The following is a 144,179-nucleotide window of genomic DNA, read 5'->3' as shown; positions in this document are numbered from 1 at the left end:
CTACCACTGAGCGATGACCCTTCCCCTTTAGGAAGCCAACCTTATTAAACTACGCAAGACATAATGTTCCCTCTGCTCTACTGTACTCTTGCTCCCCCTTTCCGAGTAACATCTGGTACAATACAACATGTAATGTGGTTTATTGTTGTTGAAGAGCAGGATAACAGCGCTCTAGATAGGTCAATCAATCAATAAAATTGATCGCATTATAATCTGTCTTGAATACTTTTAGTAGAAAATCAGGGTAAACAAAGAAAAATTATAATTATCTGATGTCTTTGCATTGTGCTTTTCCCTCTGCCCATCTCAGCTACTGGGCTGATAACTGGAAAACACAGCATGCCCCTCTGAATACCAATTGTGGGTAACCCCAGGAGGGGAGAGTGCTCCCTTGATTAGGTCCTGCTTTAGAGTTTCCCATAGGCATCAGGATGGCCACTGTGAGAATAGGATGCTGGACTAGATGGGCCACTGGCCTGATTCAGCAGTCTCTTCTTACGCCCTTTTGTTCTTATGTTCATGGTAACATCATAGCTCACATTCTGTTACACTAGATGTTAGCAGCAGTAGCAGTCAACTGCCTGGAGCAGGGTGATGTGGTGTTTTTCACCTGGCTTCCCAGTGCAGAGGTCACTGCTGGAAACCAAAAGGAGGAGGGGCAAGGTGGCAGCATGTTCAGTACAGTGCTGGCACAGCGGCAGAGCCAATCCACCCTCCTGCCACTGCACTCACACCCACCTCACCCTCTCAGTTACATATAGTTACCTCCGAATCCTGGTGAGCAATGCCACTCCACCACACACCACTGACCACTTCTGGTCAGCAGATGACACTTAGATCATCTTCACCATCCCTTCTCTGGGTGCCTCCACCCAGTGGTACAACAGATAGCTACCGGAGAGTGGGCATTTTCAGTATTAGTGCCTTGGTTATGGAATGCCCTTCCCAGGCAGGGCTGCGTTATGACTTTTGTGGGCCCTAGGCACTTTTGCCTTCATGGGCCCCTCCTACCATAATAATATCAATATTAAAAATTATTTTTGATATAACTTTAAATACTTCAACATTTTATTTTTTTTTCTGTTTTAGGCAAAATTTAATAGATTTTCATGGGCCCTAAAAATTTCATTTTTTTTCTGGTGAATTAAACATTTTCTTCAACCCTAAAAGTTCATTTTTCTTCTGATTTTAAAAGAAATTAAAACATTTTGTGGGCCCCTAAAAGTATAGTGGGCCCTAGGCGCTGTGCCTACTGTGCCTAATGGATGTTGGCCCTGCCCAGAGGCTCATCTGGCACCCACATTAAGGTCTTTTTGGTGCCAGGTGAAGATCTTTTTATTTTCCCAGGTATTTTAAATTTGCCTTTTAGTGCTATTTCTAATTGTTTGCTGTCAGTGTTTTTGCATTTTCCAGTTTTATTGTGATTATTTTTTACTTTTTTTAAAAAATATGGCTTGTAAATTGTATTGTTCACCTTCCAGAAAATATTAAGTTATTGGACAGTAAACAAATGTTATGAATGAATGAGAAGAAAATAATACTGAGCAGTGATAATTTGACTTCTCATCCCCCCTTTCCATCCTAAGTCAGTTAAAGCCTGAAACTGATTTTATTCCCCCTTTTAGTTTTCTAGTTTTACCTCTTTAGTCCCTTTTTAATATCACTCCCCTAGATTTCTTAACTGTATTTTATGAATATTTATCTATTTTAATGTTTTTGTGGTTGTTACTGTGTATGATTTTATTGTGGACTGTGATGTTCCTGTATTAATGTATATATGGTAAGTGCTGTTTGTATAGAAGATATGTGGTAAGTGGAATGAAAGAGGAGGGGGGAGTAAATGAGCAGTAGAATGCTGGATGATTGGCTGAGTGTTTGGATGGCTGAGAGTATAAATGGAAGGATGACAGTTGAATCTGGGTGGATGTGAGTGGGTTGTTTTGGTGGAGTTGGGAGGTGGGTGTGAGTTGGTGTATGTCAGGAGAGTGTGGAGAAAGAGTGAGGTGGAGTTCGGATTAGTAATAAGTCAAATATCACAGTAATAGATGAAACCATAAGCTTGTAGATCATTATCAAAGTTATCTTGTTATTAATGTTATTTAATAAATACTATTTTGGTTTACCGAAGGCCTGATCCTTGGCTGGGGTTTCACAGACCAGAAGGGAGGGTAAGGTAATGACCAAGGCTGAAGGGAAACAGTAACAAATGGTGGCAGCGGTGAAGAGGAGATTATAACATTCATAAGTATCTAGAGCAACCCTGAGTTATGAGTTATCTGCAGTGATACAAGGGGGTTGGGAACAGCATAGGCACGCAGTCACAAATATAACTGGATAGGGAGATTCAGGCAAGGTCTCTAGGAACATTGGTTGTAGAACGTGACTAGTGGTGCTGCCTAGCAGGGGATCTATTGAGATCTGTGCTAGAGCGGGGAGAGAAACCATAAAAAGGACAGTCTGTACTGGTGGAGTCCCTGGTGGTGCCTAGTGAAAGGCAGTAGCCACGAGCAGGTAGGAACCTGACAGGGAGAGCCAGGGAAGGGTGTCACAGGTGGTGGTAGCGGTGGGATACGAACAAAAGAGAGTACAGATACAAACAAAAGAGAGCCCCTAACAGTGGTGTGGCAAACAGAAATAACAAATAAAGATTACTTGTGAGAGTGACTGGCAAAGAGTGTGTGGCAAAGAGTGAGTGAACTGCAACACCATGGCTGAATATATAAAAATGAAAAGAGAGGAGCTGGTGGAGAAGTGCATAACATTCAATTTACCTCACGAGGGTAAAGGGGTAGATGAATTGAGAGTAGCACTAATAGCTTTTACAACTGTCCAGCAAAAACAACCTGTCAGGGAAGAGACCCCAGAAGGATACTCAAGCAATCCTGCTTATATAGAGTATTTGAGAGAGAAGTTAAAGTTGGAAACTGAGAGAGTGAGGCTGATGAGAAAGAAAAACAGTGAAAGTTGGAAACTGAGAGATTGAGGCGGGAGGCTGATGAGAAAGAAAAACAGCGAGAGTTGGAAACTGAGAGATTGAGGAGGGAGGCTGATGAGAAAGAAAAGCAGCGGGTCTTTGAAGCTGAGGAAAAAGTCAAGCAGAGGGTCTTTGAAACGGAAGAGAAGGAAAAACAGAGGGAGTTGGAAATTGAGAGAATGAGAATGGGGTTTGAGGAGAGGGAGAAGCAACGAGCATTGGATGCTGAATTACAGGTGGAAAAGTTAAAGTTTGAAAGAGAGACGTTTCATTCTGATGAAACAAGAAAGGACAGAAATGAAACTAAAATAAAGGTGACACCCAAAGATTTTGCAGTGTTTGAGCCTGGACAAGATCCACAAATTTACCTCAGCACTTTTGAAAAAGCGGCTCAATTGTGGGGGCTACCGGGGGATAAATATATGCAATATTTATCAAACCTGATCAAAGGGGAATTGGCAGAGGTATACCAATATTTCCCCTCAGACAAGCCCGTCACATATACCGAGTTTAAAGAGGCAGTATACAAAAGATTCAGACTGGGACCTGACTATTTTAGAAAGTTATTCCAAAACTGTCAGATCCAAGCAGGGAGGTCTTTTGTTGAACTGGGAGCAAAGGTGATGGATATATTTGGAAAGTGGATGAATAGTGCCAAAGCTCAGTCAGTGGAAGAGGTGAAAAGCCTCATGATACTGGATCAATTATTCCATCAGTTACCACCAGAAATAAGGCTCCTGGTCAAAGACCGTTCCCCTACATCGGTGCAGGAGGCCACAGAGATGGCGGATCACTTTGCCTCCAATAGAACGGGCTGGGTGGGGAAAACATCAAGAGAGTTTAAACCCAGACCATATAATGGCGGCAGAAAGGATGTGGTACCACAGCGAGTGAGTCCTCCAGTAAAATCTGATGGGCACAGGACACCCCAGAGTGGATCTGTGTACCCTAAAATGGAGGAGAAATTATGCTATAAATGTGGTAGACCGGGGCACCTACGTTTTCAATGTGAGGTTGCCAACCCCATTAGTAATCCTGCTCAGGCAAGGGCAGTAAAAACAGAACCAAAAGATCTAACAACAAAAAAGGTTCAGTTCTGCCAGATAAACTGGACAGAAGTAAAAGACGGATTCGAGTCTAAGAGAAGAAGTGTGTGTTCAAGGGGCAAATTATTCGGCATTGCTTGATACTGGTGCCACTCAGATGTTACTGAGGCCAGATTTAATAAAATCTGAGGAAATATTACCTCAGGAAACGGTGACTATCCAAGGAGTGAGGGGTCAACCAGAAAGCTTACCCATGGCCCAAGTGAAAATGGCGTGGAGAGGCCGAGAGGGAAAATATAAAGTAGGTATTAATGCCCAACAACAAGAACCAGTGATACTGGGAAGAGATGTAATGGGGGCACAAGGAAAAATATATGTGGTAACCAGACAACAACTTGGCAGAGAAACAGAAGCCATGTTAAAAGGGGCTGAAGGAAACAGGGTGGAACCTGTTTTCGAGCCTACGGTCACCATAGCAACCCCTAGAAGGCCTGCTGAAAGAAACAACTTGTATCAAATGCTCTCTAGTCAAGAAGCAGAGCAGTTCAGGGAAGAACTGAATAGGGATACAAGTTTGAAGCAAATAAAGGACCAAGCCCTGACACAAAAGATTCCCTTTACTGACAAACTGAGGAATCAAATTGTGTGTGAGAATGGGATTTTATATAGACTGTGGATGCCTGCTGAGAGAGTGAATGTGAACCAGTGAAGCAATTGATAGTACCTAGCAAATACAGAACCAGATTCAATGGGGTTCTGAAGGGCATGATAAGAAGTTATGTTCAAGATCACCCACAAGACTGGGATGAATGTTTGGGGTGCTCCTTATTCGCGTACAGAGAAGTCCCTCAGGAGTCAACAGGCTTCTCACCCTTTGAACTGATGTTCACTAGAAAAGTGAGGGGACCTTTGGAACTGTTAAAAAATTCATGGGAAGGAACCCTGGGAGAGTACAAAACATCTGTAGTTGATTTTGTATTAGATTTCCGCAGCAAATTAACATCGATGATGGAAGCTGTGCAAAAGAATTTGAGTCAAGCACAGCAGAAGCAAAGTTGCTGGTATGACAGAACAGCCAGGGAACGTGTATATGATGTTGGAGATATGGTTATGGCATTCATACCTAGGAAACATGATAAATTACAGGCTAACTGGGAGGGACCATATACCATAAGAGAAAAGCTTGACACAGTGACGTATGTAATTACCACAGACCAATTAAACAAAAACAAAGTGGTTCATGTAAATATGTTAAAGCCTTACCATACCAGGGGTGCAAAGGTGTTGCAAGTTACCTTATTCCCTGAGGGAAGTGGGCCTGAACTTCCAGATTTGGTACAGGAAAGCAAAGACAAAGGAGTGGTAGATCAATTGGAATGGTCAGAGGAGGTGAAGGAGGAAGTAAAAGAAGAGATTCTGAGAGTTTTAAAAAACTATGGGAATCTCTTTAGCAATAAACCTGGCCGAACCAGTATAGCCAAACATTCCATTGATACTGGAGATCATGCCCCAATCAGATCTGTGCCGTACCATGTGAATGGGAAAGTTGTGAGTGAAGTAATCTATTTAAGACATAAGGTGGGGAGTGGGAAAATCACCCCCTTATGGAGCAAGGTGGAGGCAATACAAACGTGGCCTATCCCCTTAACTAAAAAACAAGTTAGAGCATTTCTAGATGTGGCTGGTTTTTATAGAAAGTTTGTGAAAGATTTTGGGGAAATAGCAACCCCCTTGCATGAGTTGACAAAGAAAAAGTGTTCTGAGCGTGTGGTATGCACGGATGAATGTCAGAAGGCTTTTGATCTGCTGAAGCAAGCCTTGTGCCAAGGACCTATATTAATAGCACCAGACTATGAGCAACCATTCATCGTGGCTACGGATGCGTCGGACCTCGCGCTGGGAGTCGTCTTGCTGCAGGAGAGAGAAGGCACCAGACATCCAGTGGCGTATCTGAGTCACAAGCTGACGTCGAGGGAGAAAAACTATTCATCGGTCCAAAAGGAGTGCCTAGCGGTCTTGTGGGGACTGAGCAAGTTGTGCGCATACGTGTGGGGATGAAGATTTACGGTGACGACGGATCATCGGGCCTTGTTATGGTTACAGACTATGAAAAACCATAACACTATGCTGCAGAGGTGGTCCTGGGCCCTACAAGAGTATCAAGTGGACTTCCAGTTCATAAAAGGCAAGGACAATGTATTGGCCGATGGACTGTCAAGGCAGGTGGCTGGGACTGCAGTGACGTGACGCAGACGTAGAAAAAAAAAGACATTTTCCCCATAAAGACTTGTTTTTATTGTTAACGCAGCGTATGAATCCTAGAGCAGGAATAATACTCTGCTGTTATTTTTAAGGGGGGGAAATGTGATGTTCCTGTATTAATGTATATATGGTAAGTGCTGTTTGTATAGAAGATATGTGGTAAGTGGAATGAAAGAGGAGGGGGGAGTAAATGAGCAGTAGAATGCTGGATGATTGGCTGAGTGTTTGGATGGCTGAGAGTATAAATGGAAGGATGACAGTTGAATCTGGGTGGACGTGAGTGGGTTGTTTTGGTGGAGTTGGGAGGTGGGTGTGAGTTGGTGTATGTCAGGAGAGTGTGGAGAAAGAGTGAGGTGGAGTTCGGATTAGTAATAAGTCAAATATCACAGTAATAGATGAAACCATAAGCTTGTAGATCATTATCAAAGTTATCTTGTTATTAATGTTATTTAATAAATACTATTTTAGTTTACCGAAGGCCTGATCCTTGGCTGGGGTTTCACAGACCAGAAGGGAGGGTAAGGTAATGACCAAGGCTGAAGGGAAACAGTAACAAATGGTGGCAGCGGTGAAGAGGAGATTATAACATTCATAAGTATCTAGAGCAACCCTGAGTTATGAGTTATCTGCAGTGATACAAGGGGGTTGGGAACAGCATAGGCACGCAGTCACAAATATAACCAGATAGGGAGACTCAGGCAAGGTCTCTGGGAACATTGGTTGTAGAACGTGACTGGTGGTGCTGCCTAGCAGGGGGATCTATTGAGATCTGTGCTAGAGCGGGGAGAGAAACCATAAAAAAGGACAGTCCGTACTGGTGGAGTCCCTGGCGGTGCCTAGTGAAAGGCAGTAGCCACGAGCAGGTAGGAACCTGACAGGGAGAGCCAGGGAAGGGCGTCACATGGACCATCCTGAGTGCCCTGTTGTAGGGCAGAAGGGTGGGATTGAAATATTTTAAATAAATTAATAAATAAAACATGCCAGTTGCATGTGGAGGTTGGTGTTTGAGGGCACCCTCATATCTGGCGCCAGCCATGCACTTTACTGTCTTACATTCAGTTAGTGCATGGCTTGACAATGTTATGCCCAAGGGTGCACATGCACCCACAGAGCCCTTCTCAGGCACTCATAAGACCCATTTCCATTAGGGTTGCTAGGTCAGAAGCATCACAAACCCTCAGAATTCAGGGGCGGGCCCTAGTGATGTTACAGGGTGGGCTCTAGTGGTGGCATTAAGCATGATATGTTAAGGATCAACCACAGTTGTTTGGAGCATACAAGCAAACAAAAACATTTATCTGATTGGAAATTAAGATAGAAATCATAGCCAAAGGATGGTGTTCCCAGGTCCAGCTGAAGTGACTGAATCATTCCTTCTCACCTGCTTAGGGAGCCTGGGTAGGGAAAATTTAATCTACCCTACTTGCTTCTGGCAAGAACGGTTTAAGTGCCCTCAGGCCAGCCCACTCACCAGAAGGCCATTGTAGGAAGAAGAGAGCCTATGTTGTGGAGATGTTAGATGGGAGCTCTCAGGAGTAAAGATGGATGCCCCTGAAAGCTGCAATTCTAAACACACTTATTAAGGGCTTAAGCCCCATAGAACTCAACAGGACTTACTTCTGAGTAGATATGGTTTGTATTGTACTATTGGTAAAGTTTAACTAGAGATCTTTTGCAAAGATATCCAAGCAGGGTTGGCAGCCCCTGCCTCAAATGCCCTGCCTGTACCTTTTAACATAGCTGCTCCAAACTGCTTTACAGATTTGACCCTTCACTTCAGAAAAAGGTTTGAGTAATGTGTAAGAGTAAGAAGATTCTCTACCCTTTTCTGTCTATCCTGTGAGCTGCTATAAACTCAGTTGGACAGCCTACCAGTTTCCAGTGAGTAATAATTGACAGAGAGAAAACACACATGGTTTGATCTACCTTCACAGGCAGCTTGGGAACAACAACAATTGAAGCCACACTTTCCAGTATGTGAATTCTCTTTTGCCACTATTGGGCAAGAAACAAACCGTCATGCAACCATCAAGGTGCATCATCAGTGGGTTTAAGAGGGTTGAACTGAGCACATGGAACCACTGTTATTGCTTCTATGGATGTAAGGGAGTGTGGTTAAAGGTAAATGAAATGCAAATGTTGTTATGTGCCTTCAAGCAGATTACAACTTATGGTGATCCTATGAATCAGCGACCTCCAATAGCATGTGTTATAAACCACCCTGTTCAGATCTTGTAAGTTCAGGTCTGTGGCTTCCTTTATGGAATCAATCCATCTCTTGTTTGGCCTTCCTCTTTTTCTACTCCCTTCTGTTTTCCCAGCATTATTGTCTTTTCTAGTGAATCATGTCCTCTCATTATGTGTCCAAAATATGATAACCTCAGTTTCATCATTTTAGCTTCCTATATGCAATAGCACACCAACCACAAGAAGATTCCCATGGGTAAGGGAGAAAACTCAGCATACCACAACCAGTCAGGATTCCTAACCAAAAACCAAAACTAACAAAATCCTGGCAGCCAGTCAGCCAAGATCACATAAATGCCCATGCAGCACAACCTCACCCAAGGGCTGCAGTTAGTGCAGAATGCTGTGGCATGATTGCTGGCATCAGTGAGACCCTATCAGCACATCAAAGCCGACAAGAGTGAGACCCTATCAGCACATAATACCTCTGCTCTGAAATCTGCACTGGTTGCTAATTTGCTACCAGGCCAAGTTCAAGGTGTGCTTTCATGTTACGGGTGCCACATAGTATTTGTTCTGTTCTACAATAAAGCAGTATTTATTTATTTATTCGATTTATTACTCGCTCATCTGGCTGGTTACCCAGCTACTCTGAGCGACGTACAAAGCAAAAACATATAAAACATCAAGGACATCAAAAAACTAAGCAAAAGAGCTTAACTATAATGTAGAGACTAACTTAGTTACAATAAGGCTTCTCATCTGTATAGTCCAAAAAGTGCGCCTTTAGATGGAAACTCCTGGTGAGAGTCTTCCCACCCTAGCACAAGGACCGGTGTGGGTGATAGTCCATTTGTAAGAGCAAAGAACGACACCCCGTCTTGATCTCAGCATCCAGCGTCCAGTACATTCAACGGAGAGTGGGGCACAGCAAACAGAACCCTGCCCCATATGTCCAATATACATGTTGTAAATAAAATAAAATAAATAAATAAAATGCAAAAATAAATTTCGAAGTCAATGTGGCCCTTGGGTCTCTTTTCACTTTTAGGAACAAACGGATCTGCCTTATACTGATTCAGACTGTTTGGTACTATCTAGCTCAGTACTAGTGATATGGACTAGCATTGGCTCTCCAGGATTCCAGGCAATAGTCTTTTCCACAGATTGAAATGTGGACCTTTGCATGCAAAGCATATGCCCTACCACTGAGCTACAGTCCATCTCCTATTTAAAAAAGTATCTTTTAAAATAGTTATTTTCTATTCACTAATGAATGCACAGCATACCTAGGGCAAATTCACACCACTCATTTAAAGCACATTCAACACACATTTGAAGCACATTAATCCCACCACACAATCATGGAAACTATAGTTTGTTAAGAGTGGTGGGAACTATAACTATGAGGGGAAAACATTTACACAACCTGTAAAGATATTTATAGTGCAGTCCTAAGCATGTTTACTCAGAAGAAAGTCCCTGTGTATTCAATGGGGTTTACTCAAACAGGGTAGCATGCACAGAACTGCAACCTCAAGTAATAAGGAACTTCACTCACTCAATCCAAAATTCAGAATCATGCCACTTTAAGCTGTTTTGCAACTGCTTATACTTGTTTTATGGTTATTGTATTTTAAAGGGATTTATGTCTTGTGAGCTGCTTAAGTTTCCAATTGACAGCCCTACCTCACAGGGATATTGGAAAGACTCCATATATACACACACTGGAGATGTAAAATACATACACTGGGCTCCTACTGGGAGGAAGAGTGGGATATAAATCTAATAAATAAATAAATAATAAATAAATATAATAGTTTGTTGTCAACCAGTTGGCCATTGCAGAACATTAAAAAAAATCAATATTCGCAGGGCCAGCTCCAAAGGGTGGCCAGGTGGGCCCCTGGGGCTACAGGGGCCCCTCTGCTCCCCTTCCGTGATTCACTGCAGGATCACTGCTGCGGATCACACGGCGAGAGCTTCTGAGCCCCCGCCATTCCCTTGCTTCAGCCTACCTTTCTTGGCTGTTGTGCTGTTGCACGCACAGCGCTGCCCTTAACCAAGATGGCAGCCAAGGTTTCCCTAAGTGGCTGAAGCCTCTGCTGCCATCTTGGCTGATGGCATGCATGAGTGCTATGCGCATGCATCCCTGCCATCTGTCATGGCCCCTTCAGAGGACTCAGAGGAAGAGGAAGAGGCAGAGTTGGCAGACCCAGGAGAAGGAACTAGTAGAACCCCTGAGGACACAACTCTGGCTCTTCCCCAGCTGGAGAATGTCCAGGACCTGGCTGAAGCCCCTCAATTGGATTCTGGGTATGAACAGGAGGCTCCCCTCCCCCCTGCAGAAAGGAGACGCCAGCAAGTAGCACAGCAATGAAGGAAGAGGTCGGGTCTTTTAAGAACAGGCAGCTCTGAGCAGCTGGGAGACTAATCATGGGCACCTGGCTTAGGGAGTCTGTTATAAAAGGCAGTTCATGGCTGCAGCAGACTGCTGACTACAATGTTGGTTGTGACTCCTTGTGTGTAATGTGGTTGCTAACCTCTAGATCTTTGGACTGGACCCCTGGCTTTCTGAACTCTGCTTCCCTACCTGGACAACACTCTTGGACACTGCTACTGGTTAGTTTGTCAAGCCTTTCTTCTGCCAGCCAGCCTCTGTTATCTGCCTGGCCTTGACTGATTTATTGCCCAGCCCCCAGCCCTGAAGCTGACACCATCACTGCCTTGGTTAAGGGCAGTGCTGCATGTGCAACAGCACAACAGCCGAGAAAGGTAGGTTGAAGCAAAGGAATGGTCGGGGCTCTGAAGCTCTTGCCGTGCGATCTACAGTAGCAATCCTGCTGCCAACCACGGAAGGGGAGCGCTGGGGCCCAAGGCAGGCCCTGAATATTCATTTCCTACATAATAAAAGCAGTGACACCTAAGTAAGCCCTGCCTAATTGCCTTAAAAAGTAGGGTTGGAGGGGGAGAGAAAGATTTACATCATAAACACTATCCTTTGCTATGTTTACTCAAAAATCCTATTAATATACAGCACAATCCTAACCATATCTACTCAAAAGTAAGTCATATTGAATTCAATGGAATTTACTCCTGATATGTGAGAGTAGGTTTGCAGCTTTACTCCCAGAAAAGTGGGTGTAGGATAAAAATTTCACATTGGGAAGTTTTTCAAAACACTTCCCTCTTTGACAGTCAGGAAAATTTAAACTTGTTTGACTTCTCATAATTAGAAAAGGGTAATACATTGTAATGGCATTTAGATCTCCTGTGTACAAGAGAGAAAGATACTTTTGCTACAGCTGAAAGCTATAAGCTTAGTTTATGAGATTTTCAAACAAGCAAGAAAAAACAACAGTTTTCTGGACTTGCAATGGGTTCTAGCTATTGCCTGGAGGTCAACAAATCCCTTGTCAATCACAACCCTGACTTCACTTATTGGCTACAAATCTGAAAGGGCAGGGTTAGAGCAGCCAGCTACGACCCCATGTAACAGAAGCTGTGAGGAAGCTGACATTTTGGTGTATATCTCTTGAACTTGATCACTTAGAAACTTGATTTTTTTTAAAATGACAGCAGGGAGTCCAGAGATTTAGTTGACTCACCTGGAGATCTGGAGGGGACCCCAAAATCCAGAGACTCCAGGTGAAAACCAGAGACCTGCAACCAATAAATGATGTATTTACTAGTTTATCCAGCAGTTTGAACAACCTACCACAGCACAAGTCACTTTTGGGAAAAGCAGTTTTTGTAAAGCACAGGGCTGGATTAGAGCAACCAGCTACGAGCTGATTTAACAGAAGTTGCAGGAGGGGTGGCTGGCATTTTGGTGTATGTCTCTTGAACCAGACCAGTTAGAAACTTAATTTGTTTATAAAATGAAAGCTGGGAGTCCAGAGATTGAGTTGACTCACCCAGAGACCCAGGGGAACCCCAAAAATCCAGAGTCTCCAGGCAAAAACGGGAGACCTGGCAACCCTAATTTCCACATCCTTACACTGCTAAAATTAGCCTTGGAAAAAGCATTTTATTGGAACCAATAGACTGGGCTGCATTGTGTATATGGCTGAGTGGGGGGGAGAGATGTGCCTACAACAGTGTCTCTGGTTTGCAAATGTGTTTATGGGCCCAAAAGGGTGGTGACCCTTGACCCCAAGCCAAAGTAGACTCTAAAGTATCTCAGTTGCAGGGATAATTCTGTCAGTAAGAAATTGGTCAATGGCAGAGGGTCTTTCCCCATTCATGATAGTGAAAACTCATGCCCCCCGCAACCACTATGCCTCACGTCTCCCATTGCATTTTTTATTCTGGTTTCATGTTTTTCAAATCAAACACAATCACTGTTCTTGGTTCAGGCAGTTCTCTTCCCTTTGAAGTTTTGCACATTTGGCAAAGGTCAGGGCCTTCTCCCCTTTGCTTCCTCCTTTGGCTTCTGTATTCAGTCAAGGAACTTGGGGTTTGTCCATGCCTGGCACTATGAATCAAGCTTCTCTCTCTCTGCCTCCCCCCCCGCTCACAATTGCTGCTTTTCATGCTGCTCCTTGGTCTTTCATTCATTCATCTTCTCTGACGCACCAAAGAAATTGGGAGGCAAGAGAGATTATTTGTATTTGAAGTTAAATTGATTGCACATTACATTCGGGCACAATCTGGCAATGTGAAACAACATTGATACATCACAAACATTTCCAGCTTGGCTGTGAGTATTCATCAGGGCAAAAATCAACTTGTCTCCACATCCTACTGCTTGTCAGCAAGGCCTCCATTACAGTCTTCACAGTGGTTTTGCCTTCTAGAATATAGGGTTTAAAGATCACCCCATGGTCTCTGGAAGGACCAGAATCTCTCGTCCTATGTCAGCGATGGGGAACCTGATGCCCTTCAGATGTAGTTGAATTATAACTCCCCTTAGCCCCTGCCGGCATGGCCAGTGATCAGGCATGATGGGAGTTGTAGTCCAACCACATCTGGAGTGTCAGAAGTTTCCCATCCATTTCCTCTATAATCCCTGTTTGGGTGACACAATTAAACATAACATGTCTGATACTGAGTCAGTCCCTTGGTTTATCTGGCTCAATATTGTTTATAGTGACTAGCAGTGGCTCTTCAGGATTTTAGGCAGGTGATATTTCCAGCCCTACCTGGAGATGTTTGGGATTGAGCCTGGACCTTCTGCATGGAAAGCAGATGCTCTACCATTGAACTATGGCCCTTGTCCTAAAGCAGGTGTGGGGAACCTTTGGTCCTCCAAGTGTTGCTGGACTCTAACTCCCATCACCCCTGACCATTGGCCATGCTGGGTGGGGCTGATGGGAATTAGTCCAACAACATCTGGAAGGCCACAGGGTCCCTATCCCTGTGAAGTTGCAGGATTTAAGAAGCATTATGGGACCACCCTGACGGGATTCTACTCATTCTTAGCAAGAAAATCCCAAAGACGATGAAGGGTAATGATTTGTTAGCTCATTAAGGTCTTCCATGTAGAGTGCTACAAGGTGCCAACGTCATTCCCTTTCTGCTAGGGCTGGGAGAGAAATTAATTTGGTTCCCATTTTAATGTGAATCTACCAAATCTGCATTTCCCAAATGAATACACAAACCAAACTGTAACTATCCTTTCACACTTGTCCGAATTTAGCTGCAGTTCTCCAATCCCAAAAAATGCATACAATAAGACATGTATTAGGAGAAAGTGTACATAAAAATGCATACACTGGAGAAAATGAAACACAAAAATCATGTTAGGGGAAATTGCTTGCAAATATGCATATATTAGACAACATTAAATATAAAATGTGTATATTAGTAGAAACACCCAGAAAGAAGAGTACAGGTTTTTGTGCTGACTGTAGTTGTTATTTATCAATAATAGCTAATTGATGTGGAATTGGGCAAACTTATCTTAAGGCTGGAAAAATGAGAAACTGGAAAAAACACCCAAATGGACAGATTCATCTATTCTTTGCTGCTGGGTAGGAGCATATTGAGGCACACGTCCCATCAAATGTCACTGTATACTGATGGCCCACAATTGTGCCTCTCCTTTCCACCCCTCTTAGGTCCAGTAGTTCTAATGGAGACTAAATATTTGTGACTTCTGAGACAAATCCAGATATAATTAGAGTTTGTTAGAAGACTGGAATGACCTGGGTTCAAATCTCCATTTGGTTAGGATCTTGGGCCAATCACTATTCCAGGCTTGTTGGGAGGATAAAATGGGGGTGGGAGAGAAGGACCATCCATGCTCCTTCAAAGAAGTAAGGGATAATAATAATAATAATAATAATAATAATAATAATAATAATAATAATAATAATAATAATATCATGCAGATTGGCTCCTAGGGATGTCTGTTGTGAGAGAAGGTATTAACAAGGATCACATTCTCAGCCCCACAGCAAAAAAGGAGGCAAGACTGTGACTATCATGAAGGGACCCTGCACTTCTGAATTCGCCACTTTGCTACTGCTGACATCAAAATAACTCATGTAATGTTGTAAAGCACTTTGGGCACGTTCTTGTGGGAAAGCAGTGTACAAACAGATGATGATGATGATGACTTCAACAAATAAACATATGCGGTCTTAACTCCCAGTTCAGACAATTACAGATGGTCTCCACAGATTACTAAAGTATTTGTTGATAGTCTACCAAGTAAGCCATATGTGTGTGTGTGTGCTCGCGCGCATGTGTGTTCATGCATGCACAGACAGGACGGAGGAAGAAGGGTGTGTGGGGGTGTGTGTGGGGGGGTGGGGGGGTGGGGGGTGTGAATGAATGAGCAAGGGTGATTAAGAAGTGCTGGTCCCCAGTTGTTGGGTACTTGAAGTGGAAAATCCAATCTAATTAAGACAGAACACAATCTATCAGGAATTTTTCCTGCACACATGCCAGTTAAATGAGCATACATTTCTGGCTGTACAAAAGCAATACACCAATTTGTTGAGATCTTGATGAGCAACATAAAATCATTGATCTGTGTTAAACCATTTCTGCTAATTCATTTCTAAATGCCAAATGACAGTTTTATGGAAACCTGATTGCAAACAAAATATACTACACATCTCTCTTCAGCTATGGTTTAACACAAGCATGAGGAATCTTTTTAGGCTCAAAGGCCAACCTGCTAGGGAGGGTGCATACCAGTGGTGGGCATGGTCAAAACTAAAGTTGGGGGGAAGACAACAAATCCCATTTATAAAAGAGAAGGAACAAGCAATTTGGCACAGGATCCTAATCAGCCACAGTGCCAGTGAATGGCCAGACTAGGCACTGGCTGAGGGCCCCTGCAGCCCTGAAGGGCCCTGAAGGCTGAGAGGGTGGAGCTCCCACTCTGCAATCTGCTGCAACATCGGGTTGCAGGACCCAGTGACCTGATGCTGCCGCAGAACACAGAGCCAGAACTCTCAAGCAACACCCCCCCGAACAGGTGGTGCAGGCTTAAATAAGACTGCCTGCCCCACCTACCTCCTGCATCACTGTGTCAGCACACTGTATGTGCATGCCTACCATCACCCAGGACTTCTGCCACTATCTTGGGTGATGGCAGACATGTGCACACAGTGCACTGATATGGGAGGTAGATGGGATGGGCAAGCCTATGTAAGTTCTATACTGCCTGGAAAGGGGTGTTGGGGAGTATGATGCCACAGGTCTGGGGCAGGCTGGGCCCGAGGGCCCAGTTAGTCTTGTTAACGGCCCTGATCCTAGTACATAAAATGTTACATAATACAAAAAAATGGAAAGGAACTTTAGACAAATGGAAAGACTCACTGAAATCTTGGTAGAATATCATTGCTTATTGGTGTAATAAAACAAAATATACAATAGGGCTGTGCACTGTATTTGTATAAATCACAAACCACAAACCAAATAGGGCCCATTTGAGCCTATATGTATCCTGTCCAGATTGGGTTGAAGTAGCTACAAATCTCTACAGAGCGGATCAGCTAGTTTTAAATCAATTTGTAGAGATTTGTATAGGTCTGTAGCTCAAAACAGTCTCTAATGAACACAGACAGGGTGCCTTTGAAATTGAACAATTACATAACCATAAAGGAGAACACTGGGGTGAAATCTTAAAATGTGGAAATCTCTTGTCAGTTCTGTCTCTTAGAAATGTTTGGTGGGGATTGGGTGGCATTTGTTCATCTTATGTATGTTTTCCATTCTTTCCCAATCAATCCCAGACCCATTTTTATTTACATTTAAAAAAACAACAACGGTTGTCTGTGTTATTGTTTTAATTGATCCTCAATGCTAAGAATTATTATCAAACCTTGTGGGCATATTTAACTACAGCTTTGTGAATTCAGTATTATTATTAGTATTAGTATTTTTCAGTTGCTACCCACAACCAATAAGAAGCATCCAGTTTGTATGGTTACACTTGCCAGCCAAACCTTGTGGGCATATTAACCAACATTCTGAGATTACTATTATTATTATATCCAAGTGTTAACCACAAAGAATAATATTATATTATTATTAAATAGTATTTTTATTTTTATTTTCTCATTCACTACCGCTGTTGGCAATCTGCCCCCTATATAATAATAATAATAATAATAATAATAATAATAATAATAATAATAATAATAATAATAAATTTATTAGTCGCCCATCTGGCTGGATGTCCAGCCACTCTGGGCGACGTACAAGATAAAAACAATACATTAAAATGTTAACATTTAAAACCATAACAATAAAAACCTAACCCACCCCAAAAGCCTGCCTGAAGAGGGTCTTTTTTAAAAAAATCTTTCTTGAAAAAAGCAAATGTTAAAGTGGCTATCATGAAAACCCCTGAGATACACACCTGAATTTGGCAGGGTTAATCTCCTCTATAGGCACTACCATGTCCACAAATTTCATGTCCCTATGTGCCTATTACCTCCATGGTGCTGTGTTATGCCTGCATAATGCTACACAATTGTGGCTAGTGTCACAATCTAATGTTTAAAAGCCCTCAATTTTTTCCCCAAAATTTTGAAGAAAGGGACAGGGAAACAAGAGCATGAGAATTGGCATGACTGAGCAATCACAGTCTTAAAAAATGGAAAAAGCAAACTTTAAAGATGGCTAGCATGGAAACCTCTGGAGCTACATATCTGAATTTGGTAGGGTTAATCTCCTCTATAGGAGCTACCATGTCACCAAATTTCATGTCCCTTTGTTATGTCCATTTTAATTTAAAAACATTTTAAACTTTAAAGCTGGCCATCATAAAAACCCATGCAAGCTATCCATCTGCAGCCTGGTAGGGTTAACCCTCTATAAAGCAGCTACCACATCTCAAAATTTCATGTCTCTAGGTCAAAAAAAAAGAAAGTTATTGCCATTTCAGTTTTGCAATGTAAGTCAATAGGATTTCCAAATATTTGTAACATCTAGATTACGATTTGGCTCCAAATCAGGTCTGAATTTGTCCAGACCAGATTGAACTTGATCGGTATTTAACAATCGGAGTCACAAATCAGATTGGGAATTCGTGCACAGCCCTAATACTGGGCAAGTTGTCTCAGAAATAATCTGGTAAAAAAAATCCTGCTAAAAGTTAACCACAAAATTGTTAAATCAATGTATTAGAATAAAACTGAGGGGCATCTATTCTAGTCGTCTGTGGAACATCTACAATAATTCTTTCTTTTTCTCTTTCTTTATGCATTTATCAACATTTTTTTCCTATTAAGATAAAATGATGTATAACAATGGATTTTGCTTTTTATGAATAGTAATGAAAAGAAATTAAAAGAAAATAAATGTGGGCAATGCAAACCTGAGTGAGGCCAGATCTGTCACTGGGCAGGATTACCTCACACGTTTGCACACATACACGTAAATGGACTATGCATGCATACATCACACACATACAGTATATGTATACACACAGAAATATGTGTATACACCACACACATATTCACATGCATTCACACATACATACAGCACATACAACACACACATATATACACACACATACACGCTTGCTTGAAAGTTCACCAGTCCCCTGTGTAGACCTGTAAGATCACTTAGATCATCTGAAGAATTTTTACGACTGCACTGCACCCCATAGAATATCACAGGGTGATAACCTGAACATGCACATTTTCCACCATTGCCCCGGCATTGTGGAAAACCCTTTCCTCTGTCAGTTGCTTCAGACAGTTACTGAAGGCATCTCCTTTTGTCCAGGTTTTCCCTGACTCATGAGACTGGATCCTGTTGCTGGGAATTCCTGTTTTATACACTGTTGTATAATAGTGTTTTACTGGCTTTTATGCTGCATCTCTGTTCTTATCATATTATTTTATTACTTTTATGTTGTGTTTTTGCATGCCGCTTAGAAATTTTTAAATATTAAGTGGTTCAAAAATGCTTTAAAAGAAAGAAATTCACACGTGCATGCATGCACACACACACTCCCACAAATCCATGGCCTCATTCCATCCATGCATTTTAATAGCTACTTTTACCGTGTAGATTTTGCATAGAACTTGTACAATGCAAGGTAATGAGTACTCATTACATCCCATCCATCCTCTGAAAATGAGCAAATGCACAGAACGTATCCTGTAGCCACTCTCATTTTCCAATTTTGACATTTCTGTAGGGGGCAGACTAGATTTAACTAGGAAAGCAAATGCAAACCGTTAACTGTCAGCTCTTTAGATAAAATCCCAAAGCTGGCAATTTAGGGGTTTGAAATTGTAGACTAAGAGCATGTTTCTCATTTCAGCAAGCTGGAATAAATGGCTATTTTTCAAAGAGGCAGTTGGGAGGGGAAAAAATGTAACTGCACCTTTTGAACTTTCAGTAAATATAGCAATGCTTTGGAAAGCTGAGTGGATAAAGATTTTTTGCCCACCATGTTTCTGATAAGACCTTTACTTGCTCCAATGATAAAGCATAAAACGTGAAGCCATGATGAATTTCCTTTGCAAATATTTGTCAGGAACTTGGCTGGGGTAGATGAATTACCATGTTGTAGTTCACTTTCAGGACCCAGGTTAGCTCAATTATTGCAGACCTTGAACCTGCAAATTAAGCACATCCAAACGCAGGCTGCACATTTTACATTCCCTGCAGTGTTTGTTCATCACAAATGTTTGTTTTCTCAACAGTGAGCAGTGGCAATCATTGGGGGGGGGTGTCAAAAGAAGTCAAGTCCAAAATATGAGATCAAGGGCATTTCCAGACTGTTTCTGTTTTCAGGTGGGATTCAACACAGACTGGCAAATTCAGGTTGTGCAATTAAAGCTGATTTTGAGCATACAACAAACCTACTTCTCCCAAAAATCAGATTTTTTGCAATAAGGAAAGTGAAGTGAAAATGCGCTGGAAAATGTGGGATACCATTTGTTTGATGTAATGTCATCTAATCTCCCTGCAAACAAATCAGGATGAATGCTCAATACGGGTCATGTTTATTTATAAAATAAAATAAAATAAAATATATTTTAAAGTCTTTTTAAAATGTTTTAGAGTATTTTTAGTGTTTTGTTTGCTGCCCTGGGCTTCTTTGGGAGGAAGGGCGGGATATAAATTTAATTAATTAAACAACAAACAACAAAAACAAAAAATTATTTATTTATTTATTTCATTAAAAACAAAAACAACAAAACAACAACAACAATAATTTGTCATTCTTTGGCCCTTCAGCGTCATACTTTACTTGGCATAATCATTGAATCTAATATGTATGGTTTTTAACATACAAATTGCATCAGTTGAGAGGTGATCATGAACAGGATCAAAACAGGCATGGAAAAGGGATTTAACCCTTCTTCTTCCCCTGCTGCTGTTCTCCCTCCTATTTTAGGGGGAAATCCCCCCTTGGTGTATTAGCCTTCTGTGCTTGTAGACAAATTTAGAGGGCCATCCCAACATATTTTGGTGTCTGGCAAAAATCCCCCTCCCCAGGTCCAGTCCTTAGCATCCCCAGGTCAGGATGAGAAATTCCGCTGTTTGAAACCCTGAAGAGCTGCTGCCAGCCACTGCAGACAATACCAAGCAAGATGGACCAGTGGTATGCCTTTACAATGCTGTGTCCTATGTTTCTTCCTTGATAGTCCTACCAAGTGGCTTTCAAATGACTAGTGATAGGGATGGGGGAGAAATTTGATTCAGTTTGCATTTAAAGGCAAGCCTACCTGAGGAGGAGAGCCTGGCTGGGAGTCCAGAGTCTGTGAGTTCAAATCCCCGCTCGTGTCTCCTGGGTGTCAAGGGCCAGCTAAAGATCCCCCCCACAGTGAGTGGCTCCGGGGTTACATGCCCTGCCACCTGTGCAGCCGGTCTGCTCATATAACACCTGTTCTGGCTCGTCTGCACTGGCTTCCTATTTGTTTCCGGGCTAAATTCAAAGTGCTGGTTTTGACCTATAAAGCCCTACACGGCATGGGACCGCAATACCTGGTGGAACGCCTCTCCCAATATGAACCTACCCATACACTGCGCTCAACATCTAAGGCCCTCCTCCGGGTGCCATCCCATCGAGAAGCCCGGAGGGTTGTGACTAGAACTAGGGCCTTTTCGGTAGTGGCCCCCGAACTGTGGAATAGTCTCCCCGATGAGGTATGCCTGGCGCCGACGCTGCTATCCTTTCGGCGCCAGGTGAAAACCTTTTTATACTCCCAGGCATTTTAAAGTGTATTTTAAATTGTATTTTATAGTGTATTGTATCAGTATTTTCATTATTGTTGTATTTTGACGTTGTTGGTTCTTTGTTATTGTTTGTTTTGATCTTTGATTTTGTTATACTTATTGTATTTATATATTGTGCTTGTTTTATCTCTTATGTACACCGCCCAGAGAGCCTTTTTGGCTTAGGGCGGTATATAAATTAAATTAAATAAATAAATAAAATAAATAGTCCCAAGGAGCCCAGTTGCCCCCCAGTTGGCAGTTGCAGACAAGGAAGGGGCTGGCTTGTGCAGCTGTGGCAAGCTGAGTAGGCCCTAGCCAGCTGGGGAGGACTAGCCTCAGGGGGAGGCAAACCCCCTCTGAATACCGCTTACCATGAAATCCCAATTCATAGGGTCACCATAAGTCGAGATCGACCTGAAGGCAGTCCATTTCCATTTTTACCTTTCTGAAACAATATGTGACATGAAATACAGCCAACTTTTGAAATTTGTACTTCTCTGAATTTTGCAGTGCAGTCACCAATCAAGTAATATGTACAAAAATGCATTAAAAGTGTGCATTAAAATGCATGCATTAATGAAAATAACATATCAAAATATATCTTTATATAATACATTTTGTGGGGAAATGCTTTGCAAAAATGTGTATATTAGGAAAAGGTGCAGTAAAATGCTGATGAATTTTCATGAGGACTTTCTTAAAAAAATAATTACAAACCAACGCAGAAATGTTGAGAACTGAACTTAAGATTAGAAAAAGGAAAAACTGAAAGGAGCCACTACTGACAGATTCACCTATTTCTGTAAGGGATATATTTCAGATTAAAAGTTGTCCTCAGGATCACTAATGAAATGCTCTTTAGGAGTGCTGAGCTCAGTGCCTCATTGTATTATTACTATCATTTCCCTTCACTATTGAAGAAGCAGCTATCTACCAAGGCAGATGGTAAGGTGCACTTCCCTACCATCAGTGGTTCATAAAACACTTCTCTGGCACCTGTCAGAGAAATAATAAGAGTGCTTAATATGCTGGCAGTATATTTGATGTGGATATTTCTAAGTGCTTTAAAATTCTAGCCAGAAGTGGGAGTGTTACCTTCAAAGTGTCCCGACAGATTCCAACTTAGGTAATTCCATTTGTATCTGCATAATAATTTATCTCTAATCTTCACTTAGGAAGGTTGGGCTGTTTACACTCTTGAGTTTTTTATGTTTTGTTTTGTTTCTTAAATCAAGAGTCTATGCCAAGGAAAAGCAAATTATGCTTAGAACTTGGAATAAAAGTCCTAATAAAAATAATTCATTTTAACTCTGGAGTTTGGAATCAGAACAGATCATAAGAACAGAAGAAGACCCCTGCTGGATCAGTTGAAAGGCCTTTCTGCTCCCCTTTGGGAAGCCCTCAAGCAGGATATGAAGGCAGTAGTCTTCTCCCCTTGCTGTAGCTCTCTCCTACTGTTGTTTCCCAACAATTTGTATTTATTCAGGGACATGCTGATCATGAAGGCAGACTACTTTAGTGTGCAATCCTATGGCCTCTGGGCATAGTGTCCCAGGGGCAAGAGGATATATCAGATGTCCCTCTGTGGTGTCAGAGAAGGAGACCCAGTGTTGGATCCCCTTCCTCACAGCTATGGAAACCTCTAATGCCCGGCCCAGCTCATGTCAGAGCTGTGACACTGGTACAGCCCCGAAACAGGGGCTTACTGGGGCGGTTTGGGGATCCAAAGGAATCCAAAGGATCCAAAGTTGTCCCAGGCCCACAACACAACCCCAAAGGAGGTAAAGATTTAAAACCACTCAGGAGTAGGTTTAAATCTCATACGGTAATTTCCCTCCCATAGTTGAAAGAAAACAAAAGCATGACATGGATAGAGGACGGCAAGAGTTTCCCAAGGGATCTTTTGGGAAGAAGGGCATTATTGTTGTTGTTGTTGTTAACTTCTGTCCTGCCCTCATGAACCCAACAGGGCCTTTGGATCCCCTTCCCAACATTAGGATTGCAACCTTTGGATCTATAATATGTGAAATATATTATCTGAATCTCTGAAACACTGCCTTCTTCCCTACAGACACTCTCAGGTGTTGAGATTGGCAGAGGTGCCCTTCTTGGTAGTTCTGTTGCCCTCAGACATTTGGGCATGGCAGCCCAGGAGTAGGCATTCTCCATGGCTGCCCCTAAGTTGTGGAATTCCCTCCCCATAAGGATAGAACCATGAGAACCTACCTGAACCCTGCATTCATCATCTGAGGCCCTTCTTCATGTGCTCCCTCTGACAGAGGTGCAGAAAGTAGAAACACAAGAACAGGCCTTTTCAGTGTTGGCTCCTTGACTGGAATGCCCTCCCCAGGGAGATACGCTTGGTGCCATCATTACCAACTTTAGGCACCAAGACATTCTTGTTTACCCAAGCATTTGGTTCTTAATTGGGGTTGTAGGGTATGATTATACCCAAGCCTGTGTTTGATGCTCACCTTTAGTAGGGCTGGGTAGGATTTGTCCTTTTTATGTTATTACAATTTTTTAAAAACCAATCAATGATTTTTTTATATATATTGTTGATGTATTTTACATTTTGTACTGTGTATGCTTTTATAATTGTAAGTCACTTTGAGTAGTAACCTCTAACCTTGAATTTTTGTAGTAAGTGTGTGGTGTAAAGGTAAATACTAACTAATAGCATCCTAAAGAACACATCTTTTTACCCTGGTCTTTGACAACTGAGATACATGTTTAGGACTTCCCAATATGCTGTTTTATATTGGGAGTTTTATATTGGGAATAAATATGAAGTATTTATTTTATTTTATTTTAAATTGTATCGCTGTTTTGCTGTAACTTAGCCCGGGCTCTTATAGGGTAAGTAAATACCAACACCAACCCAGCCTAGGCTGAATGAGAGACTGGAGCAATGTTCAATGAAGTTATGCGAGGCAGTCCTCTCCTCTGGTTTCTTGACAGAAAGCTGTGGCATAGGAGAAAAAACTCAGTAAAGGACTGCGGATGGTATCAGTGGCTAGACTAACCTGCTACCTACCACCCACAGTTCCTACGGCAGGGGAAGGGAAACCTTTTCAGCCTGAGGGCCGCATTCCCTTCTGGACAACCTTCCAAGGGCTGCATGCCAGTAGTGCATGGGGCCAGAGGCAACATGGACGATTAAGTGAACGTAGATATTAGGTTTCTACGGTAGGCTAGTTTCTACCCACCCTCACACATCCCTCTCTGTTCCCCAATCTGGGGAATCAAGAGGCATAATCAGAGTTCAAGGACACATTCCACCTCCAGAAAAAAAGAGTCAAGTGTGTGAAGCAGGGCCAGTAGGGGGTGTAGCCTGGGGACAGTCCTGAGGACCGGACAAAGAGGCTTGGAGGGCCACATTGGGCCCCCAAGCCTGAAGTTCCTCACCCCCGTCTCACAGCAAAGACGGAGGCCACATAATTTCCTGCCAGGAAACCAGAGGAGACTACAGCCTCCCATGACGTTCAGTGAACATGATACTCCTAGTGAGAAAAGAGTGGGGAAGGTATTGCTGTATTTAAAGAGTGTATTAACAGCACACAAGCTAAGCACACCCTCCTGCATAATCCCCACAGGCATCCCTAATGCTGTTCTTCCTTGTTCACCTGAATTCACCCTCAAGTGCCTGGGAGGAAGAAGGTGGGCTGCTTCCACCAGTAAGTCTCTCTCCTGCAACTTTCAGAAGTTGGTGCTGGGCACACCTGCTGAGGATAATTATTTCCTTTACTTACTTGCTTTGCCAAAAAAAAGGGGGGGAGCAGGTGTTTTGCTGCAAACGAAAAGGTGATAGCCTGCTGGCCAAGAAGCCTGGCACGTCAAACGGCCGTCTCCTTTCTTCTAGATGGGTGGATTTTTCTGATTGTGGAATTAGCCCTGGGTAGCATTCTTTGGAGGCAGGATTATGCCTGGATATGTGGCAGAGCTATTGTTTCACTGTACAGAATGGAATAGATCTTATTTTGGATCTATTTACTCCTCTCCCCTTGCAATAATTTAGCCTTTGTTTCTCACATCCCTTCCACAGCTATGTTCCTCCAGGACCATGGTACACCAAGAGTACCTTAATTTCAGCCACAGGGACCAAGATGAGTTCTCTGGCCTGTTAGCTTCTGGGTTACACTCTAAGCAAAATCTAGAGCAGTGGTGAGGAAAGGGCCACATCCCCTTCTGGGCATCCTTCCAGTGCCCACATGCCAGGGGTGGGCAGAGCCAGAGGCAAAAGTGGCAAAGCAGCAAATGTAAAGGGTTACTTGTGTACTGTAGGCTAGTTTCTACACACCCCTCCCTGTCCTCCATCCAGGAAGGCAAAATACATGATCCCAGTTCAAGGACACCTTCCAGCACCAGGCAAAAACACTCCAGGAGGGTGCAAAGCAGGGGGGGGTGCAGGGTGTGGCATGGGGAGAGTCCTGAGGCTGTAATCGAGAGAGACTTAGAGGGCTGAATTTGGCCCCCAGGCCTGAGGTTCATAGAAGCATAGTAAAGTAGAGTTGGAAGAGGCCTATATGACCGTCGAGTCCAACCCCCTGCTCAATGCAGGAATCCAACTTAAAGAATACCTGATAGGTGACTGTCCAGCTACCTCTTGAAGGCCTCCATTGTTGGAGAGCCCACCACATCCCTATGTAATTGGTTCCATTGTTGTATCGCTCTAAGTTAGGAAGTTTTTCCTGATGTTCAGTCGAAATCTGGCTTCCTGTAACTTGAGCCTATTACTCCGTGTCCTGCACTCTGGGATGTTCAAGAAGAATCCTGGCCCTCCTCTGTGTGGCAACCTTTCAAGTACTTGAAGAGTGCTATCATATCTCCCCTCAGTCTTCTCTTCTCAAGGTTAAACATGCCCAGTTCTTTCCATCTGTCCTCATAAGGCTTTGTTTCCAGTCCCTTGATCATCCTTGTTGCCCTCCTTTGAACCTGTTCTGGTTTCTCTGCATCCTTCTTAAAGTGCAATGTCCATAACTGGATGCAGTACCAAGTTGAGGCCTAACCAGTGCTGAAGAGAGGGGAACTTTTACTTCAGACTCTTCATCCCTTATCTAAAAGCTCATGTTGGGGAGAAGATGGAGATGGAAAAGGAGATGGTGAATATCTGAGAGACCTCCTCCTTCCCTACAGACCCTCTTGAGATTAGCAGAAGTGGCCCTCTTGGTAGTTCCATTACTCTCAGATATCTGGGGGGATGGCAACCTGGGAGAGGGCATTCTCTGTGGTAGCTCCTAAGTTGTAGAACGCCCTTCCCACCAAGATGCTTCTGTCACCTTCCCTGCACAGTTTTTGTCAAATGCTAAAAATACATCTCATTATTCTGGCCTTTGACACTTGAGGGGTATATTTTTAGGACCCACACTATTCTTGTGATTGTAATCAGTTTTCAGCTGTTTTTAATTAGTCATTTTAAATTGTTGTGACCTGCCCTAGGACCTTAGGGTAAAGCACAGGTAAATGATGATGATGATGACAATGGGATAGGAGCAGCCACTCTGAGCATTCCTGAGAGGTGACAGGAATTGTAAGAAGCCATCTAGCCCATTTTACCTGGTAGCATCTTCCCGGGTCTCAGACATCTTTCCCATCATGTGGTCCTTTTAGTTGAGGTGCCTGAGCCTGAACCTGTGACCTTCAGCTTGCAAAGGCTATGATATTCCACTGTGATGACACAATCCCTTTCCTAAAAGTCAGGGCTACTCCATGCTGAAGGCAACCATTCCTGCAGGATGGATGGCAACTCCTCCTACTTCTTTCATTTGCCTTCATCCTCTGTCTCCTGGCCACTTACTTACATACTTACTTACTTATTATTTAATAAATGTATATCCTACCCTTCCTCCCAGCAGGAGCCCAGAGCAGCAAACAAAACACTCTAAAACATCTTAAAAAAAAGACTTTACAATATATTAAAACAAAACATCTTTAAAAAGATCTTTTAAAAAACTTTAAAAACACCTTTAAAAGCAGTTCAAACACAGAAGCAGACTGGGATAAGGTCTCTGCTTAATAGTCTTGTTGTAAAAGGAAAGTCTTCAGTAGGCGCCGAAAAGATAACGCAGATGATGCCTGTCTAATATTTAAGGGGAGGGAATTTCAAAGGGTAGGTGCCACAACTCTAAAGGTCCACTTCCTATGTTGTGCGGAACGGACCTTCTGATAAGATGGTGTCTGCAGGAGGCCCACAACTGCAGAGCTCAGTGATTGACTGGGTATATAAGGGGTAAGATGGTCTTTCAGGTATCCTGGTCCCAAGCTGTATAGGGTTTTGGACACCAAAACCAGAATCTTGAACTTGGCCCGGTAGCTAAAGGACAGCCAGTGCAATTCTTTCAGCAGCAGGGTTAGATGTTGGCAATACCCTGCCCCAGTGAGCAGTCATGCCACTGTGTTTTGCACCAGCTGCAGCTTCTGGACCAACCTCAAGGGCAGCCCCACATAGAGTGCATTGCAGTAACCCAGCCTGGAGGTTACCAGTGCCTGGGCAACAGCAGTCAGGTTATCCCAGTCCAGAAACAGCCTCAGCTATCTTACCAGCCAAAGCTGATAAAAGGCACTTCTAGCAACTGATGTCACCTGGACCTCTAGTGACAAAGATGAATCAAGGAGCACCCCCAGACTACGGGCCTGCTCTTTCAGAAGGAGTACGACCTCATCCAAAGCAGGCAATTGACCAATCATCTGAACTCCGGAACCACCAACCCTCAGCACCTCTGTCTTGCTAGGATTCAGACTCAATTTATTGGCCCTCGTCCAGCCTACCATAGAGTCCAGGCACTGGTCCAGGGCTTGCACGGCCTCTCTCTAGTCAGATATTACAAAGAAATAGAGCTGGGCATCATCAACGTACTGCTGACACCTCAAGAGGACTTGGTGTACAAATGTGATTCAGTTCTTATTTGAAGCCAAATCTATCAAATTTGCACTTTCTGAAACAATAGAAGAACTAAAACACAGCCATCCTTCAGAATTTGCATTTATCCAAGTTTTACAATGCAGTCTGGCAACCACACAGTGTGTACAAAGATGTATATATTCAGGAAAGTGTGCATAAAAATGAGTATATGAGTGAAAACAACATGCAGGAGAAATTACTTGCAAAATGTGTACGTTGGTCAAACCAGCATACAAAAATGTGTTTAACAGGAGAAATTGGCACTAAAATGCTGAAGAATTTTCATGATAATTAAAAAAAAGAAATTGCAAGTTGCTGCAGAGATGTGGAGAACTGAATTTGAGATTGGAAAAATGAGAAACCGAGAGAATGGAAATTAACAGGTCCTTCCATCCCTAGTGGATATGAGCCAGCACCACCACATCACACCTCCCTGCCTGACTTTGCTTACTTTTGGTTGCATCAGCTGAGATGTATCTGAACACTTCCCGTTGGGGCTTGCCAAACTTCTCACTGGTTCTCGGTAACAATTGTTTGCCTTCTCCCTCTCTTAAAACTTTCCATCTCAAATAAACGGGGACATTTTATTCATATTTGGCTCTCAGGCTTGGCTACAGTCCAAACCTTAAGAATGGGCTTCCTACTAAAATGGTGCAATTTGGAATAAGGCTGGTAACCTCAAAGGAGAAGAGGTCACTTCAGTGATGAAGCCCCAACCAGCCAATGCCTCATTAAACACCTTCCCCCACCTCTGTTTCATTTATCATTTGATACAGGATATTTACACAATGAATACAGGCAGGTTCAAAGACTGTTCAAATGTGCAAGGTGTTATGGGCATGTGGGTCACAGAACATGATGTCCATATAGAGACTAATGCTGTGGTTGGTTCAGTCCTTAAGTCCATCCAAACAATCAGTCACCAACAGATTATCTATTATCTCTTTCATACACACAGCCTGTCAGTTTGGTTCACTGGTCGTGGGTTGTTTTTTGTTCTTTTTGTTCCTCCAAAGTCAAGGCGGCAGGCATGCAGAGTACTTTAGGTCGGTGTTGCGCATGGTGTGTCAAAGGAAAGGTTTGAGAACCAGAAGCAATTGCAATGGGATTTTCTCATAGCCCTCTCATTGCCTAATGATGTGGTACACAGAGCAACAGTATTCAGGAGAAAGGGTTTAATCCATGGGTTGCCACTGTGGCTCCCATGGGTGCATAAGTGTCTACAAAGGCCTTCCCTGGCACCCATGAGGCCCTTAGCTGAAGTTAGGCTTGAAAGAGACCTTTATTTATTTATTTAAAACATTTCTATCCCTCCCTTCTACCCTACAATAGGGCACTCAGGGCAGCTTACAATAAAATCACACAGGTTGAAATTATACACAACAAAACCACAAAACATTACAGTAAATTAAAATACATAAAGTACAATTAAAATACAGTAAAAATTAAATTTGATGCAGGAGGACATATCTTGGAGGTTCACAGCTGGGGAATGAAAGATTACCCCTGAAATTGCCCCTCTCCCACTGCCATTAGGTTTGGAAAAAGCCTTCTAGGTGTCTAGCCTAAACCTCGCCAGGGCTGGGGAGGTTCAGCTTGAGCTTCCTAGAGTTTGCATCTGGGGAGGGAAAGATAACTCTTGACTACCCAGCTTCACTCTGCAGGAAGATCACACTACTACCCATCACCATCCCTCCCTCCAAAAAGTAGGTTTGGAAAAAATCAAAAATGCTTTTTTCAGGTCAAAACACTGTAGGGGAGAGAGAGAGCCTGTGCACACATGCGCAGTAGAATCATAGAATCATAGAGTTGGAAGGGGCCTTGTAGGCCATCGAGTCCAACCCCCTGCTCACAGCAGGAAATCCACAGCTAGAGCATCTCCTGCAGATAGCTGTCCAGCCTCTGCTTGAAGACATCCAGTGAAGGGGATCCCACCACCTCCCTAGGCAGTCAGTTCCATTGCCGAACTGCCCTTACTGTCAAGAAGTTCCTTCTAATGTCCAATCTGAATCTATGCTCCTGCAACTTAAAACCATTAGACCTAGTCCTACCCTCTGGGGCAGCAGAGAACAAATCTGTACCCTCCTCTATGTGACAGCCCTTCAGGTACTTAAAGAGTGCAATCATGTCAGCCCTCAGCCTTCTCTTCACCAGACTGAACATGCCAAGTTCCTTTAACCTTTCCTCATAAGACTTGTTCTCCATACCGGCTATCATCCTCGTCGCCCTCTTCTGAACCCGCTCTAACTTGTCTATGTCTTTCTTAAAATGAGGCGCCCAGAACTGAACGCAGTATTCCAGATGAGGCCTGACTAATGCAGAATATAGTGGGACTATTACTTCCCTCGACCTGGAAACTATAGCTCTGTTTATGCAGCCCAAAACCGCATTTGCCTTTTTTGCCGCAGCATCACACTGCTGGGTCATGTTCAACTTGCGATCCACTACAATTCCAAGGTCCTTCTCACACACACTACTGCTAAGCCAGGTATTTCCCATCCTGTACCCGTGCATTTTGTTTTTGTGGCCTAAATGCAGAATCCTGCATTTGTCTTTCTTGAATGTCATTTTATTAATTTCAGCCCAATTTTCTAGTCTATCCAGGTCCCTTTGGATTTTATTCCTGTCTTCCTTTGTGTTAGCTATCCCTCCCAGTTTTGTATCATCCACAAACTTCATAAGGCTTCCCTCCACCCCATCATCTAAGTCATTGATAAAAATGTTGAAGAGTATCGGCCCCAGGACAGAACCCTGTGGCACTCCACTCGAGACCTCCTTCCAGTCCGAAGCAGAGCCACCGACGACCACTCTTTGAGTACGGTTTTCCAACCAGTTGTGAATCCACCTGACAGTATTTCCATGTAGTCCACATTTGACTAGTTTGCTAATCAAAAGGTCATGGGGGACTTTGTCAAACGCCTTGCTGAAATCTAGATAGATGACATCTACAGCAATTTTCACCATCTACTAAGCTAGTGACCCGATCAAAAAAAGAGATGAGATTAGTTTGACAGGATTTTTTCTTGACAAACCCATGCTGGCTCCTTCTAATCACAGCATTGTCATCTAGATAGTTGCCAATGGACTCTTTTATTATCCGTTCTAATATCTTTCCCAGTATTGAAGTCAGACTGACCGGCCTGTAATTCCCCGGATCTTCTTTTTTACCCTTTTTAAAGACCGGGACGATGTTTGCCCATCTCCAATCCTCCGGCACCTCTCCCATTCTCCATGATTTCTCAAAGATGATGGCAAGAGGTTCCGAGAGTACATCCGCAAGTTCCTTCAATACTCTGGGATGCAGTTCATCAGGCCCTGGAGATTTGAACTCATTTAGGTTAACTAGGTATTTCCTGATTATCTCCTGCAGTCCCGACCCCTTACTGAGATTGCTACCGATGCAAGGTTGCACACTGTTCCCTTTTTGGGAGAAAACGGAGGCAAAATAGGTGTTGAGCAGTTCTGCTTTTTCCTTGTTATCTGTCAACATTTTGCCATCCTCATTGAGCAGCAGTCCCACCGTTTGCTTGGTCTTTCTCTTGCTTCAAACATATCTGAAAAACCCCTTTTTGTTGTTCCTCGCTTCCCTCGCCAGCCTCAGCTCATTCTGGGTTTTAGCTTTCCTTACACTATTCCTGCAAGCCCGAGCCGCTCGTCGGTACTCTTCCTTGGTGATGCATCCTTCCTTCCATTCTTTATACATGCTCTTTTTTACTTTTACCTCCTCCACCAGTCTTCCGTGTAGCCACATTGGCTTTTTCCGATGTCTTCCATTTTTCTTCCTCTTTGGAATTGTTTGCGATTGCACTTTTTGTAATACGTTCTTCATGAACTCCCACGCTTCTTGGGCTCCTTTTTTCTTTAGTCTATCTAGCCACGGGATCGTACCCATCATTTCCCTGAGCTTGGTAAAATCGGCTTTCCTGAAATCCAAGGTCCATGTTTGACTATATTCTTCTTTGGCTTTCCCCAGAATCCCAAATTCCAGCATTACGTGGTCACTTTCCCCCAACATACCGACCGCTTTAATTCCCGTGACCAATTCGTCCCTGTTAGTTAAGATCAGGTCCAGGATTGCCAATCCCCTTGTTCCTTCTTCTACTTTTTGAAAGAGGAAATTATCAGCAAGGCCCATCAGGAATTTGTTGGAGGCTTTGTGCTTCGCAGAGTTTGTCTCCCAGCAGATATCCGGGTAGTTGAAGTCCCCCATCACTACTACTTCTTGCCTCCTTGAGATTTCAGAGATTTGTTTGAGAAAGGCCTCGTCTACCACCTCTTCTTGGCCAGGGGGTCTGTAGTAGACACCTACTGCAGTCATTATGTGTGAGGGCTGCCCATAATAGCTGCTCCAGTATGGAAACATGGCCAAGGGCCCAAAGTGGTTTACAACCCCTAGTTTAATCCTGAGTGTTTTCCTGATCCAAATCTTCCTTACTGTTTACCCCACTTGGTGGTGATAGTGGGGGTTGAGGGGGAATACAGGGCTCTCTATTTTTCACCTAAGTGGAGCTCAGTGGCAAAATCTGACCCACAATCTTCCCCACCCAGTAGAAGAGTGATATAGACTGGGGAAATGGCATGGAGAACAGGGTTGAACACACCTGCCTCCCACCACTGCTTTTTCAATCTGTAGTTTTATTGGAGCCTCTGGGTGTAGTAATGTTGCAAAAGTGAATAAATGGATGGCTCTGCAAAAGGGCTATTACTGTGAGAAGCAACTGAACTTCCAATGAGAAGTTTCAAAACTTTGGTCCTGCCTATAAGATGAACTATTTGGGGCTCCTGAACACATGATTATTATTATTTTTTACGACCTGCATATCATCTCTGAAAAGGGGGAACATGGATATCACATATTATCAACACATCAGATGTGCAGTTGCTTCTCATGAGGCATGTTGTGCTCAGGCTTCATAGCTGGAGAGAACATGCAGGGCCTGCTCCTGGTCTGAGAGAACCCTTGGCAAAGTGCTGTCTGATGGACACCTTCTGGGATCCCCACCCCACAACATTACTGAGCCTCAAAGGGTTTACTGGCATTGAGCAGCAATAGCGGTCCTGCAATCTGTGGTGGGAGATTATGGTAGTGTCTCTATGTGCCCTACATTATATGTCCTCTATTTGAAGGACTGCCTAGTCCAAGTCCAGTTTAAAGGCCTTTGGCCCTTAATTTAGGGGTAATCAGGTATGTTTGTGGGCTCTTTTTGCACTCATCCCTTTAAGTAGGTGGGTTGGATCTGTCCTATATATATATATTTGGATGACCATTTTAGGTTCTTTTTTAATTCTTGTCCTTATATTTGGTTTTAATTTTTCTTGTTATTTCTATTCTTACACTATAAATTGCTTTGGGACACTTAGAAAACTCAGAGCAGACAAAAAAAAAAGCAAACACACATTCTTCCAGCAAAACAGAATGAAATAAATGACATTAAAATGGAATTAACATTAATTGAAATTTTTCATCTGTTCCTTCCAGATTTAAATTTGAGACTCATCCCAAAGATTAGAAGGAATAAACAGGCGAGCTTGAAATGCTTCTGAAAGCTACACAGGGTTGGATGCTGATGAGTCTGCAAGTGTGGGAAGGAGTTTTGCAATTGGTAGGGGGGAGTACCAGCAGCAGTAGTGGATGGTGCGGTGGGACAGTGGCACTCATCTGACCTCCAGGCTGACACGTCGCTGCTGCTTACTGGGAGGCAGAGGGTGAGGAATGAAGAGGAGGCAGGGTCAATGCGGTGCAAATGCATCAGTGGAGTCAATCCAGTACTCCAGCCAGTGTGTTTGCACTGTGCCGACCTTGCAGCCACCTCGCACCTCCCCAACTACCTGCCAGGTGAGCACCACTGCCCCACCATGCCATCTGCAATTGACTAGAAGCAATCTGTTCCTTGTGCCTTTGTTGTCTGAACCTGATGAACAGACACAGCTATATGGCAAATCCTAAAGAAGTGATGGGGAACCTTCTGTCTGCAGCCGTATTTCATGTGCCCTACACTGTCAGCCTTTCCTGCAGCTCTTCCCCTTTATTGATTAATTAATTAATTAAAGTGTTTCTGGACCACCATATCATCAAAATATCAAGGCGGTTTACAATGCTCAAACACAAACACCATTTAAGAAAATAAAAATACAGATAATCATTAAGGCAACTGGCTAATCAAAATAAAAATGAAACAGCTTCAAAGGCCTGTCGGTGTTAAAAAGAGTCTTCAAAAGACACCTGAAAGCCAAAAGTGAGGGCACCCACCAAAACTATGCTGGGAGAGTGTTGCACAGCATGGGACCAGCGACACGAAATGCCTGATGTCTAGTGGATGCCAGTCAGGCCTCAGTAACATGGGGGACAATAAGTAGTGCGCCTCCAGATGATCCCAGTGATTGAGCTTCAATCCCGAGCTGTTCCCAGCAAAAGGTGAGAGAGGGAGGCCACAAAAAGCACATGAGACCCTTGCTTAGAACTATTTCTTTATTTATTAAATGTATATCTGACCCTCCCTCCCAGAAGGAGCCCAGGGCAGCAAATAAAAACACCAAAAGCACTTTAAAACATCTTAAAAATGAAAGACTTTAAAACATCTTTACAAACATATTAAAGCAAAAAATCTTTAAAAGTCTTTAAAAAAACAACTTTAAAAACATCTTTAAAAGCAGTTCCAGCACAGACGCAGACTGGGATAAGGTCTCGACTTAAAAGGCTTGTTGAAAGAGGAAGGTCTTCAGCAGGTACCAGAAAGATAACAGAGATAATGCCTTGCTAACATTTAAGCGGAGGGAATGCCAAAGGGTAGGTGCCACAACACTAAAGGTCTGCTTCCTATGTTGTGCAGAACAGACCTCCTGAGAAGATGGTATCTGCAGGAGGTTGTCACCAGCAAAGCGTAGTGATTGGCTGGGTATATAAGGGATAAGATGGTCTGTCAGGTATCCTGGTCCCAAGCTGTATAGGGCTTGGCCCAGCAGCTAATAGGTAGCTAACGCAATTGTTTCAGCAGCAGGGTGAGATGTTGGTAATACCCTGCCCCAGTGAACAGTTACACTGCTGCACTTTGCACCAGCTGCAGCTTCTGGACCAACCTCAAGGGCAGCCCCACATAGAGCACACTTCAGTAATCCAGCCTGGAGGTTAACAGTACATAGAAAACAACAGTCAGGCTATCCCAGTCCAGAAACGGCCACAGCTGACTTACCAGCCAAAGCTGATAAAAGGCACTTCTAGCCACTGAGATCACCTGGGCCTCTAGTGACAAAGATTGATCCAGAAGCACCCCCAGACTAAGAACCTGCTCTTTCAGAGGGAGTATGACCCCATAGAAAGCAGGCAATTGACCAATTATCCGAACTCGGGAACCACCAACTCACAGCGCCCTCCTCTCCTCCCTCATCCACCTTCCTCATCCCTTGTTTGTTCCTGCCCCCTACCCCCTCATAGGACAGTGCAATCTGGTGGCTCTGTTGTCAGTAGGGCAATGACTCTGGTCTGGGTTTTGATCCAAACTTTCAGTGAGCTGTCCAAGGTGCTTCAGACTAAAACCAGGAGCATATTCACTGCCCCACTGACATCGGAGCCACCAGTCTCTACTGCATGGAGTGCTTCTGGATGGGCTTCATTGACAAATCAAAGGAAGAAAAGGGGGCACCTGCCAGACCTTTGAAAGGGGATGTGTTGCCATTTCCTCACCCACCGCACAGACTGCCACTCCGCAGTGCTGAGGGCTTTCAAAGTGTACTCCCTGTTCATGCAGCTAGAGAGCAGCTTCCTTCCTGCCCAAACAGGGAGAGAAGAGTGCCTTGAAGCCACCAGCAAGTCTCAACCACAATTTCAAAAGATATTCTGGCTTGAGTGGGGAGAAGGTGGCCAAGCAGGGAGGGCAAAGTATTTTGAAAGCCTGGGTCAGGGCTGGTCTTGACTGGGGGAAGGGGGTGGGGAAGAGGAAGAAAATGAGGTGGTGGCAGAAAGAGAGAGAAAGGGAGAGGCAGGAAGAGAGGGAGTAATGGAGAGAGAATTTAAGTTGCTGCCCGGGTGGAGTGGGTTTTAAGGGGGAAGGGGTTGGTTAGCTGTTACTGTTTTTACCCCACCTGTGGTTTAGGAATAGGGAAGTACTGTGCACTGTCCTTCTAGGAGGAAGGGTGGGATATTGGTTGGTTGGTTGGTTGGTTGGTTGGTTGGTTGGTTGAATGAATGCATGAATGATAAGAAATGTATCATATATTGTTTGTGTTCTCTTTTTTGGCACTGCACCATTGTTTCATTTTATTTTTCAAAATTTAATAAATATTAATAAGAAGTGGGGAGAGAGAGGTAGTTTTACCCACTACCAGTTTTGGTTTCATCCACCATTGACTCTGGCTCCACCAGCTGTCACATGAAGATCCCGACTGACTTCCCACAGGTTACTGGCCCTTCACGGAAAAAAAGATTATCCCACCCTGCCATCAAGAGCTGAATTGATTCAAGTCCAAACTCTCTGCCATTAACAGAGCTGTTGACTAAACAGTGAGCCAATAGACTGTCTTGATTCTAACCATTTGTCTATCTAGCCTAAGGACAGGCAAAGTGGTGCCCTCTAGGCATTGTTGGATTGCAACTATCATCATTCTTGACCATTGGCCATCTGGAGAGTGCATGTTGGTTGCCCGTGATCTAGCCCAATACTGTCTATGGCAATGGCTCTCCAGGATCTCAGGCAAGGATCATTCTCAGATCCTAAAATCTTTTTAAGTGAACATGTCAGGAATAGAACCAAGGACCTGTGGAATGGAAGCAAAGCCTATGAATTATGGGTAAGAGTCATAGCTTAGTGGTAGAGGGTCTGCTTCATACAAAGAAGATGCCAGGTTCAATCCCTAATATCTCCAGGTAGGTCTGGGAGAGCTGCCTTCCTGAACCTCTGGAAAGCCACTGCCAGTTTGGGTAGACAATACTGAGCTAGATAGACCAATGGTTGACTTAGTACAAGGCAGCTTCCTATATTCCTGTATGTTTCATTGTCCTCCTTTTAAAAAAAAATCATCCCTTTTAATAACCAGCCTACTTTCACCTTTAATAACCAGCCATAACATTGCCAATGGTTCACTTTTTTAAAAAATAACCAGTCTAGTGTTTTTAAGACCCATTTCTCTCTCTTTTGATTTGAAACGGAGACCTAGGGCATTTCAATTTATTTCTCTGATAATGTAATGGATGCTCATGCCTATAAAATGAAGCACAGAGAGATGATGTCTGCGGAATCAATCATCCCCCCCCCCATTGACAAGTCTGGTTAAATTATCAGGTTGTATGTAATTTTGTTTGAGTGCAGGAAAATGAGTGTTATGGCCAAGAGCTTGGTGGGGTTTTCTTCCCTGAGACGATGATTTATTCTTTTTGGCTTCAATAGCTACGGTGTCAGGCATATTTTATATATCTCCAGCTTTGACACTTCAAACATTTGATTTCCCTTTGCAACTTCCAAGCTAAAATATGTTTCCCATTATGGGCTGTTCAAGCGACTGCCATGCGTACACCGACTCTTGAAGCTGTTTTTTATTCTCACAAAATATATAACCCCATTTGAATAAAATACAGATGGCTTCCAATGTGTTAAACATAGCAAATTTGCCATTTTCTTTCCCACCAGTCTCTCATTGTTTCCAGCTCAAGATTTTCTGCTTGACAGTAATATACAATCTGGTCACCCCGAGCTTGAATAGATCAGAGATGTAATGACAGCACCATGTTTGAACTGTCATTAATATTTTGTCTACAGTGCAAACTATCACATATAGGTAAAAGGGGGAGGGAGAAGAATGTGAAGACTTTATCTAGGATGCTTATCTATCGGATTATAAGAAAGAAACTACACTTGAGGTAGCAAAATTTATTGCAGCAGCAATATCAATAAGAAGTATATATATTCAGAGTTTATAATCGTTGTAATTTCATTTAAATAGAAATAGTTAAGAAATGTTATTTCATACATTTTAATGTATGAAATTTTAAAGTTGTGAAATTTTTTTATAAGTGCTATACATGGAATTGTAAATTAATTTGTTTAAAGTATGTTATGGATCTTTCGGTCGTTAATAAAATTACTACTACTACTTTAGGATAGATTCAGATAATGGGCTTCTTCCCACCCTCCACCAGCATAGGCTGACTTTGGTAGCAGCCATTTAAGAGACAGGCCATGAAAAAGGTCCCAGGATTAATCCTGGCATCTTTACTTTCTAAAAAAGGATTAGGGAGCAGGTCATATGCCTGAGATTACGGATAGGGGAGAAATTCAACTTGCTTCACGTTTAAATTTAATTTGTACTTTCCATGAAAACAGAAACACAGCGATCCTTTGATTTTGCACTTCTCTGAATTTTGCAATGGAGCTCTTATAGCCAGGTAACGTGTACAAAAATGCATATACTGAGGCACTGTGGATTAAAATGTATATATTTAATGTGAAAGTAACATACAAAAATGTATTATATTATTGCATACAAACGTATGTATATTCAGAGATGTCCTGATGCGCAACCTATGGAGAAACCGATTGGTTCCCAATCAGAAACGGTGTGAGACAGGGGTGTATTTTATCACCCTATTTGTTTAATCTATATGCAGAACATATCATACGGAAAGCGGGATTGGACCAAGATGAAGGAGGTGTGAAAATTGGAGGGAGAAATATCAATAGTTTAAGATACGCAGACAATACCATACTACTAGCAGAAACCAGTAATGATTTGAAACGAGTGCTGATGAAAGTTAAAGAGGAAAACACAAAAGCAGAACTACAGCTGAACATCAAGAAGACTAAAGTAATGACAACAGATTTATGTAACTTTAAAGGTGATAATGAGGACATTGAACTTGTGAAGGATTATCAGTACCTTGGCACAGTCATTAACCAAAATGGAGACAATAGTCAAGAAATCAGAAGAAGGCTAGGACTGGGGAGGTCAGCTATGAGAGAACTAGAAATGGTCCTCAAATGCAAAGATGTATCACTGAACACTAAAGTCAGGATCATTCAGACCATAGTATTCCCGATCTCTATGTATGGATGTGTAAGCTGGACAGTGAAAAAAGCGCATAAGAGAAAAATCAACTCATTCAAAATGTAGTGTTGGAGGAGAGCTTAGCACATACCACAGACTGCAAAAAAGACAAATAATTGGGTTTTAGAACAAATTAAACCAAAACTATCACTAGAAGCTAAAATGATGAAACTGAGGTTATCATACTTTGGACACATAATGAGAAGACATGATTCACTAGAAATGATAATAATGCTGGGAAAAACAGAAGGGAGTAGAAAAAGAGGAAGGCCAAACAAGAGATGGATTGATTCCATAAAGGAAGACACACCTGAACTTACAAGATCTGAACAGGGTGGTTCATGACAGATACTATTGGAGGTCGCTGATTCATAGGGTTGCCATAAGTCATGATCGACTTGAAGGTACATAACAACAACAACACAATAGTCTATCTTTCAGATTTTTTTAAGGATTGCTGAAATAACATATGCAGGACTCTTTAAGCACTAAATAAAATGCAGCATGGTTACTAATTATTATTGTAATGTCTTTAAGTCTTCAGATGAAAGGCCTAGTAGAGCATATTAAACAGTGTCAAAATAAAGAAAACAGAAAATGCGCGTGAGAGTCAAAGTGAAAAATATGCCCATGGTTTTTGCATGTATTATGCATAAGTATCTGAAAGGTTATGTTCAATTATTCCAAACCTGTTGTAGTTGCACAAAGTGTGAATGGGGATGGGATGGCCATTCGCATGTGCACCTGAATGTACATCCAGTTTAAAATAATGTGGTGCTGATGGACAATAGCTGTATTTAAATGAACATCTGATTCATGTCCACAAACAGGTGTGGTGAACCCTTGGTCCTCCAGATGTTGAAATGGACTACCTTCAAGTCAATTCTGACTTATGGCGACCCTGCAAATAGGGTTTTCATCGTAAGCGGTATTCAGAGGTGGTTTCAGCCTTCCTCTGAGGCTGAGAGGCAATGACTGGCCCAAGGTCACCCAGTGAGCTTCATGGCTGTGTGGGGATTTGAACCCTGGTCTCCCAGGTCATAGTCTAGCACCTTAACCACTACACCACACTGGCTGTCTCCAGATGTTATGGAACTACAAACTCCCATTAGCCTCAGCAAGCAAAACCAATGGCCACGTTGATAGGTGTTGTGGTCCAGCTACATCTGGAGGACCAAAGTTTCCCCACACCTGCCATACATGGTACATCCTTGTCATACTTAGGATCAGTGACTGATCATCCCCTTTACCGCCTTGAAGGCTTTTCTCGCCTTCTATATGCTGTGGTCACTGACTTCTGCAGTCACCTCTGTTCATTGATCAGTATAGTCAGGACAGTGTTTACTCCTTCAGTAAAAGCTATATTAGAAAAGTATGATTGCCCTTCAATAGGCAGTCAATAAATGGGTCCTGCAACAAAATGTTGCAATGTGGAGTGCTCCTATTCAGGATTCTAGCCAGTCATTCTCTTTTCCAGGATACTCCATTCCCTTCCCCACAAAAAAGTCAGTCAAAATCCTGTACCCATTCAGTATACTCCATCCTCCTTGGAGGAGCAGGCTTCTCCCCTGAGGATTTTTCTTCTATTTTGTTGGGGGGGGGAGGTACTTCTGCAAACCTTGGGGTTCCCACGAGCCTGCTGATATGTCCTCCTGGGGGGTGGATGGTGTTATTTTGGCTACATAAGAATCCACATTTGGATAGAGTTTGCTACAAGTATTTAGAAGAGTTCAAAACCTGACACAGTGCCTGAAATGGCAGGCTATACACTGCAGGGCACCTTAGAATTCATGCCAACGCATTAGGACTAGAGATGACGCACCTGCTTCCTGCTCCTTGAACCATGAGGAACGATAGCACTAGGAACCTGCATTAAATGTTTCATTGAAACATGCCCTAATGCAGGAAAGGGGAACTTCAGGTCTTGGGGGCTGAAGGAGGCTCTTCAGCCCTCTCTATCCTGCCTTTCCTCAGGTCACTGTGGAAAATGATTTTAATTCAATAAATTTGTTTATTAGCATATCAAAAGATATAGATGCCCACATCATTCTGGAAAATACCCAAAAAGGTTTGTCCTTATAGGGAACCCTGCAACATCAGAAAGGATGTGTGATAGAGCTTATCTAGTAAAGTATAATGTTTAACTTACTTAGGCATTGTATTTCTATGTTAAAGAATGGCGCCTATACCCCCACCAACGCCCTAACCTAAAGAAGAAAAACAACACCATATAAGGAAAATGGAAACTAGACAGGGGTCCTCCATGAGGAGAAAATGAAACCTCACGTATATGATTTCCTGTAAATGGGCTGATTTCGGGGAAATGGGTAGGGGCTTATGCTATACTTTCTATACGTAATAATCTACTTGCTACAAAAGGGGCTGGCTGCGTCCAGCAGGCAGAACCAGTTTGGCTGCTTCTCCACTTGCAGTGTACTAATAAACTTTGGCATATTTTACCTATACCTGTTTCGTCGCCTCCAGGTTTATTGGAACCTTGTGATCTGGGAGCGGGCCTTAGCCCGTCAATATTCAAAATATTGGGGCGTTATTCTTATCAATTGGCGAGCCAAGCCAGGAGATATCTTTCGCGACCCTCCGTGCTCCAGGCGTGGTCCACGGAAGTTCGGGAAGAGCGCTCCGGGCTGTTTGAGCCCGCCCCGAGGCCGTGAGAGCGACTTGGAGCGTTGAGGTATCGCCACGATATCTCCCTTCGATTTGAAACAGGTCTGGAGTTCGGGTGAGGGCTACGGAGATGTGAGTCGCCAGAGGGCTGAAGAAACAGTGTGAAAGTGTGTGATTGGGAGTGAATGAGACGGGACATAGTCCCGAAGTGAGTGTGGACCTCTAGTACCGCGTTTCCCACATCCCGCGAGGGACTGGGCCGGGAAACCAGGGAAGCGTGTGTCGTACGTCACCTGTTTTACGTTCGTCTCAGACATCTCCCCGGGTAAATGGCTACCAAATAAAATGGGGAAGGGTGCATCGAAATGTGTGAAAACCGGGGGGACTGGACACAGGGTTCAGGGAAAGAAAGGGAGGATGGGAACAAAGAAGCAATAGACACCTTTAGAATGTATATTAAGTAATTTTCTGGACTTTGAAATTGCAATTTCGTCTTTGGGAGGGAAGAAGCCTCGGGCGGAAACATTGAAAAAGTTTTGTAGAATTGACTGGGTGGAACTAGGCGTTGGGTGGCCACCAGAGGGCTCATTTCGCCAAGTAACCATCCTCAGAATAGTCTCCACGCTTGCAAAAATGTTGCCTGATACTGCAGAATCATGGCAATATGCGCAAGCCTGGCAGACGGTCAGTCAGGATCCACCTGAAAATGTGCGCTGGAAATGGCCATGGCCCAATATTCCATCCAAAAATTAACAAAAAGAGGCAGAGGAGGAAACAGGGGCGGATCGGGCGTTTGCCACGCCACTCCCTTCAGCACCGCCTCCACCCTATGGCCCCTCCCCACCACCATCCGGGTCATCGTCAATGGGATCCCAAACACCTGGAGGGGTGGGATCGTCCATATTCTCCCCTCCCTCTTTGTCAGTTTCCAGTACACCCGGGGAAATAGACCCAGCGGCAAATGGACTCAATAAGACTATTGAAGCTATGGAACAGTTGTATAGAGATGTGGATAACCAAATGAGGGATGCGTTGGATCAATATACACATCTCGTGAGAATGACCGAAAGCCCTGAAGCGGCACCGGGTCTGACTTCCCTGCGTTTGGGTCTTGTGGAAAGTGCAAGAAGGGAGAGGGTGGCCCCAGCTGTTGATTTAACACCAATGACACTGCGCAGCGGCACCACCCTGCCAGCGCATGCAGTGATCTGCCCCATGAGACAAGTTATTGATGGAACAGGAGGGCTGGCATATGTTCATGTTCCCTTCACTACATCAGATCTGTTTAATTGGAAAAATCAAATGCCATCCTTAAGGGAAGATCCAGACAAACATTATCAGCTTTGGGACTCTATCTTTGCCAGTCATCACCCCACCTGGGCTGATATACAAACTCTATTGAACACCCTTTTGAGCCAGGAGGAAAAGACCTTAGTAGTGAACCAGGCTAGGACAGTGGCAGAAGGAGACCAGAGGGCAGCGGGTGGCATCCTGAGATTAGCCCTGGACAGAGTCCTTCCAATGAATACGAACCCGCAGTGGCCCTCCATACCTGGGGCTGCGGCTGACTTGGAGCGTTTTAAGAGACTAATCCTGGCAGGTGTTAAAGGTGCTATTCCAAAACCCACGAATATGTCCAAACTGTAGGAGGTGAGACAAGAAAAGCAGGAACCTCCCTCCTCGTTCCTTGAGCACCTCACCAGCACCATGAGGAAGTACACCCCTCTAGACCCAGAAGGAGCCGATAATCAGCGCCTCCTCGTCACTCTATTCATAGGGCACAGCTGCGCAGACATTTGCAAGAAATTACAGAAAGTTGAAGGTGTGATGGGCATGGGACTGGGACAGATTATGGAAATTGCATATAAAGTGTATGTGAATAGAGACGAAGAAAGTAAGAAGGAGGAAGGGAAGTTGATGAAGAAACAATGTAGCATGATTGCAGCAGCAATTGCTACAAGGCAGAGGGAAGATAGGGAAAGAGGACCAAGGAGAAGACTAGAGAAAGATCAGTGTGCGAGATGCTTAAAACGAGGCCATTGGGCAAAGGATTGTAAGAGTGAACGAGTTCCCAGAGCCCGGCAGGATGGAAGTAGGGATGACTATATGAACATTGATGGAGGCCAGAAGTTGTGGGAAGATGGAAAAAGGGCTGGACAGCCACCAAAGAAGAAGGAGATTGAAAAGGAAATGGCCCAGTGGGCAGACAGTGGGGAGGAATCCGAATGAAGGTGGACGGGATTTGAGGGGGGCCCGGCAGAGGAACCATGTATACCATTAAAGGTCAAAGGAAAAGGCATTACTGGATTAGTAGATACTGGAGCATCGTTCTCAATGTTGCCGTGGTCAAAATCCTGTCAATATAACCCCACACTCAGCTCAGAGACAGTCACAGTAATGGGAATTGAGGGCACCCAACAAAAACTACCCCTAACCAAAGCAATACCAGTTCAAGCTGGCAACAAGTATTTGACCCATCAGTTTTTATTATCCGATGCTTGCCCTCTTCCAATTATAGGGCGAGATCTTCTGAGCAAATTACAGGTCCGTATTGAATTCAATGGCCAAAGCATGAGGGTTATATTACCCAAGAGCCAGGAGTGCACTTTTCAAATGCTTGTCCAAGGCATCAAGGAAAAACAGAAAATCCATTGGGAATCTGTTCATCTCCCCATCCACCCCGATGTATGGGCATGGAAGGATAATCCTGCACGTGCCAGATATGCTGTACCAGTTAAAGTCACCCTAAAACCAGGAGCTGCACCCACCCCAGTAAAGCAGTTTCCCTTGAGGGCAGCGGTAAGGAAGAGCCCACAGGAACTGATTGACCAGTTTAAAATATATGGATGGCTACATCAAACAACCAGCCCACATAACACTCCTATATTCAGAGTCCCCAAGGAAGGCCGCCCAGGGCAGTATAGATTGGTCCAAGACTTGCGAGTAATAAATGAGAAGGTATTGGAGGATGTGCCAGTAGTACCAAACCCACACACCCTGCTAGCCCGTGTTCCCCCTCAAGCCAAGATATTCACAGTTCTAGACCTAAAAGATGCATTCTTTTCAATACCATTGCACAAAGAATGTCAGGACCTTTTTGCTTTCCAATGGGATGATCCCGAAATAGCTCACAGTTGTCAGCTTACCTGGTCCGTATTGGATAAGGATTCATCAGCTCCTCCTCTGAATTCACCCGTGCATTACAGGCAGATATGGCAGAATGGTATGAGTCCAAGAAACTATCCACCTTGCTGATTTATGTGGATGATTTGCTACTGTGCAGTCCAAATACAGAGACTTGTGTTGCAGAAGGGGTAGAGTTACTGAACTATATCCATGAGAAGGGGTACCGGGTGTCCAAGGACAAAGTACAATGGGCCCAAGAGACTGTCAAATACCTGGGCTACCTAATATCGCAAGAATGACGTGTTTTGTCACCTGAAAGAAAGGCAGCAATTTGCGCACTCCCACCCCCTCAAACCATGAGGGAACTTCGAACCTTTCTTGGCCTGACAGGATTCTGCAGACAATGGATCCCAGGTTACAGTGAAATGGTAGATCCCCTCTATAGCCTATTAAGTGAAGAACAGGCAAAAAAAGGAGACCGTCCCTGGTCCTGGGGAAAGAGGTGTCAGTCTTCCTTCGAGAAGCTCAAGATTGCTCTTCAACAAGCCCCTGCTTTAGCTCTCCCAGATGGACAGAAGCCGTATCGCCTATACGTCTCGGAATGAAAGGGGACAGCAGCGGGAGTCTTAACGCAGAAATGGGGCCAGAAGCAAGTACCTGTGGGTTATTATTCTTCTAAGTTGGATCCTGTTGCCCAAGGATGGCCAGCCTGCCTCCAAATTGTAGCAGCAACATCCATCCTCTTGAAAAAGGCAGAAAAGATCATGATGGGAGCCCAGGTTGAAGTTCTTGGTCCGCATGATTTAAAGAGAATACTGGGCGAAACGGCATCAAAGGTTTTGAGGTCGATTAACTCAGTACGAACAACAACTTTTAGCCAGACCAGGCTTGGAACTTCGACCCTGCAACGTTCTCAACCCAGCAACGCTCCTGCCTGAACCTGGATCCTTGCAACATGATTGTATCCAAACCATGGATCTAAATCTAAGGCCACGACCTGACCTCACAGATCTCCCAATTCCAGGAAGGGACCTCTACATCGACGGGAGTTCACATGTGATAGATGGCAAGCGGTACGCAGGATATGCCGTTTGTGAACACAAACAAACCCTCCATAAGATTAAGCTTCTATCGCATTATTCGGCCCAGATGGCAGAACTGGCGGCGGCAATAACAGCACTCGAAGAATTGAAAGAGGATGAAGGAAACATTTATACAGATTCGAAGTATGTATTTCAGACAGCACACGCTTTCGCTATGATCTGGAAAGAAAGGGGATTTGTAAAAAGCAGAGGAAAACCTATTGAAAATAATGTCCTAATCAAGAACTTATTTGAAGCCATATTATTACCCACGAAGGTGGCCATTATCCATGTACTGGCACATGGCAGAGAAAAGAATCCAGAGTGGAGAGAAGGAAATAGGATAGCGGATGCAGAAGCAAAAGATGCTGCAGTAAATGGGGCCGAGCCGAAAAATGTCATGGCCCTGACACTCTCCCTTCCTACGGCTGAGCCAATATATTCCCCAAAGGAAATGCAAGTGGCAAAGGACCAAAATGCCAAACTGTTACCATCTGGATGGCTACAGATCCGGACAGGACAAATTGTGATCCCACGACCCTTACTTCGACACATTGTCCATGATATGCACCAACAGACTCATCTCGGAGGCAATGCTCTAGGAGACCTTCTAATCAGGCAGATTATCACCCCAGGATTATATGAGGAAACACGAAGGGCGGTAATCAGTTGCGAAGTCTGTGCCCAAATAAACCATAGCCCGCGACCCCCCGCACCGATGGGAGGAAGACCTTGGGCCTACTATCCATTCCAAAGACTACAGATAGAATTTGCAGAATTGCCCCCAAAACAGAGTTATAAACATCTGCTTGTAATTATGGACCAGCTCACAGGATGGCCAGAGGCTTTTCCATGCAGACGGGCCACAGCCCTTATAGTTGCAAAAACCCTGTTGAAGGAAGTGTTTCCTCGATACTCACTTCCAGAAACAATTGAGTCGGATCAGGGGACGCATTTCATAAGCAAAGTTATAGAGGGACTGGAACAAGCCCTCAGGATTAAATGGACATTACATACCCCATGGCATCCCCAATCATCTGGTCAGGTTGAACGCACTAATCGGACCCTGAAGACTTTGCTTACTAAAATCTGTCGGGAAACCGCACTAAATTGGGTTACGGGCTTACCTTTAGCTCTGACAGTCATGCGAAGCACGCCTAGAGGAAAAACCAAATTGACCCCCTTTGAGTCCCTTTTCGGACGACCTCCTGTTGGGCCATGGCCCCAGACAGGATCAGCAGCATTAAACCAGGTAGTGGGAGACATACAACTGAAGGAATATGTTGTGGCTTTGCAGTCTGTTTTGTCTTCCATTCACAGGCATAATCGGGAATTCCAGAGACTTCCGTTGGATGTGGCCATCCACAACTTTCAACCAGGCAATTGGGTACGCATTAAGAAGTGGAAAAAGGAACCACTACAGCCATCGTGGGGCCCTCCTGAACAGATTGTCCTGGTCACCGAGGCAGCAATAAAGACCTTTGGCAGCCACAAGTGGACGCACGTCTGTCGTGTAAAAAAGGCATCGGCTCCAGTAGAAACCAAGGAACCAGAGAAGGGAGTAGCCAAGGACTCCCCACCTGGAGGGGTGAAGGATCAGACACCCAAAGCAAAGTGGCTTTCGGAGACAGTGCTGGATCTTGGCCTGAAGTTACGCCTGCGCAAAACTTGACTGACATCTGGGAGGGAAAATCAGGATGGGCCACGGAGAGTGTACTTTTGGGATTAGCCTTGGCAATCTGCTTATTTTTTACTTGCTGTTGGCTAAATCGTTCTATAACACCTGGGAGGAGAATGTGGGGCTAGCAGAAGACTGCTCTGAGTGCATTGTTCAAGCAACTCAAGATACAAGAACGATTTTTACACTGATATATCACACACAGCCCCCAGATGATTGCAAACCACATGGGACCACCTGTATTCATAATGGTACTATGTATTCTATCTGTAAGAAAGGTTCTAATGTTCAATGTTACGACCCCGCCACCCCTGTATGTCTAAATGTCACTGTATGGGCAGGACTTGGATTTCATAAGGGTCCAGATAGACCAGACCTATATTTCCTAAATTATACTGTTGGCCTCCTTAAAGGGACACAGCCCCTTACTGTAATCTTTAATGTCTGTGCAGCTATGGATAAGGTGGCATACAGATCTTGTGGATCCCAGAAATGGAGAAAAGAGTATGTCCAAAACCATAAATATTTGTGTAACAAGAATGCACCTCGACCAAAAGGACCACTGGTTCCATTCTCCTCTTCATGCATAACATGGTCAGAAGGAGGATGGCGCAGCATCTGTGATCATATTGGTGGAGGGTATAAGGGATGTACATACTTAACCAAGTTTTGAAGGATGCCCCAGACAAATGCTGTCTCCCTAAATGTAGCTCGTAACAATCCGCCCTCAAATAGTTACGGGATTGGGATAGATGGACGAGGATCTGACCCTATGACATATATAACGATAAAGGTGGAGAAAATACGGGATGGCCAAATTCGGAACCTCGGGTGGTCAGTTTATAATACCTTACAACGTATTGCTCAAACCAATAATCAATTTGATATTTCACCAAAGGCAGAAAATATGTTCATAGCCATGACAGAAGAAATTGCTGAAACCCTCATGGTGAAAAACTGTTTTGTTTGTGGAGGAACCAAAATGGGTGAGCAATGGCCATGGGAAGCCTTGGAGGCGAATCCAGAAGTATATAATAACACGTCCTCAAGTGGAAATATTACCAGGAGAATAAAGAAAAATAATTTAATTTGGACCCTTATCACAAATTTAATAGGCCATAATTGCTTTGCTCGAAATGGAACAATACAAGTTGGCCACCTTATTTGCTTAGGAACCTGGGATATACAATACCTCCAGTGGATATCCCCAGGTAACCTCACCATTCCTCATAAATTCAATATGACTTTCCTGCCATACATAAATGAAACCAGCAATCTCCCGTGGCATGCCCCCAAGGGAATGTATTGGATATGCGGTACTTTTGCTTATGAAGAATTGCCCGTCAATTTGTCAGGGAGCTGTGTATTGGGTTGGATAAAGCCCTCATTTTTCTTGCTACCCATCTGATCCCGCCAGGTGTTAGGGGTCCCTGCATACCAACCGGTAGGAACACAGCGACGCCGACGGGAGGTAGATACGACCTTCTCCGGCTTTCCTTGTAAGGAATCTGACTGGTATGAAAAACGGGGCTGTATGGAGTTCTGAACGCATTGTATGTGTTTATGGTCTTGCCGCATGGGCAGAGGACGGGGCATATGGATATAGGACCCCTATTTACATGCTAAACCGTATTATCCGACTACAAGCAGTACTAGACTTGGCAGGACAAAGAATTGATAAAGCTTTAAATATCCTTGCAGAAACCACTGACAAAATACGAACTGCAGTCTATCAAAATAGACTAGCCTTGGACTACCTCTTAGCACAAGAGGGCGGAGTCTGTGGAAAATTCAACTTATCAAATTGTTGTCTTCAAATAGATGAAACAGGGCATGTAATCAAACAATTAACGACAGAAATGCGACAATTGACCCATAACCCAGACCAAGAGTGGAAAGGATTCAACATCAGTAACTTGTTTGGCAGCTGGTTTCCTAAATTACCTGGGTTACAAGCCATAGTTGCCCTAATCGGGCTACTTGCTGCAGGGTGTATTATTTTACCATGTGTAGTACCGATATTCATGTGAACCATAACCAATAGCTTATCTATACTCGCAGAGAAAAAGGCCATACAAGCCTATGGGGAAATAATGTACCAACAAATACAACAACAAGAAGAAGCCATATGAAAGTAAAACTTTCAAAGGCTTCTGAGGGGAGAATTGTGGAAAATGATTTTAATTCAATAAATTTGTTTATTAGCATATCAAAAGATATAGATGCCCACATCATTCTGGAAAATACCCAAAAAGGTTTGTCCTTATAGGGAACCCTGCAACATCAGAAAGGATGTGTGATAGAGCTTATCTAGTAAAGTATAATATTTAACTTACTTAGGCATTGTATTTCTATGTTAAAGAATGGCGCCTATACCCCCACCAACGCCCTAACCTAAAGAAGAAAAACAACACCATATAACGAAAATGGAAACTAGACAGGGGTCCTCCATGAGGAGAAAATGAAACCTCACGTATATGATTTCCTGTAAATGAGCTGATTTCGGGGAAATGGGTAGGGGCTTATGCTATACTTCTATACATAATAATCTACTTGCTACAAAAGGGGCTGGCTGCGTCCAGCAGGCAGAACCAGTTTGGCTGCTTCTCTACTTGCAAGTGTACTAATAAACTTTGGCATATTTTACCTATACCTGTTTCGTCGCCTCCAGATTTATTGGAACCTTGTGATCTGGGAGCGGGCCTTAGCCCATCAATATTCAAAATATTGGGGCGTTATTCTTATCATCACCCTCCCCATCTCCCCAAGCCACACCAATCACAAGCCTTTTGGCCTGGCTAGAATGTGTCCTTGATCTGCAGTCATGTCTCTTGCTCGCCCAAATGGAAGAGGGAGAAATGTACATGGGTGTGGGAAAACCTCTGACTTTTGCATGGCTAGACTGTGGCCTAACACACACAGTCCCATCCTTTGCTCTTGCCATATTTATTTATTTGGTTTATATCCCACCCTTCCTCCCAGCAGGAGCCCAGGGCGGCAAATAGAAACGCTAAAAGCACTTTAAAACATCATAAAAAGACCTTAAAATACCTTAAAACCAGACAACGTTAAAAACTTGTTTAAAAAAAGCTTCAAAACATCTTTTTAAAAGGGTTAAAAACATATTATTAAAGAAAACATATTAAAAGCAATTCTAAGACAGACGCAGACTGGGATAGATCTCAACTTAAAAGGCTTGTTGAAAGAGGAAAGTCTTCAAAAGGCGCCGAAAAGATAGCAGAGATGGCGTCTGCCTAATATTTAAGGGGAGGGAATTCCACAGGGTAGGTGCTGCCACATTAAAGGTACATTTCCTATATTGTGCAGAACGAACCTCCTGATAAGATGGTATCTGCAGGAGGCCCTCACCTGCAGAGCGCAGTGATCGACTGGGTATATAAGGGGTAAGACGATCTTTCAGGTATCCTGGTCCCGAGTTGCATAGGGCTTTGTACACCAATACTAGAACCTTGAACTTGGCCTGCTAGCAAATGGGCAGCCATTTTTACTGGTGGCCCTGCCCTGCATGCAGCCCCCAGAAGAGCTGCCAAAAAGGGAGTGCATCCCTTGAGCTGAAAAAGGTGCCTCCTTTAATAAAGCCAGTAAGTGGGATAAAAAGATGGACAATGATTTGCCAAGGTAGATGCAAAAAGGTAGGGATTGTCCCTGGTAAAGAGTTGGGAATCTATATGACTGCGCTCATCAGCATGATTTTAATGTTAGTTTTGTCTACCCATCTGAAAGGATGAAAAAAAGATAAACAACTTGGGAAAAGGGCCTCTGCACATTTAGGACCTGTGAAACACAATATGAACTGGCTGAAAGAGGAGGAGGGCTTCTGGGTAGCCAAGTTAAAAATTATGTCTGAGCAAGGTTTTATTTGCATGCAGAGTGCATAAAGTATCCAGAGACTGGAGCCGAGAGGAGCAGCAGGATTCAGGAACCAAAAGAGTGTAAACACAGACAGTCCTGGACTGCAAAAAGGAATGGAGGAAATTCTTAAGGAGCTGGGAACTGAAACGGTATGAGCTGTGCTGTATCCTGATTTGGCTTTGGGGAATTAAAAATTAATCCTTCCTTGAGTCTCTGGGTGGAATTTCTGGTACTGTTTCTGTCATGCAGCCGCAACCAGTTTAGCACATGGAGAGAACATCTACTGTGTCTTTGTTCAGGCCTGACTGATATATTTCTTCTTCTGACACTTTCTATTCCCTTATTCCCTTTACACATCACCTGCAGGATTAGATCTGTTTGCCAGCTTGTGCCAGAAGTATGATTTCAAACGCTCATATCCTCCACAGAGGGAATGTGTGCGCATAAATACAAAGATGATGGTCTTCTGCTATTATGGGCAAATCCTGCGTAGTTTTCTGCACTGCTAAAATGGACAATGCTGCAGTATATTGCTTAGCCTGACACCCCTACAGCAAGCCATTCTATAAAAGTGACAGCAGAGGAAGGATGCAAAAATTGCCACAGGGATGCTGTTGGCAGTGCCTCCAGGGTGAGCACACCATTCACTCTGAGAAGCAGGATTTCACAACCGCTTGGAATTGAGGGGAGAAGGAAAAGGAGGTCGAAGATGTTCTACCTCTGTTGTTGGAGACAGTATACTTCTGGATACCAGTTGCTGGGAATCACTAGAAGGAAGAGTGCTCTTGCACTCAGGTCCTACTTTTGGGCTTTCCTTAGGCATGTGGTTGGCCAATGTGAGAACAGGATGCTGGACTAGATGGGCCTTTGGCCTAATTCAACAGTTCTTTTTTTAAAAAATCTTCCACAACATTATGAAAGGCATATCCCTGATCAATTGTTCCATGGAAGCTAGGTTCACTCAGTTCATTAGGTTCACTTTTCCAGAGGTAACAATATGCTTCAGAGTAGTAGTTGCTGTGGGACAAGAACAGGAGAGGGCCATTGCCTTTGTGACCTGCTTGTGGGCTTCTCATTGCCCACTATGTGACACAGGATGCTGGACTAGATGGGTGTTTGGTCTTCTCCAGTGGGGCTCTTGTGTACAGGATGGCCAATACACATAGCCTTAGCTTTTCCAATTGATTCTCCACGACCACTTCTTCTCTGTTTTAATGCCTCTCCAGGAATGTCTCTCCGTAATAATAATAATAATAATAAAATTTTATTTTTGAGTCGCCTATCTGGCCGAATAAACGGCCACTCTAGGCGACGTACAATATCATGATAAAATACAATATAACCAAAAATATAATAATTAAAATTAAACAGCATTAAACAACATTAGAAACTGACCCATCCCCAGAGACCCCATAGGCCTGCCTGAATAGCCAGGTCTTTAAGGCCTGGCGGAAACCTGTCAGGGAGGGGGTGTGGCGAAGGTCGAAAGAAAGGGAGTTCCAGAGGGTGGGGGCCACAATCGAAAATGCCCTCTCTCTGGTCCGCACCAGCCTAGCTGTTTTAACTGAGAGAAGGTCTTGTGTGGCTGATCTTGTCATGTGGCATAATTGGTGATGCTGGAGGCGCTCCTTCAGATAAACTGGGCCGGAACCGTATAGGGTTTTAAAGGTCAATACCAACACCTTGAATTGGGCCCGGTAAACAACTGGTAACCAGTGTAGATCCACTAACACCGGGGTGATATGATCACGGCGACGGCTGTTCTTAATCAAGCGCGCCACCGCATTCTGTACCAGCTGTAATTTCCGGACCGTTTTCAAGGGTAACCCTACGTAGAGCGCATTACAGTAGTCTAAGCGAAAGGAGACCAGAGCATGTATCACCCGTGGAAGCAGATGTACAGGAAGTCAGGGTTGTAGCCTCCGTATCAGATGTAATTGATACCAAGCCGCCCGGCTCACTGCCGGGACCTGAGCCTCCATAGACAGCTGGGAGTCAAGAATGACCCCAAGGCTATGGACCTGGTCTTTCAGGGGTAATCCATCCACCCCAAGTCTTACGACAAACCAATGAATCAGTAGGTCTTCTTCACAGCTGATGGGAAAGTAAAGGAACAGAAAGAAGAAGAAACCCAAAGTCTGTGACATGCCGAATGTTCTTTGAACTTAACAAGCTTGTTTTTCAAAAGACACTGGTTTCGAAAATATACTTCTGTTCAACATTAACCTCTAACATGTGGTTTGTGACCACAGAAAGAGAAGCAAGAGGAATGGAGTGGCTCAGGAGTGCTGACTGCAACTGAAACAGATCCCAAAAGAGAATGTTGAAACTAATGAATGCAATCCATTTGAACACTGCAGCTCTGAATGGCACTCAAGCCCTCTTCAGGCATTTGTCTTCTGTGTTAAATGGACACATGAAGGGAGAAAGGAAGGGATGAGTGCAGCAGCTCCCCCTCCTTCTGCCAGCTGTGTTGAGGGTCAGGGATGCACATTTCACCAGAGTCTGCAGCAGAGTCCCCCACCGCAGGTAAATGCCCTCCAACTCGTGGTGGTGATGGGTGCAAAGCCAGTATGCTCATCACTGTTCTTCTCCATTGTGCATTGATGAACATCTGAGTGGGGCTTCCCTGAGTGAGGTTATACAGTGACATTTTGGGACAAGAGATAGCAACATATCACACAAATCTAGAGCTAAGGAAGGAGGCAGATTGCCTGTTCTTGATAAGGTAGCACCCCCCCCCCCAGGATCAGGTACATACTGAAGGGGTGATCCTTGACTAGGGGATCATTTTTCAGCTCATGGGTCACATTACTTTCTGGGGGGCCCACACCAGTGGTAGGTGGGACCAGAGGGAAAAGTGGGTGGAGTAAGGAATGTAAATTTTATTTCTGTAGAGTCGACTAGGTTCCACACACACTCATATACCCCTCTCTAGCCTCCAAAAGGCATAATCAGAGTTCAAGGGCATATTCCAGCTCCAGGCAAAAACACTCAAGGAGGGAGGGAGGCGGCGCTGGTGAGTGGTATGGCCTGGGAGCACGGGGTGTGGCTGGAGGCGTGGTGTATGGCTGGCGGCAGCAGGAGCAATACAGTCCCCACCCCATCCACAGGCTCTCCGCTTGTGCAAGACAGGAGGGAAGACGGAGGGAAGAAAAATGCCCCTTTGCTACACCAGCTCACATGACAAGAGCAGGGCCAGCTGTGCCCCCTCCCCACCCTTGAAATGTTCCATTTGGTGCCGGAGTTGGCTGGCTACTGCCATTAGGAGCTTCTGCCCACCTGCCATTTCAGTGGGCACACTGGTGCACTCATCACTGGCCAGACTCCCCTGCTGGTGGCTGAGCTCCCACACCGGTGGATCTGAGCCTGGCCATCTCCACCTCATCTAAACTCCCTCCAGCACAGGGGACAGGGTGGGGTGGGGTTGGATTGCTCTGTTATTTCTTTCCTGAAGCGTGTGTTATTGCATTCGGCATTTGTATTTTTCTCCTGTGGGTTGTGTATTTTTTCTAGCTATATTGTTTTATGGACATTGTTGTTGTTTTTCAACGAAGGCCAATCTAGAAATGTTTTAATAAACCAATAACCTACAACAAATAAATGATGTCTTTGCTAGTTTATCCAGCAGTTTGAACAACCTACCACAACACAAGTCACTTCTGGGAAAAGCAGTTTTTGTAAAGCACAGGGAGGGTTAGAGCAGCCAGCTACGACATCATTTAACAGATGCTGTAGGGGTGGGTGATGTTTTGGTGTATCTCTCTTGAACTAGACCACTTAGAAACTTAATTTGTTTTCAAAATGAAAGCTGAGAGTCCAGAAATTAAGGTGGCTCACCCGGAGACCCAGAGAGGACCCCAAAAATCCAGTGTCTCTGGGCAAAAACCGGAGACCTGGCAACCCTAGTTATGGGCAAGTGGAGACAATTAAGAAATCGTAGCAGGAAGGCAAGCAGGCAAAGGGGAGCCACTCTCTTCCTCCACTCTGCTTTTCCCCTCCTCCACCCCAGCATCTCTTTCGTTCTGCTCTTCTTTAAAAAACAGTCTCTTTCAGCATTCTCCCAATTTCCCTCCTACTACGTTCCCACCCATTGCCCCTTCTCCTCCAATATCCACTACACTGGACTTTCTTTTGTTTGGAATTCATTTGTTCATTCTATTTATTACTTGCTTACTTAGGGCACTTACAGCTCACCATTCTTCCATCATGGAACTCAACACAGCTTACATGGGGTCCCGCCTAGGCCCGGATCTGCTTGGCTTCAGCACAGTGGTTGCATCATATGCCCGTAGACAAGCCTTCCCCAACCTGGGGCCTTCCAGATATTTGCTGTACTATAACTCCCATCATCCCTGACCATTGGCCATGCTGGCTGGGGCTGATGGGAGATGGGAGTCCAGCAACATCTGAAGGGCATCACCTTGGCTACACCTGATCCAGTGCCTGAGAGGCTTTTTCCCCACTCCTCTCTCTCCATCGTGTTGTTTATAAACCTCATCTGTAAGTATTCTGGAAGCTTTTCTGACTGAACAGTGGGAATAAAATGCCTGAAATCAAACAAAGTGAGCATGAATTTACATCTTCCTTTTTCAGTTTGGAACAGCTTGTCAGAGTTAAGAACATTCTAGAATTTGTTATTTTTAAGGAGGTTGGTGTTACTTTGGGACTGACATCACTGTGGCTCTAGCCCTAGAGCTAACCAAGGTGCTTGATTGTTCTTTGTCCTGAGTATCTGCTGTACCTGCACAAATAACAGATTTCACCAAAGTCTCCTCTAATTTCCCAAATGAAAATGACTCTGTCAACGACTATCCTGACCATGCTCAAAGAAGTAGTCTTACAATAAAAGTTGTCTCATTTTCCTAGTTCATTACACAAATCTTTCCAAATACCCCCTTTCTCCCTATCAAAATCCAGCCTTCTAATAATGAAAATGGTGATTAAACTTCTTCAAATGACAGGTCAAGGCCAACATTTCTGGAGAAGGCTGTCTCTTAGAGACAAAATCCTACCTTCTCCTCTGCTCCTTCTGTCCCATTCGATAAATTGCCTACCAGATTGTTCATTTCATAAGCTGACAGTTCCTTTTGCTCTGTGTAAATAATATCTCTGGGTCCTGATCTCAGGAATTTTCTTTTCGTTTTATCCCGAGGATCAATTGTTTAGAGCAGAGCTGGTGTCTTCTTTCATTTTCCTACCTTGAAGCTGCAGGAAGTTGTTTAAAGAAGACGAGGAAATGTATAAACCAGCTAAGACTTTGAACAAAATGATAAAAAAAGGAAGAAATCCTGTATGTGTAGTGCTCTGTGGCCAGAGGCTTCCAACTGGACCAGTCCTTCTGACAGTGCATCTTCCTCTCCTGTGGGCATCTCTGACATGTTGATGTCCGTAGGAACCATTGTAAGCTTGAATTGGAAAAAACCTCAATCAAATATGTGTTGACCACACACATATGATTTAACTCTTTAACACTTGTTACTAACAGTATTGGAATTATTAAATGGTTTACTTTGCCTCTCTCAAGCAGGCTACTATCCACGTTTCTGTAAGAAATCTTTGGTTTCCAAGTTGTATACAGTTGATTGTAGTTGATGCCTTCTTTCTTTCTTTACTATATAACCTGCCTAATAACTCAAGGCAGAATCTGTGGTATCTCCCAGTCTTAATTTTCCTCACACAATCCTGTGAGGTAGGTTAGGCTGAGAGATAGTGACTGGTCTGAGGTCACCTAGTGAGCTTCATAGCAATGTGGGCATTTGAACATGGATCTCCCCAGTCCTAGTCCAACATTATAACTATTACACCACACACACCAGGGTTTGGCTAGCTGTTTTATTCCCTTATGTTGTGGCACAGCAACAAATGGTGTCACAAAGAGGCTGAAACTAAGCAGTGAGCCAAAGACTCCTCAGTTCAAATTTTAACCCGGTGCCATAAACTCCCAAGGTAGAAAGCAACAGTTCTCAGCTCCCCACCATTTCAGCAGAAGTATTCCATTAGTAACCTACCTTGCAGGGTTGTTGTAAGCATTACGGAGACAATGTAAACTCTGCATATTCTTTTAAGTGCTATATAAAAGTGAAGTTTTATTATCTGGCAGTTCTAGACAGCAGTATGTGTGTGGTTGTTTGGTTTGTAAAGGCTGCCTCAACTATTGCTAACCGAAGAAGAGACTGCTGAGCAAGACGGAGGGATGCTCCGATTTGGTATGGCAACCCCTTTTATCACATATCAGACTGGAAGGAGGGGAATAGCTTAGCTTTTTAGGGGTGGCTCCATCATTTTGGGCCCTTTGATAAAAGATTTTCCTCCAGTTTTACATCTTTTTTGTACTGGCTGATCCAGTTTGTACGCACTCTTTATTCATCCCTTCTGCTTTATGCATTTGTATTTTCAAGCTGTGTAAACCACCTTGGACATTTTTGATAAAGCAATCTAAATGTGGGCTAAAGTCAAATCAAATCAGAACCATGTAGGAAGCTCTACCAATGAATGTCGCTACTAGATCTTATAGCCACCGATTCTAGAAATGTCCCGTTAAAAAGAGCAATAGTAATTTTATTTATTTACATTTTATCCCACCTTTCTTCCATCATGGAACCCAAGGTGGTATGCATGTGGTTCCCGGGCATTCTCGCAGCCAGGCAGGGTCCCAGACCAACCTACTTAGCTTCAGCAAGGTGGTGGCCTGATGTAACTTCAGACCATATCTAGAATTCCAAAGTAAATCAGCTGAGGAATGAAGATCCAGTTTAGAACAAAAAAGAGAAAAACAAAAATTACAGTCATGGCAAAAACAAGTCCATCCATTTTGTTGAATTTTATTACAAAAATAAACAATTTAAGAGCAAAAGTACAAAAGATTCTGAAACTAGAAAACAGTATGACACTTGTCACTTTTAAACATTTTCTTGTTTGCTTTCACTGAAAGCGTATTATCTAGACACACTTTGCCTATAAAAAGATTTTGCTATTTCTATTGCATTTATTAAGGCCTGGGTTTGCTTGCTGTTAAAGGTCATTTGTTGTCAAAGATAGTAGCCAGCACCATCAGCACTCCAAATATCCTGCAGCAGAAATGTATCTTTTGTCACATGGTAACACCTGAAAAATTGTGCTGTTATTATTAGCGACTCTGCTGATATACCAGGGACACACTTCTATGTGAACGCTGTTAAAAACAAAGGCAGTCCCAATGTCACATAGGGCAATCATATGCAGTGTTTTTTCTTCAAAGGTTCTCCTGAACACACACACATCTGAAGAAGTTATGCCAACATAAATGATCCACATTGCTTCCTAGAGGGCAAGGATAAGGAAAGTGTGGCCTCCCACGTATTGGAGTCCAACTCTCATCAATCCCACTTAGCACAGCCAATGGTCAGGGACGATGAGACTTGTAGTCCAGTAGCATCAGGAGGACTGCAGGTTTCCCTTCCCTGTTATACAGCAATCCTATCAGTTGGATACATCAGCAATCCAGAGCATTTTTCATAATCAGAGCTGGCCAAAGGCATTTTGCTACCCAAGGCAAAAGGACAAAATGGTGCCCCTCTCCATTCCACTTACAGAAGTCAACTTGACTGGCAGTTGAATCTTACTTCAACACTGAATGATGCAATAGTATCCTCCACTGTACCTGAGGCAGAAGGTCAGATTAGGAGGCCTAGGGTAAGCAGTTCGGCAGTAGAAGGGAATGGCTGGAGAAGCTCAGGAGAAATGGCCAATGGCTGCTGATGTTGTGCCACCTGAGGTGGTCACCTCACTACCAAATAGTAGGGCCAGCCCTGATCACAGTAGAGTTCTTAAGAAATCAAGATGGAAAGCCCATTCTGTATATCCAAGCCTTTCAATTTTTCCCATCAAATATCTGAGTTAGTCCCACGTATCAAAAACTCTTATGCACTTGATGAAATCACAGTAACCTAGACAATACTACTCAATATTAAGCATTGGTCTGGAGCTAAGCAAATGAAAGCTGGGGAAGTCTTTTAAGTTGGACAGCTGCTGATCAACTTATGGCATATATCTAAAAGCCTATTCCTGGGCTTTGCCTCTTTGTAGCACTCCAGTATCCCATTCTATCAGGACCAAGAAACAGAAGCCAAGAGGAACTGTGCAGATAGGGACAGGCTTGATTGTCAATGGCTCTCATTAAGTGATATGGGATATAGCAAGCGGGATGCATTTGTCACAAACTGATGAGATAGGGACAAAATCCTTCTTTCCTTCTCCTGCAAGAAGAGATGGGGTTAGCTCCCACCTCAACATTATCTTAAGACCTTTTACTTTCTCCAAGTGCATGGTTTCCATTCTCTTGGATGGGAAAAGTACATCGCTGCAGTTAGGGCTGGAACACCATTCGGTGAGCTCAGGGAGACATGTCTCTGATTAATTGCACACACATACACATTCACACACTGGGTCTCTGTAGTATGCAGCTTTCTTTTTCCTCCTTCCATCATAATAATGGGCACCTTGCAAGTTTATTTTAAATTGAACACTGGGTACATTACTGATCTGTAGATACTTTGCCTGCAACGTTTAGTCAAGTAGCCGATTACATTCGCATTCCCTCCTATGTAAATGAGAAGGACGAATGCTTCTCTTAAGATAATGCCTCCTGCAATATGTGCACGCCTCATCTAGAGCTAAACTATTTTCCTTTTGAACTACTGCATTTTTTCATTGGCAAATTTATGGAGATTTAAATCAGAACTGGTAAGTCAACTCTTTTTTTTACAAAAATGGCTGATAACTTTAGTAGATACTATATGATCCATTGCACAAGGACAACCATAATTTTTGGTCTTGCATATTTGGTTCAATGGACAGAAGTACTGATTGTCTCCCAGGAGGTTTGATCTTTAGCTTTGGAACTCATGAGGTTTTAACAGCGCTGCATTGATTGTATGTGCCCACATAAATATCTGAACTGGGCATCCCAAACTCCCTATGAAAATGAAAAAAAAAATTCCAAACCAAACTCTATGCAAACCTTTGACATAGCACATATACCCTGAGGCACATATACTAAGGGTGACTGTTGCTTTCTAGCAACCTATAGATAGCCACACAGTGTATCACATTCTGGACTTCATTCTGCTTTTTAAAAGTCACATTTTAAAAATGTCATCCTATTGCACATTTGTCCTAGTCACGCTGGTCTCTTCTTTCAAAGTCTGATTTCATACTTTGTAGTTTAGAAGGAGTGATAGTGCAATTCCCTCTCCATCCTCTGCTTCGTTGTATATGACAGTGGTCGACATTTGCATGCAAACTGCTATCATATTTTACTAGCTGGGCTAGGGCTGCAATCCTACGCACACCTGCTGAACTTGGTAGGAGTTACTTCTGAGTAAAGTTGCACAGGATTGGACTTAAACATCATGCTAGCTTTCAAACGGTCACTTTCACGTAGGTTGTCTTGTCACGATCAGACACAATGGAAGTGGATTCCATCTTGAAGTAGACCAGCTGACGACCTATGCAGAAAGACATAATAATGATTTTTAAAAAATCATTAGGGAGGAAGAACAAAATCTTATATTGAAATTGAACTCTAAGATCATCCAGGTATGTCCCCTGCTTTTACTGTTGATTTATTTATACAATTTCTTAGCAGTCCTTCCCCATATGGTCCCTGGGCCAGTTACAAGAGTATAATCACACAAATAAAAACATGTAAAAGTAGTGTAACAGACTGGATACAATCATAAAAACAGGTAAAGCCATTCTAAGCAAAAGCAGTATAGTACATCGGTGAGACGTTGAGGCTTCAAAGGGTACAAAGAGGGATGTCCAGTGATGCTGGCACTGCTGCATGGGGAGGCAGAGCAGCAGGAGTATCTTGCTGTGGTTCCCAAGATAGGGATGGAGTGAGCGGGAATGGTGAGGTTGGTGGCAGCAGTTCTGCAGGTGTGCCACTCTGCTGTCCCACACAGCTGCTGGTGATTGCTTCTCAGCTTTCACATTTCCTTCCCTTGAAGACTAGCCATAGTTCAAACTTGGCCATCTACAGCACATAGTTAAACTATGGAATTTGCTCCCGCAAGAGGTAGCGATGGCCACCAACCTGGATGTCGAGGATCAGGCAAATTCATAGAGGATAAGACTATGTTTTACCTGCACAGATGGAGGAAGTATGCTTCTGAACACAAGTTGCTGGGAACTGCAAGAGGGGAGAGTACTTTTGTGCTCCGGTTCTGCTTGCAGGCTTCCCATGAGCCACTGTCAGAACAAAGTGCTGGATTCGATGGGCCTTTGGCCTCGTCTAGCAGGGCTCTTCTTACGTTCTTAAGTGATAAAATATTTTTTAAAAACTTCAGATTCAATTTTGATGTCCTGGGGTAGGATCTGATCACTCTAACTGGGCTTATAACTAACAGATACAGTGGAACAACGTGTTACATGTATTTTATTATTTATAGGTTGTTGCACTGCCCAAAAAGAGTGAACGTGACATTTTTAAAAGGCTGTTTGTCCTTTCTGTGGCTTCACTTGGCTTTGGGGTTTTTTTAAGAAGCTTGCTGCTTTTTGATGATTTTGGTTTTTATGTTAGGTGCTTTGGGTGGTTGTTTAATGTATTTTGTGGATTTGGGGGCGGGATGAGATAGGTGTTTTAAAAAATAAATAAAATAAAACAATGAAATGCTTGAAAAACCATTTAAACCCACTGCAAACTGAATCCAATGATTCATACCACTCAGGGTTAGAAAGTAGGGGTAAAAGGTGTTAAGCTGCTCAAAAGCCACAGAGTGAGAGTCTGTTGGCACAGAGTGGGACCCTCTTTGTGTGAGAGACAGAGGGGGTGGGTGAGCAGGTTGCTACAGGTGAATCGTGGTGTGAGAACTGTTGATAAGTCCACTGATTGTTCTGTCTGTTATTACCCAGGTATTTGATGAAACTGGACATTTTATAATTGTTGCCATTATTGGAGTTTAGCTTTGTTTGCCTTATAATGGAACCATTAATGCGTTGTTATTTACTGGACCTGGTTTATTATTATTTTGCCATTTTTTTCCTGCATATCTTTATTACTTTGTTCTATTGTTCCCTGCTCTGGGATTGACAATATTCAATGAAAAGCAGGTTATAAGTACTTCAAATAAATCAGTCCTGTCATACACTTTCCAAGGGTATGAGTGGGGGAAAGCACTCAGCCCAGACTCGTCGGCTGCTGCTGAGAATGATGACAAATGCCTGAATTGAGTGTTCCGGATTGCTTGTCCCATGTTGTGCCAGGGGTGTAGTCATCCAGGGATGGGAAGTCTTAGATGCCTTATTTTGGGGGGTGACAGGTCCCAGTAGGGTCCCTATGCCTCCAGTGTCCCACGAGCCAATCATCATGAAAGGGGAGTGTGTTAGCCACTGAGAAGAGTCCCAATGAGTGTTAATTGAAAGCCAGTCTTTATCAATTCCTGCTTCAAAAAGCCAAGACAAGGTGTGGAGAGTGAACATTCTGTAACTGCAGAAGAAGTGACAGTGTGTCCTGATCACAGCATCCCATCTACATCATGAAGCAGTTTGGCACCAGCAGGAGATAATTATGTAGACACTGAATTCCATAATTCAATCAATATCTCTGGCAGAGAGTCAAATGGTTACTGTGACAGAGAAGCAGAAAGCAGTAGTCAAGCCTGGCCAGATTATTCTATAACCTTAGAAGGGAGTGTGCTACTGGTTTTGACATCATCACACTGTGCATTTCCCTGCCTCGGACAGCAGCCACCAATGATGTCAGACAAGAAATCAAAAAGATAAACACATTGTGCTATGAGTAACTGTGCTTCAACAGGGGAGAGGTGGAGAACTCTGCTTGGGGATGCCATTTTTAATGCCAACTGTGTTCTGTGTAACTCAGATTGTGTCTGCAAAATCTGAGCACCAACACCTAATGTGGCACATCTTGAAATCCATCCAACCAACCCCAAAACTGAAGATTAGCTCACAAATCATTAGTATTATGCTGGCAACTTCTTCTGTTCTCCACCTAACACCTAACTGTTTGAATTACGTTTGAAACTGATCAAAGGGAAGAGAAAATGTCAGTAACATTCTCATGGGTGGGGTACAAGGGTTTTGAGATACTTATTTTTCTACCCGAGGAGTGTTTGCAAGTGCCCTTTCATTCTGCAAATCATCTCACCCGCAGTCTGTACTCTGCAGCATTCCTGGGTGCCTGCCTATGCTTCAGTGAGGTTAACTCCTCCCATAGGGCTTTTTCAAATCAGGCAGTGCAGGCCACCAGGAAGGTTGAAGAAAGCTGGAAAGATGTTTACTGGAAAGAAAAACACATGTGGCCAAGGCTGGTGTACAACAGTAAGGTAAGTTAAAAACCATGCACCCAATGGAATTCTGAAGAGATTCTGAAGTGCCCTCTGAATGAGGCAAAGAAATGGATGCCTGTTTCGCAGAAGTTGAAAACTTTCGAGAAACTGGAGGACAGATTTCGGCACAGCATTCAAAGCAATACTGAATATCACATTTTGAAACTTCAGGTTTGATGTTCAAACGGGAATAAATATGCTGTGTAGGTTAAACGTGCAAGCTTTTCAGCATTTTACATAGTTTAGGCTGAAATCTTCATATCTGTTTACCTGGGCTCAATGGTACTTATTTCCAAGATCACATCCACACCATACATTTAAAACACAAGGCATCCTGGGAACTGTAGTGTGTTAAGAGTACTGGGAATTTTAGCTCTCCCAGGATTCTATGGGAGAAGCCATGTGTTTTAAATGTGCCTTGCATATATGGTGTGGATCTGCCTACATGTAGGATCTCAGCATAACACTTATAACAGTGCAATTCTACAAGCTTCAAATTGGGTTTTGTTCCATGAAAGTCCCTCTCCTAGGCAGGAAAGGGATTTTTTTTTAAATGCTAATAAATTAAAATCAGTAAGACTACCAGCAACATCCATGACCTCTGGTGTAGCTCCCAGAGTTCATTTGAGGCTGCCCTTTGAGTAAAGTAGCATTTGTTTGTATCGGCCTGTGTCTAGATAGGAAGACAGGATGCTCTGCTTGTCAAAGGAAGATCCTGCTCACATTTCATCCAGCTGGAAGCAGTCACCCAGCACACACATGCTAATCTCGATGGCACTCCTTACGACTGATAAAGGCAAGGCGCTGGAATGCATTTTGCAGGATCACTTCTACAGCTGCTCAACCTCTCTCTCTACCTTCTGCCTAAACTTAATACAAAGGGCAGCAGCTTCCCTCAAATCCTCTCTCTCTCAAGTGCTGCCATCAGCAACATCATGTTGTGCTCTGAACGCTGCCAAGAGAGATTTGGTATACTCAATGGCTAGATGGAACTCCTGAGAAGCAAAATGTGGTAGAAAGCCAGCAGCTGCATAGGTGGTCGTGTAGACAGTTATATACATTCCATAAGTTGTTGGAATTCTGACGATATCAGGGGGAAAAGTTGTTTAGTGAAATTGTTACTCTTTACGTGGAAGACAGCTCCCTTTCCCTCATCCCTCTACAAACAATAAAAAAGGGAAAGGCTCTCTCAGTGCAGGGTTAGAGGCTGCTATGACATCAGCAGCAAGCAGACCAATCCCTTTCATGTTTGCATGTTTACAAACTCTGAGCTCTGAAAGGAAAACAGGCCCCTGCTGGCAATTTCAAGCACTCTCATTGCTTAGTAGACAGCTTGTTAGTATAAAATGAGAGTAACTTCTGCTTGTTGGTGTTTACTACCTGTCCACGTTGTTTGGTTGGTGAGCACAAAAGCTTTGCACTGTGAATGACTCTCGCAAACCTCTTTGGCCTCACTAACATCAAACACAGAAAGGAGACATCCTTTGTGATGGTAGGATGGCCAGCATCTGTAATTCTCATCAGTGATATCAGCTTCGGGCACCCTTCTGTAATCTGTAAGAAAGAAAAAGAAAGCCAACATTGCAAATGTGCCGTTTTTCAGAAAAGTGGGGTCTTCTCCAACATACCTTTAGAAAGTATTATTAACCATCTTCTCCATTTCCCCAAATATATTACCTTCATGTGCGTGTGTTTTGTATGCACACGCAGGCGTGCATGTGTGTGTTTTTAATCTTGCACAAAACATTTGCCAAAAGGAATATTTTGCTATGCTCGCTTTGGCGGAGAAGAACTTTGGGAAAGAAAAGGGTTTGCCAAGAAACTCTCTGTGCCCCTAAATTCTATCCCTCGCCTCCTTCCTGCGCAACGCAAGCCTTTGGCTTTGTTGAGGTCTTTATGGAGGGAGAATGTTCTACTGAGCGAACAACATCCACTTGAATGAACAGACGACTTGACTGTCGCTGCTCTGAATAGGGAGCTGAATTGTCAGGGCAAGACCTGATCAGACGCCCCAGCCCTCCTCCTGAGTCAGGAGAGTGTGGCTGCTTTTCGCCGGCTTTGTGAAGAAAAGACGGGTTTTTAATTAAGCAAACTCTTTTTTAGTTCCCCCTCAGATTAATACAAAAGGGCAGTTTGCTTGATGGGCCCTCCGAGAGAAAGACATTGGGGGGGGGGGGGAATAACATGAAGTTTGTTGCTTGCCCAGCACTGCTGCTTTGCCTGTGGATTAGCTGCCCCCACTGGCTGCTGTTCAGTCTTCCTGCCTTTTATGAGCGCCTGTCTCTGTCTTGTTCCCTGCACAGGGCTCTGTGCTGTTTGCCAGCTGCCTGTAATCCCCAGTTATGAATGTATCAGACAAATTAAATGAATCATTTATAAATATTTCTGCTTAGCCACTGGACTCACAAACTGCCAGTCCATTTTTTAAAATATCACACGCTTCTAATTGTGCCCATTAAGCAAACTGTAGCTGAATTTCTAGTTTCATGGCCTGTGTTTGGTTGGAGTCATTTCAGTTCAAGAGGTTTTTTGCCTGCAGCTATGAAATTTCAGCCTGTTGATATTTTTGGAATCGGTTTTGTTAAAGATGCTTCCAACTCAACTGTCAACGGAGCTCACTTTTGGCTGCAATTATGTACAGGCTTACCTGAGAATAGGCCTCACATTGGGGCTGTGCATAATCTAACAGACTGGTTTATATGAGAATTGTGCCCCACACTATTAAGTATGCATTCCATATACCATCTCCCTGGAAAGTATGTGAAATATTTAGTAAACACACATTGGTTTCACACAGCCCTTGATTTCTTCCTCTCTGACAAGGAAGTAAAATGCAAAAGCACATTCAGTATGCAGATTCAGGCATTCTCTACAGAATTAAAGTTCTGCACTGAAATGAAACCAAATTATGCATAGACGGATTCTATGACCGGTGACTCCAGGGTAAGAAGCCTCAATGAAAATCAGTAGGACTCACTTCCAAGTAGACCTGCACAGGATTGTGCTGTAAATTGTCCACATTAAGGACAGTTGCTCATTTTGCATGATTTAGTGCACTTTGGCTACTTAAAGAGGAAAGATAAGAAGCTATGCAGGGCACTAAAACTATTATGTGTCCCATTCCCCAACTCCTAGAAATCTAATTCAAGCAGCATACACAGACACCAGGCACTGCCCACATGCACCCAAACTTCTCTTCTAAATCATAAGGGCTAGAAACTTGCTTTTGAAACAAGAAAGGAAGGAGAAGAAACCCAAGAGTCTTGGGATGCTTATATACCATTTGATCAAGAGCTAACCACAGAACCCCAGTTGCTCCCAAAATCACCTCCCCTCTTACTTGTGGACCGACACTCTGAGATTTGATGCCTTCCCTGGGCCCTGAGGAGAAGGCTAAAACCTTGAGCTTTTAGATGAAATCCCAAAACCCAACTAAGACAAGAAGAGACACTTAAGGGGAATGAGCTGGAAATACAGGAGTTCATTCACTGGCGATCACTCGTGGCCAAGTAAGATTGTCTTCCAAGATAAGGTCTTTAACAGTGGGTCCATAAGTGACTGTGGAGGCCAATTCTGGATCCACACAGCTTCCCCCAGTGAGGACATAACCTGAGTTGAGTCTGGGGTTAAACCAATACATTGACATCTCACTCTTCCTTCTCTCCAAGAGAAGGTGAAATTTCTCCACACTCCCGGCCCTTTGAAGCCAACTCTGGCTCAAAGCCTAAAGACTGTAAGCTGAGTACTGTTTCTAGCTCATCTAACATTGAGCCCTGCCTCACTCTCTGTCTGCTGAAGCTCCAACATCCAGCTCAGAGCCAAAAGGAGTGAACTGTCATGCCAAAGCAACTCCTGTTGCCCTGTCAAACCCTTATCTTCCAAGGAGATGCTTGGGACACTCACTTTGGACTCTCAAATGTCCTGCAAGGGCCTCTTCTGTGTTGTGTACCAAACAAAACATGCAAATCACACGGAAGTGGATATAACAGACTAGGTGGAAAGTGCTATGGAGGTCAGTGGGAGTAGGGATGGGTCCTTCAATGACCAGGTTTTTTTGGGGGGGGGAAGACAAAACATTCCTAACAAGCATTACAGAGAGAGTGGTCAACTCAGGTGACTTCCTGTGCCCAAATGAGCTGTGCTCCAGCTGTGACTGCATGACACTTGCACATTATGGGTATGGTGTAGACCTGGCCCTAGATGTGTACAACACTGTGCTGTTACCACATCTCCTGGAGGAAAGTCTCCCACCTGGAGGCCAAGGGAGCGTGAGCTGCCTCGAAGGCTGCAGGACACTGATAATAGAATCACAGAATAATCGGGTTGGAAGGGGCCTATAAGGCCATCAAGTCCAACCCCCTGCTCGATGCAGGAATCCAACTTAAAGCATATCCAACAGGTAGCTGTCCAGCTGCCTCTACAATGCCTCCAGTGTTGGAGAGCCCATCACCTCCTTAGGTAATTGGTCCAGCACGCTGCATGAAAACCTATCCTTTCACCTGTCTAGTTCTTCACTACAGCCAGTGTGGGGTAGCGATTAGCACATCGGACTAGGACCGGGGAGAAGCGGGTTCAAATCCCCAGCCAACCACGAAGCTCACTAAGAGACCTTGGGCCAGTCCATCTCTCAAGCTTAACCTACCTCACAGGGCTGTGGAGAAGATGGAAGAAGAGATGGGGAAGAGCCATGTACACCACACCAGCCTCCTTGGAGAAAGGGTGGGATATTTATTTATTTATTATTTGATTTATATCCCACCCTTCCTCCCAGCAGGAGCCCCATATTCATGCAATACATACACAGTATGGATTTGCCTGGGTATATGTGACAAACAAGTCAGTATCTGGGCAAAACTATTTAAAAAAGGAACTTTCCTCTTAGTTTCCTACACAACAGCCACAATTACACAACCATGGAGCAGAGCCTGCATTACAGGGAGGCAGGGGGTCTTGCCATCTTCTGTGAAGATGGCCCCCTCTCCCTGCTACTGTTTTTAGGAGGCATGACTTTGCTGAAATTGGAAGAAATCTGGGAATGGGGCTTGTGGGTTTCATTAAAGCCCCCCCCCAAGCCCACGACCTGCCTTTTCACCCATAATTAAGAGTATTGTCAAGCAAACTGGGCCTTAGCAATTGCAACATAGCACTGCCTTTGTTGCATCGTATCCAGTAAGCAGATGCTTAACTGAGTTAGCCTTGAAAAGCTATCTGGCTGATTCATTGTCATCAAATAAGCAACGTTTGCAATCTTGGGAGAATTTGGATTTAAGGATTGCTTCAACTCGAGCTTTCGCCCTGCTGCTTGTCCTGCTCAGAAATGTCCTTACCGAAGATAGACTAACGGTCACACTCTGCCCAGCCCCTGTGAATTCAGTGGTCTAAATAAAGCTCTTGTAATATTACCTAGCGTGTTCTATTCCTGTGAAAAGGTTCAGGCAAATAAAGTAAATCTTTCCACTCCCAGCAGCTTGCAGAGGTATGCAGCACAGACCCATCTGTCAAATGCCTAGAGCCCGGAAGCCACAGAGGTCTCCAAAGGTCTCCGGGCTCTGGACTAGTGTAAATACTATGTCATAACATATTTAGTAAATGGTAATGCAAGTCGCACACAAATATACAGAGAAGAGGAGGAGTAAATGGGTCCTGAGATGTGGGGATAGGGGAGAAAAAAGTTTGGATCTCATTTTAATGCAAACTGAACTAAAACATGAACTGGAACATGCAGCCCTCTTTTGAAATTCACATTTCTCCCAATTTTGCAATGCAGCTCTCCAACCAAAATACACATACAGAAATGTGTGTGTGTGCAGGAGAACTGCTTGCAAAACTGCACACACAAGACAAAATTGCATCCAAAAATGTGTATATTATGAGAAATGTGCATGAAAATGCTACGATTTTTGTGCACTTCTTGCTCTTTTTAAGAACAACTGTTGTGGAAAATTAAGACTGGAAAAACTGAAGGAAACTGAAACTGACAGTTTCATCCATCCCTTCCAAGATGAGAAATTGCTGAATTGCTGAGAGGGAAAGGTTGAAAGTTACAGTCTGAGAAAGAGAAAGGCTTGAAGAAAACCACAGAAGGACAACTGGAAGGGCCCCCTCTCTGACAGGATCCAGGGGCTCTGTTTGGAATCATTTTTGGCAAACGCTCAAGACTGGCACAGAACCGCCACCAAGTTCAACTGTTGCTATTCTTCCTTCTATGTATCATATTCATAGAATCATAGAGTTGGAAGGGGCCTATAAGGCCATTGAGTCCAACCCCCTGCTCAATGCAGGAATCAAAATTAAAGGATACCCGACAGGCGGCTGTCCAGCTGCCTCTTGAAGGCCTCCAGTGTCAGAGAGCCCAGCACCTCCCTAGGGAATTGGTTCCATTGTTGTACTGCTCTAACAGTTAGGAAGTTTTTCTGATGTTCAGTTGAAATCTGGCTTCCTGCAACTTGAGCCCATTATTCTGTGTCCTGCACTCTGGGATGATTGAGAAGAGATCCTGGTCCTCCTCTGTGTGACAACATTTCAAGCACTTGAAGAGTGCTATCATATCTCTCCTCAGTCTTCTCTTCTCAAGGCTAAACATGCCCAATTCTTTCAGTCTCTCCTCATATGGCTTTGTTTCCAGTCCCCTGGTCATCCCTGTTGCCCTCCTCTGAACTCATTCCAGTTTGTCTGCATCCTTCTTCAAGTGTGGTGTTCAGAACTGGACTGTCACTGCCTCTCAGCCTCAGAGGGAGGCAATGGTAAACCACCTCTGAATACCACTTACCAAGGAAACCCTATTCATAGGGTTGCCATAAGTTGGGATTGACTTGAAGGCAGTCCATTCTGTGGTGTACAGTCAATTCATGTGGAGCACTGCCCATGCTTCTTGGTCCCCCCATAGAACACACCCACCTCCCCCTGAAGCTGTATAGGGGAAGAAGAGCAGTGACTTAAAACCCGTCTTTCAGGAAATCATATCTGGTGTTAATGATCTTCATTACTGATTATCTCAGCAACCCTCAAATGACCTGGGAGACCAGGGTTCAAATCCCCACACAGCCATGAAGCTCACTGGGTGACCTTGGACCAGTCACTGCCTCTCAGCCTCAGAGGAAGGCAATGGTAAACCACCTCTGAATACTGCTTACCATGAAAACCCTATTCACAGTGTCGCCATAAGTCAGAATCGACTTGAAGGCAGGCCACTTCCATTTTCATCTACAGCAGCAGTGGGGAAGCTCAGGCCCGGGGGCCCACCTGTGGCCCTCAATGTCTCCGTATACAGCCCTTAGGACTCTCCCAGGGCATGACACCTCTCCATAGGCCACATCTCTCACCTGCCCTACTCTGCACCCTCCTTTTGCTTTTGATTTGACTCTGATCATGACTGTTGCTTTCCTGGATAGAGAGGTGCATGGGTGCACTGAAAACTCTGCATATCTGGAATGTAGCCTACTATACAAAAATAAAAGTCCTATCCATTGGTCTGACCAGTTTTGCCCCTGGCCACACTCACCACTGGCATGTGGCCCATTGAAAGTTGTTCATGATGGAACATGGCCCTCGGGCTGAAAGTGATTCCCAACTCTATGGTCACACAGGAAGCTGCCTTATACTGAACTAGACCATTGGTTCTAGGAGATGATCTGAAGGTACATGAGGCCACCACCTTGCTGAAGCTAAGCAGATCACGTTCTGGCTAGTACATGAACAGGGTACTGCCTCAGAACCATATGTACACCATCTTGGGTTCAGTATGACAGAAGAAAAGCAGGATATAAATCAAATAAATAAGAGAGGTCAGTATTGTCTGCACTGAGTGCTGCAAGCACGCAGGTTCTCCAGGGTTTCAGACAGGTGTCTATCAGTCCCGGCAGGAGATGCCAGGGGTCGAATTGGGGCCCTTCCCCTTTAAATCACTTAAATATGGCTGTTAACATTCCCTTGTGTGTATGCAGACAGACAGACAGACGGGGGGGGGTTGTGTGTGTGTGTAATTAGAAAATTCATTTGGGATTGTTAGCATTCACAAGTGAATGTTGACATTCACCAAAGTTTAGACATTTACATGTCTCTATATTTATAGATTTCCAGTGCTGCACACTGAAGCCCTAACAACACATTCACAACTGGATTGTAGCAGATTCACATGATTCTAAGATTCCAGGCTGAATTAAAGAGCAATTTCTAATTCTTAAATTAGCTTTGTAAACTGTAATTCACTGTTCTCCTGAGGCAAAAAGCAGGCATGTCCAAGTAAGCACACAAATAAGACTTGCAAACCTGAGCTTCATTAACTGGCAGAGTTGCTTGGGGTCTTGTAAAGGTTAGATCAGAGTTCCTGAAAAGACCCCATTATCTATCTAGAAAAAACAAAACTTGCCTCAGTTACACATGCCCTGGTAACCTCCAGACTCGACTCTTATATTCCACACAACAAGTGGATGGAACATGTAATACTTATACTGTACCAGCTGCACTGGTCACCACTTCATTTTTGGGCCCAATGTAAACTGATCGTAATGACCTACATCTGGGTGAATAACCTGTGGCCCTCCAGATGTTGTTCCATTCCTACTTCCATCAGCCCCATCACAGAGGCCAACCAGATGCCCATGGGAAGCCAAGCAGGACATTAGTGTAACAGCAACTGGTGTCCAGAGGCACACTGCCTCTCGTAACAGTAGAAAGAATACAGCCATCATGACTAGTAGCCATTATCCTCCATGAGTTAGTCTAGTCCTCCTTGAAAGATACCCAAGATGTTGACCCTCTCTACATATGATATGATATATGATAGCACTCTTCAAGTACATCAAAGGTTGTCACATAGAGGGCTGGAATCTCTTCTCCATCGTCCCAGAGTGCAGGACATGGAATAATGGGCTCAAGTTGCAGGAAGCCAAATTTCGACTGGACATCAGGAAAAACTTCCTAACTGTTAGAGCCATACGACAATGGAATCAACTACCTAGAGAGGTAGTGGGCTCTCCGACACTGGAGGCTTTCAAGAGGCAGCTGGACAGCCGCCTGTCGGGTATCCTTTAATTTGTTATAAGATGGGGGATACTTGGCTCAGCCATATGACATGTGAGAAGGATCTTGGAATTGTCGTTGATCACAAGCTGAATATGAGTCAACAGTGTGATGTGGCTGCAAAAAAGGCAAATGCTATATTAGGCTGCATTAACAAAAGCATAGTTTCCAAATCGCTTGAAGTATTAGTTCCCCTCTATTCAGCACTGGTTAGGCCTCATCTTGAATACTGCATCCTGTGCTGGTCTCCGCACTTCAAGAAGGATGCAGACAAACTGGAACAGGTTCAGAGGAGGGCAACAAGGATGATCAGGGGACTAGAAACCAAGCCCTATGAGGAGAGACTGAAAGAGTGGGCTATGTTTAGCCTGGAGAAGAAAAGACTGAGGGGAGATATGAAAAGACTGAGGGGAGATATGATAGCACTCTTCAAGTACATGAAAGGTTGTCACGCAGAGGAGGGCCAGGATCTCTTCTCAATCATCCCAGAGTGCAGGACACAGAATAATGGGCTCAAGTTGCAGGAAGCCAGAACATCAGGAAAAACTTCCTAACTGTTAGAGCCATACGACAATGGAATCAACTACCTAGAGAGGTAGTGGGCTCTCCGACACTGGAGGCATTCAAGAGGCAGCTGGACAGCCATCTGTTGGGAATGCTTTGATATGGATTCCTGCATTGCGCAGGGGGTTGGACTTGATGGCCTTGTAGGCCCCTTCCAACTCTACTATTTCATGTTTCTATGGTCTTGTGGGAGCAAGTTCCATAGCTTAACTGTGCACTGTGTGAAGAAGTTCTTTCTTTTGGCTGTTCTGGATCTTCCAACATTCAGCTCCATTATGAGAGTATCTCTAGTATTCTGAGAGGGAGAAAAACTTCTCTCTGTCCACTTTGGTGTGGTATTTTATCAAAAGCTCTCTGGAGCAACTTTGTCTAGTTAGAAATGCCCATTTGCCTCTGGTTATGCTCTGCAAATATTGCAGAAGTGACAGAAGTTCCCAGCGTTGTCTCATCTGAGGGAAACCAAACGTGATAGTGCTGCTCTGAAACATCCTGCCACTTGTCAAGGCGGGGACCCATAACAGCCATAAGAATCTGTAAGGTACCTGCTAACTGCTGTTGTAGCAACTTTCGAAGGTGGGCCTTTATGTGCCCAAGGCCACCCACTGAGTTCATGGCTGAACTAAGGTCTGAACTCAGGTTAAAGTCCAGTACTCTGTCAACTGGACCACACTGGCTGACAATTGGCAGAACACCCAGTGGAGGAAAAGAACGCAGTATTTGTGCTCTGTTTTGCTTTGCCTTGCCAGAGAGGAACGGAAGGAGCGAGTGGAGAGCAGATCAACCAATGGAAGAAACACACACACACACACACACACTGAAACACGCTAAGCAAGCTGGAAGACAGGGCCCAGGGGATCCATAAACCCGTCAGCACATGCTAGAAGCCTTGACACACAGCACAGATGGATGCAAACTATTAGACAAAGAGAAAGAGATGCTGGCTGTAGTGGCTTCTTAAGAATTAGGCCCATTTGAAACAAGAGCTTTATGACAAACTCATAAATATAACTAAAAGCCTATGGCAAGAGAGCCTCTCTTGCCTTGGAAGTATACTTTATCCACACTGGTAATTAGGTATACATAGAAGATATGCACAGAGACCCTTTGGGGGGGGGAATTGTAGATTCAATTAAAGGAGACAAGTGGGTTCAGATTGGACCACTAAAGAAGGCCACTCCCTGCAATCCACACTTCCTGCTCTAATCTGGCTATTGCCATAGTGAAAGATGCCATTGCACAATGATTCATTGTGTGTGTGTGTGTGTGTGTGTGTGCACGCGCGCGTGTGCATAAACTCTACTACAGAAGTTAAGATTGCAGCTTCTGCTTCTCTCTCTCTGCCCCCTTGCCCACCACTTCTGAGCAGGTCCCTTGGGCCTAGTTCTTACAAATGACAGATCTGTAACATTTGTATTTATCACTTTCTAACTGGACTGCACAACTTTGGAGGGGAAGTGGGAGTTCATTTGACGGAATGTTCTCCCATGGGGAGGGGGCGGGGAGGGGGACATTACCTAGGAACATAGGAAACTGCCTTACACAGAGTCAGACCAATGGTCCATCTACCTTAGAACTGTCTACACAGACAGGTTTCAGGCAGGAGTCTCTCCCAGCCCTAACTGGAGATGCAGGGGATTGAACCTAGGACCTTCTGCATGCAAGGCAGATGCTCTACCACTGAGCTATGGCCCTAAACATAAAAAGTGGCATGTCAGGGAGAAGGGTTTGGCTTCCAATCTTCTCCCTGATATCTAGTTTTCTATGTGCAGGAATCATTTTTATAGAGAAACACTCAATCATGTGGCATCCTGTCCCCAGGCAGTTTGAAGGGCAAGCATTCAGGCACATGTTTCCCACCTCATCTCCTATTTGTGGGAATTAAGTCTTTTGCACATGTTACAAGGGCTTCCCAACCACACTTGCCTGGCAGTGCTATGGCTGGAGTGTCAGAGGCCATATGTCGGAACGCTTCCCTTGCCCACGCAACCCAATCACCTTCTTGGGTGACTGGGGGAAAAAGTGAGCATTTGGAAGTTCATTCTATAAAAACAATAAAACTGGCAGGTGTTGAAATCTGGAAAGAGGGAAAACGCTCCTATCATAGAAACATAGGCTTTATACATGCCAGGCCATGGGCCCATCTTGCTCAGTATTTTCTACACAAAACTGGCAGCAGCTCTCCAGAGTTTTAGGCAGGAGACTTTCCATGCCCTACCGGGAGATGCAGGAAATTGAACCTGGGACAGGGCCGGCTCCAAAGGGTGGCCAGATGGGGCCCTGGCTGAGGGCCCTTTGTTATGGTGGGGGAGTAGCGCTCCCCTTCTACGGCAGGCTCCCTGCCGCAGATTGCAGGGAGGGAGCTGCCCACCCACTCACTGGCCCATCTGTGCCCCCTCGCTTGCCCTCCCCCCACCTGCTCGCTTGCTCCCCCTCTCCCCCGCTTGCTCGCTTGCCCACCATCTCACCCCCTTGCCTGCGCTCCTGCCATCCCGAGGGCCCCTTGTTGTGGTGGGGCAGTAGAGCTCCCTTTCTGCGGCAGGCTCCCTGCCACAGATTGCAGGGAGGGAGCTGCCCTCCCGCTCATTGGCCCACCCATGCCCACTTGCTCACTCGCTCGCTTCTCCCCCACGCCCTCTCGCTCACTCCCTTGCTCTCCCTCCACCCCTGCTGGCTCCCTCGTTCTCCCTCCCCACCCGCCAGCTTGCTCGCTCTCCCTCCCCCCTGCTCACTCACTCGATCTCCCACTCCTCCACTGGTAGGTAGGTAGGTGGGGCATGCGTGCGTGTGCCAGGGCTCAGGGCAGGCTGGTGCCCAAGGGCCCCGGCATGCCTAGGGCCGGCCCTGACCTGGGACCTTCTGCATATAAAGCATGGAACTACTACAGCCTTTCCCTTTTATCAGTGGCAGCTGGTGGCTTTCAGAACCTTGGACAGCTCCTTGAAAGTCTGGACTAAAACCCAGAGTGGATTCCACTGCCCCACTGACATGGAGCTACCAGCCTCCACTGCCATTTGCTTAGCACCCTGAGTAGCTTTTCCTGACAGAGGCTATGTCCTCAATTCAGCTTAGGGTGGCCATGTATCCTATTTAACAGAGGACAGTTCTCTATCTGAAGGATTGCTTATCTGAAGGGCTGTTCAGTCTCGGTCTAGTTTAAAGATAATGACTCATAAGACGGGAGAGCCTTGAAGCTGTCCATCAACATTTAGCACCTGGACAACAGACTGAGCAGGCATACAGATCACCTGGTCACAGCCCCACTATGGTGAGAAATATTGTATTGCTATTCAAATTATAGTCATTCTTTCTAAATTTGCATGTATACATACATATCAGCATGTACAAACTTTATGCAGATTCGTGTCCTCTTTTTGGTGATGCTTTTCCTCTTTTGGGGTTATATGTCAGTAGCCATCTTAATCCAGCTATAGATGCACTGCAAAAAGAGGCGCTACTGCATGTTAGCTAGCAGCAAGTACATCCAGGTGGGGAGGTGCATTTCCACCAACAAGAGACAGTGAGAATACTGATGCACATCTGCAGCCAAATTCCTCCAGCAACATCAAGGCACCTGTGTTTTTCAACAGCTGCACAACAGAGAGAAGCTCTACAAATGCAAGTTTTCCTGGCAGGATATGAAATGCAGGAAAAACACAGGACAGTCTGAATTTTCTCCCTGCTATACAACTTCAGAGCTTGGAAGATAGCTTTTAAAAAGCAATAAATTACAGTTACAATTACATGGCCCAAAAAAGTAGTAATTACTGTTACAATTGCAATGGCACTGAAAGTAACCGATTACTTTACTTTTTCTCAAAAGTAATCACTACAATTACATTTCAGTTACTTTTTTTTAAAAAACGCCTACAAGGTACTGGCCTTGGCTGCTGCACATCCAAGCAGCCTAAAACAGTATTAAAAATAAACACACACATACAGAGATAGCAGAATAATTCTTTTTATCCATGATAGCAATGGTGGTCTCTCCACTGGTAAGGGAGGTGAGGAGGGAGGCAGAGGCCACTACTCAGATCTTTGCATGTCAAACCAAGTGCACCCCCCCTCAGCCAGCAAGCATAATCTCTGTCACTTAACCACCTCCCGGACCCTGCCCTGCCACCAACTAAGGGACACTCACCCAAGCAAACATTTTCCCCTGAGATGCAAAAAAGTTAAAACGCTGCAAATGCAGCAAAGCAGCCAGGGAGGGCAGCGGAGGCCGCTTTGTGTGCCAACTGCAAACACAGTATTCACACGCACTCACTCACTCACTCACTCACTCACTCACTCACTCACACACACACACACACACACACACACACACACACACACAATCTTTCACCTCCACGGTTCTTTATCTCCATTCTGCTGCTGCCTCCTTCTCCTCTTTATCCATGTTCTTGCCATCCAGCTCCTTTCTCCCTCCACTCCATTCTTCTTCACCACCGTCCATTTTTTTAAACAACTGTTTTCTCCACTCCACCCTGTCCGACTCTCCACCTCCTTCCTCGTCGTCTCCTAAACACCCACAGAGCACGAGGGAAGAGCAACTCTGCACAGAAGCCCAGTTTGAGGCACATGATTTTCATCCACAAATCAGAGGAGCAGAAGACTTCCCCTGCTTCCTCCCCCCCCCAAGTAATGCCCAAAAGTAATGCTGGAAAAATTACAATAACTCCTCAAAAGTAATAAAATTACTCCTAGTTCTATTACAATCAAAATGTAAAGGAATTACCCACTCGTTCCTCAAAAAAGTAATGAATTACAACTTTTACAGACAGAGAACCTCTGTCAGGAAAGTAGTGGCAACCTCAAATATGGTTGCCTTATTACTAAAGCCTACTGCCTTGAGATACCCATGATGTGTTCAAGAGCATAAGAAGAGCCTGCTGGGATCAGGCCAGTGGCCCATCTCTGGTCCAGCATCCTATTCTCACAATGAACAATCAGATGCCTATGTTTGTCTCATCTGTTTGAGAGCTTATTAAGAGCTTGTATAGCATAGTGGAGAGTGAGCCAGGAAATCCCTTCTCAAATCTCACCTCTCCATCAAATATCCTTTTGAGAGGTCTCTCTCTGAGCCTCAGTTCTCCCATCTGCAAAATAATACTGATCTATATTACTCAGTTGCTTGAAGAATCACTGAGGATATATAGGTATAAAGTACTTTTGAATACAATAGTGCTAAATGGTTAGTATTAGTATTATTATCATCATCAATAATATTATTAATATTATAGAACGAGTTGGAAGGAACCTTGAGAGGTCATCTAGCCCATCCCTCTGTTGCAACATGAAATCCACTGCTACAGCATTCTTGATAGGTGGCTATCCAGCCCCTGCTTAAAAAGCTCTTAGGAGAATCCTAAGGAGAATCTATCACCTTCCAAAAAAGTCTGTTCCACTGTTGAACAGCTCCTACTGTTGACGTTTTCCTCCAAAGGTTAGTCTATAACTCTTTTCTTGTAATATGAACCCACCGGTTCAGGTCCTAGCCTCTGCAGCAACAGAAAACAAATTTTGTTTTACCATCTACATGACAGCCCTTGAAATATCTGAAGATGGCAATCTTATCACCTTTGACTCATCTCTTCTCCAAGCCAAATGTACCCAGCTCCTTCAACCTTTCCTCAGGATTTGGTTTCCAAGCCCCTCATCATTGCACCATCTTTGACGTTCTCCTCTGACCACAATCTAGTTTGTCAATATCCTTCTTTAACTGCAGTGCCCAGAACTCGCCGCAGTAATAATAATGATGGCAATGGGCCTTAACTTTAGGGAACACTCTCCCCAGGGAGGCCTGTCTGGCCCCAACCTTGTCATCATTTTGGCACCAGGCAAAGACCTTTTCCCCCGCCCTGATCATGGCCAATAATTTGATACTGTATTGTTAAATCTGTTTTTAATGTGTTTTTAACGTTAGTTATTTTATCATTGTATTTGTTACTCAATTGTAAATTGCTTTGGGACTTTCTTATTGGGAAGCAATACTATATTTAAGAAACCATCAACCAAGATCAGGCCCTTAGGGAAACCTCAACTGCCATCTTGGTTGATGGCAGACTTGCGGCCGGAGCACGACGGGTCCCTGCATGCCTGGTGGTGCCCTGGTGACCAGCATTTACTTCAAGAACTAGGCAGAGCATGCTGCAGGTGGCCATTGTGGGCCATCACGGCTGTGTGTGGGGGTGCCTCAGAACTCCCTCCTGCGATCTGCACTGCAGATCGCAGAAGCTACCGCTACCCACCCACTGTAAGGAGGGGCCCTTCAGGGACCCCTTGGGACCCAGGGATCCTCAGCTAGGGCCCAACTTGGCCACCCTCTGGCACCGACCCTGCCTTGGAGGCCTGCTATAACAATTTACTTTATGAGGCACTTTAGGGACAAAATCACTCAGATTCAGACAGAGCTGGATGCCACAGTTACAGCAACTCCAAAGGAGGCATCCAGAGCACTGTCTGTTCCACCTGTATTGGATCAGTTGCAATTATTGCGGCCTGAGGATGTGGAGAAGCTGCTTGAAGAAGCGCTGGCCATCACCTGCCCCCTTGACCCTCTTGGCTTCTTAGAGCTAGCTGTAGGGGTTGACTGGGTGGGTCCAGGGAGTGATTAATGCTTCACTGGAGGAGGTATAATCTGCCTTGAAGGAGGCGGTAGTATGTCCCCTCCCTAAGAAGACCTCTCTGGACCCACAGAGGTGCATCTGGCAACTTTGCTATACAGTGAAAGCTGAAGACACACCACTTTACCCTGGCCTTTGGCATATGAGATTTTTTAGAGCCCACCCTATTTCTCTGATTGAAAGTTGTTTTTAAAGATGCATTTTAAATTGTTGCAACCCACCCTGGGACTTCAAAGTAAAGGGCAGGTAATAAATTGAATTAATAAAATATAAAACATAATCGAAGCTAATCAGACTGGCAGATGAATCTTATTTCAATGACAGGACAGTGTTCTGTTGATGGCAGCAGTCTAACTTAGGCAGGCCACATGGCCCACTCAGCTTTGCCTTCCAACAACTTGCTGCCACTCCCACCCACAGCATCTGCCACCATAGTGGCTTCCTTACTCTGCCCAATGGCAGGGCTGGCATATGGTTGGACCCCTGTAGTTACTTGGAAAACACAATGATCAAGTGATGACAACAACAACTACAGTTAAAGTGAAAATTAAATTGAAATAAAACAGCAGCAGAAGAAAAGCCAATGGACAGGATCAAATGCCCCCAAAGAGAAGAGGCTGTCTGAATTGTTGGTCAAGAGGTCGTCGTTCTAATGAACATAGGAAGCTACCTTATACAGAGTCAGACCACTGGCCTATCTAGCTTACTGTTGTCTATACTGATGGCAACAGCTCTCCAGGGTTTCAGGCGGGAACCTCTCCCAGCCATACCTGCCAGGCACTGGACCCAGGACCTTCTGCATGCAAGGCAGTTGCTCTATCACTGGGCTAGGGCTTCATCACATACCCATACTATGAACCGATGATCAAACCAAGATCGATCTTGACCAGCATTCTGCTTCCAACCATGGCCAGCCCAATGCCTCCATGTGCTTACAGAGAAGGCATGAAAGGGACATATAAGGCGTTCATCGAGTCAGACTACTTGTCTCTATCTGGCTCTGGCAGAGTCCAAAATGGAGAGGGGTGCGAAGGCGGGGGAGAGAGGGAGAGAGAATTCACCAAACTTTGCCCCCTTTTTTGCTTTGGCCTCACCCACTACCGGCTCCATACCTACCCACTCTTGGCATGTGGCCCCCAGCAGGAAAAAGGTTCCCTGATTTAGGGCCTTAGGCAGAGATCTTTCCCCATGACCTGCTTTTAACTGGCAATGCTGGGGACTGAACATCGTACCTTTCGTATGCAGAGCATGTGCTCCACCACTAAGCTACAGTCCCTCCCCTTCTTACTGGTGAACCAAAAGCCACCTCTGTCAGCTGGGATCAGACAGGCATGCCAACCACACCCCAGACCCAGACACATACATAAACTCCAGGACAGCAATATAATACGAATTAAGTAAAACAGGTTGCGGTTGCCTCCTTTTAACTTGCTTGAGTCAACCTCAGTCTGACTTTAATCAGTCCTAATGACCATTTATTTCACCCACAGCAGCCTGATAGAGGAATGTGTGTGTTTTACTACCAACTGTAGCTACCAGTTGGAAGGCTGCCCAGTCCCCCTTTTTCTAGTTATCACCTGCCAATATGCCCTGGTTCAGGGACACAGCTGCAGCAACGTGCATCCTTGACAAAGAAATCTCTTTACTCTCTCCAATGCAATGCCAAATTAAATACCAAAGTCTGAAGAGGAGAGAGGTGGAAGCAATTAGCACTTATTTGCAGAATAGCATGGCATTATAACAAGGGTAGTCACTGATGCAGTGCTAAAAAAAAAAAGGCGGGGAAGGAAGATTTGCATAACATTCGTATGTGCTAATTTATATGCCTAGATACAAGTTGAGAAGCAGTTATGTTAACTTCAACAGAAATGCAATATATCTCGGCTTAGTGGGAAAAGCTGTGAGCAGGTGACCTGCTCCATTTGCTGTCCAGGTGCTAATTCTTGGTGAGCAACCTCAAGGCCCCTCCTGTTCTCCCTTCTTTAGGTTGTTCATCTCTAAAGTGGACTTGGACTTTTCAAATGATGACGCCTTCCAAGAGAGGACTGTCCTCTTTCTGTGAGGGAGGACATTTGACCACCCTATTGACAGCTACTTGTTATTATTATTATTTATTTATTTATTTATACCCCACCTTATGGCCAAAAGGCGGCTTACAAGAAAAACACAAATACAGGAATACATCCATAAAACAATACAATTTACAAAATTAAATAACAAATAACATTATTAAAAAACAGCAATTACAAAACTTCCAATGAAGATACAGTGTGGTGCAGGCGCCTGGAGCAGCAGAAACATCTCAGGCTGCCCCCAGCAAAGCTGTGGGTTGGTTCTCTCTCTTTCCTTCTATACTTGCAAGTCCGGCACCTTCAACTGAACTTCTAATCAGCTTCTCTGATGGCAAAATACGAGTAAGCTTTCCCCAGCACCAGCTTTCCCCTTGTTTCCTTTGAAGTACAGCATAGCAGGCTAAGAATTGGATCAACTTTTTAAAAAACACATTTGCTCTCCATTTTGTAATCGCCAACTGAGGTTGGGAGACCTCAAGAACAACTTAGGTAAGCAGTGAGGGACCTACAGGGGGAAGAGGGAAACAAATCTCCTTCTTTTCTTCTGTTACTGGACACCTCCAGTAGATCAAAGACTCTACCACAAGTAGAAAGATTCCTTCCACACTTGTAAGTGCACCATCAGATACTATCCATTAACAGCAGGGAAATGGATTTTTCCAAATGGACGATGTACTCCAAGGTGCAGAGCATTAGATATGGCTCAAGCAGCCTTGCACACTACTCTGCTTCCCAGTTTCTTCCCTTGATCTCCCTTGCATAATTGCTGAAGTGTGTCCTATAGCCATAAAGAACATTACAGGGGTATGGAGAGCTGTGATGTTCCTATATATTAGTGTATATATGGTAAGTGCTGGTTGTTTAGAGTATACATGGTAAGTAGTGAAAGAGGAGGGGGAGTGAATGGGCAATAGAATGCTTGATGATTGGCTGAATGTTTAAAATGGCTGACAGTATAAATGAAAGGATGACAGGTAAATCTGGGTGAATGTGAGGTGGTGAATTGTGGAATCTGGGGGGAGAAGAGAAAGAGTGGATTGCTTGGTGGGGTTTAGAGAGTTGTTTACCAGGAGGGAGGTGGAGTTCGGATTAGTATTGAGTAAAACCATATGCTTATGTGCCTTAAGAAGAAATTTTGTTAATCTTGTTAGCTTTGTTATCTGTAATAAATACTTAATTTGGTTTACCAAAGGCCTGATCCTTGGCTGGGGTTTCACAGACCAGAAGGGAGGGTAAGGTAATGACCAAGGCTGAAGGGGAACTGTAACAAATGGTGGCAGCGGTGAAGAGAATAACAATACCAGTATTCAGAGTCTCTGGGAATACTAGTATTGGGACGTTACTGATGGTTGCCTAGCAGGGGGATCTGTTGAGATCTGTGCTAGAGCGGGGAGAGAAATCATAAGAGAGAGCGGTCCGGACTGGTGGAGTCCCTGGTGGTGCCTAGAGACAGGCAGTAACCACGAGCAGGTAGGAACCTGACAGGGAGGGCCAGGGAAGGACGCATCACATGTGGTGTCAGTAGCGGTGGGATACGAACAACAGAGAATCCAGATACGAACCAAGGAGAGTCCCAAAGACACGTGGTGACAAAGGAGACTACGTCACAGGTGTTGGCTGTAGCAGTGAGATACGAATACTAGACAATCCCTAATAGTTGTGTGGCAAACAGAAATAACAAAACAAGATTACTTGTGAGAGTGACTGGCAAAGAGTGTGTGGCAAAGAGTGAGTGAACTCAAACACCATGGCTGAATACATAAAAATGAAAAGAGAGGAGCTGGTGGAGAAGTGCATAACATTCAATTTACCTCATGAGGGTAAAGGGGTAGATGAATTGAGGGTAGCACTTATAGGATTTGCAACTGCCCAGCAAAAACAACCTGTCAGAGAAGAGACCCCAGAAGGATATTTAAGCAATCCCGCTTATATAGAGTACTTGAGAGAGAAGTTGAGGATGGAAGGTGCAGAGAAGGAAAAACAGAGAGAGTTGGAAGCTGAGAGATTGAGGATGGAGGCTGAGGAAAAAGACAAGCAGAGAGAGTTGGAAGCTGAGAGATTGAGGATGGAGGCTGAGGAAAAAGATAAACAGCGGGAGTTGGAAGCTGAGAGATTGAGGATGGAAGGTGCAGAGAAGGAAAAACAGAGGGAGTTGGAAATTGAGAGAATGAGATTGGGGTTTGAGGAGAGGGAGAAGCAACGAGCATTGGATGCTGAATTACAAGTAGAAAAGTTAAAATTTGATAGAGAGAAATTTCACTCTGAGGAGACAAGGAAAGAGAGAGATGGAGCAAAAATAAAAATTACTCCAAAGGACTTTGCTGTCTATGAGCCTGGTCAAGATCCTCAAATTTACCTCAGCACCTTTGAAAAAGCAGCTCAGTTGTGGGGGCTACCTGAAGATAAATATATGCAGTATTTATCAAACCTGATTAAAGGGGAATTGGCTGAGGTATACCAATATTTCCCCTCAGACAAGCCCGTCACCTATGCTGAATTCAAAGAAGCAGTGTTTAAAAGATTCAGACTGGGGCCTGATTATTTTAGAAAGCTTTTCAGAAATTGCCAGATACAGACAGGGAGGTCTTTTGTGGAACTGGGCGCAAAGTTGATGGATATATTTGGAAAGTGGATGAGTAGTGCCAAAGCTCAGTCAGTGGAAGAGGTGAAAAGCCTCATGATACTGGATCAATTATACCATCAGTTACCACCAGAAATAAGGCTCCTGGTCAAAGACCATTCCCCTACATCTGTGCAGGAGGCCGCAGAGATGGCGGATCACTTCGCCTCCAATAGAACTGGCTGGGTGGGGAAAACATCAAGAGAGTTTAAACCCAGACCATACAGTGCTGGCAGAAGGGATGTGGTACCACAGCGAGTGAGTCCTCCATTAAAATCTGAAGGGCACAGGACACCCCAGAGTGGATCTGTGTACCCTAAAAGTGAGGAGAAATTATGCTACAAATGTGGTAGACCAGGGCACCTACGTTTTCAATGTGAGGTTGCCAACCCCATTAGTAATCCTGCTCAGACAAGGGCAGTGAAAACAGAGCCCAAGGTTTTAGAAACAGCAAAAAAGGTTCAGTTTTGCCAGATAAACTGGACAGAAGTAACAGACCTTGATTCAAGTCTGAGAGAGGAAGTGAGAGTACAAGGGGCAAATTATTGGGCATTGCTTGATACTGGTGCCACTCAGACATTACTGAGGCCAGATTTAATAAAATCTGAGGTAATATTACCTCAGGAAACTGTGACTATCCAAGGAGTGAGAGGTCAACCAGAAAGTCTGCCTGTGGCCCTGGTGGAAATGACTTGGAGAGGCCGAGAGGGCCGATATAAAGTAGGCATTAATGCCCAGCAACAAGAACCAGTAATAGTGGGAAGGGATGTAATGGGCACCCAAGGAAAGATCTATGTAGTGACCAGACAGCAAATTGGCAGAGAAAAAGAAGCCATATTAAGGGGGGCTGAAACAAACAGGGTGGAATCTGTTAACCAGCCTCAGGTCACCATAGCAACCACTAGCAGGCCTGCTGAAGAAGACAAACTGTATCAAGTGGTCTCTGGGGAAGAGGCAGAGGCTTTATTAAAAATCTTTATGAGGCTGGGTTTCCCTCATGAAGTGCTGACAGATCAAGGCAGTGTATTCATGGGAGAAGTGATGCAATGTATGTGGAAATGTTGTGGTCTAAAACATCTAAAGACCACTACTTACCATCCCGCCACTAATGGGCTAACTGAGAGATTCAATGGAGTTTTGAAGGGCATGATCAGAAGCTATGTTCAAGATCACCCACAAGACTGGGATGAACGTTTGGGATGCTTCTTATTTGCATACCGAGAAGTCCCTCAGGAGTCAACAGGCTTCTCACCCTTTGAACTAATGTTTACTAGAAAAGTGAGGGGACCTTTGGAACTGCTAAAAAATTCATGGGAAGGAACTCTGGGAGAGTACAAAACTTCTGTAGTAGATTTTGTATTGGAATTCCGCAATAAATTAACATCAATGATGGAAGTAGTGAAAGAGAATTTGAGTCATGCACAGGAGAAGCAAAGTTACTGGTATGACAGAACAGCCAGAGAACGTGTGTATGATGTGGGAGATATGGTTATGGCGTTCATACCCAGGAAACATGACAAATTACAGGCTAACTGGGAAGGACCATATACCATCAGAGAAAGGCTTGACACAGTGACATATGTAATCACCACAGACCAATTAAACAAAAGCAAAGTGGTTCATGTAAATATGTTAAAGCCTTACCATACCAGGGATGCAAAGGTGTTGCAAGTTACCTTATTCCCTGAGGGAAGTGGGCCTGAACTTCCAGATTTGGTACAGGAAAGCAAAGACAAAGGAGGGGTAGATCAAGTGGAATGGTCAGAGGAGGTAGAGGAGGAAGTAAAAGAAGAGATTCTGAGAGTTTTGAAAACCTATAGGAATCTCTTTAGCAACAAACCTGGCCGAACCAGTATAGTTATACATTCCATTGATACTGGAGATCATGCCCCAATCAGATCTGTTCCGTACCGTGCGAATGGGAAAGTTTTGAATGAGATCAAAAAGGAGGTGGAAGATATGCTGGAATTAGGAGTGATCAGGGAATCCATCAGTCCCTGGGCCTCAAGTATTGTCCTGGTTCCGAAAAAAGATGGAACGACAAGGTTTTGCATTGATTATCGGCTAATCAATAAAATTACTGTCCCAGATGCGTATCCTATGCCTAGGGTAGACGCTATGTTAGAGTTATTGGGGGCAGCAACCATTATCTCTACACTAGATCTCTGTAAAGGATTTTGGCAAATGGAACTAGACGAGCAATCCAGAGCCAAAACTGCCTTCAGTACACCAGATGGGTTATATGAGTTTGTGACCTTACCTATGGGACTAAGGAACTCACCAAGTTCATTTCAGAGGCTAATCAATACTGTGTTGCGAGGCATGTCAGATTTTGCAGTGGCCTATATCGATGACGTGGCCATTTTTAGCAAGTCGGTGCCTGAGCATGTCCAACACCTGACAACAGTATTGGAGGCCTTAAGAAAAGCAGGCCTCACAATAAAAGCTAAGAAATGCCAGTTTGGACTAAAGGAAGTAATCTATTTAGGACATAAGGTGGGGAGTGGGAAAATCACCCCCTTATGGAGCAAGGTGGAGGCAATACAAGCGTGGCCGATCCCCTTAACCAAAAAACAAGTAAGGGCATTTCTGGGTGTGGCTGGTTTTTATAGGAAGTTTGTGAGAAATTTTGGGGAAATAGCAACCCCCTTGCATGAATTGACCAAGAAGAAGCGTTCTGAGCGTGTGGTATGGACGGATGAATGTCAGAAGGCTTTTGATCTGCTGAAGCAAGCCTTGTGCCAAGGACCCATATTAATAGCACCAGACTATGAGCAACCATTCATCGTGGCTACAGATGCGTCAGACCTCGCGCTGGGAGTTGTCTTGCTGCAGGAGAGAGAAGGCACCAGACATCCAGTGGCGTATCTGAGTCGCAAGCTGACGCCGAGGGAGAAAAACTATTCGTCGGTCCAGAAGGAGTGCCTAGCGGTCGTGTGGGGACTGAACAAGTTGCGCCCATACGTGTGGGGACGAAGATTCACAGTGACTACGGATCATCGGGCCTTGTTATGGTTGCAGACTATGAAAAACCATAACACTATGCTGCAGAGGTGGTCCTGGGCCCTACAGGACTATCAAGTGGACTTCCAGTTCATCAAAGGCAAGGATAATGTACTGGCCGATAGACTTTCCAGGCAAGTGGCTGGGACTGCAGTGACGTGACCAGACAGAGGAACAAAGAAAGACATTTTCCCCATAGAGACTTTTATTTGTTAACGCGACGTATAAATCCTGGAACAGGAATAATACTCTGCCGTTGTTTAAGGGGGGGGAAATGTGATGTTCCTATATATTAGTGTATATATGGTAAGTGCTGGTTGTTTAGAGTATACATGGTAAGTAGTGAAAGAGGAGGGGGAGTGAATGGGCAATAGAATGCTTGATGATTGGCTGAATGTTTAAAATGGCTGACAGTATAAATGAAAGGATGACAGGTAAATCTGGGTGAATGTGAGGTGGTGAATTGTGGAATCTGGGGGGAGAAGAGAAAGAGTGGATTGCTTGGTGGGGTTTAGAGAGTTGTTTACCAGGAGGGAGGTGGAGTTCGGATTAGTATTGAGTAAAACCATATGCTTATGTGCCTTAAGAAGAAATTTTGTTAATCTTGTTAGCTTTGTTATCTGTAATAAATACTTAATTTGGTTTACCAAAGGCCTGATCCTTGGCTGGGGTTTCACAGACCAGAAGGGAGGGTAAGGTAATGACCAAGTCTGAAGGGGAACTGTAACAAATGGTGGCAGCGGTGAAGAGAATAACAATACCAGTATTCAGAGTCTCTGGGAATACTAGTATTGGGACGCTACTGGTAGTTGCCTAGCAGGGGGATCTGTTGAGATCTGTGCTAGAGCGGGGAGAGAAATCATAAGAGAGAGCGGTCCGGACTGGTGGAGTCCCTGGTGGTGCCTAGAGACAGGCAGTAACCACGAGCAGGTAGGAACCTGACAGGGAGAGCCAGGGAAGGACGCCTCACAAGAGCTCCCTAAGGGATTGATGTAGCTACAAGGCAAACACAATGCCCTCCAATTCCCAGGGAGGAACAGGACAGTCGATAGGAACAAACTAAGGCTGACCAGCTGCACATTCATCCTTTGGATTCCATTCTCAAAAGGCACTCAAATAAGAGTTCTGCAGGTGTTGGTGGAAAGAGGAATGAAGACCATCTAGGTTGGTCTGCTCCCAGGAGGCTCTTCCCACTTAAGCAGTTATAGTATCAGGAATGGCTACAGCTCAGTGGTAGAGCACATGCTTTGCATGTAAAAGGTTCCAGGTTCAATGCCTTGGATGAACAGGTAGAGCTGGGAAAGACTTTTGTTTGAAAGCCTGGAGAACCAATTCTGAAATGGTCTGATTTCCTACAATGCAACTTCCTGTGTACGTATCCCAAAGCACTAGCATGCCAAATGGGGGAAAGACAAGTCTCCCATTTTTATGTAATAGAAAATAGAAAAAAGTTTTTATGTAAAAACTGGGTGGCACCTTTTAATCTCTGCCTGAGCCGAAGAATAAAGTAAATAAAGCATTTTACCTTCTATTAAAGAAGTGCCAAATATTTTTGTGCAGAAAATGTTGATGTGATGAGAATCCCCCCCCCATAATGTTCTTTTTAAATAAATAAATAATTGTATTTGGCACCATTGTTTCTCCTGGCTGATGTTGCTTCTCGGACCAGTAGCATGGTGATCCCATCCTATCAGAGATCACTGCAGTAGAGGATAGCACTGCAACAATACATAGCCTATCAGATATGGCTACATGATGAGAGTACTCACAGAGATTAGAGCAAAATAAATGTGTCTGCAACCCCATGCACAGTTATTTAGCAGGAAATAACAATGAACGTAATGGGGATTGTGCTACACATGTACATTTTTTACAAGATGTGCAAAGTAAAACAAAATGTCACCAAAAAGGAGAGCTGCTGATTAAAATGTTTGAAAAACACACAACTAGTATTGGCATAACCATTCTCTAAATAGATGTGCAGAAAAGGTATTCAGTAGCCACTTTTGTCCATAAACTCCTACCAATGATGTCAGAGGGAATATGGGAATAAGCAAATAAAAGGACTGGAACCATTGTTCCTAAGTCTTGGAATACTTTTTTTTTAGCAGTTGTGCCATCTGTAATTAAATTCAAAAGCAAGTGGGCCCGATTTCAATCCTTTACCCCTCCCTGTTTACAGCCTAATATTTTTTTGTTCCAAGTTTTACCGCAACCTGTATGAAAAAGCCATAAAAGTACTTTTGAATACAGTGTCATTTCAAATAGCACAGCATCCAGATAACGAACTTTAATAATGGGGTGATTTACGATTAGGGAAAACACACGACTATTAAAACTCCTCACACACACACACCATATGCTTTGTTTCTGTGTCACTAAAGCAAAGTCCAAAGCAGAATATAATTTATGGCACTATAAAAAGTTTTACAACTAAAGCACAGCAAACGCTTAAGACCCAAGCCCTTCTGTAACATGACCAGGATTTGTCTTGTTAACATTTATTTATGGGAAAGCTCAGATTGACACGGACATTCTTGAAGTAGCTTTTCCACTGACACTTGGTACCTTGCACTGAAACTATGCATAGAAAGAGGCCTTTTGAAACAGTTCTGGCTCAATTATCAGGCTCTTCTATGCAAAGCTGGACTTAAAAAAAAAAAAAAGAGGCACTTTCCTAAAATCACCACATCTTATGAACACTATTTTACAATAGTGGCCAAGATGCTTCAGTCCAGCAGCTTCTTACAACACAGAGAGTATCTCAATCATCCATTCATTTCAACAAAAGAGGTAGATTTGCTCCTGCCAATGAAATGAATGGGGCAGCCTGTATGTGCTTGAAATCGTGCAGGATTCTGGATGGGGATGAAATGAGCTTTCAGAAGTCTATGTAAAACAAGCTAAACCTGCCCATAAAGATTTCACTGCTTTCAGGGTTCCCCCCCCCCCAAAGAAAAATAATATAATCCAGCCACATACCTGATCACTACTTGTGGTTCTTCTGAGAAGGCTAAAGGAATTGGCAGATAACAGGTCAAAATATGGAGTGGGGTTAGGGACACTCTTTGCACTCTGCAGGATTACATTTCTTAGGCTGCAATCCTACATACAATTATCTGGGGGTAAAATTACTCAATAGAATTGGGGGAACAATCCATATCACTGACTGGCGCACCAGCACTTAATGGAATGGAGTGGCCACTGCTGAACCTCCAGCCCCACTGCCCACACAAGCCAGGAAGGTTGGGGGGGCAGGAAAAAGTGTTCTTCACTACACCAATTTCCAGGCTGCTGTAGTGAAGAGGACCAGACCTCGTTGCTGTCATGTGATGGCAGCAGGGCCATCTCCAGATCCAAGAGGATGTCACCAGAAGCAGCTTCTGCTTGCCCATTTGGACAGGTACACTGGGACACTCCTCGCTGGTGCAACACTCCCATCAGCAGAGGCCCGCAGATCTGGGCAGGGCTGGGTGGACAGACATCTCTGCCTCATCCAAACCCCTTTCAGCACTGCAGGGCTTTGGACTTTTCTGTTACTCCTGAATAGACGTGCAAAGGATTGCACGGTCATATTTATTACTGTTGTCCTTCCTTCTGTTCTTCAACAGATTTTATTCTCTTTCCTCATTTAAACTGCATGCCCTCTGAGCTAAGGGATGTACATGGGCCTTTTCCAGATGTTATTGCAGGGCACTGTGTGTAATGCTCCTGTTTATGGTGCCAGCCAACTGGACCATGTCCTCTTCCATTCCATTTCCTCCCACAACATTCTGTGACTACTGCACATGCTTAATTATTATTGGGCTTTTTCAGGTAGGATATAGATTCATACAGGTATTTTTCCTAAAGTTGTTTGTGATTGTACAAACCTCAGGGTTCCACCATACATTCAAACATCTCTGTCTTGTGCATGGAAGACTAGTATATTTTGGATTCACATTCTGAGAACGGAGTTTGCTATTGGTATACAAGATGATTATTATTAATGTGATGATTATGCTGAAGAATTGAAGAGAGTCGATGGGTAGGAGACTCTGCCCCCAACTTATGCGTACTCATGTTTGCAAAGTAATGCTTTAAAAAGTAACACTGTAAATCACACTGCATCCGTGAGACCGGGAGGGTTATTAAGTAGATAGACAGTTTAAAACTATTTTGATTTAAAGCCCAGTCTATTCCAGCCGTTTGGTAAGAGCTACGGCAATGGTTTCTAAACTAGCCAAGGTGGGACCTAATTACATCTAGTGGGTACTACAAGTTGAGGTTAGTTTTTCTTCCTAGGAAAGTAATGGATGTTTGCATATATGTTATTCCAGCCTAAAGCCCCATCTTAGCAAGCCCATGTACTGTTGCTTTTAGCATGTTCCACAGACACCCTTCAATCTGATTTCTGCAGATACCTCAGAAGAATTTCCACTATCCTGGCACTTTCTCAACAAAGAACGAATTGTGTTGCTGAAAAACTATTGGGCTGTGTTGACGCCGACACTCAACACAGTGTGTAATAAAAATCAGCAAAATCTGAAAAGTTAAATGAACACCTGTACAAGCCTTTGTTCCAGTTTCTTACTATGAAGCTTACCATAGAGCTCTGCACATTTGCAAGCCTCATCCCCTATCAAGGCAATTATAGAACAGAATGAAAACCCAGTTAACCGCTCTGGAATCTCCCCTTTAGCCCCGGGGGGCAGGGTGGAGTTTCAACCTAAGAACTAGGATTGGAACTCCTCCCAGGTCCATGACAATTTCCCCACTGAAATCTCCACTATGTATATCCTCTGATCCCCAGCCAGTGGAGGCTGGGGCCCATTGGGATTGGTAGGGCAGAAGGCAAGGAGGCTGACAGCAGGTGGAGCCAAAGCCCATGGCAGGCAGAGACAGAGACAGTAATAGGCACAGCCAACTAATTCAGGTTTTGACCCCATCCTCCTCCCTGCTGAATTCTAAAAAAGCAACACTGAGACCTCAGCCAATGCCATCCCTGGACTGATTTTAAGTATGGAGGCAGGCAGGCGATGGCTTGATCTAATGGAGCAGCCTCCACTGTCCCCAGCCATACACAAAGCCTACCCATACAGTGCTTCTGTGGGTCAACTGACTACCTGGATGTCACTTGATACTACTCCAGTACGTCAGGTAACCACATTATCACATCACACAGCCAAGAGGCCCAATGCCCAATCACTCTTAAGAATCTGACACTTCCAATCCATAGGCTCCTTGCTCCCCCACCCAACCACACCCTTAAACTATAGAAGAGTGAACAGCAGATGTTCATCTCCAATGAATCATCAGAAGGTGGCACTGCTTTAACCTCTCTTTTCATCCTCCATCAAGACCTACACTAGACTGATTCAGGTCCTGCTTGCAGGCTTCCCATGAGTATCTGGTTGGCCTCTGTTAGAACAGAATGCTGGACTAGATGGGTCATTGGCCTTATCCAGCAGGCTCTTCTTATGTTCTTATGACAACCAGGTTCTTAGCAGGAAAGGTGGCATGGCCATTGTGAGCTTAAGCTAATTTGCTGTTTCAAAGAGTGGTTCTTTACCTGATCTGGGTGTCCGTGTAGAATTCTGGAGGTATATGCCACTTTTGTATAAATGTAAAACTTTTTCAAGGTGAGCAGCTGTTTCATCTATTCCCCACTGAAGTTCTCCTGTAAGAAAGAAAACAATGTCTTAGAGACAAAAAAGGAACCCTGTCCATAGCAACAGGGGCTTTAGATGAGGAGATATGATTATGGAGGTTGGTAACTTCAAGGCTGGATTGCTTCAACACACTCAATGTGGGGCTGTGCTTGGGCCTGGTCTAGATGCTCCAGCTGGTGCAGAATGCATTATGATGTTGATGATTTAAATTTGTATGCCACTTTTCTATATAAAAATGCTCAAAGTGGCTCACAAGAGAAAAATACAAATCACTATATCAAACACTAAATCATTTCAAAACATAACAATCCAACAAATAACTCAGTTTGATTACATGAACGTTATAATATTTAAAGCATCATAAAACAATTAAGACATACCAATTAATGACATATAATAAACATTCTAATATACTCGCATGTCAACATGTGATACCATTTTTAAAACATCTGCACTGGCTGCCCATCTACTACCAATCCAGGTTCAAGGTCCTTCTATTAATCTACAAAGCCTTGAACAACTTAGGTCCAGGGTACCTTAGGGACCGTCTAAACCCTTACACCCCAGCTCAGTCCATCTGCAGACCATCTGCAAGAGCAGGTTTGGTTGTCCTACGAATTGGCAATGCTAGTTTGACATAAACACGAAATTGAGCCTTTAGTGTTATGGGCCCACTCTTGTGGAATGCTCTTCCAAAAGAGATTCAGCAGGCGTCTTCCGGATTGACTGCCGTTTGCTGAAGACTTTTCTTTGCCGCCAGACTTATGCATACAATTAAGGGAGAAAAATGTTCAGCTGGAGTTCTGTTTAATTTTTACTGTTCCTATTGCATTTTTTTAATTGGTGGAAACCGCTTTGATATTTTTTATGAAATTGCAGTACACAAATATTTTTTATAAATATTTTTTAATAAATAAATAATAAAGAGAAAAATGGCAGAGGTCAGGGGCACTGGAACAAAACAAAGAGCATAACTATTGTTAATCAAACACCTATTCTGCCTTCTTTCAAAGAGCTCAGGGCAACAAAAATGGAGTCGATCAGCACCATCAGACTGTCCTGCTCTGTCCATTTGCTGGCATTGTTCAGATCTAGCAGGGCTGTTCTTTTGTTCTTAACCTTCATGTTCCCAGGCTGTATGTCACTGAATTCCAGTTGCAGAAGGAGAGGTCTACTGCCTTCAAGCCCAGCTAGTGGAATTCTTGAAAGCATCTAATTGGCCACTGTGGAAGGCAGGCTGCTGGCCAAGAAAGGCTTTTAGCTTAATCCAATAGGGATCACTCGATGCTCTTACCTGTAGCATTGACAATCACATCGAGCAATGGCCTCAGGGATGAAGGGGCACTGTGCGGCAGAAGATAGGTAAAGAAAAACCTACAAAGAAATGAAACATGTTAGTTTTATGAGAGTTTAGTAGCCCCTGAACATCATGAATGAACAAAATTCCAGTAATTTACAAGTCTGAGCTATGCAGGAAAGGGAATATTCTATAATTAAATATATAGCTGGAGTACATTCACACAGCTGCTGGATGCAGTTTAGACACAGCTGCTTTGCACAAGGCCACCTTGTAACTACCTGCAAAAAAATTTATTAATGTGGAGATTTGCTGTAAAAAACCCTTTGGATTTGGTGTGTTTCCAAGCTGTATGTCTCTGCTTGGACAAGGCTTTTTTTTAAAGGACTATAAATTCAAAACATTGTTCACATGTCCAATCCCAAAAGCACCCAGCCAGATATTCGTGCCAATTTAATATTTTTGAGTGCTTCAGAGCAAAAAGGCAAAGGTATGGCACTCTGCACTTTACACAATTTATATAGGTTGCACAATTCAATTTCCAGAAAATGGGTTACAATTCAAATTTTCTTTGCAGAATCTGGGTTACAATGCCTCAGATGTTTTTTTTTTTAATTGAGCATATTTTCATAAATTATTCTGCACAATTTACCACCCCCAAAGCCACAAAATCAGGCAACAACTTTATTAGGACCATTTAAAATGTCACAAAGCAATAAGTATACCAGTATTTTTGTAGTTTAGTATGTTTAAATAGTTTTCTTTGTGCTTATTGTATATTGAAGTTTTACTGTTGTGAACCGCCCAGAGAGCTTCGGCTATGGGGCGGTATAGAAATTTAATAAATAAATAAATAAATAAATAAACATTTTCAGTTGTCCAGAAGTTTCCTTCAGGCTTGATGTTAATCAAACTTGGGGGGTAGGGGTTGGGAAAAAAAGTTAAGAACCATTTTGAAGCCCCAAAGTCTGGGATTTGTAACAGTCTCAAAATGGAGCATTGGAAATGTTTAACTGATGTAATTGGTCACTGAGAGTGATCTGCTGCAGTTCACCCAAAGATATAACAATAGGTCACAATCCTGACCACCCCTGATTTAATCCACTACTAGAGATAGTTGAAAGCCTTCCATTACAAATAAGAGAACCCAAAAGTGGAAGCAGGCTCTTCAATCTTAAAAATATTAACACTTTCCAAGTATGAACAACAGAGCAAAAAATTAAAGTTGGAGAATTTTAATCATAATAGCATGATTTATTAAGGGATATGTAGTTCCACTGCTTCTTTGATTTCCTTCAGTCAATCGCATATTATTGTTATCATTTGTTGTTGTTGTTGTTGTTGTTTTTATTGCAATCTATCAAGTCTCTTCTCAGAGTTACTTTTAAGAAAGTGGACAGTTCAGGCTCGGTATAAACCAAAGCACAAGACATAAATATTAGATCATGAGCGGATTGGTAACATAAATAGGCCAGTTCAGTGGATGCTGCCCTGCTCTATGTCTGCCTGAAGAGAAACAAAAAAACATTTTCCTTACATATATAGATCAGGCTGACATATATATAAAAAGTAAGTCATATTAAAAAGGTTAATTATACCTGAGGGAGAAAATAAAAACGCTTGCTACGTATGTATTGATTGCAAAAAATGAAGTAACAGGAAATAATAAATATAAGATTCTTTGCTAGCACCCTTGTAGGTTTCGTGAATAACCCTCTACCCCTTTGCCCTAATTCATGTAGCCCACTGGATATGGCACTCCAGGCTACTCCTTCAGGATTGCTTTCTCGTGTGTGTGTGTGTGTGTGTGTGTGTGTGTGTGTGTGTGTGTGTGTGTGTGTGTGTGTGTGTGTGTGTGTGAGAGAGAGAGAGAGAGAGATTTGACTGCTTATATATAGTGAGCTACATAGGAAGTTATCTTACATTGAGACAGACCCAGTGGTCCATCTACCTCAGTACTGTTTACACTGACTGGCAGCAGCTCTCCAGAGTTTGAGGCAGGGAATCTCCCCCAACCCTGCCTGGAGACACCAGGAGTCAGCCTGAGAACTTCTCCATGCAAAGTTATGGCCCTTCCCTAAGGAGATATGCCTGCTACACGGTGAGCTCAGGGTGGGGTGGGAAGTGAGCAGGGAAAGGGATGAAGCTGAAATGGACAGCATGATGGAAAGGAGAGGTGGAAGGGGGGAGGGGAGAGAGCGAGAAAGAGATGGTGCAATGCAGAAAGAGAGAGGATGCGGTATACAATTTGGCTCACTTTGGAATCTGGCTTTGCATGCTGGCTGTATCCAGCATGCAGGCCCCAAGGGGTTGTCCCTGAGGGAATGCAGCTTGCAAAAGAGGGAAAGGTTCCCCTCTCCTGAAATAAAGCCATTTCGAAAATTTAGAAGGGCTTTGGAAATGGACCCCAACAGAGTACTTGTAAGGGAATGTGGCCCTCGACAGATAAAAAGTTCCCCACCCCTGGTGTATAGGATTGCAGCCTTAAAATGATGGATGTGCTTGACTTCACCTGAAAACACACATTTTCCATTTTCAATGCATGCCCTTATCTATTGTGACCACTGCAATGAGTTTCCAGCTCCTTCAATACCTGTAGGCATTGTAAAGATTCCTCTTCTCATTCATACTTTGGCATTTCCCCTCAACAGAACAAGGCAAGGTGAAGTTTCTGGCTGGGAACTCCATGAAACAGTCCCTGCTGCTAGTACAGGAGGTCTCCTCAATGCTGGCGTCATCCAGATCCGTCACCTTGAGCTCTCCGTCCACAATCACAAACTGCCGGGGTCGGAAATCCAAGAGAGTCACGGAGCCAAGGGGAGAGTGGGCCAGATAATGCAGAAGCTGAACTAAGCTGAAGCAGATCTGAAATAACAACAGCCAAGTTGTCACGCCTGGCTTTTCCAACAAGGCAGTCCTAAAAGTGTCTGTTTATTGTTGCAGAGCATGGAAAAATGACAACAGCTATTCATCATTGGAAACAGACTCGATGGTTATGAGAGCCAAGTGCATGCACAGGAAGCTTTCTCTATGATTTTCCCTGGTCTTTGGAATGCCCCTTAAGAGGTCGGGATGTGTGTGTGTGTGTGTGAATGCTAATAGCACAGATGCACACATTACTTTCTTACAAGCTGCTTTGGCACAACATGCCATTGTGATCCTGCAACACCCATTGCAAATGCCATCTCTGTGTTTGCTTAGAGCAGGGATAGGGAACTTGTGGGGTTAACCTTGAAAACGGTCCGGAACCTGCAACTGGTACAGAATGCGGCAGCTCGCCTGATTAAAGGCAGCCGCCGGCGAGATCACATCACTCCAGTACTGAAGGAGTTGCACTGGTTACCGGTTGTTTTCCGGGCCCAATTCAAGGTGTTGGTTCTGACCTTTAAAACCCTACACGGTTTCGGCCCAGTCTATCTGAAGGAGTGCCTCCAACATCATCAGGGATGCTGCTCAACAAGATCAGCCTCAAAAGGCCTTCTCTCTATCCCACCAGTTAAAACAGGCAGACTGGTGAGAACTAGGGAGAGGGCTTTTTCAATTGTGGCCCCCACTTTGTGGAATTCCCTCCCAAATAATCTCCGCCATGCCCCCTCTATGATGAGCTTCTGCCGGGCCTTGAAGACCTGGCTCTTCAGGCAGGCTTTTGGGGTGGGTTAGGTTTTATTATTATCGTTGAGATTTTTAATGTTTTAATGTATCTGTATGTTTTTTATTTTGTATGTCGCCCAGAGTGGCTGGACACCCAGCCAGATGGGCGACTAATAAATTTAATAAATAAATAAATAAATTGTATTCCTCTGTATATTACAAGTCCAATCATCCCTGACCATTGGCCATTCTGGCTGTGGCCGATGGGAGTTGGGATCCAACAGCATTTGGAGGGCCACAGGTTCCCCACTTCGGCTTAGTGAATGGCTCTGGCCATATTTCTTAATCTCACAACTCAAATTTACCAAAGCAAGTCCCATTGAGTTCAAGGAGACTCAGCTCTAATGCAAGAGACACACAGAAGGTCCATGTGATGTCTCTGCTTTAAAGCTGCTCCACATCTGCTCTTTGCAGATACAAAACTGTCACACAAGGGTAAAAGGTTATAAGGTAGCTTTATGCCAGAAAAATGTTGGTGCCAGCACATGAAATCCTCAAGAAGCTGCTGGGATCCCACATGTGGTACTGACAGTTGCCCTGGATTCTCACTGTCAGGTTGCTTAGAGCCTTCACAGTATCACTCTAGAACAGGGGCAGCCAAAGTGGTGCTCTCCAGATGCTTTGGACAACAGCTCACATCAGCCACAGCCAACCACTGTGAATGGTCAGGGATGATGGGGATCCAAAACATCTAGAGCAGCCTTTCCCAACCAGTGTGCCTCCAGATGTTGTTGGACCACAACTCCCATTAGCCTCAGCCAGCATTGCCAATGGTCAGGAAAGATGGGAATTGGCAATGCTAGCTGAGGGTGATGGGAGTTGTGGTCCAACAACATCTGGAGGCACACTGGTTGGCAAAGGCTGATCTAGAGGACACAACACTGGCTGCTCCTGCTCTAGGGTGGGAAGTTTAAATGGTGGTTCAGAGCTGCTCAGTGCCAATCACAGTCTTGCCACCAAGTAAAGCCACCACAGTCCACTGATATGGGAGAAGGCTCAGCGGAAGGCACTTGGCCAAGGAGTCCCTCAAACCTAGGATGAGGCCTAGCAAACAGACACCACTCCTGGGGCTTCTGCAGGTCCATTTGAATTTCTACTGTCCAGCAAGTCTGCACAGGATTGTAGCCAGTTTTTCCATCTCTATAATGGGGATTACAGTGATCTTCCTCACATAGTTATTATATGAACAAAGCTAGAAACTGTATTTGTATTCATTCTTGGCCGCAAACTCGTTAGGTGGCTGTAGGTGTGATTTCATTCCTTTTTGGAGGGATGGATTCTAGAATTGCCATTGGTAAGGCAAGCTGAGACCCACAGGGTCTGTCATCCAGGGCTCTACCCATATAGTTTAATGTTTAAATGAAAGCCATGGGACAAGATCTTAGTTGATCAGCATTAGTGCGCAGATATCCACCAGCTCTTTATTTCATTAACCAAACAGCAGCTGGGGGTGGTGAAACCAGTTGTTGGAGGAAGCAATCAAGCAGATAAAGCTGAACAGGTGAAGGCTGAATCCAGACACGATGGAGGTGTGCTGATGGGGGAGATTGAACATTTGGGGTGGGAAGATTTCCCTTTGGTCAACAGGGCTCCTACTGGTCCACTGAAACACTTCCACCACCTGGGAAATGTGCCCAGTGTTGCAAGAGTGTTCACCAGAGGTGAAGCCAGCTATACCTTTTATCAGTTATATATTTTGGGGTACACTGTGCCCTTTTGAAGAGAAACAGGGTCTTATTGTCACACGCACTTTTGAAGCCTCTTGGGCTGAGTACCGCAGCACGCAAAATGCGAGGCCGCCCTTTGAAGACACCTTCAAAATGGCAACTTGTAAGGCTGATCAATTTATTTATTTATTTATTTTATTTTATTTTTAAAACTTATATACCGCCCGACTAGCAATAGCTCTCTGGGCGGTGAACATAGATACAATAAAATACAATATAATACAAAAACATCAGTCTAAAATCAAATTTCACAATCTAAAAACAGCAAAGGCTAAAATCAAATTACAAACATTACAATCATTAACAAAAAATTAAAATGCCTCGGAGTAGAGAAAGGTTTTAACCTGGCGCCGAAAGGATGATAGTGTCGGCACCAGGCGAACCTCCTCGGGGAGACTATTCCATAGTTGGGGGGCCACCACTGAGAAGGCCCTTGATCTTGTCACTGCCCTCCGGGCCTCCCTATGAGTCGGGACCCGGAGGAGGGCCTTCGTAGCAGACCGTAGTGTACGAGCCGGTTCATAGTGGGAGAGGCGTTCCGACAGATATCGAGGTCCCGCGCCGTATAAGGCTTTATAGGTTAATACCAACACTTTGAATTTGGCCCGGAAGCGTATTGGAAGCCAGTGCAAGCGGGCCAAAACAGGTGTTATATGGTCAGACCGCTTCGTTCTTGTTAGCAGTCTGGCCGCCGCATTTTGCACCAGCTGTAGCTTCCGAACCGTCTTCAGAGGTAGCCCTACGTACAGCGCATTACAGTAATCCAAACGTAAGGTTACCAGAGCATGTACTACTGATGTAAGATCCTCCTTACTCAGGTAGGGACGTAGCTGGGCTACCAATCGAAGTTGGTAGAACGCATTCCGTGCCACCGAGGCTACATGAGCCTCAAGTGACAGGGAAGAGTCTAGAACGACTCCCAGACTACGAACCTGTTCCTTTAGGGGGAGTGTAACCCCATCCAGGACAGGATATGTATCCACCATCTGATTGGAAAAACCATCCACCAACAGCATCTCAGTCTTATCAAGATTGAGTCTCAGTTTGTTAGTTCTCATCCAGTCCATTGTCGCGTCCAGGCAACGGTTCAGCACATTGACCGCCTCACCTGAGGAAGATGAAAAGGAGAAGTAGAGCTGCGTGTCATCAGCGTACTGGTGACAACGCACTCCAAAACTCTTGATGACCGCACCCAACGGCTTCATATAGATGTTAAAAAGCATGGGAGACAAAACCGAACCCTGCGGGACCCCACATTGGAGTACCCACGGTGTTGAGCAATGTTCCCCAAGCACTATCTTCTGGAGACGGCCTGCCAAGTAGGAGCGGAAACACTGCCACGCAGTGCCTCCAACTCCCAACTCCGCAAGCCTCTCCAGAAGGATACCATGGTCGATGGTATCAAAAGCCGCTGAGAGATCAAAGAGAATCAACAGAGTTACACTCCCTCTGTCTCTCTCCCGACATAGATCATCAAACAGGGCGACCAAGGCCGTCTCAGTGCCGAAACTGGGCCTGAAACCCGATTGAAATGGATCTAGATAATCGGTTTCATCCAATAGCGCCTGGAGCTGGTCAGCAACCACTCGTTCCAAGATCTTGCCGAGATATGGAACATTTGCCACTGGTCTGTAGCTGCTGAAATCCTCTGGGTCCAGGGAAGGCTTTTTCAGGAGTGGTCTCACTGCTGCCTCCTTCAGACAGCCAGGGACCACTCCCTCTCGCAAGGAGGCATTTATCACTTCCCTGGCCCAGCCAACTGTTCCCTCCTTGCCAGTTTTTATTAGCCAAGAGGGGCAAGGATCTAGTACCGAAGTGGTTGCACGTACCTGTCCAAGCACCTTGTCCACGTCCTCGAACTGAACCGACTGAAACTCATCCAACAAAACATGATAAGACTGTGCACCAGACACCTCACTAGGGTTAACTGCTATAAAATGAGAGTCTAGGTCCCGACGAATGCGTAAGATCTTATGCTGGAAGTGCTCAGCAAACTCATTGCAGCGGGCCACCCAAGTATCTACAGTGTCCTGAAGGCCTAGATGGAGTAGCCCTCGGACAACTCTAAAAAGCTTCGCTGGGCGGGAGAGAGATGCCTTAATAGTGGCGGCGAAATATTGCACAGAGGTTGGGGCAAAAGTGGATTGCCTGGTGTGGCGGAGCCCCTACACTAGCTTCCCGGCAGGTGGATCCCTTTCACTTCCCAGGAGGGAGAGGGATGAGGCAGCGGGGCGGTTGGCACCACGTAAATGCACCACCAGGAGCAACGGATCGGCTCCACCAATGCCGTTTGTACTGCACTGACCTCTCTGCTGCTGAGCCCCTACACTTCTCCCTCCGGGTAAATGACAGCAACCCACATGCTGGGAAGCTAGTACAGCAGGTCCACCCCACCCAGTGAGTCGCTCCTGGAAGGGGGACAGGAGATGTGATCCTCAGGGCCGGCAATGTCATTAGGCAAAGTGAGACAACTGTGGCAGGTTTGTGGGGGGGAGGAGTCAGCAGTAGTCCCCCTACTCCTCTTAAGGCTCCCTCTGTTGGGAGGACAGGACTGTGTATGCTACATGGCCTGTCCTAGCCAACCCCAATCTCTCATGGTCCCTCAGATGCAGTGGAGGATATTATTTTGTCACTGGTGTCAAAGTAAGACTCAACTGCCAGCCCAGTTAGCTTCCTTACGTAGGACAGGGAGGGGGTGCCACCTTTCCCTTTGCCTCAAGCGACAAAATGTCCTTGTGGACCTGCTCCACTCCCCATGCATTCAGCCTACATGTTTTCTGAACATGCATCAAGGGCTCATGCCTCTTCAGATTCCAGCTTTGGAACTATACTTACCCGAAATCTGTCCTCCCAGGAAGTCTGTAAAAGCTGAATCATCTCCAGGGGAGAGCCTAGTTCCGTGATGGCAGTCAGCGTATCTGAGATGTCATTGCTGTCTTGGTAACAATACCCACGAAGCTGCAAAGACGGTCAGAGGGAAAGGAGGCATTCGTAGATTCTTTGCATGTGTGGGTTTTGGTTTTGGTTTTTTTACACCATCATCAATGCGCTGAACTCACCTCCTGCCCCCGATGTGTATGCAAGACTCAGAGACACTTGCATGACAGTCCAGCTCATTATTAGTTAATTAACTAATTAAACTTATAACCTGTCCTTCCTCCCAGAAGAAGCCCTGGGTGGCAAACAAACACACTAAAAGTACTCTAAAACATCTTAAAAGCAAAAGGCTTTAACATATATTAAAACAAAACATCTTTAAAAAGATCTTAAAAGCTTTAAAAATATCTTAAAAATCAATTCCAATACAGATGCAGACTGGGGTAAGGTCTCTACTTAAAAGGCTTGTTGAAAGAGGAAGACCTTCGGTAGGTGCTGAAAAGATAACAGAGATGGTGCCTGTCTAATATTTAAGGGGAGGGAATTCCAAAGGGTAGGTGCCAGAACGCTAAAGGTCTGCTTCCTATGTTGTGCGGAATGGATTACCTGATAAGATGATATCTGCAGGAGGCCCTCACCTGCAGAGCGCAGTGATTGCCTGGGTATATAAGGGGTAAGATGATCTTTCAGCTCTTTAGATACCCAATTTAGGGTGAAGGAGGGGTATTGTTTGTTCAAATGTTTTGCTACTCAAAAATCTCCTTGCATGCAGAAAACTACCAAATCAGGGAGAATTGAGTGAAGGCTAATTTAGAACTTTATAGCGTTTTGACACAGGGAGGGGAGATCATCACCCCCAATTTATATAGACTGCAATGAAGCCAGGGCTTGTGTACATCTGGGGGAAGACCTTTCTACATACAGCTCCCATCAGCCCCAGCCAGCATACCTGTGCCTTTATCCTGCCTCAGCAAGGGGCCTTACAGGACAATTCTATATGAATGATTGTTGTGACACCCCCAAATTTGCCCTCTTTTTAATAATAATGATAATAGACTTCTACAATTCAGCCACACCCACTTTGAATTGCGGCGCCCAGAGGGCTGACTATGGGTCATTGCGAACCTCAGTTAAAAAAAGGTTAGCTGTGTCTATACCATGCATAGCCCTGCTACACATTGTCTACTCAGAAGGAGATATTCACAAGGGGACTTTACTCCCAGGGTAATGTGCTTAGGACTGCAGCCTTAAAACATGAAAGTTGCCCGGAGTTGACTCTTGCAACCTCATGCTGGAGATCTGTTGTTGTCTAGGGAAAATGAGCAGTTCAGAAATGCATGGTTGTATGAAGTAATTCCTCCTTGTCTGAAATAACCACCTTTGCACATCAAAATACTACTTTTACTAAAATAAACATCGGACAAATGGGAATGTAAGAGAGAGGGTTGGGGGATGAAACCGGCAATAGACGCTTTGGCATCAACTATGTACTTATGGCAGTTTTCTTACACCTTAATTCCTGGAGCAAAGAAGTGGGAAAAGTGAAAGGAGTATGAGGCCACGCAGCAGGAAAGAAGCAAAAGTCAAAGAGTGGCAGGAGGTATGTGACCTTTCAGATGAAAATAAAGAACAGCATTAGCAGTGGGAACTGTACTGAGGATTGCTTGGAGTCCACATGCATTTGTCAGCATAGCAGGAAACACCAGGACAAATTAAAAGTGATGCCAATTTTTTTTTGAGGAGGGGGAAGTGACAGACAGAGAGAGACAGAGAGAAGGAGGCCCAAATAATATTATGAGGATCAGCCATTAGTTTCAGCAATTCCAGTTGGTAATTTACAACTGCAAATGCTACTTTTTAAGAGGGCAGCTATGAGAGAACTAGTAAAGGTCCTCAAATGCAAAGATGCATCACTGAACACTAAAGTCAGGATAATTCAGACCATGGTATTCCCGATCTCTATGTATGGATGTGAAAGTTGGACAGTGAAAAAAGCGGATAAGAGAAAAATCAGCTCATTCAAAATGTGGTGTTGGAGGAGAGCTTAGCACATACCACGGACTGCAAAAAAGACAAATAATCGGGTGTTAGAACAGATTAAACCAGAACTGTCCCTAGAAGCTAAAATGATGAAACTGAGGTTATCATACTTTGGACACATCATGAGAAGACTTGATTCACTAGAAAAGACAAGAATGTTGGGAAAAACAGAAGGGAGTAGAAAAAGGGTAAGATCAATCAAGAGATAGATTGATTCCATCAAGGAAGCCACAGACCTGAACTTCCAAGATCTGAACAGGGTGGTTTATAACAGGTGCTATTGGAGGTCGCTGATTCATAGGGTTGCCATCAGTCATAATCTAACTTGAAGGCACATAACAACAAACAGGAATGTAAAGAGGATCAAATCCTATGGAACTGTGCACCACTTCTACTGCATATTGGACCTCTTGCAATTACCCCAGGCTAGAGGTAGGGAACCTTTGTTCTGGAGAGGGCCACTTTCCTCCAGGGATAATCCGCTAGAGGCCATATGGCGGTGGCGGAGAGGGCGAGGCAAACGTAGCTGGAGTTTGCAACATTGCATATTGCATACTCTCTTGCTCTCTGCCATTCCATCTCTCCCGCTACCACCACCTAGGGTGGCCATGTGTCATACTTGAGAGAGGACACTCCAGGGCAACGGCCATAGCTCAATGGTGGTAGAGCATCTGCCTTGCATGCAGAAGGCGCTTTGCATCTCCAGGTAGGGCTGGGAAAGACTTCTGTCTAGAACCCTAGAGCAGCCTTTCCCAACAGGTGTGCCTCCAGATGTTGTTGGACCACAACTCCCATCAGCCTCAGCCATTGGCAATGCTAGCTGAGGGTGATGGGAGTTGTGGTCCAACAACATCTGGAGGCACACTGTTTGGGAAAGGCTGCCCTAGAGAACCACTACCAGTCAGCGCAGACAATCCTGAGCCAGATAGACCAATGGTCTGACTTGGTATAAGGCAGCTTCTTGCCTCCTGAAGGTCTTTTCTGTTTGAAGAGCCGATGGCTCAGAGTCCAGTTTAATGATAAAGGCCTAAGAAGGGAGAGCTGGAAGTTGCCCATCAACAGGGAGCATAGGGTTGCCATATTCCAGTTCCACAAATCCGGGCAGGTTAATTTGCATATTATGCAAATTATTTGCATATTATTTGCACATTAAGCAAATATTTGCATATTAATATTTGGATTGTCCAGTTGTTTTGTTTTTGTGCCTAGGAATTACCACCAAAAACTGGGGAAAGATGTGAGAAATCTTTTTTTTTAAGCAACATTTTCAGCCTTAAATGCTTAGACTCTAGTTTCCAACACTATGGAGTATTTATTGATTGATTAAGAGAATTTTATCCTGCCCTTTTGCTGTTAAAAACAGAGCTCAGCACAGCTTACAAATATAATAAAAACAATAAAAATACACAATCAATATAAAAACATAATAAAAACACAAAATAGCAACAAACATAAAGTAAGTCAGGGCAGCAGCACGGTTAACCATAACATATACAATATATTTCAGAGATGTGGTGGGTGGAGAAAAACAAGCCAAAATGTTAGGAAAAGGAGTCTTTCACACCACATGCTCAGTTCTAAATACTGTTGCAGCAAGTTTTACAAGTTCCTCCAGTGTTCCACTGGTGCAGGCACTCAGACATTCAAAGTATCTGTATGTTTCTTAGGTTTTATAAAAGCAGAGCTTTGCTTAACTCAAAATTTCTCAACCACATCTACACAGGTTCCACCTCCATACTCAAAATGAAACTGGGCCTGGAAGTGTGCAACAACCCCACAAATACCTTGCTAATTAGATTACCAATGCCAGGATGTCTGTCTTATCGACTACTCTCCTGCTCCCCGGGCATCATGAAAGACCCAGTCCTGGGCTCAGAAACAAAATAAATATCTGGTCCTCTTCAAAGTATTGATAAGCCTCTTGTTTTAATTGAAATAATAATTATAAATTCTTGTTCTTATCACTAATGGGAGTTAATTATCTTGCATATGCTGCTGTTGCTTCTATGGCTGTAACGGAGTGAGGTTAAAGATAAGTGAAATGCAAATAGGGAAAAAAAACACAGAAGGCAGTAACACTTTCCTAAATGTAATACCATACCAACCACAAGATTCCTATGAGTAAGGCAAAAAACTAAGCATCTCACAACCAGTCAGGATTCCTAACCAAAAACCAAAAATATGATAAATGAAGAAATATGTATATAAGCATGACTATCAAATATATTTATTATTTACACAAACTGTAAAGATACTTATAGTGCAATCCTAAATTTATTTATTCAGAAGCAAGTCCCAGCATATTCAGTGGGGCTTGCTCAAACAGGGACAGAACTGCAACCTCAAGTGATAAGCAACTTCATTCACACAACCCAAAATTCTGAATCATGCCACTTTACGCTGTTTTGCAACTGTTTATACTTGTTTTATGGTCATTGGATTTTAAATGGCTTTATTTCTTGTTGTGAGCTGCATTGGTTTCCAACCCTACCTCACAGGGGTGTTGGAAAGACTCCATACACGCACACGCACACACAGCAGATGTATAAACACATACAGGCCATATAATAGTTTATTGTCAAACAAGTTGGTCATTGCAGAAAAATCAGTATTAGTTTTTTAAAAAACAGTATTACTTTCCTACAGAATAAAAACTGTAATACCTAAGTAAGCCCTGCCTACTTGCTTTAAAATTGGACTGGAGACAGAAAGAGTTAGAACACAAACATAATTCTTTTTTACATTCACTCCAAAGTCCCATTGATTTTCAGCACATTCATAACATGTCTACTCAAAGTAAGTCCTATTGAATTAAATGGGATTTACTTTGGGCATATGGGATTAGCATTGCTTTTACAAAAAGCAAGTATTGGGAAGGTTTTCAAAACACTGCCCAAGCTCTGACTCCTGCACACAAGAGGAAAAAAAACTGAAATGTATATACTTACCCAATTTATGAGATTTTCAGATAAACGGGGGGGGGGGGTGAAACCACCATTTTGTTTTCTAGACACTGCCTGAGGTCAATGAAACTGAAACACAATCCCTGATTGGCTGCAATGCTGAACAGGTGGGGTTAAAGCTACAAAGTGCTATAGTACAGTACTGCTTAAAGAAAGATTTAACAGTCGAGGGGGGTGGCTGACGTTTTTATGTATATCTCGAGAACCGAACCACCTAGAAACTTAATTTTTTAAAAAAATTAAAGCTGAGAATCCGGGCCACGTAAGGGGCTAGCCGGGCGCCGGGTGGCATGCATAGAATCCGGGTAAAACCCAGCTATCCGGGCAATATGGCAACCCTAAGGGAGCAGCACCTGGACCGAAGACTGAACAGGCACACAGGCCAGCTGGTCACAGTCTTCTCCACTATGGGGAAATGCATTGTGTTTCTATTTAAATTATAACAGTTATTTCAAAATTTGCATCTATACATATATGTTAGCATGTGAACATTCTGTGCAAATCTGTGTCCTCCTTGGTTTTCTTGTCTGGCAGTGATCTCCCCCTTGTTGGAGATGCATTAAATGGCCACCCTATTGCCACCCCATCTTTCTTGCTCTCTTTGCCACCCCGTCTCTCCATCTGCTTCTGCTTCCCTCCCTCCTCCAGTTAAACACAGATCAGAACCAATCACTTTCAGATGGCTTCCTCCTACCTTATTCTATTTATTGTTGCATTTATATCCCACCTTTTTCCCCAGGAGCTCAAGGTGGTGCACCTGGCTCTCCCCCACTCCATATTGTCCTCACAAGAGCCCTGTGAGGTAGACCAGGCTGAGAGGTGGTGACTGGCTTATGATCACCCAGGGAGCTTCAGGGACAAGTTGAGATTTGAACCCCGGTCTCCTAGGTCCTAGTCCGATGCTCTGACCACTACACCACACCAGCTCTTGTTTCCATCTGTTTCGGTTCCATTCAATTCTGGCTCCCTCCCCCTCTACATTTCTCCTTTGATACAAGGTTGCCTGCACTCTACAGATCACTGCACAGCATTTGCGGCGGGGTATGTAGCAGCCGCATCTCACTCTCTATCCTCCCAACACGGAAAATAGTCCAACTGAGTTCTTTTCATTTTCTGCTGCATCTGAGCAAATTTTGTGTATCTGCAGAATTTTATATCTGCATCGCTAGCCAGGTCATTGCTGCTCCTTGGAGGGGAGGGAAGACTACAAATCCTAGTGACAGGAGTTAACCCTTTTCAGATATGCACGTGCGCGCGCACACACACACACACACACACACACAGAGCAAAGGTCAGATTGGACACAAAAGCTGGCATGTTCAAAACACAAAATAAAAGCCCCTTATTAAGCCGTTGTCAATGGGTAAGGATAGACAAACAGAAAACCCCCTCCAGGCTTAGTGTGATTTCCAAAGCTGGATTTGTAGAAAAGAGCATGCCAAGATAAGACCTTTGCAAAAGTGTTACTTCTAATTGCCCAGAAAGGAGGAGGAGGGCGAGACAAACAAAATGTTCAAAAAAGAGAAACAGTTAAAAGTCAGCTTCTACGTAAAAGGATGATGCAAGTCCCAAATAATTTACAGAAATGCATTTTTTCCTAGAATCCAAACCGGGCTTTCATGGAGGTGTTCTGCTCTATTTACTGCCTTTTCCCATTCTTCCTCGCTGTTCCTCTTGCGTGGAATTTCCCCTACAGGGCACTATATCTCTTCCTTCCTTCAAAGCCTACTAAGTCCATGAAGGTTTGACTTAACCTCTTCATTTTCTTCCCCAAATGAAACAAAGCCCAAGAAAGTCCATAAGAGCAATTGCTCTCCTTTATCCCCCCCCCCAGGGTGTAGTCGTCCAGGGTTGCAGGGAGTCTTAGAACCCTTACTTTTTGGGGAGCCAAGTTCCATCAGGGAACCTCAGTGCTCTTTGCCCTATGAGCCAATCAGCATGAAAGGGGAGTGTGTTATATGTATATGGACTGCTTTCAAGTCGATTCTGACTTATGGGCGACCCTATGAATAGGGTTTTCATGGTAAGCGGTATTCAGAGGGGGTTTACCACTGCCTTCCTCTGAGGCTGAGAGGCAGTGGCTGGCCCAAGGTCACCCAGTGAGCTTCACGGCTGTGCTCCCAGGTCGTAGTCCAACACCTTAACCACACCACACTGGCTCTCATTGGGGAGTATGTTGGCCACTGAAAAAGTCTTCTAAAGCAGTATTCAAGCCTGGCCAGATTACCGTATAATCTTAGAAGGTTGTGCAATTTTACAAGGGGGCATGACTGTGATGGGCCATGGCTGTGACTATTATGAAAGGACCCTACACTTCTGAATTTGCCACTACACCACTGATCCCTGCCCGGCCCCATTTACCTCCCTAAGTCTTATACAGCAAGCCTACCCAAACATATAGGGTCATATCCAACTAGGTTTTATGCAGAGTAGACCCAATAAAATGAATGGACCTAAATTAGTTGTGTCCATTCATTTCAATGGGTCTGCTCCAAGTAGGCCAGGCATTGGATACAACATGTAATTTAGTTAACTCCATTCAGTGCTATTCAGTGCTACTCCTACTCACAGAGCAGGCCCATTAAAATGAATTAAATTCATTAATTTCAATGGGTTTACTCTGAGTAGGACCTAGTTGAATACAACCCATTGGTTTAAAAAGTTTTGCTGATTTTATCTGTCTTTTAAATGATGATTACTTTATGTAAGTTTGCTTTTTTTAAAAACCGTTTTGTGAATTTTACCTGTGCACAGCTAAAAGAGCTCTTTGATGAAGAAACAGAAGGTGGCCTATAGATAGCTACTACCTATCACACACCTAAGGCAACCTGCACCTGATCCACTGAGCCACTTGAAGTTGCGCCACCAACCTAAATGTCTTTCCTTGGCAGTGGCAGCATTGGTAGAAAAGCTGTGCAAGCAGGTAGGCCGCATGAACCATTATTTTACAAGGCTGGCGACAGGATCTTTCTGTATTAATATACAGCCTGCAGCATGAAAGGAACCGTATCTGCATAAAGGGCTCAGCAGATGTCAATAAACAATCCTTTATTATCCCACATTACATTTTCCAGCAGTGAGCTACGCTGGCTCACTGTGAGGCAGCCAAGTTGTAAAAAAGATGCAAGGATGCCTTTTAGGGAGAGCAGTTGCTCTGTCCCTGCATTTCAGATCACATTATTGATGTGGATATTTATATCCCACTTTTCTAGGATAGAATCAAACTGAAAGAAAGCTTATCAGCGTCATATAAACAGTTATCAACAACAGCACCAGACAAGAAGCATATCAGACACATGTTATTATTCCTCAGAATTTTCTCTCCCCACCCACGCCCATGCCCCCCATTCCCTGGGTAATTAAAAAGCATTTCAAGAAAGAATAGCCCCAACAAATGTTCACACACATACACAGGCATTCCCCCATCCCCCAAAAAATAATTTCAAATGATGCCCCTTTAAAAAAGCTCCCAAATTCCACAGTTAGGCAATACCTTTATTAGGACCAAGCTAAATGTCGCCAAAAAAAGTGAAAAGCGTTTGTGTTCTCCAGAACACAAGATGTTACACAAAACAAGTTTGCCACTGTTGGGTAACATTTTGGTAGGTCCTGTTAAAAGTGATCGGCCAACTGTGTGGGGGGGGGGTAGGTTTTTTCTTCATATGGACCAATACAGCTACCTTTGCTTTTTACGTGCCCTGAAGAATATGTTGTTTTTAATCACTGACAATACCCTAAGGAGGTATAGATCAATCAAATAAAGTCTATTTCATTTGTGAATCGCTTCCTATGAAGCATCTCAAAGGGATTTCACAAAACTATAAAAACATATATTAAAAAGTTGTGTATGTTTGCAAGTATATATGTGTGTGTATGTTTAGCAATTTCAAATCCAATACAGGCACTGACTGGGATTTAAAAAGCTCCACTTAGATGGCTTGTTGAAATTAGAAAGTCTTTGGTTTTCTCCAAAGAATCCAGAGAATTGTGATTTAGTGAGAGTGCAAGGAATCCACTGACGGTGCTCAGTGTTCCTGGGTTGGGGAGATGGAATGACTATTAAACCAGTTTAAGTCTGCTCTTTAGATACATCCTTTATATCTTCGGTCTTTTCCTACATAAAACTGTCTTCCGTTGTAAACTTCAGTTGTTTCCAAAGGATACAAAATTAGTTGTAAATGGTCCCAGAACAGGCCTTTGTGGAGAGGAGTTTGAAGGAAAAGCGGATGAGCAATGCAAGTCATCAGCTTCCATTAAAAAAAACAGCAAGTCAGAACAGACCCTTTGGGAGTGATTTACATGAGACGAATAATAGAGGGCATCAAAAGACAGAAGCCATTCGACAAATTAGGTTGGATTTATTTTGAGAAGGGCAGCTCTGAAGTGAGAGAGGAAGGTGGAGCCTTTTAGCCAGCACTGTTGTGTATATTTGGTCTTTGGCAGGTGAGAAATCTCCTCTTGATAACAGCTATGCTAGTCAAACCCCCCCAGTTGTTCACCATCCAGAAACTGCGTCTGGCCACTTCAGAGCAGAGACGGACGGGGCTCGTCTAATAATGACATGGATAGTTATGGCTGGTTTACAATTGTATCAGCTCTGGGCTCCCAACAGCAGCAACAGAGTTCTTGCTAACAGATCCTTTCTTCACTCTTAAAAGCTCAGGATAACATCTGGGCCTTTGGGGGAAGCGTTCTTGCAAAAAAAGAAGCAGCACTTTGTGTAATTCATCTTTCCTCGCCAAACCACATCTGTCTGCTCCTTCAGCTCACCTCCTGTCTCCCACCCGCCCCCTCCAGCAACCTCCCTTGGGCTGTGAAGGAGTGAGCAGCAGATGGCCACCTCCAGTGAATTGCCAGAAGGTGGCACTGCTTGGACTTTTCTCTTCACCCTCCATCAAGAACCCAGTTGGAATATAGATGCATCACCGCAAGATATCTGTCTACGGCAAGAAGACAATCAGGCCCTCAGCCAGAAATGTTCTGCGGGCGCTATCATAACTCTAGGCAAAAGAGCAAAAAAATACATAAATTTGTGCCATGTTGCTCAGTGGGTTTACTTCAGTTATCGATCAAGGATGTTCAACAGCATTATTACCTATTTTTAGCGTCTGTTTCCCATTTTTTCTCCAAAGAGCTCCAAATAGAATGCATGGCATTTCTCTCTGTCTCTCTCTCACACACACACCAAGAAAGCTTCTTGGCTGTGTAGGGATTTGAATCAAGATCTCCAGGTTCAATAACACTCTTATGCATGATATCACAATACTATTTTTTTTAAAAAAATATGGGTTTTATATATTTCTCCCCATGCCATGCCCTTTCCCTAATCACATACCAATCCCCCTCACTGGCCCTGCACCCTCGTTGAGTTTTTTTGCCCCCTTGTTTGCACCCTGGTTGACTTCTTTTGCCAGACTGGAATGTGTCCCTGAACTGTAATGAAGCATAATGCCTAGATGGAGGGTAGAGAAGGGTGTGCAAATGTGTGCAGAAACTCACCTACTGTACAGAGGCAGCATTTATATGTGTTAATTTGCCCACTTTTGCCTCTGGCCCTGCCTCCGGCTAGCATGTGGCCCCTGGAAGGTTGCCCAGAAGGAAATGCGGTCCGCAGGCTGAAAAAAGTGCCCCACTCTGTTTTAGGTTACGTCAGCACCTTTGTACTTGTTTGGATTACAGTAGGGAAGGCACCAAACGTAGGATGAAAAGGAAGGAGGCCCCAAAAGCTGCGTGGAAAGCAATGGATTGCTCAATGCATTTCAAGTCAAGGAGTAACGTTGGGTCAATACTTTTCAAGGAAAATCAAAACAATCTCATAGCATAGCCCACCCCATTACTGAAATTGGTGGTGTGGAAGAGAAAAAGAAGATCTCAATTGGAATAATGTTCAGATCCTGCTTGCGGGCTTTCCATAGGCATCTCACTAGCCACCGTGAGAACAGTTTGCTGGACTAGATGGACCTTTGGCCTGATTCAGCAGGCCCTTCCCGTGTTCTTATGTAGAGTCACCCTTGGGGACAAATTGCAATGCGTTGGACAATAGGTGGTCCACTGTATCTCTTTGCCCCTTTGAGGTGTCCTCTGTTTTCGTCCTCCTTTGCAGCCTGTCTGATCAGTCAGCTGTGTAAATACTGCTTGCACTCACTCCCATGTCAGCAGGATACAGAAGAGCACTAGAACACAACTTACTTCTTTTCCTTTTTAAAAATGAAGTTGAAAACACAAAGTCTAAAATTGTGTGTGCTCACAGCTTTGGATTCTGTAGAAGCCTGTGCAGCATGTACAGCCACAGGGTAACAAACTCCCATCATCCCAGCCAGCATGGTCAATGGTCAGGGATTATGAGGATTGTAGTCAATCAACATCTGGAGGGAACCACATTGCCTACCCCTGTTTTAAGCCCTACATGTGCAGGCAAACCTGTGAATAAGATTTTATTTTTAGGGCATACAGCATGGTAGACAAAATGGTTTAAGTCATTCCACATCCTAGAGAACCTTGGGGAGTTTCTGCATGGGAACTATAAACAGTGGGAGTCAAATGACAATGAAACATAAAACGAGCAATCTGTAACAATTCAACAATAGTCTGCATGCAGTAATGTAGTGGCAAATTCAGAAGTGCAGAGTCCTGTCATGATAGTCACAGCCACACACCCTTTTTTCCTTTTGCTCTGAGAATGAGATCCTTGTTAATGCCTTCTCCGGCAACAACAGATGTTTCTAGGAGCCAATCAGCATAAAAGGGTAGAGCATTAGTTACTGAAAAAGTCTTCTCAGTGGCTGACTCACCTCCTTTCACTGTGATTGACTCCAATAAGCGGGAAAAGGAAGCATGTTAGAAGGCTCTTCTCAGGGTCTAACACACTCCCCTTTCATGGTGATTGGCTCCTAGGATGCTAGAGACATAGGGGCCCTGCTCCCAAACAATTAAAGGGTCTAAGACACACACACCCCGAGACCCTGGACAACGACAGCCCTGTCTGTATGTTTGCAAAGTAAGCACACTGAAAGTTCACAACAGTCATTGAGGACAACACAATCATCCTAGCATTGCTTCAGTTAATTAATACTGAGTAAAACAGGAAACAATAGTCTGTTCATGCCCAAACAAAGTTCTTGAAAAGTTCCCATTTAGTAATTTCTCGCTAGAGGAGGGATGGGGAGGGGAGAAAACCGGTGACTCTCCAGATGTTGTTAGTAAAGTTCTGTATCAATACATTGATACAGCATTGTAGTGCAGTGGCGGCTGATGGGTCCATGGCAGTGGCAACTGCTCTGGGTTTTAGTCCAAACTTTCAAGGAGCTATCCAAGGTGCTTCAGCAGTTCAGACTAAAACCCAGAACGGATTCCACTGCCACCAGAGCCACCAGCTGCCACTGCAGAAGTGGTGTACACAGTTCTGGAGGCATGGATGGCCATGCTGTTGTTGTGAGTCCACTGTCTGATGGAAATTTACCTCTTTTCTCTGCTTCTGGGTGGTTATGGTTTTGGAGCATTGCTTTTGTGGTTCTATTATTGATATTGCTGATATATTATGGTTTTATATTGTGATTTTATTACTGAAACTTTGTGATGTTATTTGTAATCTGTTTTATAATTTGCAATGATGTGACTTATTTTTTTGTATGTAAACTGCTTTGAGGTCATTCATGACAAAAGCAGTATATAAGCTCAAATAAATGAATAAATAAAATACATATATGTTGTGCTCCAGTAACACAGAGCAGAGCAGAAGGTAATGTCTAGTTTTCATACCCTGTTAACGTGAGCTATAATCCTAAGCACAGAAGGCTGTTCAACACTACAGTCCTGTGCATGCTTACTCAGAAGTAAATTCTACTATGCTCTATTGGCGCTATCTCCCAAGTAAGTGTGCACAAGACTGCAACCATAATCTGATTGATTTCAACAAGAAACCAGCTACCAGTACACAGCATTCCAATCTTGGTTTCCACAATCCATGCCCACTCTGAAAATAATTTAGAGACCCACATCATTATGGGCAGATATCATACTGAGTATGGTTCAACTCCTCTGAAGACTTTTAACTGCTTTTGATTGCCTTTAGACTATTTATTTATTTATTTTATTGCATTTGTATACCGCCCCATAGCCAAAGCTCTCTGGGCGGTTTACAACAATTAAAACATTAAAAACAAATATACAAATTTAAAAACACATTTTTAAAAAGCAATTTAAAAACACATGCTAAAATGCCTGGGAGAAGAGGAAAATCTTGACCTGGTGTCAAAAAGAAAACAGTGTTGGGTGCCAGGCGTACCTCATCAGGAAGATCATTCCATAATTTGGGGGCCACCATTGAGAAGGCCCTCTCCCTTGTTGCCAGCCTCCCAGCTTCCCTTGGAGTAGGCACCCGGAGGAGGGCCTTGGATGTTGAGCGTAGTGTATGGGTGGGTTCATGTTGGGAGAAGCGGTCCATCAGGTATTGTGGTCCCAAGTGATGTAAGGCTTTATATGTTAAAACCAGCACCTTGAATCAAGCTCAGAAGCATACAGGCAGCCAATGCAAGCAGGCCAGAATCGGTTTTCTATGTTCAAACCGTCTGGTCCCTGTTACCAATCTGGCCACTTCATTTTGCACAAGCTGCAGTTTCCAAACCATCTTCAAAGGCAGCCCCATGTAGAATGCATTGCAGTAATCTAACTTGGAGGTTACCAGAGCATGGACAACTGAAGCCAAGTTATCCCTGTCCAGATAGGGCCGTAGCTGGGCCACCAACCAAAATTGGTAGAAGGCACTCCATGCCACCGAGGCTACCTGAGCCTCAAGTGACAGAGATGGTTCTAGGTGTTTAAATTTCTTCCAATGAAATCAACTTTACGATGCAATTCTATGCATGTTTACTAAGAACTAAATCCTACTGTGTTTAATGGGTCTCACTCCTAGGTAAATGTGTATAAGATTGCATCCTTTAAAAAAAAAGTCTAACTGTGGCTGGATTGGGCCTCTGTGTGTGTGCATGTGTGTGTGTGTGTGTGTGTGTGTGTCTGTATCTGTGTGTCTGAGTTTCTTGGCAGATTCAAAAAATAAACATTTATCATATTTATTAATTCCTTTTCTACAAAAATGTACCCCAAAGAGGCTTTCAACACTGCACCAATAAAAACACGCACAAAAAAATTATCACAGGAACATAGGAATCTGCCAGACTCACTGGTCCATCTGGCTTAGCATTGTCTACACTCACTGGCAGCAGCCCTTCAGGATTTCAGACACAGTCTTTCCTTTACCTATCTGGAGATGCCAAGGATTGAACCTGGGGCCTTCTACATGCAAAGCAAATGCTCTGCAGCTGAACTACGACCCTTCCTCTTAAAATGACTATTTCAATAAAATCTCTTTCAATTTTTTAAAAAAATGTCAGCAAAATTCCAGATGTATTGTATACTATCTAGGGCTGCCAAGATGAATCGGTAAGAGCCAAAAAGCCAATTTTTGTCAACATACACAGAAGACCCCACTGATAAAATCTTCACTGGCCAGAAGCGAGATGGCTGGGCAGATCTCTATACAAACCCAGAGAGCTCCAGCAGGTGAGTAAAACAGTAGAACCCTAACAGAAATGCACCTCATTTCCAAAGTCTCCTGTCAGTTTCAATTGACTTTCCTTCCACTTGGCTCTAACATCACAAGAAGAATTGTTGAAGAGGAGCTGTTTATGACCGGCTGAGCCTTTGTGCCGACACATGAGGCTTATAATTATGTTTGATTACAGTAAATCAAACATCACTATTGTCTCTTTACAATCAGAGCCATTGTTTGAAATTAACAGCTAAGCTACTGTAGTTACCAGGAAAGAATTTCTCCGTCTTCCCCAGACTGGGGAGGGGGAAGGTATGGAATCAATCCACGAACATGCCTGCTTTACAAAAATGCAGAGTCCATCCCCTCTCTCCTTCCCTCCTTGCTTATAGGCAAAAGGGATGGACAGGCCATCAGCCACTAGGATTGACACAGAAGGACTGCAAAGCAATTAGTGGGGCTGCTAGATCTTCAGATACAATAAGTCAGTGACCCAGATCTCTCCCTTTTTCAAATGCCCCTCATTATTAAATCAGCTTTAATGAGACACTCCTCCACCTCCCTTCATTCCGGACCAAGCTACATTCCCGTTTTGATCTGCACCTGCTCATCACAATGGCTGGCACAGAAAAAGAAAAACACTTGATGTGAGAGGGTAAAGGATGTGAAACTGACAGGCAGGTTGAAATATTCTATAAAGCGAACACATACCCGAACACAGCCTTTCCCAACCAGTGTGCCTCCAGATGTTGTTGGACTACAACTCCCATCTTCCTGACCACTGGCAATGTCCAACAACATCTGGAGGCACACTGGTTGGGAAAGGCTGCCCTAACATAACATCATCTACCATCATCATGTAAGGGAAAGATACCTCATGGTTTTTTCCTACATATATGTTTCCTTTGGGACATCAACAAGAAAGGTCTTCCACAATCAAACTCTCCCACCATGTCCCTTCATCTTGTGTTGGGTGTTTCTTCTGATATTCTTAATGCCTGCTTCACTTCTATGGGGCTGAAGCAACACCCCTTTGAGGAAAGGTGTGGGCTTTTTAGTTTAGAAAAAGAAAGGCAAGTAAGGGGAAACATTATGGAGGTATATAAAATCATGTACAGCGTAAAGAAATTGAACAGAGAGAAAAAATTCTCCCTCTCATGATACAAGAGCTCTGGGACATCCCATGAAACTGAATATGGAAAGATTCAGGACAGATAAAAGGAAGTACTTGTTCACACAGCACAGACTTCAACTTTGTCATTTGCTACCCCACGGTATAGTGATGGCCACCAGGGTAGATGGCTTTAAAAGGTGTTTGTAGACAAATCCATGGAGGATAAAGCTGTCAATGGTTAGCAATCAATCATAGTGATGATGGTGGAGTACTGCCTCCAGCGTTGGAGACAGCATGCCTTTGAATACCAGTTGCTGGGGAGAGCACTATTGCACTCATGCCCTGCTTGCAGGCTTCCCAGAGGCATCTGGAATGCCACTAGAAGAACAGGAGGCTAGACTAGATGGGCCTTTGCACTGATTCACCAGGACTCTTCTAGTGTTGTTATTTGGCACATTTGCTCTCCTAAAGTTGGAGATGTGATGCAAAAAACATGGTGGAGGTTTTCAAATGGCTCTTTAATTTAAAGAACACCCCCTCCCCTACATTTTAGGGCCATAATTCAATCATAGAAATCTAAGCTGATTCAGTGTATACATCTTAATTAATCAAACACATTTTCCTATATATAAAACAGCTGTTCTGAAGAATTTATGCATCCATTCTATTTATATCCTGCTAAACGAGTTTTTAAAAACAAAACAAAAAACCCTCAGAAAAAGCACATCCACTTCATTTTCACCCACTGACTAGCTATTATTACCTTAAAAATAAGAAGAGTCCAAAGCAGACTTTGGCCAACATTTAGCTGCCTGTCTGCAACCCAGATTCAAAACAAAACTAGTTTGTACATATTTGCAGAGTGCCACAGCCTTATTTCTGCCTGTCCTCCTCTGCCACCATTTCCAATTCTCTTTCAAAGGCAAAGATTCATTGCGTTGGAAGGGCAAGGTACTGTAAATAATTAATTTAAAAAATTACAAAATAAAAATCTGTTGCCCAGATTAACCAGGACCACCTTCATAACGGAGCAAATGCTTTTCATAAACTTTCATTAACATGCATTGTACACCAAGCATTTTGAAAGGATGTCTTTAGAAATACAAACACAACCTAAGCAGACTGTGTGACAAGAGACAGGAGAGGGATTGGGAAAGGCTGAGACAGTCAAAGACAAGGTTGTTATCTTACAAGCCACACTTCAAGCTTGTCAGCAGGATGAGATTTACAGGGAAAGCTCATCTCCAGGGCTAGATCTGCTCCATGGGGAAAGCCCACTTCCACTGAAAGCAAGACATTCAGTTTGAAGAGGCCCGGGATGGCACATCACCCAAGGGTGGTAGTCACCAGGGCAGTTAGTGTGCTAGGTGTAGTGCTTGGGATAGTGCTTGTTGTTTTAGACACAGTATCTGCCTATTGATACATGGTGTTTTTTCTAGGGTTGTGAAATTCAGTATTTACAGCAGGGATGGGGAACCTGTGGTCCTCCAGATGTTGTTGGGCTATAGTTCCTATCATCCCTGACCACTGGCCATGCTGGATGGGGCTGATGGAGTCCAACAGTGTCTGGAAAGCCACAGGTTCCCCACTCCTGATTTAAAGGGTTGCCAAGTCTAATCCATGCTAAGATCCAGAGCTTGGAAAAGTTACTTTTTTGAACTACAACTCCCATCAGCCCCAGTCAACATGGCCACTGGATTGGGCTGATGGGAGTTGTAGTTCAAAAAAAGTAACTTTTCCAAGCTCTGCTAAGATCAGAAAGAGGTAGTCACACGGTCTATGTTGCTGGGCAGGTTCATGAGAAACTGCATTCTGGGGGAGGGATGTTTGAATGTTCCCTCACATAAAGTACTCCGATCAGAGGACACCTTGGGAAAGGCTAGCTTAGAACAGGCCAAATCTGTATGCATCTGTGTAGGGAGTATTGTATCTGGTGGAGTACCCAACCGTTTCACACATACACCCCTGCAGAGTGAAATGGTACAGCCCAGCAACAGATAGATCCTGCACCTGCTGAAATCCCCTCTTCTTCACAACTCTTCAAGGTGCAGGAGCCCCAACCTCTTTTGTATTTGGCCATCCTCAATTTAATGTATCATGTAGTTTAACCCTAAAATTACCTCCTCTTTAACTGCCTTGGTGGCAGTCAGTGGGACTCCTACTCTTCTACAAAGTGAGTTGGCCATTTTAGACTTTCGAACACCCTTATTATTAAACCAAGGTTATTAAAATGTTTACGAACAGAAACACATACAACATCAAAAAAATCCCATCACCAAATCTAACTGCCATAGAAAATGACTTCAGCCAAAAGTCAACCTAAAGACATTCATCTTGTAGCAGTTATGAAAAGAAAACAAAGAGGAAACGAGGCTAATCTCCATCAGCTTTGATTCTGCACTTTGGAGCTGCCACTGAGAATACCCTGCTCTGAGGCACCACTGTTCTTACTTACCGCAAATAAAGACAACCCAGACAATTAAATTCACTGATGGAGCTCAAAAGGCGAGTGGACTCGTATCATGAAAGAGACAATCCATGACGTACAAAAGCCCCAGACTATGCAAGGCCTTCAAAGTTCAAACCAGCACCTTGAATTGAGCCCAGGGGCAAACTGCTAACTAGCATAGAGCAGGCTTAATGCCTTCTAACATTTCTCAGAAAGCATGTCACAGTTATCTGCACCAGGTGACGCTTCCAAGTCGCCTCCAAGGGCAGCCCCACAGAAATGGTGTTGCAGTAATCAAGCCTGGACGTTTCAGGCATGGTTCGACGCAGCAAGGTCTGTCATGGCATGTTCCCTATTGAATCAAAAATGGAGAATGTGAACTTGTCACTTAATTCACTATTATATTTTTGCTGTGCAGGGCGATATGCTGCTTGGATTTTAAGACTCACGTACAGGGTTGTCCGGATCCAGTACTGCTTAAAAGGGATAAATCATTTGCATTAAGTGATCCTGTATATATACTCTGAGTTTCCAAGCCATGCATTCTGATTTCCGATTGAAGATTACAGGCTGCTCCAGAATAAGGGGCTATTTATGAATAAATAGGCTAATTCACGAATGCTTTGGAGGCCCTTGGCAACCTGTCACTCACTGTAGATGGATGTGCTGCTGAGCTGGAGAAAAGAGTGGGAGAATGGGGGGGTCTCCAGTGTATTCCCTGCACTCAAAGAAGCAGCAACAGGAAAATGAGCTTCTGTTCTTGAAAGCTCTCTACACTTTCTCTGGACACTAAGAGCTTTGCTTTAGGAAATTCGCCTAAACAGGTTGGGTTTATTTAGAAAGCCTGTCCACTCTTGTCAAAATTAAATCAGAAGCCAGAAGGGCCTGAGGTGGGGGTGCCAAGAGATGGAGTTTCAAGCTTTCCCAGAAATTTGTATAAAGAGATCAGTGAACAAGTCACCAAGAGAGGCTGGTTTTGCCGTTTTTAACTTTAGAGGGTGGAGGATGAAATCAGATTTAAGATTCTTGAAGAGAAGTAAAATTCTCACACAATGCATTCATAATTAAATTTATGGCGGTCCTGGCCACAGACTTAGAGGGGGTATAATCAGAGAAATTCACGGAAGAAGGCCCTATCCATGGCTAATACCCACTGTAGCTAGAATCAGGCCCACAGCCGGGGCACTGGGGGCATTCCCCCTAAAATATTTTTACAAAATATAATTAAATTCATTACAGAAAAATCCGCCCTCCTTTTTTTGGTCCCTCCCCCCAAACTATTAGGCTGGCTACAGGCCTGGCTAGAATTATTTGTAAATTTATATTATAAGATTTATATCCTGCTTTTCTCCCAGGGCAGTTTTATAACAGATATAATAAAAGGAATCAGGGAAAGGAGGAAACATTTAAAACTTTATCCCCCCCCCCAAAAAAAGCCCAAGTTAACCAAAGTAAAACTGTTTAAAAGGGTATGGAAAAATAAAAATGACTTTTGCCTTACACTGGAAAGATAACAGAGTAAGTGCCAGGTGAACCTTTTTTCAATAGCAAGGACACCACCACTGAGAAGGCCCTGTCTCCAATTGTCACACACCACACTCAGATGGCGGGGGCACCCAGAGGGCAGCCTCCAAAGAAGGCATGGCAAGAGCTATAGCTCAGTGGCAGCGCATCTGCTTTGTATGCAGAAGGAGCCAGGTTCAATGAGCAAGTAGGACTCGGAAAGATCCTTGATCTCAAATCCTGAAGAGCTGCTAACAATCAGTGTAAATACTGAGCTGGATGGACTGAGGGTCTGACTCAGGATAAAGTAGCTTCTTAAGATCTTAATGCACAGGTAGACTGGTATGGCAGTCCTAAATGGGGCCTCCAGGTTTAGAGGATCCTCCTTATGCTGGAGGGAAGGGGGGGAAATAATCAAGGAAGGTTGTTACCTTCAGTATTATTAGTATTATTTAATTAAATGCTGCTTAATGCCAAAACAGGCTTCTCAGCAGCTTCCAAAACCTAAGGACTAGTCACACAACATTAAAATATTTTTAAAACCATAATTAAAATATACAATATAACAATCCCATTTTAAAAAACCACAGCAATTAAAACAGAAGACTGACTGCCCATCATTCAGAACATGATGCTAGACTGGATGGCTCTTTGGTCTGATCCAGTACGGCTCTAGTGAACTTGCCAATAAAATCCACCTCAAAAGTCCCAGAATGGAGCCCAGCTCAGGGAAAAATAAAATCCCTTTTCAAACAAACTGAATGAGACCTGATTTAGCAATATTCCAAAACGGAATGAAATCCTTCAGGGACCAAACAAATTCAGGTTTCTAGAATCTTCAATGGATTTGAGGGTCGGGGGTTGGAACTTTAATAAATAATTTAAAAATAAGAGCTCTTAAGCAATCTTCTGTAGGATTCTAGAGTCTTTGACAGGCTGCTGCTTGTTATGGAGACAGAAAGGAATCACACTTAAGTATTGAGAATACATCTGTAGCACCATGCAACCTCAAAGCAGACTGAAATCCTATTTTTGGTTCTAAAATATATTGATTTTGGATACATAAAGGTGAAAGCCACACCCGGGCCTCACCCCCAAACATCTTCTCAAAAAGCTATGTCAAACAGCTCAGAGCAGCAATAGATCTATCTGGGGAAGTGGGACCACAAGCATATCTGGCTAGATCTGTCAGCTTCATTTTTCTTCAGATGCTTTGCACAGAATGCTTTAGCAAGCACTGAGTGCTTGCATTTTACCACACGTGAAGGCCCGCTGCTTACACCACAATTTTCAGAATGACACTGAATTAAGACAGTGATTTTTCTAATTTCCCATCCACCTTCCCTCTAATGCACTGAGATCCCATTTGAGCAAGCTTTATTGAGCCTCTAGAGCAAGCCAAAGCAATCTAAACCCCATCTGCAAATACGGTTCTGATTATTTAAATGAAATATAATTGGGGTGGCACTTAATCCATGAAGTCATAATTGACCAGGCGAGAGAAGGAGGCTCTGAAAAGAGATAACTAGATGGCCCTTGATTCTCTTTTCAGACTTCTTCCCACCAGGCGGTTGATCACAAAAAAAAGGCGGGGGGGGTAGGCATAGACAGGCTCGAAGGAATTACCCAGAAGGGGAACAGAATTCATTGCGCCTCCTCTAATTTTCATGGGCCTAAAAGAAGAGACTCTCTCAAAACAAATCTTTTCTCTGCCCAGCGGCTGGGTGTCTACAGAGAGAGGCTAAACGACTGGCTGTTGATAGAAGCTGGGTTTCCATTGTATGACGAGTTCAGCCAAATTCTGCTCCCCCCCACACACACACACAGAGAAAAGCATGCATAAGCTCTTGTTAACAAGCACAGTCCTTAAAGAGGCCTTAAAGAGATGGCTACAGCTTGGGCTGAAGTCATCGGATTTTGGTTGGTGATGGGTGTGTGTGTGAAGAGACCTTGGAGCCACAATAAATTGGCCTCCCTTACATTCTCGAGGGCTGACAATCCTGGACATGCTTACTTGGGAGTAAGCCCACTTCAAATCAGTGGGACTTACTTCCCAAAGACAGGCTGGCTTTTGTTTTAGGCACAAGTCTAATTTTCTTAAAAAGTGGAGCTACTTAAAAGTGGCCCGTTATGTGAGGACTTGAAAAAGGAGCCTCTATAAACAGGATTCCGTCGCCTGTTTGGGAGCTAGTTGGGATAGTTCCGAAGAACGGGGATTTACAGGCAGGAAGGCCCACTGAATTCAATGGGGATGATTCCCAGGCACAGGATTACAGCCCAACAATGTCAAGGGAAGGGAAGGAGGATACAGAGTGATTCTCTTTGATATGATGTTGTGGACAGTCTCAAAGGTGAAGAACTTGCCCGTCCATTTCTAGAGATAGAGAAAGCTTTTGCAAGTAGTTTTTAAACATCAAGGAGGATGGAGAGAACCTTTAGCTGTCAAGCTTCATCCATGGTTTTGTTTGCACTTTTGACAAGACCATTTTAATGTGCTCCCAACAAAGGAGAGGCCCGAATGCAAAATTGCTAACAGAGACCTCTTCCTCCCCTGGCTGCTGTTTATGGAGGGGGTAGATCTCCCTCGCCCATAAGTGAGCCATCTCCCCTCCCGACTCCCCGCCACCTCTCCCTCTCTGGGGATCGAAGCAATGAGGCGTTCATAAGAATTTCAGCCTGTTCCACACACCCGGTCGAAGTCATGGAGCCTGCCTGGTCCTTCCAAACAGATCCCATGACTGAGGTCCCTTGCTTCCCAGAGGCACCCAAGCCGATTGAAAGCCAGGTCCTTTGCTTAACTGCTTTGCAGATCGCCACCTCCCTGACAGATCAACTGATGTTCTGCAATGGATTTGTAGCGGCATTAAGATGGCATAGTCTATTAATTGATACAAATGGCCACCACCAGCACCAGCTTATGTCATGTCATGTCTGCATTAGAAATGTGCTTATACAGCAGAGGTCTACATGCCAGCTGTAAAACACGAGCCTTGCCCACTTGAGGCACAGGATCCAGCCAGAGTGAACAGAGAAACCTTACACAGGTCTACTCAAAAGCAAGTCCCATCAAGTTTAGGGGGATTTACTCACGGATAAGTGGGTACAGGCGTGCAACCTTAAGTGCTTTCAAACCCGATTGATTTCCATGGGAGAAAGTTAGGGATGTTTTTAATTCATCCGCAGTGGCAGAGGGAATGAAGTGTGAAGGTGCTTAAATGGGCCTGGAGCATGTCGGGTGGTATTTACTACTAGTAGACATCAACTAATAGATATTTGGTTTCAGGTTGTATGTACAGAACAGAAGGTCAAAGGTCCCTGCCCCGAAGACCTAATTTTTGCAGGCACCCGCAAAAACACTGCCGGTTCTAAAAACACTGGTTCCAAAATTAGTCACAATGGCTACGAATTAAGGGCGAATCTTATCAAGGTCCCACGTCTTGCTAAACAGACACAGAACCCTATCCATAACACCTCCTCTGCCACAGCCAAATAGACCCGCCTAATGAAGGCAAGTGCACAGCGCTAGTCCTTCGCGTGGGCTTCTCTGCTGCAATAGGCATCAGGAAGACTCCTACTGTGGACCACACCGCTGAGAGAACAGACCTGACAAAAGCTGTGAACCCTGGCTCTCTCATCTCCGAGGAGATTCACACCGAGTGGACTGAACAGTTTAACATTTCAGGAGCTGCTGAAAGCTGTTCTCATCTCCTGCTTTCTCCTACTCCCCTCTCCAGCTCAGAGAGACATGAGCGGGGGGGGGGGGCTGGAGAGTCTCTCCTTCTCAGCTTCGGGTCCCTTCCGCAGTTAGAGCGTGTGCGCGCGCGCACACACACACACACACACACACACGTCTTCATGATTGTGGCACTACACGGAACTGCCACAGTCAGGTCTGGTTCAGAATTTCATTCCAAAAATTAAAGCGGGCAGGAAAGGCAAAGGGTCTCCCTGTCCAGACCCAACTACAAAATGTCCTTTTACTCTTTCCCACCCCCTCATGGTCTGCTCTCAGGCCAGCTTTTTAGTGTGTAATTTTCAAGCTACACAACACTCCTCATCAGGCTGCCACGTTCTTCCAGATCACAAGCTCTGTGTTAACTCCAGCCTTTTACAGGTTCTGACCTCGAGGGAATTTCCTCTAAACTGTCACCACACCAGCTGTGTATACCTTTATTGTCCTTCAGTAGCTTTCCTACAAAGGAAGCTGTCTTATACCGAGCCCAGATAATTGGTCCATCTAGCTCAGTTTTGTCTACACTGACCGGCAGCGGCTTTCCAGGATTTCAGACAGGGTTCTCTCCCCACCCTACCTGAAGGTGTTAGGAATCAAACCTGCGGCCTTCTGCATGCAAAGCAAATGTTTCACTCCTGAGCTATGGCCCTTCACTTTTCTCTTTTTTCTGGAGGCGAGATCTTATTAAACCCATGAGATCATTTTCAGTTTAGGCTCGCTGAGGTTCACAGCCTTCTTCAGCACAAGAAAAATGCCTAAATTCTATGATTTATCCAAACTTCTCCCACACTGGATTTGAATTTCCGCAGTTTAGGGGCAATCTACCAGAACAGATGACTCTAGCATCTAGAACCCCCAGACACATGGAGGAACAATGCATGTTCTACACATGTTTATTGGAAAGTCGGTCCCATTGAGGTCAGTGGAGCTTACTTCCACGTAAGTGCGTTTAGGACTACACCCTGAGAATTAATCACACAGATTTCATTGGAACGTTAAGGATCCTAAAAGGAAGCAGACTCCATGGAGATCTTTAGGGCTGCAAATTTAGGGACGCATTTATCTGGGAGTGCGTCCCACTAACCTCCGTCAGACTTACTTTTGAGTAGACACTGCCAGGTGTCGAGGATCGGGGCAACAGTCTAAGCCAAACCATGAACCCGTCTCCTGATCCCACTATTCAGGTTTACCTGGATGCAAGGTCAGAGACCTCTTACGAAATCATCTGGCTGGAAAGAATTTACTCTCCAATGAAGTGTGTTAGCACCGGGGGCCCAAATGGCCTCGCGTCTAGATCTAAATCTAGATTTAGCTGGGCCTTGGGCTGAGATCGCGTCTGACGTCTAACTCGGCTCACCACAGATTGTAAGGGAACCTTTTCGCAGGAAACACGTTTAGGATCGGTCGGCAGACAACTCGATCCAGAGTAGTTTGCAACACCTACGTCCCATCTTCAGCTTGGAGCGGAGTGCGAGCAATCCCTCCCAGAGGTCGCACGTGGCCAGCCTCGCTGGGAAACTTCCCTATATTGACACGTCGGGGAGGATCAGCTCGCCCTCGCTGCTTCTACAAGCCCACCCATTCCTAGAGAGCCCGACTAAAACAATCACGATTCTAGAGGTAAAACAAAGCGTTCTTGCACTCGTGTCCTGCTTGCGGGCTTCCCCCAGGCACCTGGTTGGCCACTGTGAGAACAGGATGCTGGACTAGATGGGCCACTGGCCTGATCCAGCAGGCTCTTCTTATGTTCTTATGTCCCTCCGGGACTGGCAGTACAATCGCTCCCCCTCCCCCCCAGGTCACTTTTCTGTTTTAATGCCATTTTGCCCATAAATAAGTCATGATCTCGTAAAAAAAAAAAGCTTTATCATATTGGTCTACTCGATCTCTCAACTCCCTCCATATTTTTCAGACGTTAATCAGACCGGGGACCCCCCCTTATTTACCTGAAGAATGTTGGGGTGCCGCAGCCTCTGCAAAAGGACCATCTCCTTAATAATCTTATAGGAGGCCAGCCTGTAACAGTCCTCCAAAGACCCGTAGAGCTTGACGCAATTGTCGATGTCGTGCCCCCCAAAATCGACAGATTTCAGGGCCACCGCCAGGCTCCGGTTGAGCACCGCTTTGTAGACGGACTTGGTGTAGCCAGAGCCCAGATAATGCACGTTGGTCACGTTGCCGATGTCCCGGCATCCCAGCCGAAGCGGGCCGAGAGAGAGGTCCAGTTCGGATCGGGGGTCCCAGGGCGCCCCGGAGCTGCCCACATCCGCCGAAGAAGGCACCTTGGATTTGCCCAGCTTGGGGCTGTGCTCCGTGGAGGGCGACGAGTTGGAGGAGAGCCGCTGCGGGGCGAGGTCCATGAGCCGTCGCTCCAGGGGTCTCATCGCCAGGCGAGACCCGGCGCCGGCTGCCCCCGCGGCTTCCCGAGGCTGCAGCTGCTGGTAGCGCAACACCTCCTCGTAGCGCTCTCGGATCTGTCGGGCTAAGTCCCAGCGGTGGTTGTTGCTGCTGCCGCCGCCGCCGTATTCTACCTCCCCCGGCACGTCCAGAGGCGAGCCCGCCAGCGAGTGCGTGATCCCCGCGTTTTGCTGCTGGGGATCAAAGGCCGGGATGAAGAAGACGTTGAGCAAAGTGCCCAGCAAGAAGGAGAGGCAGAAGCCGGCAGCCACGGCCAGCTTTCGGCGCTTCATCGCCCTGCGAGCGCGGCAGCCAGCTCTGCCTGCCTTGCCTCCTGTCCGGCTCGCCGCCTTCGGCGCTGCTGGCGATCAGCTTGGCTGCGATCTCCCGTGCAACATTCCAGATCCTCAGCAGCAACGGCCAAGAAAATAAACCAGCAGCAGCTCTCCAAAAAAAGAAAACGAAGAAGGGATAAATAAATAAAGAAATCCACCCACCCTCCTCTTCACGCTGCACAACCGACGCTCTGCTCCTCGGCGAGGCGAACCACCCGCATGACACTTGTCTCCCGCCCTGCGTTTACAAACCCTCCCTGAAGCGCTTAATATGAGCTGCACCCCTGCGAGGAGGGAAAGGAGCGCTGACCCTGGAAAAAAAAAAGGATCTCCGGGCGTTCTACATACACCAGTGACGCCACCTGATTGACGGCTCGGCCTCGCCAGTGGCATTGGGGAGAACAGCAGGGTGGATGCCTGGGAAACGTAGTCTTCTCCCTGCAGGCGGCGCATGGACGGCAGTGGAAGAGAGAACTACAAGTCCCAGGGGCCGCCTCTGGGAAAGGGCATCTTTGACTTGATAACGGTGTCGCCTGGTAGAAGGCAGCGGTGAGTGAGACGAAAGTGGCCCGGGCTGCCGGTTAGGAGCGGCGCCGGTTGTAACGCAGCCGCGGGTACAGAGAGGGAAAGGGGACCCTTGGGAATGCCCAAAGCGAGCTTGTAAATGGGAGAGAGGATCGTTTCGGAGGGCACGAGGTGGGGAGGGTTCTTTCGAGACTGACTCTCCTTCCACCTCTGCACGTTCTCCGGCTTTGGGGCTCTGATTCTGAAGAGCGGAGTGAGTCGCTTGTCTCTAGTGTCCGCGTGTGTGTGCCTGGACGTGGGCTGCATGCAGCCCCGCCGGGGGGGGGGCAGATTCAGAGTAAATCCTCTGCCTTTTCCAACCTTCTTATTCCGAAGGTGCTAAATACTCCAGAATCGAGCGATGATTTGGGGGGAAGGGAGGGGAAGGATTTTTTTAAAAAAAATAGAAAATCGGCAAGAGTTTTCACGGCGACATATCTCCCTTCCACCTCCCCGCCCCCCTCCTCATCTATGTTCCTCCTGGCATTGCCCCATTAGTCATATTCGATGGCCTCTCTGTAACGCCCGCGTTTAAATACCTGTGTGAGGAAAGTGGGTAGAAGAAGAATGGACGAAACGAGGAAAGTTGTGTCATATCCGACCTTTTTTTTTAAAAAAAAGTCCCAAAGTGAATATCAGATTTAGAGTCGCGTGGCTAATTTAGTCTTTACTGCAGCATTTCTAAACAGCTTTCCTGTTAATGATCAAAGCGGTGTACAAATATATATTATTAAACGTAATAAATAGGGTCTAGCAGAGACCCCTCTTCCTATTAGTTTCAGCATAGATGTTAGTGTCCTGCACGTCTGTCTTTTAATACGCTTCGTTAAGGGCTGCTAAACCAATAATAAGCCCTTGTTTCAGAGGGCGCTTGTGCCACGCTTGCAAGTGATCGTTTCGCCGCTGGAGATCAATCGTGGCTCAGAAAATATCTAACGTTGCGATCTGCCACGCACTTACGTGAGTGAGAGCAAGCTTCATCGACCTCAGTCGAGCATACCCCCACGTAAACATGGATAGTTTATTTCATGCCAATAGGTTGGATCCAGACTTTGGCAGCAATCCAATACACACTTACCTGGGAGTAAGTCCCATTGAACCCAGTGGAGTTTACTTCTGGTTAGACATGGGTTGGATTGCAGCCATGGGTTAGAGCAGACCCATTGAAATCAAAGTGACTTAAGTTCCATTAATTTCAGTGGGTCTACTCTATCCATGTCTGGATTCAACACAGCATTTGTCGTCCTAACCCATTCATTTATTAATGTATACTATGTGTTATTTTATCTGCCCTGGATTCCCTTGGATTACAGACTGATCCCATGCATAGAAATCAGTGGAACTAACTTCAGCGTGGATGCTTAAAATGGCTGTTCTACATCTCAATACGGGTCGATATTTTAAGGCCACTTAGTGAAACTTAACCTCTCCGGTAAATTATGAATTGCTTGGAAAGCAATTCATGTAAATCGGTGGGTTTAACCACCCCGCCATCGGCGCTGAATAGCCTTCCCCTCGAGGGAAAGATAAAATCCGATTTAGAATGCACATGTAACACTGCAACAATGAAATGAATTGATTAATCGCAGCGATTAGTTGGCCGATGCCATCAAAAACACGCGGACACAAATATTTCTCATCCGGAGTTGCGAAGGGGGGGGGGGCGAGCAGAGGAAGGAGGCCAGTCTTCGGGGGGGCTCCTTTATTTAGTGTGAGGAGATGTGCCTATCTGATCAGAAATAACTCCCGCAGAGTTGAATGGGATTGCCTCAGGCTGCAATCCTGTGTACACTTTACTGAGAGTAAGCCCCATTGAACACAACGGGGCGTATCCACTGTTAAGCCATAACGGGCATGGCTATCGTCGATCCATTGCTTTCGATGGGTCTACTCTTAGTTGGGAGACCGAATGGGACTGACTAAGGAATGAACATGCCAAAGGATGGCAGTGTTTTCTTCTGTTGGTTGAAGAGTTACCAGCTTTCTCTCTGCGGTGCAGATTGTCAATCGCCCATACTAGGAAGGGCGGGCTATAAATTAAATAAATAAACAAAATCGTGCATGGATCAGTATAAGTGAACTCAGGGATTCTCCAACAAGATGTATCAAAGCGGCAGTAAAGTGTGAGATTGATTCTACCACCATCTCTCCCCCCCCCCAAAAAAGTCCTCAGTTGGGGGGGGTGTCTGTGTTGTGACTAGGAAATAAGTAATGAAAGGTCCCCGGCGAAAGCTGAGCTGTTTCCTAGTCCGTTAGCTGTGCGTGCTCCGCCGGCCTAAATCTACAACGCCCGGGCTGGGCCAGGGGTCGCCCCCGCTCTGCTAGTGATGTAAATCGCAAGGCCCGGGTGCTAATGGCTTGCTTATCCGTCAAGGCCCACATTACGATGCTGTTAGCAACTAATTAACAAACACAATCAGGCCTAGGAGCGACACAAAGAGACAGCGCATCAGCTAGAGCGGGGGCGAGGGGAGAGGAAGAGGAGGCGGCGGTGGCTCAAGACAGCCCTCGCAAATTCACTCCGCTGAGAAAGGTCTAGAGAGGAGGGAGGAGCCATTCCTGTCACCCCCTCGATGAAACTGACGAGCTGTTTGTGAGTTGTCAGCCAGGAAGGGGCGAATCAATGCCAGCTAATCAAGTCATTGCTAAGAGTCGCTCCGTACAAGATGATTTTCCTTTACAAGCAGGAAAAGGGCAAGACATAGCAGTGGGGGCGCTGCAAAAGGTTCTGCTGAAATAACTCCAGTCTCCCACACGTTGGTCTTCAGTGGAAACAGCTCCAAGCAAGAGAAGAAAAGAAAGAGAACAGCTCCAATCAACAGCAAACTTAACTTTATAATTTTTATCCTACACTGCTTGTCATCTCCCTGGTGTTATCCCTGTTTGTTGTTGATGTTACTACTACTACTACAACCACCAGGTCTGGCTGTGAAGACACACAGAGAATCCCATGATTCAGTGGGGATTTGAACCCTTACCAAAACCCTTTCGGCCTCCCCCCCCCAATGTGGCTAGATTACAACACCCATCATCTCTACCTATTGGCCATGCTGGCTGGCAGTTTTTTTATTTTTATTTATTTATTTATTAAATTTATGTCCTGCTCTTCTTCCCAGAAGGAGTCCAGAGCAGCAAACAAAAACACTAAAAGCACTTTAAAACATCTTAAAAACACAAGACTTTAAAACATCTTTAAAAACACATTAAAACATCTTTAAAAAAAAAAGCTTAAAAACATCTTAAAAGCAATTCCAACACACAGTTGGAGTCTAGCCATATTGGGAGTGCCACAGGTTTCCCCACCTGTTATTTCTTTTTATGCTCAAGGCAACTAACAAACTTTTTTAAAATGCATAAAACTATTATGCAAAAGCTATGCAAAAGAACAGTGATAACCCCATTGTCAGATATTAAAAACACCTGCAGATCCTACCCACCCGTCTTAAAGCATACCTCTTCTGAAGCCCAGCTCCATGTGACACTACCAACGCAGGTGGGTACGGAAGAGAGGGCCTTCTAAGTGCTGGCACCCCAATTATAGAATAGCCTCCCAGAGAGGCTCACTTGCCACTGCCTTTGTACTTTTCCATGTAAGGTAAAACATTCACCCAGGCTTTTAAAACCTTTTGTTTTAAACAAACCCAAGGTCTTCATGGTTTGAACAAACCCTACTGCTCTCAATCTATTATTATTATATTAATTTGTATGCCACTTGGTGCCAAAACAGGCTCCTTTTAGCGAAGGTGAAACACAAGGCCCCTTATACCAGAAGTGTGAAAAGTGGATGCACAATTCATTCACAAAGTTGCTTTTGTCCAGAACTTTTTTGATGACACTAGCACTTTTGGGCGGGGGGAACTTCCCATGGCAGCCATTTTGTGCTGGCACCCACAGCACATTTTATCAAGATATGAGTAGTGGCAGGTCATTTTTTTACCAAAAAACAATGCTTTTACCACCATTGTGTAAGATCCAAAGTTAACCTGGGACTTTTTACTTTGTACATTGGTGCCTTGATCCTAAATATTTTCCTGTGGACATGTCCTGCTGATTTCAAGAAAGTGCATTTCGCCTTACACAAAGATCCCAAAGTGACTCAGAAAGAAATCCTATTTGTATCTGTTGGATTTCAAAATAAAAATGTTTTGGATTCAACTTGCAAGTTGATCTAATCTACAGTACATCAGTGGGATTTACTTCAGTGTGTTTTTACAATGAAAGTTGATTTTGATTTCTTTTAGAAACTCATAAACCTATATTTGTTTTCAGGGAAGAGAAGAAATGTATGAAAGACACGTGTGTGGTCTATGAAAGTATACATCATACAGAACACAGGCATTTATGTGTATGTATATAAAGATAAAATGAATAGAAATTATAGTGAAGAAACAGTAACTTATTTGTCTGCATAACAATATTTGGGAATGACTGACTCATTGACTCACTCATGGGGATAATTTTTTAAAAAAAATCAAAGGCAGCTATGTTGGTCTATCGGGGGGGGGGGGACCCTCCAAAATCTATAGTTGGACAATACCTTTATTAGGACCAGCCAAAATGTCACAAAATAGTGCATAACTTGTCAAGTTCTCCAGAAAGGGGAATTAGAGGAAATGGGGGGAGGGGGAATACAAAAATTAGGCAGGATGTTGAAGCCTTGCATTTAGGCCACATCCACACCAGACATTTATTCCATATTAAACAGTCATGGCTTCCCCCAAAGAAGCGTACTTTGTGAATGGTGCTGAGAGTTGTTGGGAGATGCCTGTTCCCTACAATTCTCTGGGAAGAGGAGCTGGCTGTTAAACCACTCTAGCCATTAGAGCTCTGTCAGGGGAATGACAGTCTGAAGACGAAGACTGCAAACTGGGTTAATCTCTGCTAGGTGCTTGCAGGTATCCAATTAAACCTAGGATACTGAATGATGTTTGGACATTCATGTTGGAGAGTTGCGATGCTGGTAACAGAGAGTTCTGGGCGAGCTTATGTGTGTGTTTGAATCCTTGGTAAAGATTATACCTTCCCTGCAAATTAGTCAGACAGAGACTTTAAGCTTTAAAATAAGAAATAACTACTTTATTCTGGAAGTATACTTGATAGGAAAGAGTCCTATATCTAGCTAACTAGCTAAGTTGGAGCTGCAAACATTGAGCCCAGTGCTTGCCCTCATGCTTGGAGGAGAGGGAGAGACAAAAGGAATATGTCTGCTCTCCCTCACAAGAGAAAGAAGAAGTAAGAAGGAGGGAAGGAACTGTGATCAACATCCTTTGCATATCAGTCTAGCAGGAAGGAAGAGACAGCAGGAGATAAAAGGACAGGTATAGCCTAGCAACCAAGAGGTCTCTCTAGCTACCCTTTTTAACCCCATGCAGCCTCAACCCACAAGTTGGAGTTGAACCACATATATTCCAACAATTCATTCATTTACATGTATTACAATCGATTGCTTAACAATATTCATGAGCAGAGCACTGCTATGTTTAACTAGGAGTGGCAGCACTCCTTCAACAATTGCATGGTTGTCCTACAAGAAACACGAAGCAGCAAGCAGCTTCTGACATGTAGGGGCCCCATGAAATCAGGAGACCCACGCAACCAGAGATGCTCACATTCTGTGACTTCTCTGCAGACAACCACATGCAACATGTGGTTGGAAAAAGATGTGACCCAGGAGGCAAGGCTAAAAGTGGGGAGCCCAGCCCTGATTAAACAAGGATGATTGTTATCATTATTTATTAGATGTATTCGTTGCTTGTGACCTGAAGGTCTCCAAGCAATTTACAATGCTGTTAAAAACAAAAACAAACATATACTATATATAAAAAAGGTAAAGCAACAAAATAATCGAACAACAAGACCCCACATAGCCACAGGAAACTTTGGCAGCAAATAGTAACAGACAACATCATTTCAGTCTATCAAATGCCTGGGGCAAAAGGTAAGTCTTTACCTGGTGCTGAAAAGATGTCAAAGAAGGTGCCAGGTGGACCTCAATGGGGAGCATATTCCACAGATGGGTCTACTCTGAATAGAACTTAGTTGGATATAACCCAATCATTCTCTCTATATAAAATAGTGCGTATATAATGCATATTACTATTACTGTTAATATTCTACCTTCCAAGGAGCTCAAGTGATCAAGATGCTTCTCTCCCCACCTCCTTATATTATTCCCACAACAGCCCTGTGAAGTAGGTTAGGCTAACAGATAGTAACCAGTCTAATGTCAGCCAGAAAGTTTTGTGACTGAGTGGGGATTTGAACCTGGGTCTTCCTAGTCCTGGTCCAACCCTCTGACCACTACACCACTCATTTTATCAATATAATATAGGGAGATATAATGAGACATTTACCAGAAAACTAATCATGTCTCTTTTCTAGTAAAATCTACATTTAATCTGACGCTCCAAAATCACAATGAAATTCTAAGCTGAAGATGTCAGAAGTTAATCTGACGCTAATCTCCCATCAACAATATGTTCCTGATTTAAATGTAATATTCTTTTAATTGGACGGCATGTAAATCATGAAGCGGTAATTAAAAGAGGGTGGGCATCTGGTAGATAACTTGCAGAGAGATTCAGAAAGGGGAACAGGCAGGCCCATCCAAGACCCTCAGAGTCTCTCCCTCTCAGCCTTTTATAACTTTAATAACTTCGAGTTCCCAAATAGTTTTTAAAAAATGAAGCACTCATAGACCATAGATTCAATATGCTATGCATTTATTGGACAAACATAAAGGTTTTAAATTACACATATGCAGAACCCTCAGAAGAGTTTGCAGGTCTTCCCCTTGCTTGAGTTTACAATATTTTCTTTCCAGCCAAGTGATTAATTATTCACTTTCACCCAGAGACACAAGTTTAGGCACTCATCATAAAACTCTAGGCAAATTAGACACTGGAGAGTCAGCCCTGTCCCCATGTCTTTAAATGGAGTTTCAGTGAAGAATCAGCTGTACTGTTGAGCCCTGAGACATCATGCTGGGAGTGGAAAGGGAAGGCCAGGTTAGCCAAATTCAATATGAGCAGCTCAGAGTGAGGACACTACATGAGCAATGAAGGACTCCTGTTTGAACTATGCGGGGACCTGACAAATCACTAATGCTGAGTGCTCCCGACAAATGTCTGCATATCTCACAGCGTTCAAATGCCACCCTTGTCATATGCCAGAGAGGTGCTTGTATATGAGAGAGAGGTGGGGGGAGACATACAAGAGGTTCAAAGGAGAATTCAGACATACTGAGATACTGACCGTCTATCAATTAAGCGCCACCTGCTGGTGCTTGGGGCCATAAGCATTCGCCAAAGCAAAATGCCAAGGCATCCAGATGCCCACATTCTATGATCCTCAAGGATGGTTAAGCAATTCTTTGGGTCCAGGCTTTGCTTTAGTTTTCCTGCCACACATACAAACAACTTTTTGTTGTTCTGCCACATAATGTTCATTCTGCATTTGCAAGAAATCTTTCAGTATGGCAGCACCTATTCTTTGGAACTCCCTGCCTATTGATATCAAGTAGGCACCTTCGTTAAAAAACTTGTTGTTTAGGCAACTCTTCCCAGACTTACCTTTTATTACGTGTATATGCTTTTAAAATTGTTGATTTTATCTATATTTTCATAATTTTATTACATCTACTGGTTATTTTTAATTGTTTTTAACACTGTATTGTAAGGTTGTTGTAACCTGCCCAAGACCTCTGAGTGAAGGACAGGCAATTAATGCTAACAATAATACTGTTTATTGGGCTTTCTGTATCATTGCCCCAGGAAAAGATGCAATTCCGTTTTTTAAAAAAGCTCTTCATTTTTACAGAATATATATGTCCCTAAGAATTCATCACTGAAAGTTCTTTGTGCTCCCTACATTCAACAGCAGTGGGAAGACCTCTGCATATAAGTGTATTTAAAACACTGTGACTTTTTTTGGTAAATTAATTTAATATTCCCACTGACCTCGGGCATGTCATGATTAAATATTAATATTTTTGTATCTTTCTGACCATATTTTTGTGACAAAAAAGCTACATTCCAAAAGTCCGCTGCGAAGAGGGATTGATTGTTAAACCACTCTGAGAATTGCAGCTCTGTGCGAGGAATAAGGGTCTCCTCACAATTCTCAGCACCATTAACAAACTGCAGCTCCCAGAATTCTTTGGGGGAAGCCATGACCCTTAAAAGTGGTATAATACTGCTTTAAACAGTTTAGTGCAGATGGGATTTTAAATAAGAAGATACCTCTCAGCAGATGTAGTTTTCACATCCGTGTTACAGAGCTAGCAAAGGCAAAAATCAGTGAAATAACTTTTTGGTCCCATACGTGACATCCTTATAATCATATTAAATCCATTCCTTGGGACAAATTGCTGTGACTGGGATGGTGTCCTGCTCTTGTTTTTTTAAACAGCCCATTAGTGTGAAGAAGGATCAGTCTACCAGCCTCTTTTAGGTAGAGTAGTCTTCTTCACTGTTATAATTTCCCCTGATTGCTGGCATTGTTTCCAGACACCTAACAGCTATTTACCATCCCTCCAGCCTTAATCACAGAACCCATTTAGAGTGGGATTAGCAGCCTTCACACATAAGCAAAGGAAAAACCTCCCATTGAGCGTACAATGGAAGCTTCTCCCCCTTGGAGGTTTCTTATCAGATAATGGAGCAAACTCTGTCTTACTGAAAGAGGCTTGTTTAGCCAGGTACTTTGCATCACAATCTTACCTGAGGTGGTTGAGGAGCAGGAATGTCAATAGGCCACAGGGGGAAAAAGTAGGAAACTGCCAAAAGGAAAGGCTGTTTTGAAGACCACATGCTGGTAGTAAAATGAGGGTTTTTTTTAAATTAGCTTTCTGCATTGAAGAATTTAAGAACACCCTGGTTGAATCAGAGGAAAGATCTGCCTAATCCAGCAGCTGTTTAACAGTAGCCCATCCAATCATATTCCCCTGGGGAACTCACCAGTGGAGTGTGGTAGTAATAGCCATTTCTGAAAAAATTTCCCCAGCATTTGATGATCTGACTGTGGAGGTTCTGGGTTTTTTTTAGCTATTCAGATATGGCCTTCGTTAATTTCTCCAGTCCTTTTTCAATCAATAAATCTAAATCAGACAGCATCGTATTTTATTTTAAAATGTCCTCTGTGTTACAGAGGCCTGACTAGCCTCTATGGAACCACTGGATTCAATGGTGCTTTCTCCCAGAAAACTAGGCATAGCATTAAAAATGTAAAAACTGCCTTCAAGTCGATCCTGACTTATGGTGACCCTATGAATAGGGTTTTCGTGGTAAGAGGTATTCAGAGGTGGTTTACCATTGCCTTTCTCTGAGGCTGAGACACAGTGACTGGCCCAAGGTCACCCAGTACTCTTGATGGCTGTGTGGGGATTTGAACCCTGGTCTCCCAGGTCATAGTCCAACACTCTAACCACTGCACCACACTGGCTCTCAGGCATAGCATTGCTGATACAAATAAAATGGGTAATATGTTGTGTACTGCTGCTGTTTGTGTGTGTGAGAAAGAGACAGAGAGAGAGAACCAATACAGCTGCCTTCATTTTTGGACTCTTTCAGGGGTGTAGTCATCCAGGATCTCAGGGGGTCTTAGACCCCTTACTTTTTTGGGACCTGAGTCCCAGCAGGGTCCCTATGTCTCCAGCATCCTATGAGACAATCAGCATGAAAGGGAAGTTTGTTAGCCACTGAGAAGAGTCTTCTAACATATCTCCTCCCTATGAGACAATCAGAGTAAAAGATGAGTCAGCCACTAAGAAGACTCTTCTCAGCAGCTAATACTCTCCTTTCATGCTTATTGACTCCTAGGGATATCTGTTGTTGTGGGAGAAGGCATTAGCAAGGATCTCATTCTAAATCCAGCAGCAAAAGGGGGGAGGTATGGCTGTGACTAACGTGAAGGGACCCTGCACGTCTGAATTTGCCACTATGCTACTGCATTTACTACTAACCACTGAATGTAGGGGATGTGGGGATGCCCATTAGGAAATCTATAAGCCCCCTCCTGACTCCTCCCCTCACCATAGCCTTCTAACATTTTAGCTAAGTGGGTTGTCCCAAAGGGTAGGGGGGCAGCCCTCTTCTGGTCGCCTTGGAATTCAAGCCTTGATTCTCCATGGTGGCTTCCAAACTGTTCCTATTTTGCATGTGGGATTCAATCTCATACCTGCAGATTCAGGTTGTACAAGATTCCGAGAGAGAGAGAGAGAGAGAGAGAGAGAGAGAGGACCTTTTGTGGTAAGGCAAGTAATGGGGAAATGTGCTGGAAAGTGTGAAGAAACAAAGCAGTGGTGTATAACCTCCCCACAAACAACTCATAATGCACCTCAATAAACAGTGGGTATCTTAAGGAAGGTGTGGGGCATCTGTGGCCCTCCTGATGGTGCTGATCTGCAACTCCCATCATCCTTGGCCATTGGCCATCCTAGCTGGGGCTGATGGGAGTTGTAGTTCAGCAACATCAGGGATATCATAAAACCTCCCTGAAAACTTTGCGCAAACAAAGCCAGATGAATATCTAGTAAACAGGTCACCTGGAAGCAACCCAAGTAGCTCAGGATGGCATTTTATCCTCACAACAACCCTATTCCGTAGGGTGAGAGATAATACCATTAACAACAATCCCTCTCCCTCCCCAGCTTCATCCAAGTCCAACAGTCCGGGGCTGTTATATCAGATTGGCTCTCCCCTTGGATACCTCCGGGCAAACAATTCCACAAGTTAATGATGTGTTTAGATGTGTTAAAGTGGATAGAGAAAAGTTCTTCTCCCTCTCTCATAATACTAGAACTCGTGGACATTCAAAGAAGCTGAATGTTGGAAGATTCAGGACAGACAAAAGGAAGTACTTCTTTACTCAGCGCATAGTTAAACTATGGAATTTGCTCCCACAAGATGCAGTAATGGCCACCAGCCTGGATGGCTTTAAAAGAAGATTAGACAAATTCATGGAGGACAGGGCTAAATGGCTACTAGCCATGATGGCTGTGGTGTGCCACCCTAGTCAGAGGCAGCATGCTTCTGAAAACCAGTTGCCGGAAGCCTCAGGAGGGGAGAGTGTTCTTGCACTCGGGTCCTGCTTGAGGGCTTCCCCCAGGCACCTGGTTGGCTACTGTGAGAACAGGATGCTGGACCAGATGGGCCACTGGCCTGATCCAGCAGGCTCTTCTTATGTTCTTATGTTCTTATGTTTTGTGAGGAAGAACTGCTCCTTCTCACCCTGTGCCTGGAGGCTATGATGACCTTCATTGGATGATCCGCAAGTCTGAAGGATTTGAGGAAAATGAGATGGGAGAAAAGGGGGGGAATCATTCCTGTTCACTTGTCTGCACATTGCTGATAGAAAGGAAGTTACACTGCAGTAGCCAATAACATACGAAGCTGCTCTTCCGCTCTACTGAGTCAGATCATACTGAGTCAGATCATTGGTCCATCTAGCTCAGTGTTGCCTACACCAGGGATGGGGAACCTCTGGCTTTCTGGGTGGTATTGGATTCCTAGCTCCCATCAGCCTCAGTCAGCATGGCCAATGGGCAGGGATGATGGGAGGTGTAACCCAGTGGCTCTCCAGGGTTTTAGACTGGGGTCTCTACCTGGAGATTGAACCTGGGACATTCTGCATGCACAGCAAATCCACTGAGATACAGTCCTTCCCCACCCATTGGAGCTACAGCCAATGCCATGTATCAGCATCAGCCAGCCAGCCTTCCTTCCCAGGAGAAAACAAACAAACAAACAAACAAACAATCTCCCTCTCCCTCTCTGTCTCTCTCTCTGTCTCTCTCTCCCTCCCCCCCCCTCTCTCTGATTAGACTTGACCCAAGTAAGACTCCAGCACTGAAGGCCTTCTCTCATCTCTCAGTGCTTCTGTCTTCATGTTAGAAGACACCAGTTAATCTCAGATGTTATCACAGCTTCAATGTAGACATCAAAGATTTGTCTTCCTGATGAACTCTTTCAAGCCATGTAGTCAATCCAAAGTATTGTGAAATACAAACCAGAGGCATTTAAGAATATAGAGTTAGGCTTCCAGAAGAAAAATATATATCCACCTCCTGTTTATATCCTGTTAGGCCTTCGTGCGGGAACGAATGTACCCTTTGGTGATGCTATGTAGCAAGTACATTTCTAAGGGAAGAATATTAGTTAACTTGGAATTTGGAAACTTATTTGAATAAGTTTTAATTTTGTGCTTTAAGGTTAGCTTCTTGGAGCGTCTTATTTTCTTTCCCTACTTTTGAGAGATTTCACTGAAGACATTTTCTGTGAACTAGAGTCGCATCCACACCATACATTTAAAGCACATTCAACGCTAGTCCTACTCTGAGTAAATCCATTTAAGTTAATGGGCATAACTAACATAAGTTCATTAATTTCAATGGGTCTACGCTTGAGTAGGACTTAGTTGAACACAACCCATGGCTTCCTCCAAAGAATCCTGGGAACTGTAGTTTATCCCTCACAGAGCTACAATGCCCCACACCCTTAATCCAGGTTTTACTGCAGTAATAGCCAACTTTCTTGAAAAGAGTGCCTTGTGTCAAATCCAAAGCAGGAGAACCAAAACATAAGTAAAGCATGTTCAGTTCATCCAACTCTTGTTTATTTTGCAGCAACTGGGAGGAGTTCTGATTTTTTATCAGAGCAATAGGGGTGATTAATTCTTGCAAAAGCTTGGGTGAATAGCCAGATTTTTAACTAGTCACTGAAACAAAAACAAGGTTGGCAGTGGATGGGTCTCAGAGGGGCAGGGCCATCACTTCAGAAAAGATCCTCTCCTATGACACTCACATCATGTGCAATACCCAAAGATGGGACACTGAAGATAGCCTTCCCAGAAGATCTCAAGATCGGACAGGATAGGAAGAGATGCTCCTTCAGGTATCAAGGTCACAAGTTGTTTAGGGCTTTATAGGTCATCAACACCTTGATTTTGGACAAGAAATGTATTGGCAGGTAGTGTCACAGAGCTCCAGCCAGGGATCTACTTAACATAACAGCAGGTTCATTCTACACCAGCAGAGTTCAAGTCATCTTCAAAGGCAACCCCACACTGACTGTGTTACAGTAATCAAGTGGTATCAAAATATGGATCACCATGGCCAGATTATCTCTATCCAGGAATGACCATAGCTGGTAAACTAAGATTCTACCTTCCCTGCAAATTAGTCAGACAGAGGCTTTAAGCTTTAAAATAAGAAAGAACTACTTTATTCTGGAAGTACATGCTTGAAAGGAAAGATTCCTATATCTAGCTAACTAGCTAAGTTGGAGCAGCAGACTCTGATCCCAGGGTCTGCCCTCATGCTGTACGAGAGGAGAGACAAAGGAAAGATGTCTGCTCCCCTCTCAAGAAAGAAGAAAAACGGCCTGAAGGAGGGAAGGAACTGAGATCAACATCCTTTGCATATCAGTCTAGCAGGAAGGAAGAGACAGCAGGAGTTCAAAGACAGGTGTAGCTTAGCAACCAAGAGGTTTCCTCTCTAGCTACGCCTTTAGCCCCATGCAGCCTCAACCCACAAGCTGGAGTTGAACCCCATATATTCCAACACAAGCTACAGACCTGAGACCTGCCAATGGAGAGTATTTCTATGATATCAGGATTCAGCCTCAGTTTACTGGCCCTCATTCATCAAATTACAGCAGCCCTGCACCAGTCCAGCATGTCCTCAAACAATAAGAAGAAATAGAACTGGATGTTATTAACATATTCAACTTCTAATTCCCTGCTGACCTCTCACAGCAGCTTCAAATACTCACTGTCTGTGCCAGTGGTGGTACTTATGTTGCCATCTGGACCTTCAAGTCTCCATAAATCAAGAAGGGAGGCCAGTTGAACACAGTGAGCTCAGCAAATGATTCCAGTGAAGTGAAAGGCTCTTGGAAAACTGACTAAGACACAAAATTCCATAGCAGATTTAGCCCAGGTCTGCTGGACTCAGCCTGGATTGAATGTCTGTGATCATTATTTTTCTCCAGGCTGAGGAATCTGATGTAGCCACAAATTAATAAGAAACAACACATGGGATAAGACATGTCAAAAGCAGGCATGCTCAATTTGTGACTCACCAAGATGAAAACAGTCCATTGGTTGTATTCTGTGGCCTGCCACATGGCTTAACAATCTATTGATTGGCTGTTCCTTTTTTGGTTTTGGTTTTTTTGTTTGATTTTTTTTTTTTTTTTTTTTGCAGCCTTGGACAACAGTAAGACCTGGGGGTTTATGAAACCCCTGGCTGGATGACTGTGATTGGCCCAATGGGTCACAAGTTGTGCAGGTCTGATCTAAAAGCTATCAATGGGTCCCCCACCTCCTTAAGGATCATCTACTTTCAGTTTTGGACAGTGTGCACCAAACTGAACTTCAGACCAAAAAAGGTGGGGGCATCTTCACTGTAGGGCACGAACTTTGTTTTGTTTCATTCTTCACATTGGGGCTCCATCCAAAAGGCAGTGTTCTTTGTTGGAATGTATGAGGTTCAACTCCAACTTGGTGGGTTGAGGCTGCATGGGGTTAAAAAGGGTAGCTAGGGAGGAGACCTCCTTGTTGCCAGGCTATACCTGTCCTTTGATCCTTGCCGTCCCTCCCCCTCCTGCTAGACTGATATGCAAAGGATGTTGATCCCAGTTCCTTCCTGCCTTCCCAGTTCCTTC

The 144,179-nt window shown here is 44.2% G+C and overlaps 1 protein-coding gene across 1 annotated transcript; it reads right to left on the bottom strand.

The window, feature by feature from the left end:
- Nucleotides 1–58,241: 58,241 nt before the first annotated feature.
- On the bottom strand, nt 58,242–129,200 carry PKDCC (protein kinase domain containing, cytoplasmic). The gene is made up of 7 exons (XM_061625359.1): nt 128,167–129,200; nt 102,830–102,952; nt 97,210–97,481; nt 94,614–94,693; nt 93,220–93,327; nt 65,146–65,319; nt 58,242–60,921 (listed from the first exon to the last, which is right to left on the bottom strand). The coding sequence occupies exons 1-7, from the start codon at nt 128,908–128,910 to the stop codon at nt 60,836–60,838; spliced, it is 1,587 nt and encodes a 528-aa protein (XP_061481343.1). The 5' UTR covers nt 128,911–129,200; the 3' UTR covers nt 58,242–60,835.
- Between the last annotated feature and the right edge of the window lie 14,979 nt (nt 129,201–144,179).

Source organism: Rhineura floridana, chromosome 4, assembly GCF_030035675.1.
Source record: "Rhineura floridana isolate rRhiFlo1 chromosome 4, rRhiFlo1.hap2, whole genome shotgun sequence".
NCBI classification, from domain to species: domain Eukaryota; kingdom Metazoa; phylum Chordata; class Lepidosauria; order Squamata; family Rhineuridae; genus Rhineura; species Rhineura floridana.
This window is presented reverse-complemented; position numbering and strand designations above follow the sequence as displayed.

Bases quoted from the DNA above. Each gene is read 5' to 3' on its own strand.
- PKDCC (XM_061625359.1), bottom strand. From the start codon at position 128,910: ATGAAGCGCCGAAAGCTGGCCGTGGCTGCCGGCTTCTGCCTCTCCTTC. The intron at 102,953-128,166 runs GTAAATAAGGGG...CCGTCTTTGCAG, and splicing joins GGCACCCCAACATTCTTCAG to CTTCGTGGGTATTGTTACCA. The intron at 60,922-65,145 runs GTAGTAAACACC...CTTTCTGCATAG, and splicing joins CAACCAAACAACGTGGACAG to GTCGTCAGCTGGTCTACTTC.